At 44.0% G+C, this 121,896-nt stretch overlaps 1 protein-coding gene across 1 annotated transcript; it reads right to left on the reverse strand.

The window, feature by feature from the left end:
• Positions 1–37,328: 37,328 nt before the first annotated feature.
• Positions 37,329–121,444, reverse strand: PLA2G4A (phospholipase A2 group IVA). The gene is made up of 18 exons (XM_083445311.1): positions 121,324–121,444; positions 91,822–91,951; positions 79,560–79,641; positions 75,451–75,599; positions 70,942–71,055; positions 67,251–67,288; positions 65,767–65,896; positions 64,194–64,330; positions 62,678–62,900; positions 60,885–60,999; positions 58,935–59,072; positions 57,862–57,954; positions 54,805–54,873; positions 49,378–49,620; positions 46,572–46,756; positions 44,949–45,144; positions 44,491–44,648; positions 37,329–42,013 (listed from the first exon to the last, which is right to left on the reverse strand). Exons 2-18 carry the CDS (start codon positions 91,852–91,854, stop codon positions 41,885–41,887), a joined length of 2,232 nt encoding a protein of 743 aa, XP_083301437.1. The 5' UTR covers positions 91,855–91,951; positions 121,324–121,444; the 3' UTR covers positions 37,329–41,884.
• Between the last annotated feature and the right edge of the window lie 452 nt (positions 121,445–121,896).

Raw genomic sequence — 121,896 nt, forward strand, 5'->3', positions numbered from 1 at the left:
CGAAGCCGGGCTCAGAGCGGCTAACATCAAATGTATAATACATGAAAAGGGGGCCTCTGCAGAAGTGTCGCAGCACATAAAGTCAGGAAGGTCTGTAGGTTGCAGGGAAGGGGTGGGGGGAAAGAGAGAAGAACTCTAGATAGGAGTTGAGGACAGACCAGGGCCACTGTCAAACCTGCCATCTTTAATTCCACAGAGTGACTCTGGGCTCAGAGGCATCAGGAGAAATGAAAATGGCAGCTAAGACTGCCTGGAGTCCCAATTCAGCGGCAGCAGCACATCTGCTATAAAAAAAATGTTGTTTTTTCAGCCATTGGATGAATTACCACTTGGATAACCAGAGGACCATGGGGGGGGGGTGACTAGCCAGGGAATGACCAGGCAGACAAGAGTAGTGGGGTTGAAAAGGTCCTTTTCCCTAAACTTTCTTCAACACTTTTTTTTACAGAGGTTGCAGGAGTGCTAAACAAAGCTTTTGCTGCTGAAGTTCCTATATTGTTCAGATGCAAAATTAGGCTAAAAACCCCTTGTCGGTGTAGAAATCTCAATACATTCATACATTTAAAAAACCCGCAAGTGATATTTGTCCCAAGAGACTTCATCCCAGTTTGAGGGAAAGTACCCCAAAGCGTTGTGTTTTCAGGTATATGAATAATCCTGCCCTTTAACTGAGGGCAACATTCATTTCCTTCAAATTAATACAAAAGAAAGAAGGAAAGGTCAGAGATGCACATCCATAAACAGAGATGTTCCCACCCACTGTGTTATTGAGAAATCAAGCGCGACCCAGTTGGTTGACCCATGTCTGATTGTATATTAATTGTGTGCATTAATGTGTTCTGAAAATAGCATGTCACTTGTGGCTCACCTACACCCGCTGAATAATTTGCATGAAAATTCAGGGGTGTCAGAAACAATGCTTTAGTAGGGCAGACCATAAATTTCTGCTGTTTTGCATTCTTAAAAACTTTACAATGCAGGTGGTTGTACAGATGAATCCCGAAGGGGCTAATTAAAATCATCCCCTGGACCTCCTGCTGAACATATCCTGGGACTGGAGAGCCATCAAACCCACTGGCAGCCAAACCTTTGCTAAGAGTGCTGAAACTCAAGTCCACAGTACGAGATAATGCAACTCTGATGCACACTCTTATACAGCTAAGAACGGAGGAGGTATCTGATTCAGTTTGCATTTAAAAGCAAACTTACCCAATACACACTTTCCGAAACAATATGCAAGCTAAAACTCAGCCATCCTTTGAAATCCACACTTCTCAAAATTCTGCTGTTGCTTCTTTCGCAATCCCTCGTAGCCGAGTAAGATTGTCTTCCACGAACACGGTCTTAACAGTGAGTCCGTAAGTGACTGTGGAGGCCAGTTCTGGATCCACACGTCCTTCCACAGTGAGGACATACTGTAGGTTTCTGGGCAGGAGTTGTTCATGGTGAGGGTTGAGCAATAAGGAAAAATGCAAGGGTGCCTGCCTCTTAGCACATTTCTCCCTTTTGTCCTGAGTTCGAGTATCTTCCAAGCCTATGACACCTTTGGTGAAGGCTGTTCTCCAATTGGAGCGCTCGCAGGCCAGTGTTTCCCCAGTTGTCAGTGTTTATACTACATTTTTTAAGATTTGCCTTGAGAAAGTCTTTGAACTTCTTTTGTTGACCACCAGCATCACACTTTCCATTTTTAAGTTGCTTTGGAAGACGATAATCAGGCATCCGCACAACATGACCAATCCAATGAATCTGATGTTGAAGAATCATCGCTTTGACACTGGTGATCTTTGCTTTTTCCATTACACTGGCATTAGTTTGCCTGACTTCCCAAGTGATCTGTAAAAAATTTCAGAGACACCATTGATGGAATCTTTTGAGGAGTTGGAGATGGCATTTATAAGTGGTCCACATTTCCAAAAATTGCAATGCAGTCCTGACTCACTGAGTTGGAAGGGACCCTGAGAATCATCTAGTCCAACCCCCTGCAATGCCAGAGTATGCAGTTGTCCCTTACGGGGGATTGAACCTGCAATCCTGGCGTTACCGGTACCACGCTCCAACCAACTAAGCTATCCATCAGTGCTGACGGATGATGGCATACAACTCACTGGAAGATGAACAGATGAATGGGTCTATCATGTTGTGGATGTAATATTAGTGCCATAAGAATCGCAGCTTTAGGCCTACCACAAAATCTCTTTGAAAGGCCTACCACAAAATCTCTTTGAAAGGGATACATCATTGTCCAACGTGGACCACTGAAGACCACTGATTAAAAGTTTGAGTGGTTTTAGCTGTAGATGACAAGTGGGTGGTTTGTCATCTTCTTTTCAAGGTCCAGACTGCAGCAGATCATTCTTGGGTACACATCTAGTCTTGTCAATCTGCTTTTTCCTTTCACAGGGAAAGGACCAAGAAATGGAATCTCCTGTATTTTCTATTTTCTCTTGGTTTCCCTCCGTGGCTTCAGGAACAGCTTCTTCACAGAGTCACTTCCCTGTGTAGTATATCTCCAAGGGTAGCCAAAAGATAATACCCATTCCAGATTTGCTGCTGTGCAAAACCACTCTGCTGAGAAGCACTCAGGATAAAAATGGGATAAATCTCATCTAATCTACTAGATTATGCTCAACATGTTAAAATGAAATCTTACCCCTTCCTTCCAGCATTGCTTTATTTTCAGTTTCCTGGGTAACCGTAAAGTGAAAGGATTTTAGAGTTGCATGCTTGGTGATACAGGAAGTAATTCTATTCTGTGGCAAACAAGTCACTATGCGACTACATTTATTTTGCCAGCTGCACCTGCCAATTGAGCAATAAGGAGAAATGCAAAGTAATGGCTGCCTTTTTCATAACAACCAAGTGCAGCAGTCATAAGAGCCCCATCCTCAGTAGTATTAAAAGTTTACAGTAGGTTTACAGCTTCCGAAGGGAACTAAAAACACATCTTCTTTGCTCAGACTTTACACTCTGATTTACTTTAAATATGAAATAAATAGAAAGTTGCCAAGTAGGTTATTGGCCCATAATTGATATTGTGTCTATCCCTGATGTTGCTCATCGTTTGTTGTTGATTTTAACTGGGGGGGTTTTGTGTTTTTTAATACTTATTATTTGGATTTTATGTTTTCAACATTTTAGTGTTGTTTTTTTAGTCTGTAAACTGCTTCGGCATCCTTGAATGGGAAACAGTCTATAATCGATTAATAACAAAAACAGTAATAATGGCATTTGAAGGCAGGGAGATACATTTCCTGACAACATTGCAATTATTAGTTATGAAGGTATGTGTCTCTTTTGAGAAGTTTCAAATTGTTTTTAAATGTTTTAAATATGTTTTATTTTATTTTAAGTTGCATCATGCTTTGTTGTTTGCTGCCTTGGGCTCCTTTGGGAAGAAAGGCAGGATAGATTTTTAATTAATAAAGTTGCATATTAACAAAACTTCAAAGGATGTCATTTCAAAATGCAGAAGGAAGTGCGGAAGGACCTGCAATTTAATAAATGCTATCATTAGCGATTGAAAGGCAAGGCCCCCTGCCTTATTTCTTTTAATTTCTCTTAGGCTGTTTCAGTTCGAGAATAATGCTGTAAAGAGTGAATGAAAAAAGTTATGCCCTTAAGTAGCAACCCCATTAATGCCCCTGCCCAATCAATCAACCCAACATTGGGTTGATTAATCTACTGATTAGGCTGGCATGTTGAAAATGAAGTCAGGGTTCCTGAACCACCAATAGTTGTGAAGAAGATAGGGTTTCACAATCCTATCCCATTTTTCACCTAGTCAGAATATGTCGCATATAATTGTTTAATGTCCATTGAAATAGAAAATAAATATAGAATGTGCTTGTTTTGAATACTGTGAAGCATGACTAGAAATTTCCACTGAAGCTGAAGTACAGCCTAACAGGTTGATCATTAGTAGGGCTGTGTCATGGGACTGTATATCTGCTGCCTCAGTCAGAGGAAAGAGATTGTGTTACAGCCTACAGTATGCATATGCCAATCTTGGTTGCATAAGCTTTTTGTTCTAAGCTACTGAAGAGAATGGACTTGTTCATCTCTTTTCTCCAATAAACAGCCTCAGGCTAATGGAGGCTGTATGGGGAAGAGACAGAGCTTTGATTCAAGAGGTTTGTAATCTAAGATAATTATGTTTTATGTGCTGGAAGAAGTATAACAAATTATGCAACTAAGTGAATGTAACTATGTGTTTTAAGTTGTTTTGGAGTTAAGTTCTGTAAGTAAAGCTTTGGAACCATATTTTTGGACTGGAGAATTTTTATTTCAAAGAAGAGCCAGTTTTTATTCACCCAACGGCTGCCATATGCACAGTATTAATTACTTCAATACTCTGTGCCAGCTTCTGCCTCTGCTGTGATAAGTGGCACCACCACATTCTACTCTGTGCATGCAGTAGTGTACAGGATTGTACCCAGGGCTTTTCCAGCTGGAACTCACCGGAACTCAGTTCTGGAATCTCTCAGGTGAGTTCTAAAAGAATGAGGGAGGTGATCATGGTGAGTTCCAGAACCTATTTTTCTAGAAAAAAAACACAGCATTGATGTCACCGTAAAACTATTCTTAAACTGGGAATTGTCCTACATTTCAACTACTTAGATAATATTAATGAATGCAAGAAACTGGACCAATTCAATAAGTTTTAAAACATCAGGCATTTGCTTCTTAATGAATTGATTAAATTTAAATTAACTTACAGGCCAACCAACCGTCAATGTGCCTTTCTGAGATGAAGGAAGTATGGAATGCTGTGTAATTTAATTAACACAAGCTACTTATACTTCAATAAAAATTATTTTAAACATTTTTAAAATAAGCACAAGCTACTGTTAAAGGAAGAAAAGGCCACCTTTAATATTTTAACATTCGTTTCTTACTATACTTACAAACCAGACCCAAATGCACTTCCAAAAAAAGAGAGGGGAGAAAATAAAAAAGTGCTCTTAACTCACATCCCCACTGTATATTTCAGGGATGGTTAGACCATTTTAAAGTCAATGGTGTCTCTGAAAATTTTTACGAATAACTTGGGAAGTCAGGTGAAGTCAGTGTACTGGAAGTAGCAAAGATCACCAGTGTCAAAGCAATGATTCTTCCACATCAACTTCATTGGATTGGTCATGTTGTGCTGATGCCTGATGATCGTCTTCCAAAGCAACTACTCTATTCCAAACTTAAAAATGGAAAGTGTAATGCTGGTGGTCAACAAAAGAGGTTTAAAGCCTCTCTCAAGGCTGATCTAAACAATGTAGTATAAACACAGACAACTGGGAAACACTGAACTGCAAGTGCTCCAATTGGAGAACAGCCTTCACCAAAGGTGTCATGGGTTTTGAAGATGCTCAAACTCAGGACGAAAGGGAGAAACATGCTAAGAGGAAGGCACGCTTGGCAAATCCACACCATGATCAACTCCCGCCCGGAAACTTATGTCCCCACTGTGGAAGGATGTGTGGATCCAGAATTGGCCTCCACAGCCACTTACGGACTCACTGTTAAGACCATGTTTATGGAAGGCAATCTTACTCGGCTACGAGGGATTGCCAAAGAAGAAGACACCATTTTAAAATGGTATGCTCCTGAGGCGGCAATTTACATACTTCTTCAGGTGTCATCCTACTGCTTAAGTGACTTGTGGATTGCAGGTTTACAAAGCAAGCTCTGTTTGTGTGTTTGTGTGTGTGTATTTGCCTTCACTATTATAAAAGAGACAGTATGCTCTTTTTGCTAACTCACCGTTACTGAACCTAAATGTGTTCTATAAAAGTAATTACTCTGTCAGTTCTTCCATCCCCACACCTAAATGTGTTTTGCACTGAGCTGTCTCTTGCTTTCTCCCTTCCCCCTCCCCTCTCAAGAGCTGCATCTTCAAAGTTTAATTAACCAAGTCGGGAAAATTCATTTCACCCTGAACGCACAGTACCAAAACCACATTAAAGTCAGGAGTCATAGAGAAATTGTCATTTTAAAAGATTAAATATTCTGCAACTACCTCTGTTACATTGGTGCTTTCCCCCCCTCCTTGATTCAGATAAAATGTAAATATCTTTATGTGATCAAAGGGAGCGATTTTATCTTTTTTTATGTCTTCCTTTGACTGGAACAAAAAACACTGAGATCTGAGAATGCTTTATACTTGGTAGTGCTGTTTTCAGAACATTGATTGCTGTGTGTGTGTCAGATTTCACTTTTCTGAAGTGAGATACAAAGGTTTTCCCCTCCTCAGTGGATGGCTACTTACTTCGATATTAACATACATAGATAATCTCATTAATGCTTTTAAAAAAAGAATTGGCTCCATAATCATCACTGTACAAACGAAAGATGTCTATTTTTAGTGGAACATTGTCAGTTGACAATTGCATGGTTTTCATTTAATTGAAGCCAATCTGTAGAAACAGATTTAGGAAGCCATTTTAAAGCTGGGGAGGAGGAGGACCAAACTCAATTTTGTCCCCTGTGTTCAGTGCCCAGCCAGACTCTTGCCCGCAGGGTGACAGTGAAGGCAGAGAAGTGGTCTTGTATTCCTTTATTTGTGGTTTGGTTTAAACTATCCACTCCATTAGGAAAAATATACAGGAACAAACTACAGCAGCTCTGGAGTTAGCATCGTTAGGGGTTATACAGGGGGACTAAGGAGAAGGCAGACATTGAGTCCTTGGTAAGGCAAGGACACCAGACATTTCAGAAGTAGTGAGGAAGGGGGAATCTGTCAATACATCTTCTCTGAGATTGGAACAATCTCTTCACCCTCAGAGAGAGAGATCCAGAGCTTCCTGTGGCCCCGTGGGCCATGACATTTTTGGTTTAACTATCTTTTCACATGGTTCCCCACAAGTTGAAGGCCACAATTCGGAGGAACAACTTACACACGGCCAATAATTCTTGTGCCTCCTCCAGGAGGTGAAGGAAAAGACTAGGTTGCCTTGTGCCAATCTTATCTTTGGAGTATGGCTGCTTTGTCTGATTAATCAATTAAAACTTTTCTCGAGCTATCATCCAATATGTATAAGAGATAAACAAGAAAGCATTAAAGATAGCCTTCCATTCTAATCATAGGTGGTTGATGTCATACCCTCCAACACTCCTCAGATGAAAATAAGAACATTTCTCACCTCTCCTCCTACTGACCTTCCTAGACACCCCCCCCCCCCATTTTTCACACACACACACAAACATTTCCACCACCATGACACTAATGGAGCACAGCATGCAAACCCTCCACCATTCTGAGAAAACCCCTTAATCTCAATTTTATTTCATCCTCCTCCATCAGCTTTGTAGCAGCAATGGCAGGGTAAATAGGAACATTCCAGAATGGCATTCATAATTCTGGTATTGCCCCCGGAACACAGGGCTACTTGGAGGGCATGCTTTTGTTCGTTAAAATTGTAAGCTATCCGAGCTTCAATATCCAGAAACTCTTTGACATTTTCTTCAGTATTTCAAAAGCTTTAGGTGATCTATAAAGTTATTTAAACTCAATTGACCAGCCACTTGAAATGCAGGTGATTATTCACTAAATGCTCTTTTTTCATTTGACTGCTCTACTTTGGATCATAGGCAAAGGGAAGACAATTTATTACACTCTTGGAATGACAGAAAGCAACTGAAAGTTAAATAAGGGGAACTAACTAACTAACATTATTTATAACCCTCTCCTCCTAAAGAAATTTATGTTCCTAAGGCAGCTAACAAACGAGTAAGATACAATAAATAAAAGTACAATAAAAATGGGAAAGAATAAATGGCAAACAGCAACAGTCCGTTGAGTGGCAGGCTCCTTATACAGCTGCTTATACAGAACAATGATCAAGGTGTCTCCCGTCAGGTAAGTTTTCTCAGCAAGAAACATCCAGTTGCATCTCACATCCATTTCCCCCCAAAATAATACCTGCCCTTGCAAAAAGGCCCCAGTACACCACCAACTTAGCACACACTACTTCTGGATTGCACCATTGTGTAATAACTCCAACCCAAATTCACCCACATCATTCCCCCCATAGAAGTTTCATTTCCAAGCAGCCAAATTTTCCGATTTCAACAGCCGCTTCCAATGCAACCCATTCAAGTGGCAAACTGATCCCCATTCACATACCCCACCCCCCAAGTTTTTGCACTATGGAGTCCCTGACATATAACCAGTACTTTTTTTCCATTTAAAAAATGTTTAAGGGTACTCTCATTTTGACTCAAGAAAATCACCATTTTATAGTTCAAATTGGGGGAAATAAATACAGTAAATGGACAAAAGTATGAAGAACATGCATTACCTCATATCAGACAGTTGACAGCTCACAGTAACTTTGAGAGAATGAAGATACAAGGGGAAGCAACTGAGTTGAGGGTCCGCCCTCTTTGCTGCAGTGATAACTGTTTTCCTTTTCATCTGGAAAAACATTTCCTTCAGTTCGGGTTTTGAAAGCTGCACCTGTGCCAATTTTATGAGACGGTGTCTTAAAGCTTAACAGGGGATCCAAAACGAGATGGTCAGGGATGATGGACACATTTCCCTGAAAAAGACTGTCATGAACTAGCAGCAGCAGCAGCAGCAGCAGCAGCAGCAGCAGCAGCAGCAGCAGCAGCAGAAGAAGAAGAAGAAGAAGAAGAAGAAGAAGAGGAGGAGGAGGAGGAGGAGGAGTTTGGATTTGCTATCCCGCTTTATCACTACCCTACGGAGTCTCAAAGCGGTTAACAATCTCCTTTCCCTTCCTCCCCCACAACAAACACTCTGTGAGGTGAGTGGGGCTGAGAGACTTCAGAGAAGTGTGACTGGCCCAAGGTCACCCAGCAGCTGCATGTGGAAGAGTGGAGATGCGAACCCGGTTCACCAGATTACGTGTCTACCGCTCTTAACCACTACACCACACTGGCTCTCAGGACTTTGGGGAGGAGGAAGAGGATCCCGGTGAGGGGTGCAGCTGGGAGTTGGACACACAGGGGCGCAAGCTGGGGACAGGGAAGGAGGGCTGGTTTAGGTAATACTCACAGAGAAGGATGAGGCGCCAGGAGCCAGTGCACAGGAAGCCGAACAGCGGGACCCCTTTCCAGAGCCAGAGGAGCCCCTATCCTTACAAACACGGTGGGTCCTGAGGCATAGGGAACAGCGGGTGCGTCACTCCAGGAAACAGAGGCAGGCCAGGGCTTGCAGCCTAGTTCACTAGCTGGCCAGGTGGGGAAGGAGGCATGTGATTCCTCAGCTGGGGCAAGCTGAGAGCAGGTGAGGCTCATCTGCCTCATCAAGCCTAAATGATGCAGTCAGCAGGAACAGTATCATCAGCAGGCAGCAGAACTGAGGTGCTATGTGGACTTCATCTTGCATTCTCCTGGACCTCCATGAATCTCTACGTTGTGCTTGACTCTGGACTGCATCCTGACCTCAGACTTGAGTTGACCCTGAACCTGGTTCCTTGAACCTTTGGTTCTCGGACCATGGACTTTGCTGATGGACCCTCAGATTTTGGACTTTGTCTTGGCACACCGTCTGGCTGCCAGGCAGGCCAGGGGATCAGGGCAGACACTTTGTTACCTATGACAAATCTTTGCCCGCAATGGACAGCGGCAAAACAGAGTTAGAGGCATGCGGGGGGAGAAGGTAAAGGACCCCAGAAGACAGTTAAGTCCAGTCAAAGGCGACTATGGGGTTGTGGTGCTCATCTCGCTTTCAGACCGAGGGAGCTGGCGTTTGTCCACAGGTTGTGTGGCCAGCATGACTAAACCGCTTCTGGTGCAACAGAACACCATGATGGAAACCAGAGCGCACGGAAACGCCGTTTACCTTCCCGCCACAGCAGTACCTATTTATCTGCTTGCACTGACATGCTTTCGAACTGCTACTTTGGCAGGAGCTGGGACAGAGCAACGGGAGCTCACCCCGTCATGGGGATTCGAACCGCCAACCTTCTGATCGTCAAGCCCAAGAGGCTCAGTGGTTTCGACCACAGTGCCACCCACATCCCTCTGATGTAAATGAAGCATCAGCAAAGCTTGGCTGGCCTACTGTGTTAACTGAGTCACTTTGCAGAGAGGTAGAATCCTCCACAGTATGCCAGTGTTAGGTATGTAGAAAGCAAACAAGGCTTTCTCCACAGACAAATCAATGTGGAAAGCATTCCCTCAGGGCAGGCGATTTGGAGGGGGAAAATAATGCTATAAAACTTAATAACCTATTGCAAAATGTAAACACATCCCTGTATATTTCCTCCTGATACCAATCCTTCCCACACTTTAGGCCATTGTCCACATGCATTTGTCATTTTTCATTCTGCTATAAGCTTGGTTTGTTCAGGTGAATCTGTGGCCCAAGCCACTAGAACAGAAATTCCATTTCGGTTTCAAAGAAACAAATCCATCTCATGCAGTAATCATTTAGAATAAATTTTATAAATCTTTTTAAGAATAGCCAAATATAAGTATGGCTTCCCGAACCAGTTATTTGTATGCATGCTGCTGTCCATTGGATTTCTCTCCTGAGCCATCCCAAACTATTGGACGGCGTTTCAACTCCTCTAAGTCACCAACAAAACCCCTGGGGGAAACGGCCACACACTGGCATTATTCCCTCCTGGCTGCGGCCTCGACTGAAAGCTTAAATCACAAATCTCTTCGGGACGCCTCATGGGAAGCGATTTATAAATGAAATGAAATAATGTTGCGCAGCAGCACCTCGTCATATGTATACAACATTGGCTTGAGCCAAAATACCGTAAACTAAGTCCGTAACAAATTACATCAGTGTGTGTTATGAGTTGGAAATCGGCCACAACCCAAAGTGAGGCAATTTTCTCAAGTGTGCAGTGGTTTTTTTCTAAAGAAATAATGTTTAGGGGTACTCTAATTTTCCTACTCATATTGAAATACTGCCTCTCAATGAGGCCAAACTTAGATTCACAAAATGTTTAGGGGTACGCGTACCCCTGCGTACTCCCAGAAAAAAAGCGTTCTCTCTCTCTCTCTCTCTCTCTCTCTGTGTGTGTGTGTGTGTGTGTGTGTGTAATTTTTATTAATTTTTTTTTTGTTTTACAATTTAAAGTATTCATTTTTACATCCTTAAGATATCAATGACTTCACTTCTTCTCTTTCCGTGGTTTATTTTGCATATCATAAATCCCTGCATATTTTACAAAAACTAGACCATTCAGTATTCCATTATTCCATCCATCAAAACTTATTTACCCTGTTGAATTTATCTTAATGCTGCCAGCATTTTCAGCTGTACACAGTTATTTGCCATATATTCAATAAACGTTTTCCAGTCTTCTCTAAACGTATGTTCTTCTTGTTCTGTTATTCTATATGTTAGGTCTGCAAGCTGCACATATTCTGTCAACTTAAGCTGCCACTCTTCTTTGGTTGGGACCTCGCTCGTTTTCCATTTGGGGGCTAACAAAACATGGTCCGCAGTAGTGGCATACATAAATAACCTTTTTTGACACCTGGGAACACTCCATTCCCTTGTCTTGCTGATGGGAAGGGGCTTTTCCTCAAAGTGAGGCATTCTGGGCAAGGTGATTTGGGACAGGGGCAGACTCTGGTATTTCAAATTTCAGTGGCGCCCTGTGTGAGGCCAAAATTCACAAGGTCATAATTGTGACGCCCTAGACTCAGTGCCCAGTGTGGGGAAAACAGTCGTGCTGCCCTATAAGTTGTTCCTTATATCAGTTAAAGAGTCACGGTTCTGTAAACTCTAGGTAAGGTGCCAACAATGGGAAAGCAAATCAATTACTATTTTTGAAGTTGCCGTAGGTGGAGGAACGTGAAGCTGAGGCAAACCATCGCACACAGTTTAAAAGCAGAACATAACACTGTAGTTACTTAGAAATAGAAGTCTGCATGGCTAGAATGACACCTTGTGGCTTTCATCGAAATTGCAATTTACATCTATCTGGGCAATAATGTCTGTTGCCTCATTCAAAACAGGACCGTAAATTTAATTGGACTTAATAAGCATCCTCCATGCCATATCAGCACATTATAATGCTATAGAATCATAGAATTATAGAGTTGGAAGAGACCCAAGAGTGATCTGGTCCAATCTCTCTATCAAGGGGGGAAGTCTATCTTGCCCCCTCATCAATGTCCTTATGCTAGCAGATAAAAAACACCTTATGAGGTATTATTATTTCACTCTTCTTCTCTTGTTGTAATCTTAATATGCTTTTAACTGGCTAGTGTTGCCTGACATTTTACCAGTTGTATCCCAATGATTCTAGTGTTTATATTATTATTATATGGGCTGGCTACTTTTATTGTGTATTTATTGTTGCTCCCCCCCCCTTTGATATTTTATTTGGAAATGCAGGCTATAAATTTAACAAACCAAAACTGGATAGCTAATTCTCCTGAATCCCATTAGTCCACCTGCAAAGTTTCCATAAATGAAAACAACATGCGAACATGTGAAACTTCCTTGCACTCAGTCAGACCATGGACCCAGAATTGTCTATATTGCAATGTAGACTAATTCCCCAAAGTCTTTTCCAGCCCCCATTCCTACGACAGAACCTAAAGCCTTCTGCATTTAAAACATGGGCATATACCACTGAGTTATGATGCTCCCCGCTCAGGAAGTTTTATTAATATTTGTAAAATGCCAAGGGCTGTGCATCTGCTTATTTTGCTTGCCAGCCTCACTTATCCCATCCCCTCACCAGCCCCTCTCTTTAAACCTCACCTATCCCTTCATCTTAGGTAAAGGTAAAGGTACCCCTGACCATTAGGTCCAGTCATGACCGACTCTGGGGTTGCGGCGCTCATCTCGCTCTATGGGCTGAGGGAGCCGGCGTTTGTCCACAGACAGCTTCCGGGTCATGTGGCCAGCATGACTAAGCTGCTTCTGGTGAACCAGAGCAGCGCACGGAAATGTCGTTTACCTTCCCGCCGGAGCGGTTCCTATTTATCTACTTGCACTTTGAGGTGCTTTCGAACTGCTAGATTGGCAGGAGCATCTTGGCAACCTTCATCTTAGACCTCACCAAACACCCCCCTTGGACCTCTTCCCACCTTCTTCTGCTCATATTGCCTGCCTCCTACTGATGCTGCCATTTCAGCCTCACTGGCAGAGGGCAAGGAGGAGCAAAACAGTAGGCAGGGGGAAAGCAGGATCCTTGCTGGGGAGTTGTCCCAGTCTGTCCTGACAATTCTTCCATGGTTCGCCTCAGATCTACCCACCTCCATCTCCCTCCTCTGCTTCCATTCTCCTCGCCCTCCAACACTGTGATAGCTCTCAGAAGTCTGTCATCATACTGTAGTTCACAGCATCACCTTTGACAGTCAAGGTGCAGCATGACGACAGCCTTATATTTTTATTATATGCTAAGAGAAATCTGTAGGCCAAAACATCCTGAATATGTAGGCCTATTAATCTGTTGAAGCAAAACCAAAAGTGTCTTGTGGCACTTGAAATGGTAGCAGATTTATTGCAGAAGAAGCTTTTGAAGACTAGAGCCCACCTCATCAGATGCATTATATTATCCTCAATTGGCAAACTGTGTCTGTGTTCATGTTTGAATGCATCTAATGATGTGGGCCCCAGTCTACAAAATTTAAGTGACTATAAATCGGTTAGTATTAATTGTTGTTTGCAATTAAAAAAAAGAAATTGTTAAATAAGTATATTGGAATTGTAATTCAAATCTCAAGGCAATAAATACAGTGGTACCTCAGGTTAAGAACTTAATTCGTTCTGGAGGTCTGTTCTTAATCTGAAACTGTTCTTAACCTGAGGTACCACTTTAGCTAATGGGGCCTCCTGCTGCTGCGCCGCCCCCATTGTGATTTCTGTTCTCATCCTGAAGCAAAGTTCTTAACCTGAGGTACTATTTCTGGGTTAGTGGAGTCTGTCACCTGAAGCATCTGTAACCTGAAGCGTCTGTAACCCAAGGTACCACTGTAACTATCTGATTTTTAGAAGACATCGGAAGGCAACCCTGTTAAGGGAATTTTTTAATGTTTGGTGTTTTTTTGTCTTTTTCATATTCTTTTGGGAGCTGCCCAGAGTGGGTGGTGTATAAATTATTATTATTATTATTATTATTATTATTATTATTATTAAAACCAGCCCCACCCACTCACATCTGGTGACATACAAGAGGAGGAGGAGATACCCCTAAGATGAGGGGCATTGGCATGGGGGTGCACAAATGAGCCCATTGCTGAAGGGCCCCTCAAACTTGGAGTCAATCCATGGTTCCCTTAAACACACAGTAAGAAGTGTCCTTAGTCCCAGCACTTCAAAATACTATCCTCTAGCCTTTATATAGGTAAAGGTAAAGGGACCCCTGACCATTAGGTCCAGTCGTGACCGACTCTGGGGTTGCAGCGCTCATCTCGCTTTATTGGCCAAAGGAGCCAGCGTACAGCTACCGGGTCATGTGGCCAGCATGACTAAACCGCTTCTGGCGAACCAGAGCAGTGCACGGAAACACCGTTTACCTTCCTATCAGAGCGGTACCTATTTATCTACTTGCACTTTGATGTGCTTTCGAACTGCTAGGTTGGCAGGAGCTGGGACTGAGCAACGGGAGTTCACCCCATCGTGGGGATTCGAACCACCGACCTTCTGATCGGCAAGTCCTAGGCTCTGTGGTTTAACCCACAGTGCCACCCGAGTCCCTTAGCCTTTATATATCCTGTTACAATTATTTTTTGTTGGAGATTTTATTCTCTCTCCCTATTTGCTTCACTTCTTCAACCAAGATACATATTTTTTTTAAAGAAAGCACCCCATGTCAATATTCAGGCAATTCATTTTGCTATTGATCTGCACACCAAGAGTCTATTTCTGCTCATTCAAGCATTTGAATCCCAAGAAGGGAAAATGATATTATGCATTAATCTCCCACATGCACACAATTTCAAACACTCATTTCCAGTGTTCTTCTGACATTTGTCACAGAAGCCCATGAATGTGACTAAACACTTACACGCATACTTCCTACAGATAAGAAAACCCTCATTAACATTTCCACAAAGATTTTTCCCTTGGGGAACAAACCAGAAATGACTTTCTCAAATAAAAATCAACTCTGCTAGCAAGTTAGGCTCAGGAGACAGGCCGGCTGTCATTTTGATATAATATACTCGCTTGCCCACAGATAACTGGGAATAAACTAAACAAATGTGCTTGGACTCTGAAATGCTTTGAGGACTGAGGAAGCTAAGCAAACAGAAACAGGTCAAAAACAATACTAAAGTCAAAGGAAACCAAGACTGGAATACGGTTCTGCTGATTCCAAGGACTGTATCACTCAGTTGTTTCAGTCTGGCAGAGTATAACATGGTCCAGTTCGGACATAACAGCGCTTATTGGCACAGGAACAAGCAACCAGTTCAAGCATGCTCTCATCATCATCATCTCCTTTGCATTAACCATGGTTAAAGGTAGTAAAAGGTAAAGGACCCCTGGACGGCTAAGTCCAGTGACTATGGGGTTGTGGTGCTCATCTTGCTTTCAAGCCAAGGGAGCCGGTGTTTGTCTGCAGACAGTTTTCTGCATCATGTGACCAGCATGACTAAACCACTTCTGGCACAACAGAACACCGTGATGGAAACCAGAGTACATGAAAATGCCGTTTACCTTCCCGCTGCAGCGGCACCTATTTACAGTGGTACCTCTGGTTACGTACTTAATTCGTTCCGGAGGTCCGTTCTTAACCTGAAACTGTTCTTAACCTGAGACACTTTAGCTAAAGGGGCCTCCCACTGCTGCTGTGCCGTCGCTGCTTGATTTCTGTTTTCATCCTGAAGCAAAGTTCTTAACCCGTGGTACTATTTCTGGGTTAGTGGAGTCTGTAACCTGAAGTGTATGTAACCCGAGGTACCACTGTACTGCTTGCACTGGCGTTCTTTCGAACTGCTAGGTTGGCAGGAGCTGAGACAGAGCAACGGGAGCTCACCCTGTCGCGGGGATTCAAACCTCCGACCTTCTGATGATCGGCAAGCCCAAGAGGCTCAGCGGTTTAGACCACAGCGCCGAGGAAGGAGTGGAAGGGAATGTGCAAGCTTGTAGCTCACTTCCATACCCTCCAAGTGTCTCAATTTTCCAAGGAGGGCTAGTCCCAGAATTATGAAAACCACCCCAGCTTCTGATTTGACCCCATCATGCCCCTGTTTCTCCCACCGGTGCCCCTGCTGAGGAGGGAGGATGAGCCGCTGCTTGTCCTAAGTGGCAGAAGGGACGACTGCGGCAGCTGTGAGGGAGCATCCCATTGCCTCCCCATCGTCTTTCCTTGGCCTCTTCATAGCTGCCGCTGCTGGCCTCCGCCCTTGGGCAGCTCGTAGCAGCTGCCCAAGGCAAAGAGGAGGAGAGGTTTCCACAGCCAAGGCCCAGCTCTGGCTCTGATGGGCAGGCAGAGGGCAAGGCATCCCTGGGCAGGAGAAAAGGGGGAGCAAGGAGTCTTGATTTTAAAAAAGGCATTGTTCATCCACATCTAATCTTGCCCCTTTCTAAAATTTATTTATTGGTACTTTATGTGTTTTTCTTTTTGTAAATCTGCCAAAGAACAAGATAAAATAATATTGGGATTAAGAGCTTTTCTCCGGACGGAGTGTGTGTGCCCTATGTGCTGTTGGTTAAGTGGTGGTGGCTCACCCTTCTTCCGATAGGAAATGCTCTGTGGGGCGTGGGCATGGTTGGATTTAGGTTTGATGAGCCCCTAAGCTACTGAAGGTAATGGGGCCTTTGTCAACAACAAATTGTCACTGTTTTTTGTGTTGAATACAGTGGAACCTTGGGTTGCAGACGTAATCCGTAATGGAGGCACGTCCGCAACACGCAGCGCTCGTAACCTGCAGCGCCTGTCAGGAGTGTGTGCAGGAGCCAGGCCCTGTGACCAGTAGGGCTTCACAGGACTGGGGCCTTCCTAAGTTTGTTCTGGAGAGGCGAGGCGCAGCCGCACAGGTGAGGCTGCTTGGTAACTCACTGCACCTGGTGGCAAGAGCCGGGAAGGGATATAAGATCAGTATTTCACTTTGGCTCTTTGCTACAGCAACACGTTTCCTGACTTGCTACGTTTGGCTTCTTGCTTCCTGATCCTTGGACCTTGGCTTCTTAACTCCTTGCTTCTTGATCCTCAGACCCTTGACTTTGTGACTCCTTGCTTCTCAACCCTCGGACCCTTGACTTCATGACTCCTAGCTTCTCAACGCTTGGACCCTTGACTTCGTGACTCCTTGCTTCTTGACCCTCGGACCCTTGACTTTGTGACTCCCTGCTTCCTGACCCTTGGACCCCTGGCTTCATGACTCTCGTTTCTGCTCCCACCCCGCCATCTTGCCCCCTGTCCCAACATCCTGAGCCGAGACTTTGATCGCCCGTAGACCGGACCGTGACAGTGCTGTGCCTCCTCACGAGCGATTTGGCTCTTCTGCGCATGCACGAGCGGCGAAACCCGGAAGTAACCCTTTCCAGTGCTTCCGGGTTTCCCGCAGTCCACAACCTGAAAACACGTAACCTGATGCATTTGTAACCTGAGGTACCACTGTATATGTTATATGGTAATTTATGGACCTAATAACATAACAAAATATGTTTTGCACATATGTTAAAATGTTTTTGCACATAACAAAATATGTATTTTATCAAAGTAATTGTTGAACTGAAATACAATTAAGAAGTATATTAATAGTGAAATTATTATTAAACTCTAGCTTAAAATGATTTTGTATTCATAACAAACTTAATAATGCAAACACATTGGCATTTGGCAATAACAAAAGTTCCTTTAGAAACACAATTTACAAAGACTCATAATCTAGTCTCTAGAAACTAACTATAACATGAAATAATAATAGGTGTAAATATATGATGCAAACTATGGATAATTATAAATAGCAAAATGTAGGCACCCTATATACAGAAATGAGCAAACTGGTGATATTTTAGGGAGCAGGCTAGCAGGCGGGGCCCATTACTGACATAACAGGAGCCTACACAACACAAAACACTGTTGCTGTTTTATTTTATTTGGTTTTTTATCTTATATTTTGGAAATGTACATCCAGTTTTTTACTTCCTTTAAATTTTTTTGGGGGGCCCAAGAGAGTGCAGCCCTAAGCTATAGCTTATACGTAAATCCAGCACTGGCCATGGGGGCAAAAAAATGGGGAGGGGGTCAAGGAGGGTGAGTTGGGGAAAAGTAAGAAATGCCCTTATTTTCATCTGAGAAATGCTGGAGGTTGTGCACTTCCAATCTTTTAACAATGGCTAAGAGATGCAAACTATTATTTGGGCCACAAAGACAGAGGGACTCAGAATGTAAAGACTATCTTGGGAGTCTCACAAAAGTCATGATCTTACGGGGGCTCGTCTTATGCTGAAGTATTGCAAAGAGACACTCATGGTTTGTAACATCTCTACCCCAGAATTCAAACCACCTCTATTGCTCCTCTAAAAGTCTGCCACTGTTTTGTAACGATCTCTGCAAACTTTATGTCTCTTTTTGACGCTTGCTCCTAATTCAGCTCTAAATCTCAACTTTCTGACCTGCTCCACACTTGGTTAGAGATAGCTGGTCAGAGGCCTTCTGTGTAAAGCTGTTCAAACAAATGATCACAAAGTCCCAACTTACAACATTGTCTGGAATCTTAACAGGATAATTTGGCAGACACAACTCATGACTGTTTGGAAATAGTAGCCTATTTTTTATATAGCACTAGTTTCTTGCCTAGGGTGTTTTAAAATCAAAACATTGAATTAAATTGTGTTTGGGGGGTTTTTTTAGGGGGGGGTGAAGGGTTTGTGTATTACAAAGATGATTAATTACTCTTCTACTTTTCCCTTTTCTGTAACAGAAAATTCAGCTCAAACTGATGACCAAAGCAATTTATTATTATTAAATCCAAAAGACATTTTCGTTCTCTTTCTCATCAAATGCTGGAATGAGTGTGGGCCCATTAGTTATAATGAAGAATACTGAATCCAAGAATACTATTTACATTAAACAATCAATCTTTTATCATTATGAAATTAAAATGCACCACTCCAGGTTGACTCTTCCCCATTTCATTTATCATTAATCCCCTGTAAACATCTCTTACCATAACTTAAATTTGAAATAAATTGCATTTGTGAACAGGACAAATTGTATGGGGGTGGCGCATCTTTAAGAAGCAAAATTCATTCCAGTTTCCAAGCTCTCCCCCACCCCACCTCAATATTTAATGTAAACTGGAAATACAACTTATGAAACATAAGAGGTTTTTGCTAAGTGTCTGAAGCTAGTTCCCCATAGATCAATATCCTTTGAGACCCTGGTATCTTCCTTTCTATGTGCTTGACCAAGCCAGTTTAGACGTCACTGAGACAGAAGTGTGAAAATGCTGGGGATATAGGTTTGGAAGAGCAAATCTTTGTTTGAGACTCTGCCCAAAATCTTCCTGAAGCAGCAAACATGGAAGGCATTGAGGTCTCGATCGTGGAGGGTGTAAGTTACCCACCATTTATCTCCTCTGCCAACTATTCATTTATTGGGTTATTCAGAATAGGTTGAAATTCTCCTGTGCCATCCTTTCAAAAACCACTGACTAGTTCTCATGTGTCTTCTTAGTTTACTGCTTGAAGAGAATACAAATTAAATTCCGTAATACCTACAAGAAATGGAGATTTCCCTCTCCTTTTCTGCTTGACCAGTCACAGTTTAGGCTTAAATCCTTAAGATTTTCATTTTAATGGCAAGCCTCTATTAAAAGCAGGAATATAAACTAGCTGAAAAGTTTGCATCATTACATCAACTATCCATCATACGGTATAACCTGCAATCCACTTACTAAAGACTAAGCCTCGTTGAAATCAGAGACTCACTATTGAGCAGATATGGAGAGGATTGTGCTTTTAATCTTCCTACTCATACACAGTATTTTATTTCAAGAAAGAAGAGATGATGGAGATCAAGTTTGTCTGAAACCAGCATGATTTCACCGAAAAGTTCTTCCCTCAAATCCCTGGTGTATGTGAATTTTCTACCGTGTGACTCAGTAGGGCAGGGAATACTCTGCATCTGCCCCAAGGTACTTTCATTTACTCTTACTTCATACATGCCAGGATTAATTCTTAGTAATGAAAACATACAGTGGAACTGATCACTGGCAAGCTTTGGCACAAACAGAGACCCACTGTTGTATTTTAAAGGCACGGTTTCATAAAACCTATATATCCAGCTGCATTCTGGTGAACCCTAGCAGGGCTGGATCAGGGTTTAAAACCCCTCCTCTCAAAAGGTAAAAAGTAAAAGATGGAATGCAGGTGACACTGTGGTCTAAACCACTGAGCCTCTTGGGCTTGCCGATCAGAAGGTTGGTGGTTCGAATCCCCACAATGGGGTGAGCTCCCGTTGGTCTGTCCCAGCTCCTGCCAACCTAGCAGTTTGAAAGCACGCTAGTGCAAATAGATGAATAGGTACCACTGTGGTGGGAAAGTAAACAGTATTTCCATGTTCTCTGGTTTCTGTTGTGGCCACAGGACCTGGAAAGCTGTCTGTGGACAAACGCCGGCTCCCTCAGCGCCGCAATCCCATAGTCGCCTTTGACCGGACTTGACTGTCCAGGGGTCCTTTATACTACCATATCTATGTAGCCCCATGCCACTGTTGGAATATGCAAGTCTTTTGTTTGTATCTGATTGGCTGAATGTTGAAGTTGTTCCAAGGCTACGGCACTGCTCATGAATATGACAAACGCCGGCTCCCTCGACCTGAAAGCAAGATGAGCACCGCACCCCATAGTTGCCTTTGACTGGACTTAACCGTCCGGAGGTCCTTTGCCTTTTTACCTTACTTCTCAAAAGGTGTTACTTTCTGTCCCTTTCCAATGTCTTCACCAGCCATTGTGGCACGAGCAGCAACAGTAGTGTTGGGATCTGCAGCAGAAGGCTGCAAGCCCAGCTGCCATTTTAAATTTCCTGCAGTTCCTAAGGAAGTGTTGCTCTGGAGCACTGTAGGGGAATGCAAAGTGGTGGCCATCTTGCCGACCTTGGGCCTGAAGCCTAGTGCCACTTGAAAGTTTACTGGGCAATCTTCCATAAGCAGGTCAATAAGGGCAGATATTGTAGCCTGCAACATTTCTCCAACGAAAATAGGGAGATATCCTATGGAAAAGCGGAGCATTCTAGGATCAAATCAGAAACCAGGGCAGCTTCCGTAAATCCAGGACTGTCCCTGGGAAGGCGTGTTCTCCTTCATGGAGAGCACATGTTGCGGTGGGGTCTAACAAGTCATTCCTCTGTTGCTGGGCGGGTAAGTTTAGATGGCCACGAATGTGATTGGGCTCCTCTATGTTGTTGGGGAGATTTTAATTTTGCTAATTTTGATTCACAGCCTAGAAGCTTTACATTCCCTGCGTGCAGCGTTGAGCTTCCTCTTTTCGCTGCACACATCACCTGCCCACCCTCCCTATATTTAGGGTTATTCTATGCTATGCCTGTCATGGGGTCGTCTGCTTTGAGGCAGGGGACTGGTAGGAATTTTGTCCATTTGGCTGATTGGCTGCTGCCATTTGGTTTTGGCCTACTGCAAATCGTCACAACTTGTAAGGTTTACAGTTAGGCATTGGTTTTATTGAATTGGTTGGTGGAGGGGTATGGATTGGCTGTGCCTGCCCCTCCAAAATGCTGCTGCTGCAAGGGTATTCTGTTAAAGGAATCCAGGGGCTTGCCATGCTCTTGTCCGAACCGCTGTCAAGGGGCTAGGGCCACACAAGAGCCCCTGGGAGCATTTGGGGAGAGGTAAGGGCATGGTACCCAGCTCCATCTCTCTGCCCAAAATGTTTTCCCTTTCTGACTTTCGGAGGCTGGCAAATGTCGGTTCTGTTCCTGGGCAGGGACAGATAGTCGCAACCAATGCCTAAGCAACCACTCACATTTTGTATTTTAATAAAGTTGTGGCCAAAATTATGCCAAAAACCTTAAACAAAAAATTCTGTGCAAATTGTGTTTATTTAAGGGTGACTTGGGGACCTCAACACACAAATATCATATTTTTTGCTCTATAAGACCCATTTTTTCCCTCTTAAAAAGTAAGGGGAAATGTCTGTGCGTCTTATGGAGCGAATGCAGGCTGCGCAGCTATCCCAGAAGCCAGAACAGCAAGAGGGATTGCTGATTTCACTGCGCAGCGATCCCTCTTGCTGTTCTGGCTTCTGAGATTCAGAATATTTTTTTCCTTGTTTTCCTCCTCCAAAAACTAGGTGCGTCTTGTGGTCTGGGGTGTCTTATAGAGTGAAAAATACGGTAGGGACATTTGGGAGTCTGAGATATGCTTTCCCAAGAGAGAATCTGCCCACTTCTAACAAATTTGGTGCAGTGCTGTGGTAGAACTGGGTATTCTACTCAGCACAGACTCTGTATGCACTAGGTAACAGTGAAGCCCACCTTACCCACTTCACATGTGAACCAACACACAAACAGAATTCTCTACAGTTCCCTAAAAATGGGGAAAGAGTTCCTTGTATCAGGATGGGCAGACAGGCATGCACCCCTGACTGGCATTGCTCAGATGAGAAGCTGGACCAGAACAGGCAATTTTATTCATGCCACCTTGTTCCTGCAATATTGGTAGTTGTAATCAGGGATCAGGAAACAACCCTCTTCCATTTTCAAGACTGCTCCCTGTTGTTGTTTAGTCATTTAGTCATGTCCGACTCTTCGTGGCCCCGTGAACCAGAGCACGCCAGGCACTCCTGTCTTCCACTGCCTCCCGCAGTTTGGTCAAACTCATGCTGGTAGCTTCGAGAACACTATCCAACCATCTCGTCCTCTGTCATCCCCTTCTCCTTGTGCCCTCCATCTTTCCCAGCATCAGGGTCTTTTCCAGGGAGTCTTCTCTTCTCATGAGGAGGCCAAAGTATTGGAGCCTCAGCTTCAGGATCTGTCCTTCCAGTGAGCACTCAGGGCTGATTTCCTTCAGAATGGATAGGTTTGATCTTCTTGCAGTCCGTGGGACTCTCAAGAGTCTCCTCCAGCACCATAATTCAACTCACTACACACACACAAACACACACACGCGCACACACACGAGGGAAGGATTTTCAGCTACTTTCAGAAGGGTAGGCAAAGTCATGATGTAGTGTCCTTTCTTCGGACCTTCTAGAAAATGCTACAGAGAGTCACAGGGCCGCCACAGACAACCACAACACTTTTTAAGTGCAAAAGAAGGGGGGAATAACCCTCAGCAACCTCATAAAGTTAGCAAAACTCTGCAGATAATGCAGAAAAGATTCCCGACCCATAGGGAAATTACTGCAAGACACCAACGTCATAGCTGTGTTTAGAAGGAGGAAGGGATGGTGAAGAACATTGATTTAGTTCTGACTATGTTATAATTAGATTTGTCAACAGGAAAACCTTGCCCAAAATGTTTACTTCCTAAAGAAAACAAGCCTTCCAGTTTGCAAATATCCACTTTTTTTTAAAGGGTTCAATAGACTTTACAAGTTTATATCTTCTCCCAATCTAGACATCTCCTAGATTACTTTGTCTCACTTCATTATGATCTTGTCCTCCATGCATCTTCACCAAATGTTAGTGTCTGCCAACAATAAATGTGAATGGCCATGTTTTTCTTTTGTCTCCTGCAGCAATTTCCTTCAGGCGTTTTGCTTTTGGACTGGCTCAGCTAGCTATTTCGTTCAGCTAGGCTCCCTTGAGAGCATCACTTGTGATGTGTGCAAAATTAGAGAGGACATTGTATCGAGATTTGGACCAGCTGAGGGATATGAAGTTTCCTGCAAATATTCAGCTCTGCTCTTGTTTATTTCAAAGCCTCGTGAGAGCTAGAAGAGGAATTTTCAGAGTGTGGGACCAGAGATTGGCAGCCAGTCACTGAAAGGCTGCCTTATAAGTCTCCTATGAGCCTTGATTTGCACCAAAATGATTAAACAGTGTGCTATTTCTATTAGTGCACAAGGAGGCTTTCAACCCCAACAGTATCCATGAAGAGCCCTTGTCTCCTGCAGATGTTGGAGGGATGGATTCTAAGATTTCCCCTTCACACATGCCACACTGCAAGTTTGCTTCCTGAAGTAGCCTGCCACAGAGTCCCATAACTGGTCTTCTGTTACACGCAGCACAAGATTTTCTAAATAATAATAACAACAATAATAATGATTTATTATTTATACCCCACTCATCTGGCTGGGTTTCCCCCAGCCACTCAGGACGGCTCTCAACAGATTAATAACAGAATAAAACATCAAATATTAAAAACTTCCCTAAACAGGGCTGCCTTCAGATGTCTTCTAAAAGTCAGGTAGTTGTTTATTTCCTTGACATCTGCTGGGAGGGTGTTCCACAGTGCAGCCGCCAACACCAAGAAGGCCCTCTGCCTGGTTCCCTGTAACATCACTTCTCACAGGGAGGGAACTGCCAGAAGGCCCTCAGAACGATGGGGGTGAAGAAAAGTACAGTGGTGCCTCGCAAGACGAAAAGAATCCGTTCCGCGAGTCTCTTCGTCTTGCGGTTTTTTTCGTCTTGCGAAGCAAGCCCATTAGCGGATTAGCGCTATTAGCGGCTATTAGCGGCTATTAAAGGCTTAAGGGATTAGCGGATTAGCTGCTAAAAGGCTATTAGCGGCTATTAAAGGCTTAAGGGATTAGCGGATTAGCTGCTAAAAGGCTATTAGCGGCTTAGATCAGCTGATAAGCGGCTTAGATCAGCTGTTAAGCGGCTTAGCGATCAGCTGTTAAGCGGCTTAGCGAACAGCTGTTAAGCGGCTTAGGGGCTTAGGGAAAAGGGGGGGAGGGGGAAAAAACCCCAGGAATCGCAAGACATTTTCGTCTTGCGAAGCAAGCCCATAGCAAATTCGTTTTGCGAAGCACCTCCAAAACGGAAAACCCTTTCGTCTAGTGGGTTTTCCGTCTTGCGAGGCATTCGTCTTGCGGTGCACCACTGTATAAACATAAGAGCCCAGAAGCTGGTAAACATACACAAACAAACACAGAGGTGCTTGTTATAGATAAGTCTATAGAACAAGGGGTCTTTCTCCTCCTAGTCATTGCCATGATGCAGGATCTCCACACTTGCGAGTGTGGGAATTAGGTTTCTCCCACATTGGGGTCTCTTGATACATCTATGCCTTATAACAGCCATCCCTTGGGTCAGCCAGTGAAGGTTAGGGAAACCAAAATGCTTGTTTACAAAGCTCTTGTACTACCAACCTTATTGTATGCTTGTGAAACATGGGCCTCTTATAAACGCCATCTCCAACTCCTCGAAAGATTCCATCAACAGTGTCTCCGAAAAAAATTTACACATCACTTGGGAAGGCAGGCAAACTAATGCCAGTGTACTGGAAGAAGCAAAAAACCCCAGTGTTGAAACAAAGATTCTTCAATATCAACTATGTTGGACTGGTTATGTTGTGTGGATGCCTGATTATCGTCTTCCAAAGCAACTACCCTATTCCGAACTTAAAAATGGAAAGCGTAATGCTGGTGGTCACCAAAAGAGGTTCAAAGACTCAAGGCAAATCTTAAAAAAATGTAGTATAAACACAGACAACTGGGAAATACTGGCCTGCGAGCGCTCCAGTTGGAGAACAGCCTTTACCAAAGGTGTTGTGGGCTTTGAAGACGCTCGAACTCAGGATGAAAGGGAGAAACGAGCTAAGAGGAAGGTACGCTTGGCAAATCCACACCATGATCAACTCCCACCCGGAAACTAATGTCCCTGCTGTGGAAGGACGTGTGGATCCAGAATTGGCCTCTACAGTCACTTACGGACTCACTGTTAAGACCGTGTTCATGGAAGATTGTCTTACTCGGCTATGAATGATCATCAAAGAAGGGAGGACTATGATCCTTGGGGTCCCTTCCAACTCTACAGTTCTACGACTCTAAGTGCTTCAGTCCACTAGACAAAGCTGGATGTGGATCCCCCTTCCCTTCCCTCAAAAGAAATACCACTTTATTTACTTTAGCCTGTTAGAATTCCTGGCTCCATGATTGCAGTCATGGGATTGTTGTCTATCACATGACGTGGTATGTTTTGACTCCACAAAGTGGGAAGTGACGGAGGCAGGATGTTTGTGTTACTGTGTTCCATGAAGTGGGACTATTGTCCTTTGTTCTTTCTCTTTGCTGTCTGATGCTAAAGAGAGAGGGAGCCATGTTGCAGTGCTCCGTGTGTGTTTATATGTAAATAAAGTAGATTAGCCACAATGCTGAGTTGCTGAGGGCTGTTATGCAAGCTGTGAAGACTTTGTGGATCCCTAAGTGTGCTGATGTCTGTTGGCATCGGTCGCTGTGATGTTCGGGCTGAAGAAAGCTTATGAAGCTCCCGAACGATCGACCAGGAAGGAGAGAACATGCCAGTCGGGCATGTATCTCTACCAGGGTCCTATTTGAGTGTAGGATGAGCTCCTGACATAGCCTACCTGGAGGCAAGTCGTTGCAGGCCCTTTCACACACCACACCTGACCATTACACTGATCCCTGTCAGTGTCTTTCCATCATGAGGTTGAGCTGCACACACCCCTCTGTCTTTTCCTCCATTGGACACTTACTCCTGGCCTGGGAACTGCCTTGGATGTGATTCCTACACAAGAGCCTCCTATGAGAAACTCCCATTCAAGGTCTCAGTTGCACTATTAGCATACTACCATATTTCCATCTCCCTTTGTCACAAGTAATCATTCATCCAGATGCCCACCTCTTGATCCCCCAGGATCCTGAAAACATTTGCCCTTTCCCCCAACAACAACATCTGTTCTTGGCCTGCTTCTTGAGGAACACCAGAAGAAGCTAGTAAACCACACATTTTCTAATCTGGTCCATCGGCCTAGTGAGAAGGGTGATCTTTTCACAAACTAGTCATAAACTGCTCTGCTAAATTTAACGCGATAGCAATTCTAAAACTTTGAAGGTTAGATTGATCTATTTAGCAGCGATAATTCGGATCTAGCACAAAATGCAGCAAAGAGGAAAATAAATTCAGCTTCCCCCAGTGTGACATTTTACAGCCAAGCTGAATTATGCAGCTTTGAAAGAAAGCTCTTGGTGCATCAGAGTTAGAAGCCACTTATGATGTCTCTCTTCCTGGCCTTTTAGAACAAACCTTGATGTTTGAAGTCACCTCTTGCTATCATTATGAATTGCTTGATCTTCTCACAACCGCGTCACACTTTGCATTTTGCATTATTATAGTAGCTAATGGAGAATCAAGACTGATGCATGCATTTACAGTCATCATTTCTGAAGAAGACTTTTTTATTTTATATTCTTTACATAATTACAAGTGCACAGAGTAAGATAAAACAAAAAAGAAGAAAAGAAAATAGTACCCATGTAGAAAACAAAACAGAACCAAAAAAATATATTGTATACGTTAAAAAAAAAATGTTATTGTAGTTAATCAGACCGTAACCTAATATGGTATTTATAAAAACAAAGTCCAAATATCATTGAATTTGTCCATGGCAAGTTTACGTTTCTATGCAACTTGTATCGGGGTCAGCAAACTTTTTCAGCAGGGGGCTGGTCCACTGTCCCTTAGATTTTGTGGGGGCCAGACTATATTTTTTTGGGAGGGGGGATGAACGAATTCCTATGGCCCATAAATAACCCAGAGATGCATGTTAAATAAAAGCACACATCCTACTCATGTAAAAACACGCTGATTCCTGGACCGTCCGCAGGCCAGATTTAGAAGGCAATTGGGCCAGATCCGGCCCCTGGACCTTAGTTTGCCTACCCATGAAATTGTTCGTGTGTAGCAAGTTTGTACATATTTTCAATGCAATCATGGAAGGGCGCTGCATTTTAATTTTTCCAGTTCATCAATACCTGTCTTTTTGCCATAGTAAAGGCATGGAGAGTCCATTCATATTGTCCCTTCCTTAGATTCTATGTATTGGGTAAATAATTCAAAAGGCTATAAGTAAAGGACCCCTGACCATTAGGTCCAGTCATGACCGACTCTGGGGTTGCAGCGCTCATCTCGCTTTATTGGCCGAGGGAGCCGGTGTACAGCTTCCGGGTCATGTGGCCAGCATGACTAAGCCGCTTCTGGCGAACCAGAGCAGCACATGGAAACGCCGTTAACCTTCCCTCCGGAGCGGTACCTATTTATCTACTTGCACTTTGACGTGCTTTTGAACTGCTAGGTTGGCAGGAGCTGGGACCGAGAAACGGGAGCTCACCCCGTCATGGGGATTCAAACCACTGACCTTCTGATCAGCAAGTCCTAGGCTCTGTGGTTTAACCCACAGCGCCACGGCTATATTCCTCTGCAAATTAAGAATATTCTGTACAGTTGTGTTTATCTTCTCTGTTACCTTTTGCATTTCTGAACAACACTTACATGTATCAGTGTTTGTGTGTGTAGAAAATTTTAGAGAATCCGAAGAGTTTTACCAACTTTAGCTAATTAGTCCTCAGCAGCGAATGGCTACACCTTCTTTTTATAGCATATTCCATGTTGGGTTGTATCACAACTGAAACAGCTTCTCCTCAACCCCTCTCCCTTACCTGAAGGGTTTGTTGAGCTGTCTTTGCTTGCCTGCTGATAGCCAGCGAGGAATGATTTGCTTATCTGTTTTGTCAAAACTGTCTGTTCTGTGAAAGTGCCACACGGACCTTTGCTCTGGGGAAGAGAAAGACTTCTGTAATTGGGGAAACAGCAAAAAAAAGTTTCACCTAATTGGCTGCAAAGCTCACAGTCCTGATTTGGAGAAGCAAGTCGGGTCTTGTGAAGGGTCTAGCAGAGAGCCGGCGAACAGCACAATCCTGCACAAATATATTTGCAAATAAATCCCACTGAATTCAGTAGGGCCTCCTCCCAGGATGAAGGCAACAGGACGCCTGCCTTTAAGAGACAGGAAAGTTGACATTTTTCTGTCAGAAACAGCAATTATTGTTGAGAATGATGCTGAGCTAAGATTGCTGGGGGACAGAAGGGGAGAGGGGATTTTTTTAAGCCACTATAAAATTAAGCGCAATCAGCTGTTATCTTTTAAGGTCTCTCAAGGAACCAGCGCTGTTCAAGGTAATGATAACGGTTCTTCAACCAACTGAAGAAATGCTACCTTATTTCAGAGACCAAGGGCAGTGCATATTAGTCCTCAGGTGGTGCAATGGGTTGGTGCAACTGGCTGTTAACCAGAAGGTTGATGGCAAAAGACCAACCAGGGATGGCTGTGGGCAGGATTCCTTCACTGCAGTGGGCTTGACTTCCAACTCTACAATTGTGATTTTGATTAGCTTCCACTGTCAGAAATGTCAGAAACATTCAAGTTTAAAATTAGTAACTCCATTCACATGGCAACTTATTCCATTTCCATGACTCTTCCCTAACTGTTAAGTTCTGCATTACAGTGGTACCTCGGGTTACATACGCTTCAGCTTACATACGCTTCAGGTTACAGACTCCGCGAACCCAGAAATAGTACCTCAGGTTAAGAACTTTGCTTCAGGATGAGAACAGAAATCGTGCGGCAGCAGCAGGAGACCCCATTAGCTAAAGTGGTGCTTCAGGTTAAGAACAGTTTCAGGTTAAGAACGGACCTCCGGAACAAATTAAGTACGTAACCAGAGGTACCACTGTATAGTTGAGATTTCAGATGACATAACAGTCACTTCTGGATCTGTGGTCTAAACCACTGAGCCTCTTGAGCTTGCCGACCAGAAGGTTGGCAGTTCAAATTCCCGCGATGGGGTGAGCTCTGGTTGCTCTGTCCCAGCTCCTGCCAACCTAGCAGTCATCACTACTCATCACTTTTAATTTGTATACTGTCTTTCTATCTTACAATACTCAAGGCGGTTTACAGGCTGAAGAAACAAAGAATGTACACCTTATAACAATCCAATGCAATACAAAAATGTGATAATAAAACATAACTTTAAAATAAGCAACCTACATCAAAAGGTAACATTCAACAATCATTAGAATAGTACAGAACAGGGGTCAGAAACCTGCAGCCCACGGGGGCAGTTTAACCGGCCCATGAGCAGCCCCCTGAGATTTGCAAATGTACACACTTGTGGTCCTCATGGTACCTTCCAACCAGTGGCGTAGCGTGGGGGGTGCAGGAGGGGCCAGCCGCACCGGGCGCAACATCTGGGGGGGGGGCGCGCTCGCACTCGCAGCTCTCTGCCCCTACCTGGCTCACTCACTCTAGGGGGCGCAAATTACTTGCCTTGCCCCGGGTGCTGACAACCCACGCTACACCACTGCTTCCAACTATATGTTACCAGAGTAGGATTGCTAAATCTCTTGAAGCACAGATGGTGAGAGTTCATGGAGGATCACTGTAAAATATGGCAAAGAACAACACCTGGTGGAGCAGAGGACACAGCCTGACAACTTAGGAGTGGAGCCAGACAGACATGCGGGCAAAAAAGTGCTTGAAACCAAGCAGATAATATTCTGCCCCTTGGTTTTGGCATCAGCTGCTGACCTTGGAGAGGGAAGGCTAACAGTGTAAATCTTGTACATGTCTACTCAGCAATAAGCCCGACAGACTTCAGTGGTGATTTCACCTTAGATAGGTAAAGGTAAAGGGACCCCTGACCATTAGGTCCAGTAGTGGCCGACTCTGGGGTTGCGGCGCTCATCTCGCTTTATTGGCCAAGGGAGCCGGCGTACAGCTTCCGGGTCATGTGGCCAGCATGACTAAGCCGCTTCTGGCGAACCAGAGCAGCACACGGAAACACCGTTTACCTTCCCACTGGAGCAGTACCTATTTATCTACATGCACTTGGACGTGCTTTCGAACTGTTAGATTGGCAGGAGCAGAGACCGAGCAATGGGAGCTCACCCTGTCGCAGGGATTCGAACCGCCGACCTTCTGATCTGCAAGCCCTAGGCTCTGTGGTTTAACCCACAGCGCCACCCGCATCCCTTCACCTTAGATATGTGGGTACAAAATTACTGTCTTTATCTCCTGAAACTTGAATTACAGTCTCTGAGACCTGGAAAACCTTTGTCAGAGCAGAATCACTACAACAGCACAGTAAATGTTTCTGCCTTAGAATTTGGGGTTACTGGTTGCTCCCCCCCCCGAGGTTCGCCATTTCTTCCCCCCCTCTCTCCCCCCCCCCTTATTTTCAACCCCCACTTCCCACAGCCAGGCTGTTCCACAACTAATGGAATAGAAACCGAGAACACTGGGATACATTGGGCAGAGTCTTCCAAGCCTGCGGACTGACTGTTGATGCTGAACAGACGTCACATAAGCCCCTGCTACCACGCAACTTAAATGTAAATATTCCAATTACTTTACTAAGGCCATGGGGGGGGGGGGGCTGGCTTATTCCTGTCCTGTGGTTTCTCACATCAGGTTCCTGTTCTGTTTTAAAGCTCTTGTCAACAGCTCTCATGCACGCAACTTAATACAAAGCAGTTAAATCCAGACTTGCTCACCATGGTGACAAACACTGAGGTCACATGACCTGAGGCTAGACTAATCTAGTTCTTTGATTTTGTCCCGCAAATTCTAAGCATGTCATTGTAAGGACGGGATTATGACGCACAAGGGTCAGCTGATGAACATGATATTTATTAAGGCTTCCCCCCCCCCCCGGGGAAATTGCGACATGTCCTACCCACTCTTTCTCTCCCACAGCTTTGTTTATAAGGACCGCAACATCTTAGGAAGTGTTCTTCACTTTCTATGGGGCGTCAAAGCCTTGGTGTTGAGTCATTACCAGTTCTGTGGGTACATGAACTCACAAATTGTAATAGCTAAGACTGGTAGCTCAGAAATCCATTGGTTCAACACTCACCAACAGCCACTTTCTTCTGTGGGCATCTGAGAGACAACAGGTTGACTTCTGGGGGAAACAGGTGTTGGGTGGGCTACAGGGACCTCGGGTCTAATCCAGCAGTGCTCCTTGTAAGTTCTTTTTGCCCAGCCTCACACATGCTATTATAGCCCAGAATGAGTCCCACCAACTCATTTCAGGTAGATGACTCCTCTGATCTTATTGTCCCTTCTTGGGCCATCTGAAAACCATGATCATAGCTAGCAGCATCTACAGACTTATTTATGTTGTTTCTGGGTCAAATCTGATAGCTTTCTGTGGGCTGGATCAGAGATTTGGAATTCTTTTCACCTGGAGAAGCCCTACAGGTGCACCACTGCAAAGCAAATGATACTGAGCATAGTTGTCAACTTACAGATTTGAAAATAAGGGACCAGCAGCCTTGAAAATAAGGGATCGGCAGCCAAAATAAGGGATTTTCCAAACACAGGTATGTTCGACTTCTGAACCCCTCCAAGCCAAAGACAGAAAGCCCAGCCAGCAGCCAAACGAAGCCTCAAGCGGTGGTTCCCACAGCGCAGCAACCCGGCAAAGGGGATGCAGCAAGGGAAACCACGTCAGCTCTCCACTGGGAAGCGCTGAGCAAAGGCGAGTGCCCAGGCAACGCGGCCAATTTGATCAGCACAAGGCATGCAAGCTCCCCCCCCCCCGTCGTTCTTAGACTCCTTATTGGGTGAGCAACACAGCCAAGCAACACAGTTGGAGCCTCCCTCCTCCCTGGCTGGCAGTCAGGGAGGGAGAGGAGCTGCTTCCTTTGAAACCTGGGAAATTTAAGGGACATCATCAATAAGGGACAGCAGCAGGACACAGCGCTGGGATAAGGGACTTTCCCGCCAAATAAGGGACGGTTGACAGCTATGATACTGAGTGAAGCAGGTGAAATCAGGGCAAATTTCCACTATACTTCCTGCATCCTTTCCAGTTTTATACATCCAAACTGATTCTGGGTCTGCAAACATAGCCAACAGCTGCTCTTTTTTCCCTCTTTAATTCATGGGTGGGCCACACATACAGTAAATGGGAAACTACTGTTAGTTCTTGAGAGGATTTACAGTACTTTTGAAAGGGTTTCTAGCTCCCTGTTTGTTTTACAATAGCAACCATAGAGCAGCTTCCCCCACTTCAGTTAGGCTGCTGAAATGAAGCCAGCCAGCCAGGAGTAGACTTTGATGAGAAAGGAGGATGAGCTCTATTCAGTTCTGGTTCCGGAAACAAATTCGTGGACTTAGAATGTGCTCTACAAGGGCATTCTGATCTTTCATTTTCACTCCTGGCTCTGGTTGGGGTTCAAGTCAAAACTAAAAAAAAAGTAGATGCAAGAAGAAGCCTGCTCACCGGTGTGTTCATCTTCAAATATTTTTCAAAGGAGCAAACGGAACAAATATATTGGGGATTATATTTTTTTTAAAAAAATATATTAATTTTCCAAATTTATAAACAAACAAACACACATAAATCCTAACTGTAATTGTTCCACTATTATTAACATTGTTAGATGACTTCCTCAAATCCCCCTGGCTGAATTTCAATGTATATCATTGTAACAGTTTTCCAAGACTAATTTCTCATAAAATTTACTCAGTCAATTAACTTCTTTCTTACTTTTCATATAAACTTTAAACATATTATTATATAAAATCACATATTTAAATCCTAAACCAATCTGGTATTTGCAAGTTTTTCTATTTAAATTATCTTAACATATTTAACTAAATATTCTTTAAATTTCATCCATTCTTCCTCCTCCTCCTCCTGGTCGCGGACTCTTCCGGTCAGGTCGGCTAGCTCCCAAAAGTCCATCATCTTCATCTGCCATTCCTCCACTGTTGGCACTTCTTGTGTTTTCCAATTCTTGGCTAACAAAATCCTTGCAGCAGTTGTGGCATACAAAAACAATCTAACATCTTTCTTGGGCAATTCCGGACCTATTATTCCAAGAAGAAAGGCCTCTGGTTTCTTAATAAATGTATATTTCAATTCATTATAAATCTTCTCCCAGAAGTCTTTCACCTTGGGGCAGGTCCACCACATATGATAAAAGGTACCTTCTTTTTCTTTACATTTCCAACATAGATTATCACTATTGTGATAAATCTTTGCTAATTTTACAGGAGTTAAGTACCATCTAGACATCATTTTCATAATATTTTCCTTTAACACCGAACATGCAGTGAACGTAACCTATTTGGGGATTATTTAGAGAGAGATATGGTGCCTCACATTGAGGCAAAGTGACAAGGCTTCATGACAACTCATTATGTGCTTTACATATCAGAAAACCAACCTCGGTGCAACATTTGGAGGCGGGTGGGATACATAAATAAAAGCCGGAGGGAAGCCTAAACAATCTTTGACCTTGTGGAGCAGCTCGTTCTCTCCCTGCTTGCAGTCCTGACAACTGGAAATAAATAAAGTCAAGCCAAAGGTACAGATGAATTAGTGTCTCAATATCTGACCCCAGAGCACTTAGCTGGAGAGAGTCCGGGAATGGGCAGGGACGAAGAACCAGACCTAAGAAAGTCCCAGTTGGAGACAAAGTGCAAGAAACCCTCTCAGAATGTCACCACAACACCCCTGTAAAAACCACTCTGGCAAGTAGCCATATCTTCAGTAACAACCCTAGCTGGAACTTTTTCCAAGTCAGCTCCTAGGGCCTTCTGGCAGTTCCATCTCTGTCATTAGTGAAGCTACAGGAAACCAGGCAGAGGGCCTTCTTCGTAGTGGTGCCCTCCCATCAGATGTCAAGGAAATAAACAACTATCTGACTTTTAGAAGACATCTGACAGCAGCCCTGTATAGGGAAGATTTTAATGTCTGATGTTTTATTGTGTTTTTAATATTTTGTTGGGAGCTGCCCAGAGTGGCTGCGGAAACCCAGTCAGATGGGTGGCATATACTGTATTTTTCGCTCTATAAGATGCACTTTTTCCCTCCTAAAAGGGGGAAATGTGTGTGCGTCCTATGGAGCGAATGCAGGCTGTGCAGCTATCGCTGAAGCCAGAAAAGCAAGAGGGATCGGTGTGCAGCAATCCCTCTTGCTCTTCTGGCTTCAGGGATAGCAACACAAAGCCTCTTGAGCACAGCAGGAGCACTCCTCCCTCTTTGCTCAAGAGGCTTTGCATTGCTTTCTTGTTTCTTGTTTTCCTCCTCTAAAAACTAGGTGTGTCTTATAGAGTGAAAAATACAGCAAATAATAAAATTCTTCTTATAATTCTTGCAGGGGCAGGATTGATCCTCCTAAAAATTACAGCTAGGGAAGGAAGATTGCTTGCCTCTCCAGTTGCACTCTTCAGGCACATCTGGCCCATGCCCCAACTGACCACTCCTCCGTAAGGCTTAGAAGAAAATGGAAAACTTCAAGCCTAGTTGCTGGGGCAGAGAGTTAGCAGACGTAAGGGTGCCATTTATGCAAATGTGTATGGTTGTAGTGCATGGTTTCTTCAGTTTGCAACTAAGCCCACGGGTCCCAAAAGTTTGGTGCCCCATGTCACAGAGGCAAGTGGGAACTCCAGTGGTATTTCCCAGATGCCAAACTAACCCAGGAGCAGTCAGATGTGGTGAGACCTTACATGCCGCAGCAAAATTGGAAGTGAACCAAGGCCAGAACTGTGCTCTCTGAGTTGCCTCACTTTAGCCTCATCTGGAATGCACGCCACAACATTCAACGTCATTCCCAAACTCCAACAGTGAATCAGTCGCATAGTTACACTTCGTTTTCTAATGTTCGATGCAACTTCTATGATTTATGGTCTTTCCTACTCGCTAGCGTGAGAAAGGCCTAAATTCTACCTGCTGAATCAACAGATAAAGAGATCTGGCTGTTATGCAACGTAACAAATAAAACTATAAAGTACAAGGGAATGACTTTTAAGAGCTTTAGGAAATGTCTACTTGCGTGTGCCATGAGTAAGCAAGAGGAGAAACTTGTTTACGTAACCCAGGTCAGATCTAAAACTCTCTTTTCCTGGATGAACCAACAGCCACCATCCACTGCCTGTGGAATTTGACATTTATGCTGCCGTATCCATCTGTTAACTGTGATGTACAATTGCTATATATATATATATATAAATACTGTGTAGATTACCGGTAATAGCATTTTTAATGACTAAATAATTAGATCAACTGGTAAAAATTTATTAACTACGTATTCACCCAATGAACACTATCAAGAACTGTACTCAAGGGAAAACACAGCACTTGACAGCCTCCAGACTGTCTTGAAGAGCTGACTGTCCCTTCCTCCCTTGATGAGTCGAAGAACGGCATCAACTCGCAGGCATGAGAAAACCCCAGGACAGGATGGAATCCCAACAGAAGTGCTGAAAGTCAGCCTCAACTCCTCCCTCATAACATTGTCAGTTTACATTTATTAGTGCAGAAAGTGTTGATCTGATGTGTAGAGATCTTTCCTATTCTAATTAATTCAAGAGGGTTCTGGAAGCTTCTCTGCGTGAAAGAAACAAGCAGAAGGTTCATGATGTTTGGGTTATTCATTCAGAGAAGCTGAGTACAGCTGGCTTAAACTGCTTCTGTTACCTCTTCTGTCAAGGTCATACTGACTATAATAACAAGGCCAGAAGGAGCCTGGGTTTCCCTTTCCCTTTTTCTTCTGGTGTGGTGTTCTGTATATAGTATGCTCAGTCGAAAGCTTTAGACATATTATAAGTTATTGTAAGTTTAAGTTAAGTCTGCTGCAACTGGATTTCTTAGGGACAGGGCCAATCCTGGATGTATTGGATTTGTGACCATGATGCTCATTTGCCTTCAGTAGCAGTAAAGCTCTGCTGGATGGAATATAATTGCCTCTGGTCTATTTTTTGGGAATCCTGCAATGTGTTTAAGTTGTTACTTTGCTAACTCTACGTTGGAATCTACTATGGATCAATACTGAGTATAATTCAATGACAGATTTACCTCCACAGGTACCTCTTGCAGCAGTGGTGTAGCATGGGGGTGCAGGGGGGGCCGGCTGCACCGGGCGCAACCTCTGGGGGGGGGGGGGGGCGTGCTCACACTCGCAGCTCTCTGCCCCTACCTGGCTCACTCACTCTCTCTCACTGCAGTGCTGGCAGTGCCGATCCGAGCCGCCGGGTCACCGCCCACTGTGGAGGGGAGGGTGCCAGGCGTGCGGTGCGGTGCGGAGAGAGAGCGAGGGACTATCTGGGGGAGGGACAGTGCAGCGGGGGGGGGGCGCAAATTACTTGCCTTGCCCCAGGTGCTGACAACCCACGCTATGCCACTGTCTTGCAGTTTTGGGAACAAGACATGTGCAACTCCACTATTGTGAACCTCTGCAAGAAAGGGTCTGATTCAGAGGTAAAGAGCAGGTTTTTTCTGGGGGAAAGCAGTGGGGCAAATGGAAATGTCGTTGAGCCCATAGTCACAAGGGAACCTAGTTTAGTTTGCATCAGCTTACGTGTAATATAAAGTCACCAGAAGGAAAGGCAGTGGGGCAATGCCTCTGGGGAGATGAGAAGGAACCAAGACAGACATAGCCAAAGCCATCTCTTGATTTGCAGACCACGGGCGAAACAAACCACAAACTTGAGAGAAATGGAATATATTGAAGTACATATTTTATTGTTTTAAGTACCCAGTAACAAGACAATAACAAATATTTTCATATTACAACACAGATCCAGAGGAGATTCTCCAAGTATCAGAAAAGATGCATACAAAATTGCTTTCTGTATAAAACTGAATAAGCCAGTGCTATTGTATTTATGAACAAAATATTTAAAAAGATATATCTAAAAATATAGTACCGGCTGCTTTCTGTTTCACTGTAAATACTTATAAAATACAACTGTAAAATACATTGTGCTTATTTTACACACACAGTTTTAAACAAGTACTAATTAAAACTAACATAAAACTTGATTAATCAAGGATAGGGGTTTTAGTAATCCCTTAGTATTATACAAACATTTGAAGGTGGCTGGTGAAGTAGCTATTAAGAAAGAAAGCAGCTCTACCAGGTTCTCACTTGTAGGTTTCACATATTGTAGACAATTGGAAAATGGAATTGTTTATTATAGATGCAGCCACCATTGGATAAGTAATCTCTCTGATAAACGAAAAGCTGTTGAAAAAAATTACTGCAAACAGAATCATATACAAATTTATTTTAGCTCCTACTGATCCACTGTGAAAACTGCTTTAACTCATTATAGCAATGATTGTTATTTATGGTTTTGACAGAAACAAGGAAAGCAATTAGAAAGTTCGGACCAGAGTTGAGAATTCAAGAGACTAGATGCTTCAAAATTTCTGACCCAGCAGATGCAAGAAGAAATCCCAATATGGCACCTAAGCACAGAAAGTTTGGCTATCAAAACGATTCTCAAAAGGATCGTAGAGTTGGAAGGGACCAGGAGGGTCATTTAGCCCAACGCCCTGCAATGCAGGAAACTTTCATCCAATGTGGGGCTCAAACCCACGTCCCTGAGATTAAGAGTCTCATGCTCTACCAACTGAGCTATCCAGTACATCTGCCAGATCAGAACGCATCCATCCCCAACTAAAGAGCCAGTGTGGTGTAGTGGTTAAGAGCAGTAGACTCGTAATCTGGGGAACCGGGTTCGTGTCCCCGCTCCTCCACATGCAGCTGCTGGGTGACCTTGGGCTAGTCACACTTCTTTGAAGTCTCTCAGCCCCACTAAGCTCAGTGTGTGTTTGTTGTGGGGGAGGAAGGGAAAGGAGATTGTTAGCCGCTTTGAGACTCCTTCGGGTAGTGATAAAACGATTATCAAATCCAAACTCTTCTTCTTCTAAATCGTAGAAAGGGGTTATATAAGACTTCTCACCATGGAAGGCTTAAGTCATTTGTTTTTCAGGATCAATGCTTGAAATTAGCAGGTAGTTGTTACCAAAGGGCTCTCACAAGCTAACAGTAGCCATTATCATGGTTGAAAGTTAAATTCCAGGTAGCGAAAAGCACTCAAAGAGAATGCAGAGCAGGGTTTCTGGTGAGAGGGGGGTCTCAATGGAAGACCACATCAATGTGGCTGACATCAGGAATGGGTCGCACCCAGACATTTGGATCTTGCATTCATGTGGACTGGATTCTGGATTCATTTGATTCTGACTTCCACAAAGCAGCTTACAGTCTTAAATAAATAAATAAAAACAAGGAACACGACAGAGAAATTCAAATATGTTCCGCTCGATGGCAAGCCTTTTGCTCCTTGATCGGTTGGCCTTTTGGCTTCGATAAAGTGCCGCCTCTCCAAACTCCGGGTATCTATGCAAAAAGTGGGATCTGGCCATGAAAGCTTATGAACCATTAACATTGTTCGGCTGAGATTTAACAGCCCAGTGGCACCTTGGGAGACGAACCAGAATCATTATCCATTAGCTGAAATTCTGACAATAAAAGCAAATTAACACAAAAGACCTCGGTTGAATTCAGACAAACAATTAAGAAGCTATGGATATGGTGATAAAAGTCATCATGGGTAAAATTTACCTTTACTGACAGAATTTCTTGAATGTGTTGATTTATCGCCAACAATCGGGCTTGCGTGAAATAACTACAGTGGTACCTCGGGTTACATACGCTTCAGGTTAGAGACTCCGCTAACCCAGAAATATTACCTCGGGTTAAGAACTTTGCTTCAGGATGAGAACAGAAATCGTGCTCCGGCGGTGCGGCAGCAACAGGAGGCCCCATTAGCTAAAGTGGTGCTTCAGGTTAAGAACAGTTTCAGGTTAAGAACAGACCTCCGGAATGAATTAAGTACTTAACCTGAGGTACCACTGTACAATCATCAAGTGGGGGAAAAGGTGTATATGAATTCACCCTCGTTTTGCAGAACTGGGGTGCAGTGCTAGTGATTGATGCTTATGGATACTGCATTATGCATTTTTGCGGGAAAACAAAGGAGGCAGCTAGACATAAAATATTCAACGAAAGCATAATGAAAAACCTTATTTGCAGTAGTTATGGGAATGTCTGGGAAAGTCAGCCCACTGCGAAGAGCAAATCAGCTAGATCGTTTTGCTCATAGATCACTGTGAGCTCTCTGGTGAAGAGGATTCGTGGTCAACTGCAGAGAACTAGTCCACCATATTTCAACCTATCCTGAAAACAAAGTTCTAAAATATGACACTTTAATTAGCCCTTAGTCTTTTTCTCAAAGGCACCGTTTCTTTGTTTTCCGAGGTTTGAAACAAGGCTTTGTAAGTAACCAGGAAGGAACATTTATTTTGCTTGCAGTATAAGAAATAGTGCTTAATGTTAAGAACTTTGCTTCAGGATGAGAACAGAAATCGTGCTCCAGCGGTGCGGCAGCAACAGGAGGTCCCATTAGCTAAAGTGGTGCTTCAGGTTAAGAACAGTTTCAAGTTAAGAACGGACCTCCGGAACGAATTAAGTACTTAACCCGAGGTACCACTGTAGTTAACTCTTCAAAGCTTCAAGTAGTGAAAAAAGAGAGAAGCTTTCAGCAGCAAGTGTCTCATTCCAGGTATGCATGAGCAGTGCCTTAGGCACACAGCCTTAGAACAACCTAAACATTCAACCAATCAGATACAAATAAAAGACTTGCATATTCCAACAGTGGCATGGGGCTTCATAGAAATGGTAGTATAAAGGACCCCTGGACGGTTAAGTCCAGTCAAAGGCGACTATGGGGTTGCGGCGCTCATCTCGCTTTCAGCCCGAGGGAGCTGCCGTTTGTCCACAGACAGCTTTCTGGGTCATGTGGCCAGCAGAACTAAACCACTTCTGGTACAATGGAAACCAGAGTGCATGGAAACACCGTTTACCTTCCTGCCGCAGCGGTACCTATTTATCTGCTTGCGCCAGTATGCTTTCGAACTGCTAGGTTGGCAGGAGCTGGGACAGAGCAATGGGAGCTCACCCCGTCATGGGGATTCGAACCGCCGACCTTCTGATCGGCAAGCCCAAGAGGCTCAGTGGTTTAGACCACAGCGCCACCCGCGTCCAGTATGATAGAAGGGGGGAAGACTATAGCACCATTCAGATGTTATGCCCCACAGTGTGAGGGAAGGAATGGGGGTCATGGTTACTGACCCCATCTGCATTCCCCCACCCTGTCCACACATTGAGGAGAAGGTCTGAAGTGGCCAGCCTACTCCACATGTGTACGATCCCTCTAAGATTTAGACTCCTGTGTGACCAAAGTTCAAAATTATGTTAGGAGCCAGCATGAATGCAACAAGCTCCCCACTGCAGACTATCCCCTAAAACTTGTGGACAGTTACAAGGGTGACAGGGGTCCAATGCGATGGAGTGGGGCCAGTCATCTGGGCCCTGGTTTCCCCCTCATGTGGTTCTAATCCAGCCATGGGCAAACTCGGCCCTCCATGTTTTGGGACTACAATTCCCATCATCCCTGACCACTGGTCCTGTTAGCTAGGGATGATGGGAGCTGTAATCCCAAAACATCTGGAGAGCAGAGTTTGACCATGCCTGTTCTAATCCCATGAAGGAAGGATGCACGAGATGGTTTCATGTAGCAAATTGAGGCAGTTAGCAAGTAGCAAGACATCACTTTACGGAGATTTTCTTGTCGTTGCTCTTTCGCACACTACACTATTACCGCAGAAGACAAGTGAAAGGGTTGTAGATAAAGTGCTTTCTGCGCCCCCACCTGAGTGACATTTCAGACCCCATCCCAGAATTTGCAACCTTCCTTGAAAATAGAAAAGAAAAAGTCTAGCCCGTTTACCAACCAAGTTAAAGAGTAACAAGAAACAATATTCAGCCGTATCTATATATATGTATATATAATAAAAAATAAACAGTAACATTTTAAAGAAGCCAATTATATTCCCACTGGTGCTAATGTATGAGTGAACTGGCGTTTTGTACACAGAGCACATTAGCGTGAACTCATCGTCAGACAACGGTATCAAAATTTTCTAGCGCTTATTGCTGCACATTTGTGTAGTAACATGAGCTACCTTGACAGGTGGCTTAGGTTATTGTCATGACCGTAAGAGAACTCAGTGCCATTTTAAAGTCTATAAAACGCCCACATTGTGTTTCTGCACTGTTTATACCAGAAGCAATTTTTGTCATCATGATGTCTGTCCGACCAATCCAGGAAGACTCTGCTCTGGGTGATAAGCCTGCAATGTGTTATCCCTATGTATGGTTGTTGGTTTGTGTCTTGTTGAAGTATCTCCTTGCCTCGACACTGCTGAGGGACACAGAGCAGCGTGACGGGTTCTGTCTTCTGTACTCAATACTGTCCGCTATTGCTTGCTTTACTATCTGCAAAACAGAAGCAAAACAACATTGAACTCATTAGTAGCCACTTCTTCCGCAAGTCACCGCATGCGAAGTGGATGTGAAGTGCTTGTTTACGCGGATGATTTTTCAAAGCATGTAAACATGCTCCAGAAGGAACCAACTAACAACCAAAGGTCATCAGATGCAGATGCTATTTGCCCGTTTTGTCTTTGTATAACCAGGAAAACCAGGTAATAAACATGCATTCCCTCCCCGTTCTTCAAATGGCAGGTGCATTTGCATGCCTTGGGTACATTTTTATGCATGAAATCTGTTTAAATGTTTTAAAGCAAGTCTTCTCCAAACTGGTGACTGGGAACGGTGCCAGGACCATATAACACTGGTCCTCAAAGACCTGCATTGGCTCCCAGTACGTTTCCAAGCACAATTCAAGGTGTTGGTGCTGACCTTTAAAGCCCTAAACAGCCTGATCCTCTATACCTGAAGGAGCGTCTCCACCCCCATCATTCAGCTTGGACACTGAGGTCCAGCTCTGAGGACCTTCTGGTGGTTCCCTCAATGTGAGAAGTGAAGTTACAGGGAACCAGGCAGAGGGCCTTCTCAGTAGTGACACCCGCCCATCAGATGTCAAGGAAATAAACAACTATCTGACTTTTAGAAGACATCTGAAGGCAACCCTTCAGTTTTTAATGTTTGATATTTTATTATGTTTCTGTATATGCTGGAAGCCACCCAGAGTGGCTGTGGAAACCCAGTCAGATGGGTGGCATATAAATAATAAAATTATTATTATTAGCCTGAAATTATCGTCCTGCAGCAGAGCTAGTGAACTCATGGGAGAGATTTATTCTCCAGACAGCAGCTGCACAAGTCTCATTAGTAATTAGGTTCTGAAAGTAAGCCGACCCTATGTAACTGTAAGGGTTTCACCACTGGAAATATGTATTCTCAGGATATCAATTTACACACACACACACACACACACACACACACACACTAGCATGCATACCTACATACAGGTAGATTGTATACCTGATTGTATACAATAGGGAAAAAATATTTACATCAGCATAGACAAACTATGTTGATGTGTCTGATGAAAATTTTATCCATTTAAACTTGGAATGGGTCTCTTGCTCTTAATGCAACCAACCTATTTTGATCCTTATTTGTATTTTCACAGAAGAAATACAGAATGAAATTTAGCCAGTAGGTGGCATATTTTGATCACATTCTAACTGTCCATTTGGGCATCTACAGCAGAAAAAACACTACTACTTTCATTTAATTAAGTTGTTAGCAAAAAAACAAAAAGAAAAAAACCCGAACCCATACATCTAATATTAAACTCTAGTCTTCTGCATAGTAATAACCATTCAGTCTTTAACATAATACCGGAAGTACAGCAATCATTTAAGTTGTGATATTATACTTAAATATTATTGAGCCGTGCTTAAATATTCTTCCTACCCCATAAACACGGCTGATGGGAAGCTCTATTTATTTTTATTTATCTACTTTCCATTATTAATTTTGTATGCTGCGCTTCATCTTAGGATCACAGAATCTATAGTGTGATTGCTACACTGTGCAGGATTAATTAGGACTGCAGCAGACGTATTTCCCATCAGCGTAATAAACCGCCCAACACACAATGCCTCCACTTTCTGCCAAGAGAGCTTCATGGTATCACAAAAGTAGGAAGTATGTACAGTCCTCAGATTCTAATTTAGTTTTGTCTCTCGACACTTTTTCGCAGGGCAGAGCTTCTTCCATATGATCAGAAACAGTGGCGTAGCGTGGGTTGTCAGCACCCGGGGCAAGGCAAGTAATTTGCGCCCCCTAACCCGTGGATTTGCGCCCCCTAACCTGTGAATTTGCACCCCCTAACCCTAACCCCCAGATGTTGCGCCCGGTGCGGCTGGCCCCCCCTGCACCCCCCACGCTACGCCACTGATCAGAAAAAACCCTTTTCTTTCACAACAGTTCCATTCTGCGGCCATACTCCATCAGATCACACATTTTACTGTGAGAAGAAATGACTGTCAGCCTTTCAAACCAAATTTGGCCAAAAAAAACCCCCAAAAAACACATGAGATACTTTACGCAGCGATGCCAAATAGAAACCCGTCATTTGAGTCTTTTAGACCCAAATCTGCCTGCAGAACATACCCCGGTGTACAGAGCAAATTCCAGGAACCCTTTGAACACAGCTAAGGCATAATCCCGCTCTTAAAAGTATTCTGGCTCTTCTTTTACAGCAATGCCTTTGTATCACATTAATTGGCCGTGCTTTCTTTGTGAAATACAAATAATAAAAAAACAGCTCTCGAAAGTGATAAGCAGCCCTCTTAAGAATAAACAGAAATCAGAGGGTTGTGGCACCACACCCATAAAAATCTGCACGCAGAGCGGAAAAGTCATTAAGAACCACCACTTCACTTCCACAAAGCAACCGAAGCATCTTTGAATTGAAGCAAGTTGTGCATTAAACATACATTTAAGTTGTTCAGGGTATTAAACTCCATTAGATCGTGCAGTCTGCAGAAGGCCTCATTTGAGTACTGGAAGTTGAAGGTGGAGAACGGTGTATCAGGATCATCAAAAATATCAAACTCAGCAAAATCTTTCTCTTCTTGTGTTTCCCTTGGAACACCTGTTAAGTAGACCACAACGAAAGTAGGCATTTTAAAGGGCAAACTGTTCAGTTGATCTACCACAGTTTAATATCTATTTAGTAAAAGTAAGTTAGTAAGCCACCTTGAGTCCCAGTCTGGGGAAAATGAGAAATAATGATGTTGATGATGATGATGATGATGATGATGATGAAGAGGTGAGGAAAAACCATGCACATAATTAAGAGAAAAGACACAGAGAGAGAAAGATTAAACTGTACTGTAACCGTATCTTTAGATAACAAAGGATTAATTTTGTGTTGTCATTTTAGTCTACTGACCTGGCGCTTTGTATTCTCTAAAATTTATATTGGCTAAAACAAAGTGGATAATTGTTGGGCAGTCTATGTCAGAAGAAGGATTCTTTGGTTTGAAGACGTAGCACTCCTTTAAGCCTTCGCGATCAAAAACATTTGGGTCTATTTTGGGGAAAGGAAGGTTGTTCATTTTCGCCCATTTTTCAGCAAGTAAAATTTCCTAGAAGAAAGAAAAAAAAAAAGCAATGATAAAAGGAAGGCTGGGACAGGCAGAAATGGCATTATATGTGGACACCTTAGTTATAAATAATGGAAAGAGAATACAGGCAAACCTCCATTTAGGCGGAGGGTTATGTTCCAGGTCACTGCGCATCGGTGGAGCGTGCATAATAATAATAATTTATTATTTGTACCCCGCCTGTCTGGCTGGGTTTCCCCAGCCACTCTGGGCGGCTTCCAACAAAGATAAAAAATACATCAAAATGTCACACATTAAAAACTTCCCTGATGTTTTCTAAATGTCAGGTAGTTATTTATCTCTTTGACATCTGATGGGAGGGTGTTCCACAGGGTGGGTGCCACTACCAAGAAGGCCCTCTGCCTGGTTCCCTGTAGCTTTGCTTCTCACAGTGAAGGAACCGCCAGAAGGCCCTCGGAAATGGACCTCAGTATCCGGCCAGAATGATGGGGGTGGAGACGCTCCTTCAGCCTGTTCTGCTCCCTTCCGGTGCCAAGCATGACACATGCGTGCATGGTTCTGCATGCATCAAATGCACACAAATTTAGAGTTGCCATTTATATTTATACAAGAATAGCATGGAAGCATGCTGGCAGCAAGATAATGGACCAGTTCCCATGTTTGCCTGGCAGATTCATGGCGTTGTTGAACTGACACCAAAAATGGCATCTCCAAGTTCACATATTGGGTTGAGTCCAAGGATATTGGTAGAGCATAAGACTCTCAATCTCAGGGTTTGAGCCCCTGGTTAGGCAAAAGGTTTCTGCTTTGCAGGGTTTTGGACTAGATGACCCTTGTGGTCCCTTCTATAATTCTATATGCCTTTGCACAAGAGGGGAGATGACTTCTGATTGTGCAACAGGACTGCTCCTCCCTAATCTGTAGAGCAGGGGTCAGCAAACTTTTTCAGCAGGGGGCTGGTCCACTGTCCCTCAGACCTTGTAGGGAGGCCAGATTATTTGGGGGGTGAACAAATTCCTATACCCCACAAATAACTCAGAGATGCATTTTAAATAAAAGCACACATTCTACTCGTGTAAAAACACTAGGCAGGCCCCACAAATAACCCAGAGATGCATTTGAAATAAAAGGGCACATTCTACTCATGTAAAAACACACAGATTCCTGGACCATCCATGGACAAGATTTAGAAGGCGATTGGGCCAGATCCAGCCCCCGAGCTTTAGTTTGCCTACTCATGCTGTAGAGCATATTTGGATGTGTGCAGTTGGTGGGGGGCGGAAGGCGAGAGGGGGAGTAGAGGGAGAGAAAATTCCATTGGGTGAGCATAAATTGTTCCACTTGCACAAGGGCTTCATGTAAAACAACCTATCATCATTTGTGTGAGGGGAAAAAAATTCTTATTTAGCACTTCCTCCGCATGAATTGCAATATCCTGGATTTCTCACCTTGAAAGGAGGGCTAGAATCACTGGGACGTGCCGAAAAATCAAATGAGATGATAAGGTCAACCCCTCGTTGTGGTCTTAAGATAATTGGGTATGGCAGATTAAATGTAAGCCCGCTATCCACAATGTGAATCTTTTTGCTTTTCACATCCAATGGCTCCATTATCCTGTCAAACTCATCAGGATCTGGGCAGAATGAGACAAACGATGCCATTTGTTGACAAACACAATTCAAAACAGAATTCTTCCCCCCCCCCACAATAATGTTTATTAATTTTCATACAAAAGCATAACATAACAAAAAAAGAATAAACAATAATAAAAGAAAAAGAAAAAGTAAAGAACATAAAATACTTCCCACATCCCATATACTACCACATGCACTAAAACTTAGTTAATTAAGATCCATCTTCATAAACATATTACTTGACTTCCATCTAATCTCTTCCATCTGAATTTCCTTGTAATTAAATGTGGTAAGTTTCCAATATCATTATTTCATATAACAATATTCCGGTCATGATCAAATTTCCTGACTTTTCTTATCATACATTTTCTTTATTATTTATTTAATCCTAATTTAATCCTAGGCCTAATTAGTTCTTTCAAGTGATTACACATCTCAAAGTATTGGAAATGCTAATTTAAAATAATTTAACTATATTAAATGCATGGTATGAGCTATTTTCTAATGCTAAGCAAATATTGTAAAACCCTCTATGGGGGTTATCCAACCAAATATGGTTTATGAAGCTTTGGATAATTGTCTGAAAAAGACCATCACGTTTTCATTTCTAATAGGTTTATAGAGCCTTGAAAGATCTTCTGAACCAGGCCACAGTCAACAGGCCACCCAAAAGCACATACTGACCTCATGTGTGTAGTTAGAAAATTGTGTAAAGAAATACTCAAAGCCTAAAGCTGCCATCCAGTATATTTTCCCTACTATTTTTCAGCATTCTACTGTTTAAGATGGATGTCCACTTTTACTCTTTCTTCAAATATTAGGATTAGATAGTTATAAACATCTATAATAAGTTTAAAAAAATATTTAGCAGAGCACAGATGGAAATGATGAGACAGCCACTTAAGAGAAGCATATGCTTTTCTGCATGTTCCTGAGTTATTTGAATGTTTAGGCTCACTTGGGCGAATGTCCCACTGAACAGAGATATAAAAGGTTGCACTATTGCAAAATCTGAGCACAATTGCACGATGGAGGGAAATTCCATCTTACCTAATGACTTTTAAAACAAGGCATAATTGTTGTTATTTTGAGATACTCTGCAGTGATGTAGCTCTTAGCATGAGTGATGTAATATGGAGATCCGTGACTACAAACTTCCTAAGTTATGCACCTAAATGGCTTAGTTCCCCATTCAGTCTTCAATTATCTTAATGTGGTAAGTCTTAGCGGTGAAAAATGGTAAACACTGTGCCACAGAATGTCTAGTTCTATTTCCAGTGACCTCAGGGCAGTTAGTATATTCACTGAAAATGGACTCCGAACCATTTAAAAGAGAGCAATATTTTTTGACTCATTGGTAAAAAAAAATCCATTATTGCCAACAGGGACCAGCCACATGCATTTGCGGAGCCCAGAAGCAGTGGCCACTATCTCATGTCTCAATTAGGCATATTCCCTGTGAAGAAGAAGAGGAGTTTGGATTTGATATCCCGCTTTGTCACTACCCGAAGGAGTCTCAAAGCGGCTAACATTCTCCTTTCCCTTCCTCCCCCACAACAAACACTCTGGGAGGTGAGTGGGGCTGAGAGACTTCAGAAAAGTATTACTAGCCCAAGGTCACCCAGCAGCTGCATGTGGAGGAGCAGGGAAGCAAACCCGGTTCACCAGATTACGAGTCTACTGCTCTTAACCACTACACCACACTGCCTCCATGTTTTTACAATGGATAATAGCTATTGATAGAAAAGCCAGGCACTCTTTCTCCAATTGCAGGGGGTTGCTTGGGAGTTGCACCAGCTGAAGTGAGAATTACATCCCTAGACCAGGGTAGGGAATATCCCCACCCAAAGGGCTGCATTGTCACAGGAAAACTGTTCAGGGTTGCATTCTGTTGGTGAGTGGAGACATGGCCCAAAATGGGCAGGTCCAAGGCCTAGACAAAACACCAATCTCTCTCTTGCACACAAACCCAAACACACAGGAAATTCACCTTGTTGCATCCACAGTATGAGATGAGACAGTGGCTCCCTATTTCTGCATGCAGCACAGAATAGTCAGCCAGCCAGGATGGCAAAGCAGAATGCTGCTGCTGCTCCACCAAACACATTGCCTTGCCTACTGGCCCATGCAGAAGGCCTTTCCAATGCCTTTCCAGGGGTGTGGGTGGTGCTGTGGTCTAAACCACTGAGCCTCTTGGGCTTGCCAATCAGAAGGTTGGTGGTTTGAATCCCCACGACAGGGTGAGCTCCCCTTGCTCTGTCCCAGCTCCTGCCAACCTAACACCAGTGCAAGTAGATAAATAGGTACCGCTGTGGCGGGAAGGTAAACGGCATTTCTGTGCACTTTGGTTTCTGTCACGGTGTTTCGTTGCACCAGAAGTGGTTTAGTCCTGTGGGCACATGACCCAGAAAGCTGTCTGTGAACAAACGCCAGCTCCCTTGGCCTGAAAGCGATATGAGCGCCGCAACCCCATAGTCACCTTTGACTGGGCTTAACCGTCGAGGGGTCCTTTACCTTTACCTATTGGGAAGCAAGTCCCACACCAGGTTTCACATTTGCCATTCACATACACGGACGCTTTCACGAGAGAGGAAGGATAAATCAAAGTGTATGCACTTACCTGCAACAGCAGTATCCATTTCATCCTCGTCCACAGATTCTTGAGCACCGTAGCTGGCCAAAGGAGAATACGGGTAGCAAGTATTGAGATTCAGGCCCAGCATGAAGTTGTGTACTTTGCCTGCGCGTCCTTCCCGGGTGGTGAAAAGGGCGCTGTCGCCCACCAGAGCCATAAACATCCGCTGAACCCAGCTCTCCTGGTTGCTCTGTTCCCGTTCTTTCTCAGCATCAGGGTTTTCTGAGCCTATAGGAGCAGGAAGAAGTTCAGCATATGGGGGAAACTCTGGAAAAGTGATTTGAAGGCAACAGTCCAGTATACCTGAAGGAGCGTCTCCACCCCCATCATTCTGCCCGGACACTGAGGTCCAGTACCGATTGCCTTCTGGCAGTTCCCTCACTGTGAGAAGCCAAGTTACAAGGAACCAGGCAAAGGGCCTTCTCAGTAGTGGCACCCGCCCTGTGGAATGTCCTTCCACCAGATGCCAAAGAAAAACAACTACCAGACTTTCAGAAGACATCTGAAGGCAGCCCTGTTTAGGAAAGCTTTTAATGTTTAATAGACTATTGTATTTTAATATGTTGTTGGAAGCCGCCCAGAGTGGCTGGGGAAACCCAGCCAGATGGGCGGGGTATAAATATATTATTATTATTATTATTATTATTATTATTATTATTATTATTATTTTCACAGCATGTTATTCTTTGAAGGAGAACTACTTGAAAATGATTTACAGATGGTATTTAACTCCAAGTAGGCTAGCATAAGACTGAATCAGGTAAGTGCTGGAGATGCAAAGAGGTTGAGGGAACGTTCTTTCACATGTGGTGGACTTGTAAAAGGGTATTGGGAAATGATTCATAATGAATTGGGGGAGAAATGTTTAAAAGTACTTCCCCCCCACCAAAAAAAACCCCCAAAGGCCTTTCTGTTGGGGATAATTCAGACTGAAATTCCCAGGTGTCAAAATGTTGTTTATGTATGCCACTACTGCAGCCAGTGTTTTGTTGGACCCAAAATGGAAAACAAGCAAGGTCCAAACCAAAGAAGGAGGACAACTTAAGCTGACAGAATATGTGAAGTTTGCAGAGTTAACATATGGAATAAGAGAACAAGAAGAACAAACATTTAGAGAAAATGTTTATTGAATATATGGGAAATAACTGTGTACAGCTGAAAACGCTGGCAACATTAAGATAAATTCAACAGTGTAAATAAGTTATGATGGATGTAATAATTGAATACTGAATGGTATAGTTTCTGTAAAATATGCAGGGATTTAAGATATGTAAAATGAACCATGGATAGATAGATAGATAGATAGATAGATAGACAGACAGACAGACAGACACAGTGCTTCTTTCTTTAAAAAAATGTTTAGGGGTACTCTGTAAAATGGTGATTTTCTTGAGTCAAAACGAGAGTACCCCTAAACATTTTTTTAGTATGCGTACCCCTGTGCCCCCTCATAAAAAGCACTCGTGTGTGTGTGTGTATGTGTCTACACACACACACACACTCTCTCTCTCTAACTTCAGCATGTAATGTAACATGCCAAGACAACTGTGCTTGAATTAATGTTTTAATAAAACTACCTCTCCCACAGAAAGTTAAATAAAGAAGCATTTGGGCTCTGGCAATGCCTGAAGGGCACACCGCACATGACACACAAACTCAGGTAGTGATGCTTCAGCAGACTTTCACTTGTTAAAGAAAGAAGTGCCACAAGGCTGCAATTTTAAGCGAAGAAATCGCAGGTGAGGCATGAAACCGTTTTAACTCTGGACATTTTCCAGCTCAAAGTGTCCCCTCTCTCCGGTGTTCCTTCCCTGCCACAGAATTGCAGCAGAGATGTATCTGGCATCATGAGAGTTGAAAGAGGCTGAGTGGGCAATCTGAAACAGAAAGAGTCTGTATGACCAGTCTTTGGCCTATCTCAAGGGCAGCCAAAAATTATGGACCCCTTAGCTCAATCCTATATGTGTTTACTTAGAAGTCACACCAAGTTAAACAGAAGTCACTCCCAGGTAAGTATGCCTAGGACTCCAGCTGTAATTTCTGAAAAACACCCACAATAATTTTAAGGATGCAAAGTATTTGGGCTGAAATCTGATGCTACTGTTTCTATTTTTAAAAAAAATATTTGCTAAATGTTAAATTATGTGCTGCGATAAGCAAGATGTTTACTTAAACTGGCCACTTTTATTCTGACAAGAAAGCAGCTGTGAGGTCCCAATTTGGAAGATATGCCATGACAGCAGGGCTGTGACAATTTCCTAATGAAAACCTTTCTCTTCCTGGCTGTTATTTGCCAATAAAGGTACTGATCAAATGTTTTGATTAATCATTTATTATTTTCTATTGTGAGTCACTCTGAAAAGCCCCTCGGTGCGGCAAAATACAAATACATACCTTAACAAACAAGACAGCAAGCAAACAATAAAACAAACAAACCCAAAGGGCTTCTAGCAATAAGTACTGAATTTTTTTTTTAAAAAAAGTTTTTATTAAAGATTTTCTTGTGTAACAAACAAATAAAAAAAAGGACATACTGATCTGCTTCCAGGGACGCGGGTGGCGCTGTGGGTTAAACCACAGAGCCTAGGACTTGCCGATCAGAAAGTCGGCGGTTCAAATCCCCGTGACAGGGTGACAATGCTTCTCACCAGTTCTTCTAGAATGGGCGTTAAGTTAACCGGTCTATAGTTTCCAGGATCCCCCCCCCCATCCCTTTTTAATAATTGGCTGCCTTTCCCTGACAAATGACTCAGTAGTTTCTCTAGGCTTTTGAGCAATTTGATAGAAGTAGGGCCCTCTCATAAACCACATTCTTCTTGGGAGTTGTGTCAGAATTGGCCAGAACGGTCTCGCCATAATAATAATAATAATAATAATAATAATAATAATTATTATTATTATTTATTATTTGTACCCCGCCCATCTGGCTGGGTTTCCCCAGCCACTCTGGGCGGCTTCCATAGAAACAAAAAATACAGTAAAATATCACAGATTAAAAACTTCCCTGAACAGGGCTGCCTTAAGATGTCTTCTAAATGTCAGGTAGTTATTTATCGCTTTGACATCTGCTGGGAGGGCGTTCCACAGGGCGGGCGCCACTACTGAGAAGGCCCTCTGCCTGGTTCCCTGTAGCTTTGCTTCTCGCAATGAGGGAACCTTACAGCTGTGCTTTTGGCCCTCTGCTCCTCTCTCCTGTTGGTCTTCAATATAAGGATAATAATAATGGCCTACCTTGGAAATTAGTTATAAGGAGTGTATGTGAAGTGTTCTGAATGGTCTATAAAGTGCTATTCGTGCATGCTAAGTAATTATTATACTTAATATATTCAAGTATATAACTACCATAAGTGTTTCTGAGGAGAGCCCAAAGAGAAGGGAGCACATAACCACCAGTGCCTGAAGGAGCCCATTGGTGGCCTGAGAAGACAGTTGGAGAAACCCCACCCGCCATTTTCCCTGGGGCCATTCAAGACCTGGGTGCCTTGAGGGAAAGCAGAAGCCAGGGAGCTGGTGTCATAAGCCGCTGAAGGCTGGCTTGAGAAAAATTTGTACCTTTTTTTGATTGTGTTAATGCTTCACATTGTAAACTACCCTTGATTGCCTTTGGTGCAGAAAGGCAATATATAAATGCCATTAATAACCAATTAATACCGGTAAGTAATTGGGAGGGACGCGGGTGGCACTGTGGGTTAAACCACAGAGCCTAGGGCTTGCCGATCAGAAGGTCGGCGGTTCGAATCCAAGCAACGGAGTGTGCTCCCGTCGCTCGGTCCCTGCTCCTGCCAACCTAGCAGTTCGAAAGCACGTCAAAGTGCAAGTAGATAAATAGGTACTGCTCCGGCGGGAAGGTAAACGGCGTTTCCGTGCGCTGCTCTGGTTCGCCAGAAGCGGCTTAGTCATGTACGCCGGCCCCCTCGGCCAATAAAGCGAGATGAGCGCCACAACCCCAGAGTCAGCCACGACTGGACCTAATGGTCAGGGGTCCCTTTACCTTTACCTTAATCTGCTTCCATCTTAAAAGGAAGGAAGGAAGGAAGGAAGGAAGGAAGGAAGGAAGGAAGGAAGGAAGACTCCTTTTCCTCACTTTGCTGATACGCCATAAGGGAAAATCTTCCATGACAAGAGTAGATGTGAGAAAATGGAACTGAATTGCATGCGGAAAAGTAGAAGGGGAAACAGTCTGGCCAAAAGAGAGATCTTATCTGCCCAGCTGAGCATTTTTGTTACTGATGTAATTGAGAGAGGCACACGCAAGTCTTAATGTTCCCCTGGAAGGCATAACACGCTCAGAGCCATACTGTCCCCGCCCAACATTGTTCAGAAGGGTGGGCTCTCCTTTGACCGTAAAGAGAACTCTCATTCCAGGTTTCATAAATACCCCAGACGTTTCTAATGAACCACAGCCTGGTTCGTCAACAAGAACATGTGATTCACAAAGTGACTTCGACTATTTCAAAAATTAGTTGGAGTCACTGCTGCATCCAAAGTCCTGCAAGACGGAAAGTGAGGAGACCTATTTTGGCTCCACAAGCTCCAGGCATCACATGGCAATGGACTGGCTTAGGAACATGGAGAGCCTTGGCTGGTCAATAGTTACTGCACCCCTGAAACCCCAGGAAATTGGGCAGAGGTCAGGTCTCCTCCACAGAAGAACAGCTCCATCAACAGTACAGTGGTACCTTGGTTCTCAAACGCCTTGGTACTCAACCAACTTGGAACCCAAACACTGCAAACCCGGAAGTAAGTGTTCCAGTTTGCGAGCTTTTTTTGGGAAGCCAAACGTGCTCCATTTTGAGTGCCATGCTTCCGATTGAGTGCCACACTTCCGTTTTGAGTGTCACGATGAGGTCTGTCTGTTTTTGCTATTTATTTTGTGTTTTTGCGGCTCTTTCTTGTTTTGTTTTTGTGACTGTGTGGAACCCAGTTCAGCTACTGATTGACTGACTGTGCGACTGCAGTACATTGTTTATTGCTTTCATTATATGGATCAGAACAATGGTCTCGTTAGATAGTAAAATTCATGTTAAATTGCTGTTTTTACAAGTCCGGAATGGATTAATCCGTTTTGCATTACTTTCTGTGGGAAAGTGAACCTTGGTTCTGGAACGCTTTGGTTCTGGAACGGACTTCTGGAACGGATTAAGTTTGAGAACCAAGGTGCCACTGTGCTCTGCTCTGCCACCAAAAAAGGTCTCACATTTCATCTTCACACACACACACACACACCACCCAACCACCTCCACCTTCCCTAACTTTATAAAGCACCAGGAAACAGTTCATCAAAAAGCCGACTATTCCTTTCTCGGGTCCTAAATACTACCTGAATTTTCTCCTTTTCATGATGTCTTGCTTTATTGGGACACGCCAGTAAAAATAGTTGTATGAAGTATCATGTCTGGTGACCTTTCTTACCTTTTGGTTCCTGTGACTCATCATCGCTGTCTGAATCGTTGCTCACTAGGTGCCGCATCCTGATATTTTCTGTGGAAATAAACAAAGGAAGATTTTGGTACCTTAAATGGCTGGGTTGGTAAAATGGCAATCAAAGGAGCTGCACAAGTTCTTGGAAGGAGAGTGTAACGCTGGAATAAAACGATAAACGATCTGAAGCTAACTTTATGACCAAAGGATTTTCCACATCCATAAAACCAGCAGATCACTAAGCTAAAGGACACTTGGAGATCTCTAGGGCTAAAACTACAATACAGAGCACGGTCTTTTGAAGAAAGTTAAACAAGAGATTAATATGTTTCAAAACTACTTTTTTTCCTGACCAACTGACGAGGCCTCCGTTTTTCTTCCTGCACTACCAAATTCAAAACATATAAGCAGAGAAGAACACTAATTTAAGCTTGAGCAGAGAACAGCGGTTAACTTGCATTATATGACAGTCGCCAGCCTAATGCACAACATTTTGGCTTTCCAGACTACAGTGGTACCTCAGGTTAAGTACTTAATTCGTTCCAGAGGTCCGTTCTTAACCTGAAACTGTTCTTAACCTGAAGCACCACTTTAGCTAATGGGGCCTCACGCTGCTGCTGTACCGCCGCCACGTTGATTTCTGTTCTCATCCTGAAGCAAAGTTCTTAACCCGAGGTACTATTTCTGGGTTAGCGGAGACTGTAACCTGAAGCGTCTGTAACCTGAAGCGTATGTAACCCGAGGTACCACTGTAATACAAATACAACATGGTGGTTTAAGATTGCCTTGCTTTGCATGCTTCCAGGGTGAGGGGGGCATTTTGTTACCCTCCCCTTTACTCAAAAGGCTGCATAGTTGACAACAAGGAATTGGAATATCAAAGAGACAAGCGCTTTCTGAAGCATATGCTGCCAAAATATCATACTACGAACCATAAAAAGAACTCTTACAAAAGTGCTAGAAGGCAAAGACTCCCCTCTCAGCCTCTTCTTGACTTCACCCTGTTGCTGAACTCTTCAAACCTGCCTCTCAGAACCACATCAAGGCCAAGTTTCTACATTACCTTGGTGTTGTGGTTCCTGCCACAAAACCACTGCCCCATGTCTGGCTCCCACATTACCCTCTGTAACAAATAAAAGCATCTTCACATGTGAGTAGGCCGCGTCCTATCAGTCCTTCTCCCTTCCGTAGGGGCTGCTGATAGGAGTAGCAACCGACACAATGTGGACCACGAAACAAGAAATTTCTGTATCTCACCTCGGTAACAGAGAAGCCAGCCATGGAAAGCAACCACCTTGCTGAGGTAACAAATGGACCAAGCTCAAAAAGCATCAGCAGAGGGAAGTGCTTCCTAAACTCTGCCTCTGGTTTGGGTCTTTCCCACAGCAGCATCCCCTTTGATAAAGATGAAATAGTGTATTTGTACTGGCATCTGATAACTAGGATATTAAGCCAGGTTAAAAGACATTAAGCCAGGGTTTCTCATTTTGTATACAATTGGAAACTGTGGTTTAAAACAAACCAGTCTGAAGGAATTAAAGAGGGGAGGAGAGCAGTAAGGCATGTGTGGCCCTGACTCTCATTCCCAGCTCCAAAAACATTCATTCTGAAACCAAGAACGAATGTCTGAAACAGACCGTTGCTTTTTACTGACCCTAGAAAAATCTCAGCTTGTCTCAGAAACTCTTCCTACATTATCTCAAAAGATCCTTATGAAACAGTCTCAGACTCGGTAGGCTTAATATTAAATGGTTATTTTAACTCACAAAGGAATGTTTAACTCAACTAGATCTGCACCCAAAAAACAGATAGGTTTCTTTACAAGTACATTTGATTACAATGACTTTTATGAGAGTCACGCCCTCACGCAATTTACATCTGTGTAGATCAGCATCAATGACAGGTTTACATATTGTCATGTAATCTTCCCAGCTTCCCAGTTACGCACACTACTCAAGACATTCTAAAAGCTAATACCTAAAGAAAAACAGCAGACATTTAAAGGAGATGACAGAGTTACAAAATTGAAAGATCAAGGGAATGTTATGGATTTAGTGAATATTGATTTCAGTATGGCTTCTGACAAAGTCCCCCATGATATTACTGCAGAGAAGTTAGTAAAATGTGGGCTGAATGAGGTAACGTGAGGTGGATTTGTAGCTGGTTGATTGAGCAAACCAATAGAGTGCTTATGAATGGTCCCAGGTCATCCTGGAAAAAAGTGACAAATAGGGTCCTCCGTTAAAGAGGGCACGTATTGCGGTGAGACCTGGAAACCGACACCCTGTGTTGTGGGTGGGTACAATTGTTCAGCCACAACACCCGATTAGTAGGTCCCTCGAAGCTGGGTACAATCTGGCCAATGGGACGCAGTCTAAACGGTTTGAGGGACCTATTTATGCCCATGCACGTGACCCAGAGCTTCCTCTTTCGGTGCATGCATTCGGAACACCCGCCCACCTCTCCCTACTTTTAGGGCTTTGCGCTTTACCTTGCTATGTCGTCGTGTGTCACCTGTCCTTGGGACAGGGGCACGGCAGGAATTTCCCCCACTTGGCTGATTGGCTGTTGCCATTTGGGTTTCGCCTGCCGCGTAGAAATTGTCACAACTAGTAAGGTTGCGAATAGGCCCTGGTTCAGGTGATAGGGATGGGAGAGCGCTCTCGCCATCCCTATGTGAAGGGTATTCCGTGAGAGGGGGTTGTGCCTGTGCCTGAATTCAGGGGGACATTTGGGTGGTGGAGTTAGTCTGTTCCTGGCTTTCTGCTTATCCAGGTGTTCACCCTTGGCTGACCTATGCTGGAATCCTGGGTCAGTGCTACCTGCATGGCAGGGAGCTAGTTGAACCAGAGCCCATGCAACCAGTTACTTTCTGTAATCAATAAAGTTGTGGCCTAAATTCTGCCAAAAAACCAAAACCAAAATTTGAGTCAAGTGTGCATTTATTTAGGGGGGAGGTTTCTGGGCCTGAACATGCAAATGGGGTGCTGTAGGGTTGTCCTGCGCCTATTGTTTAATGTCTTTGTAAATTTATTTTTGTAACATTACCTAGTTCTTCTTCCATTGTAGGCCCTTTATTTTGAGAATTAGAAACTCCAAGGACTCTGTTGAATAATATAGCAAATGCACTTCCCCAGACACCTGAAAAAATGAAATATAACAATGTTGTAGTAGTAGTAGTAGTAGTAGTAATAATAATAATAATAATAAAAATTATGTATACCCCGCCCATCAGGCTAGGTTTCCCCAGCCACTCTGGGCGGCTTCCAACAAAATATTAAAATACAATAGTCTATTAAACATTAAAAGCTTCCCTAAACAGGGCTGCCTTCAGGTGTCTTCTAAAAGTCTGGTAGTTTTTCTTCTCTTTTACATCTGGTGGGAGGGCTTTCCACAGGGTGGGTGCCACTACCGAGAAGGCCCTCTGCCTGGTTCCCTGCAACTTGGCTTCTGGCACTGAGGGAACCACCAGAAGGTCCTCAGCGCTGGACCTCCGTGTCTGGGCTGAACAATGGGGGTGGAGACGCTCCTTCAGAAATACTGAGCTCAGGCCATTTAGGGCTTCAAAGGTCAGCACCAACACTTTGAATTGTGCTCAGAAACGTACTGGGATTCAGTGAAGATCCTTTAGGACTGGTGTTATATAGTCCTGGTGGCCACTTCCAGTCACTAGTCTACCTGCCACATTCTGGATTAGTTGTAGTTTCTGAGTCGCCTTCAAAGGTACCCCCACGTAGAGCGCATTGTAGCAGTCCAAGCGGGAGATAACTAGAGCATGCACCACTCTGGCAAGACAGTCAGCAGGCAGGTAGGGTCTCAGCCTGTGTACCAGACGGTACACCAGCCTGGTACCAGCCTGTGTACCAGACAGCTGCCCTGGACACAGAACTGACGTGCACCTCCATGGACCTGGGAGTCCCACACACCCGCCCGCCCCCTGTCCCCCCAAAACAGTACTTCTGTCTTGTCAGGATTTAACCTCAATCTGTTAGCCGCCATCATAATAACCACCACCTGCCCGCCTCCTGTACCCTCTCCTGTTGTTGTTAAGATATTGGTAGATGCTTAGGTATTGTTCACTTTCTGGCAATGCTCACATATCCACTCAATTACTTACTTACCCATTAAGAAATGCAAAGGGTTTTCTTTATATTTATCCACTACCGTTCCCATAAAAAATTTGCTGCCGAACAAATTTGGAGTCATAAAGGTACCATATTTAGCCATTCCGATTTCATAGGGACTGAATTCCACCCAATCTGTAAAGAAAAATATAAAAAGGACACTGGTTAACAGAGAACAACAACAGAAGAAGAAGAAGAAGAAGAAGAAGAAGAAGAAGAAGAAGAGGAGGAGGAGGAGGAGGAGGAGGAGGAGGAGGAGGAAATGCTTTAATACAGCACAGGAACAGAAGTGGTGTGCAAAAGATTCTCAAGGCTCAACCGAATCTTGACTTCCATCTGCTGTCTTTCCTTGCCAAACTGCATATATGCCAACAATTACTAACCCATGTGGTAAAGTTCAAAAAAAGGTAAAGGTAAAGGACCCCTGGATAGTTAAGTCCAGTCAAAGGTGACTATAGGGTTGTGGCGCTCATCTCGCTTCAGGCCGAGGGAGCCGGCATTTGTCCACAGACATCTTCCCGGGTCATGTGGCCAGCAGGACTAAACCGCTTCTGGTGCAATGGGGCACCATGATGGAAACCAAAGCACATGGAAACACCATTTACCTTCCTGCTGCATTGGTACCTATTTATCTATTTGCACTGGCGTGCTTTTTAACTGCATGCCACCCTCTATATTCAGCCAAATCCTTGCTTGCACTACAGCAAGCAGACACTATTTTCCTCAGCTCATTTTGCACCTCCTTGCATCTCCCTTTTCATCTTTTTCTGCGTTCTGCCAGAAACTTTACTGTGTTATTATGGTATGCCCTTCAGCAAATTATACATGACACCCACACAGAGTGAGAGTGAAATTGGGGCGGGAGGGGAGATATTTACAGATTAATAGGTGAAAATAGGTTTGTGAACAAGTCCCCACAAAACCCATTGCTGCAACAGGTGCCACGGTAGACTCTATTTTGTTCCAGCCTATACAGTTCATGTGTTTCCATTTAAAACTCTGAAATTTCACAACAGCTTTCCAGAAATAGGTCTAAATTATGTCTGAGTCATCGTAATTACGAGCAGTCATAGGTGTGATCAGCGCCCACTCGGAATAAAAATATTATGGATAATGGGAACTCAACCAAAGTTGTGAAAACTCTTCTCAGCTGGCAAATACCTTTATCCGTTGCTTTTCTAAGCAATGTTCTTTTAAACAGAATAGTAAAAGTACCAAGAAGGAATGCAAGATTAATCCTAAGAATTCACAGATCAGCTCATGAAAGGAGAACTAATTATTTCTCTTCAAAACACACCTTTTAGTCTAAGTGGGACAGAGAGGATTATTTAAGTTCAGGGGAAGGGAACCTTCTTTGTGGGCAACTTTTGGGAGATGCATGCCAGGATTTAGCAGGGACAGTGGCAAAAAAATGAGAGGGGCCAGAAGGCAAAAGTAGCCAATGTCACAGATGTGCTTAAATCAGATATGCCAAATGACACATGCAGAAACAAATAATCAAGTTGAAGTGGCTTGAATAAGGCAGTTTTAATCCTTCTATCTGGCCTATACAGTGGTGCCTCGCAAGACGAAAAGAATCCGTTCCGCGAGTCTCTTCGTCTAGCAGTTTTGTCGTCTTGCGAAGCAACCCTATTAGCGGATTAGCGCTATTAGCGGTTTAGCGGCTATTAGCGGCTATTAAAGGCTTAAGGGATTAGCGGATTAGCTGCTAAAAGGCTATTAGCAGCTTAGCGCCTTAGAAAAAGGGGGTGGGGAGTGGGAAAAAACCTCAAGAATCGCAAGACATTTTCATCTTGCGAAGGAAGCCCATAGAGAAATTCGTCCTGCGAAGCACCTCCAAAACGGAAAACCCTTTCGTCTAGCGGGTTTTCCGTCTTGCGAGGCACTTGTCTTGCGGGGCACCACTGTATTTAGATACACATAAATAAAATGATGTGATTTGACTACCTGCAAACATCAGTTCTGATACATCAGGTTTAACGTGGAGGCATGTAAAGAGTGGCAAAGCAGACTGCGCTTTGTTGATTTTCTCTTTCATATCAGACAAAGTGTTGTTCATTCTCTACAGGGAAAAAAGAGAGCAGAAATAATTTAAAGAATAGAGTTAGCAATCCAGCCAATATCTAGTCGCTCTTGTGAAATCGCGCCCGGCATACATCCGCAGCAGGGGGAACGCTGCAGGAGGTCCCAGCAGCGCTCCCCACGCTGCGGATAGCAGCCTGCCTCCCGGCGCGAGGGGCGCCCTGAAGCAGAGCGCCCCTCACGCCGGTCAGACATCCGCAGCATGGGGAACGCTGCAGGAGGTCCCAGCAGCACTCCCCACGCTGCGGATAGCAGCCTGCCTCCCGGCGCGAGGGGCGCCCTGAAGCAGAGCGCCCCTCACGCCGGTCAGACATCCGCAGCATGGGGAACGCTGCAGGAGGTCCCAGCAGCGCTCCCCACGCTGCGGATAGCAGCCTGCCTCCCGGCGCGAGGGGCGCCCTGAAGCAGAGCGCCCCTCACGCCGGTCAGACATCCGCAGCATGGGGAACGCTGCAGGAGGTCCCAGCAGCGCTCCCCACGCTGCGGATAGCAGCCTGCCTCCCGGCGCGAGGGGCGCCCTGAAGCAGAGCGCCCCTCGCGCCCGGCATACATCCGCAGCATGGGGAACGCTGCAGGAGGTCCCAGCAGCGCTCCCCACGCTGCGGATAGCAGCCTGCCTCCCGGCGCGAGGGGCGCCCTGAAGCAGAGCGCCCCTCGCGCCCGGCATACATCTGCAGCATGAGGAACGCTGCAGGAGGTCCCAGCAGCGCTCCCCACGCTGCGGATAGCAGCCTGCCTCCCGGCGCGAGGGGCGCCCTGAAGCAGAGCGCCCCTCGCGCCCGGCATACATCTGCGGCATGGGGAACGCTGCAGGAGGTCCCAGCAGCGCTCCCCACGCTGCGGATAGCAGCCTGCCTCCCGGCGCGAGGGGCGCCCTGAAGCAGAGCGCCCCTCGCGCCCGGCATACATCTGCAGCATGGGGAACGCTGCAGGAGGTCCCAGCAGCGCTCCCCACGCTGCGGATAGCAGCCTGCCTCCCGGCGCGAGGGGCGCCCTGAAGCAGAGCGCCCCTCGCGCCCGGCATACATCTGCAGCATGGGGAACGCTGCAGGAGGTCCCAGCAGCGCTCCCCACGCTGCGGATAGCAGCCTGCCTCCCGGCGCGAGGGGCGCCCTGAAGCAGAGCGCCCCTCGCGCCCGGCATACATCCGCAGCATGGGGAACGCTGCAGGAGGTCCCAGCAGCGCTCCCCACGCTGCGGATAGCAGCCTGCCGCCCGGCGCGAGGGGCGCCCTGAAGCAGAGCGCCCCTCACGCCGGGCAGACATCGGCCAGCCCCACAAGCTCGGGGGACAGCAGGAAGGCGCATCGCCGCCACCCCGCTGTTCCTCGACCTGGTTAGGTTTCCCCGCCCTGCTTTTTGGGGGGAAAATAAAGGAAAAATTTTTTTCCTTTATTTCCCCCCCAAAAAACTAGGTGCGTCCTATGGGACGGAGCGTCCTATGGGACGAAAAATACGGTAAATATGTGGACTTTGTGAATTCTTTTTAAGGTTTGAGAGAGAAATAAGCTCATAATACAAAACTTGACATCACACATACAAAACCACAGATAGATGTACTGATTTGCAAAGCAAAAAGTAAACTGATCGGCCCAAAAGATTTTTGACCGTGCTACAGTAAAACCTGCCCCTGCCTCCAAGTTTTATTTGCAAACTTACATTTTGGATGAGAGTTTCTCCAATCAACATTCCAAAGATATCTGTAAATGTAACAGGCTGCCCACACCTCTTCTTTTTCCATAATGCTTCAATATATCGCTTTACTTTCTGAGGAGTGAGCAGTTTTAATGGGTTGTGACTGACACAGTTCTTCAGCTCCGCATTTATTTCCTTTGGTCCTTTTACTGGAAAATCTGGGTGAGAGTACAAGGTTGACATATACCTGCAAATGGCCACAACCAAGTTTAGAGTTACTGAGCAGAACATCTGAAATCATTTCCACCAGCACCTGAAGATGTTTCAGAACCAAGGTAAAAATATTGAATATTGATTAACTCCACCCTCCGGATGATTTAAGATGGCAAGAGAAACGATATACTGTAAAATATATGAATCAGGAGCAAACTTATTGGGGGGGTTCTGTTTCATCTGAAGATGCAATTACAAAATTTCCTACACTGCAATATTTCATTCATGTAGGGACGCCGCTGGTGCTGTGGTCTAAACCACTGAGCCTCTTGGGCTTGCCGATCAGAAGGTCGGCAGTTTGAATCCATGCAAAGGGGGGAGCTCTCGTTGCTCTGTCCGAGCTCCTGCCAACCTAGCAGTTTCAAAGCACGCCAGGGCAAGTAGATAAATAGGTACCACTGCAGTGGGAAAGTAAATGGCGTTTCCGTGTGCTCTGGCACCCATTGCGGACTGCGCCAGTAATGGTTTAGTCATGCTGGCCACATGACCTGGGAAGCTGTCTGCAGACAAACGCCAGCTCCATCAGCCTGAAAAGCGAGATGACTCCCACAAACCCATTAAAAAAAATCCCTTTTTAAAATTTCATTCATTCAGAAAGTATTTTAAAATCACAGAATCAAAGCACCAGAAGAGTCTAGAGCAGTGATGGCCAAACGTGGCCCTCCAGCTGTTTTTGGACTACAACTCCCACCATCCCTAGCTAACAGGACTAGTGGTCAGGGATGATGGGAACTGTAGTCCCAAAACAGCTGGAGGGCCACGATTGGCCATCACTGGCCTAGAGGCACAAGCCAGACGCTCCGTCAACTATTAACTGAAAAGGGATTTGCTTCTGCATTGGTTTCCATTCCTGCAACCTGGTTAACAGGATCTGCAGATAAGGAACTCAGGATGTTCCTATTCAAAACCATTTCAACTTTTCATACATTGACCTACAGTGGTACCTCTCAAGACGAATGCCTCGCAAGACGAAAAACTCGCAAGATGAAAGAGTTTTTTGTTTTTTGAGTTGCTTCGCAAGACGAATTTCCCTATGGGCTTGCTTCGCAAGACGAAAACGTCTTGCGCCTTTTTCTTAAAACCGTCAATGCATTTCCTATGGGAAACCGTGCTTCGCAAGACGAAAAAAATCACAAGACGAAAAAACTCGCAGAACAAATTAATTTCGTCTTGCAAGGCACCACTGTACATAGAAAGAATGAGATTTGAAGGAAGTTATTATTATATAAGAAAGTTGAGATGAGGACAGTTCAGTGGGGAAACATACCATGTGGATCCAGATAAGCCAGCGATATACGTTGCACAGTCCAGAATTCCAGATTCATACAGTGCTTTCATCACCCCAGCAAACCCCACTGTGGCACGGAATCCACCACCAGATCCCAATATTGCAATCACCGGCACCTGGATAAGCATACAATAAAGATGGGTTTTTAAACATTCAATGTATGTGGCTTAGTTTATCTGTCTACTGAATTTTTTTTAATGAATTTTTATTGGAAATTTTATTTACAACATAACACTGAAATATTATGTCTACTGAAATTCTTTTGTTCCTACAGGCCTAGATAGTTTCTGGATCACCTAGAGGCAATAAAATCACCTCTGAGAAAGACTGTGGGGCAGTGAGAACTATATTCCTCAGCTTCAAATAAAAACATTCTCTTCCATTCTTCTTTTCTAACCATGCCTCACCCTTCCATTTTCTGTTGCCCTCCCTGCTGTCCAAATTTACAATGTAAGCTCCTTAGAGTGGAAATACATAGCAAACCCCTCTTTATGTTACTTTGTAAATCAAATTACACATTTATGGTGCTGTAAAATTAAAACATAGGGACGCGGGTGGCGCTGTGGGTTAAACCACAGAGCCTAGGACTCGCTGATCAGAAGGTCGGTGGTTTGAATCCACGCGACGGGGTGAGCTCCCGTTGCTCGGTCCCTGCTCCTGCCAACCTAGCAGTTCGAAAGCACATCAAAGTGCAAGTAGATAAATAGGTACCGCTCTGGCGGGAAGGTAAACGGCGTTTCTGTGCACTGCTCTGGTTTGCCAGAAGCGGCTTAGTCATGCTGGCCACATGACCCGGAAGCTGTACGTCGGCTCCCTCGGCCAATAAAGTGAGATGAGCACCACAACCCCAGAGTCGGTCACGACTGGACCTAATGGTCAGGGATCCCTTTACCTTAGAATTAAAACAAGTTACCAACATTATTCGACTGGTTCACCTCTGACAGCAGTTTTGCTTCTGACTCAACTGAACAATCTGATCCTATTTAGATACTGCTTTCTCCTCAACTCCCACAGTCGTTCTGCCCTTTTTGGTGGTCCACAGTCACTTTTTCAGGTTTATACAAAAGAATCTGATGCTACATTAGATATTGTACCATCTAAAGTAAGATTCCCACTCTCCTAAGCCTAAAGGAAAAATAAAAATGAGGGTGGGAGGGAGAGAGAGACTGGTCTAATTGTTTAAAATTAAGATTAAAATAAAGTCCCAAACATGCGACAACTTCCAGAAAACAAATCCTAGCATCCAGATTTTGCCAGCAGAGGCTAGAAAATGAGTGTGTTGAACTTTAAAACAAGAAACTGCAGGACTATAGATAGCAGGAACAGAGAATAAATCTCAAAGTCAAGCATTAACAAAGCCAACTGAGTAAATATGCTCAGCACCAGATATGCTGCTGTGGTATTTTAACAGTCTGGACTACAGACACACCTGTTCAGTAACTTCGTTGAGGAACTTTGTTGTTTTATGAGTATTTGCATTTAAAAAACTCACTACTGAGATTTGTGACAGCAACAGCCATCTTAGCTACTGACGTGAGCCTTCCAAACTTACATCACGGGTAGAGGTGAGGTCTGTCCCCATGAAATTGTTCAGATGGTGCATTACTTTAGTTTTCCGCTGCTCTCGGAAAGCCTTTTCCTCATCACACAGTGCCATGCTGAAACGGAGGTCTGTTGATGAGCTGCCCGGCAAAAAACAGAGAAGTTTTACAGCATGAAATTATATGAAAATGATGTACCGATGATATTTAACACCAGGCATCGGCAAACTCCAGCCCTCCAGATGTTTGGGACTACAATTCCCATCATCCTTGACCAGTGGTCGTGTTAGCTAGGGATGATGGGAATTGTAGTCCCATACATCTGGAGGGCTGGAGTTTGCCTATGCCTGTATAACACCAAGTAAAATAGCAAAAATGTATAAAACAAGTTCAAATTTGTTTTTATCATATGCGGTGGACATGTATACAGGTAAAGGCTTTCTGGGAAATGATATATAATGAATTAAAGAAAATGTTTAAGAATACGTTTGTTAAGAAACCAGAAGCCCTTTTGTGAGGTATTAACAGCTGAAGAGTTACCAAAAGAGGATAAAATACTTTTTATGTATGCAACAACAGCAGTGAGAATGCTACTAGCCCAGAGAAGGAAAGAAGGAGAAGTAACAATAAAAGAAGAATGGCAGACGAAACTGATGGAATACGCAGAGATGGCGAAACTGGCAGGGAAGATCAGAAACCAGGAAGATCAAGGATTTTTTAAAGATCGGAGTAAAATTCTTAATTTTTTAAAAAACCCACTGTAAACAGTTAAAATCATTGGCAGGGTTGTAATGACACTTGCAATGTGGAACTGACTATGATAACTAATGGCAATTATATGTCAGTGCTGTTGTAAATTTTTATATGTGAGTGGCTGATAGTTGCTGATATTCTACTCTGCGACCACCAAGAGACTTCATTTAGACTTTATTTTCCCAACACAAAGACAGTTAACCATCTTTAATCCTATTAAAATCAATGGGCCAAGCGCATTTAACTGTGTCTAATTGTTCCCTCTGTGTTTTAAAAGAAGAAAAAACAGCAACCGCCATGAAAACTGGACATTTGCCCTTTAAACTTGAACTGTACGTTAGATGTCATATTCTGTGTTCTGCAGAAAGGTTATAGTGCAGGAGATTTCCAGGCTTTCTAGTTTTATGTACCCAAAATCTGCATCATTTTTAGAATATTGCAAGTATTGCTTAGAATCTAGTATGGTACATTTGAATCCCATCAGTTTAAATAAGTGGGATAATTAAGCACATGTCAAATACCTCCTCTGAAGATTAATGGGGCTTGCTGGATAATACCAACTTCCTACCTGATATTTTCAATGCTAAGTTATTCTAACAGTTAGCGCTACACAGTTAATTTTACAGCTTCACACTTAAATTTACAAAACATAGCAAAGCAACAACAACCAAAACCTACTCTCAAAACCATACTGCTTCTGAAATCTCTAAACTTCTGTCTTTATTGCATCAAGTTGACTTACCAAACTTCAAGAGATACCTCCAAAGTAACGGTAATGACCTAAACAAGACAAGTGGAGAAAGATCATGGTCCTTCTTTGCAGTTAAATGATAACCAACAACAACAAAAATGTAGTTTACTCAACGATGCAATTAATTAAGCTATGGAATGACAGAAACTTTTAGAAAGTACAGAACTTAAGAGGGCTACTAAGTAAGATTAAAAATAAAACCCTCATAGGATCAGACCCAAAGGTCCATCCTGTTTCTCACAGTGGCTAGACAGAGAATTTCAGCAAGCTTAAAGAGACAGACCAAAGCTTGTAGGTTACTTCACCCCCATCGTTCAGCCCAGACACTGAGGTCCAGCTCTGAGGGCCTTCTGGCGATTCCCTCACTGCGAGAAGTGAGGTTACAGGGAACCAGGCAGAAGGCCTTTTCGGTGGTGGCGCCTGCCCTGTGGAACGCCCTTCCATCAGATGCCAAGGAAATAAACAACTATCCGACTTTTAGAAGGCATCTGAAGGCAGCCCTGTTTAGGGAAGTTTTCAAGGTTTGATGTTCTGTCATGTTTTTAGGATTCTTTTGGAAGCCGCCCAGAGTGGCTGGGGAAACCCAGGCAGATGAGAGGGGTATTATTATTATTATTATTATTACAATGCAGGAGTGGGCAGAGAACTGAACTCCCTACTGCTCTTCACCTTTCCCGCCCTGGTGGTTTTGTGCTGTCGACCTTTCCTGTCACCTGTTCCTGAAACCATCACCTGGTGTAGCAGCCTTCCAACTTTCAGGACAGTGCTTTAATCCTAAGCTGCTGCAAAATACCCCCTTTAACTTCTACAATTCACCTTACTTTTACTATACAGTGGTACCTTGGTTCTCAACCTTAATCCGTTCCGGAAGTCCGTTCCAAAACCAAAGTGTTCCAAAACCAATAGAAAGTAATGCAAAACGGATTAATCCGTCCCAGACTTTAAAAAAACAACAACCCCTAAAACAGCAATTTAACATGAATTTTACTATCTAAAAGATAGTAAAGATATCTAAAAGAAGAGAGCCAGTGTGGTGTAGTGGTTAAGAGCGGTGGACTCATAATCTGGTGAACTGGGTCCGATTCCCTGCTCCTCCACATGCAGCTGCTGGGTGACCTTGGGCTACTCACACTTCTCTGAAGTCTCTCAGCCCCACTCAACTCACAGAGTGTTTGTTGGGGGGGAGGAAGGGAAAGGAGATTGTTAGCCGCTTTGAGACTCCTTCAGGTAGTGATAAAGCAGGATATCAAATCCAAACTCCTCCTACTCCTCCTCCTCCTCCTCCTCCTAACGAGACCATTGATCCATAAAATGAAAGCAATAAACAGTGTACTGCAGTTGCACAATCAATCCACAGGGTTCCACACAGTCACAAAAACAAAACAAAAAGAGCCGCGAAAACAAAAAACGCAAAATAAATTGCAAAAACAGACAAACCTCAGCGTAACACTCAAAACGGAAGTGTGGCACTCAAATCGGAAGCATGACACTCAAAACAGAGCATGTTCAGCTCCCGAAAAAGTTCGCAAACCAGAACACTTCAGGTTTGCGGTATTTGGGTTCCAAGCTGTTTTGAGTACCAAACTGTTTGAGAACCAAGGCACCACTGTATCCATTTACTACTGTAAATACAGCACCACCTTAACTTGCACCACCTTCTCTGCTCTTATTGGGTCATTTGCTTGTTTGGTGCCTTTAAACAAGACACCCCCAAGGCAGTTTACAGAAGAAAAGGTTGACTTCTTCCACCTCGGGCAGCCAAGTGTCTTGGACCGACTCCATCCACAGCCCTCTTCCCTTTGTGGATACTCTTCCCCAGCTCCATCTGCTCCCAACTCCTTAAAAATATTTAGCACTAAGGAGACATAATTAGAGGCAAACCACAAACAGAAAGCCAGCCGACAGCTCCTCCCTTCCTGTGTGCTTAACTTAGATTCCCCCTCCAGCTCTCTTTGCCAAGTGGTGAGCCAAACAAGCAGCCTGGCTCCAGGTCAATTGTTTCTCCCTGGGTGGCAAAGATAAAGTCTTTTTTCTTCTTTTGGTCTGCCCAGCTCCTGAAAGCACCATATATATATTGATGGTGCTGATCATAAAAATAAATATCGCCCTTCTCTCTTCCACTGACATTTTAGAAGTGTGCCTTCCCCCATATCAAACTTCTCAGTGGTGGTTGTTCGGATGGCGGCTAACAGATTGAGGTTGAATCCTGACAAGACAAAAGTACTGTTTTGGGGGGATAGGGGGCAGGCGGATATGGGGGTCTCCCTGGTCCTGAATGGGGCAACTGTGCCCCTGAAGGACCAGGTGCGCAGCCTGGGAGCCATTTTGGACTCACAGCTGTCCATGGAGGTGCAGGTCAATTCTGTATCCAGGGCAGCTATCTACCAGCTCCGTCTGGTACGCAGGCTAAGACCCTACCTGCCCGCAGACTGTCTCACCAGAGTGGTGCATGCTCTAGTTATCTCCCGCTTGGACTACTGCAATGCGCTCTATGCGGGGCTACCTTTGAATGTGACTCGTAAACTGCAATTAATCCAGAATGTGGCAGCTATATAACTGCCACCGGGACTATATAACACCGGGAAGTGGCCACCGGGACTGTATAACACCAGTCCTAAAGGATCTTCACTGAATCCCAGTATGTTTCTGAGCACAATTCAAAGAGTTGGTGCTGACCTTTGAAGCCCTAAATGGCCTCAGCCCAGTATACCTGAAGGAGCGTCTCCACCCACATTGTTCAGCCCAGACACTGAGGTTCAGCTCCGAGGGCCTTCTGGCGGTTCCCTCCCTGCAAGAACTAAGGTTACAGGGAACCAGGCAGAGGGCCTTCTTGGTAGTGGCACCCGGCCTGTGGAACACTTCCCCCCATCAGTTGTCAAAGAAATTAACAACTATCTGACGTTTAGAAGACATCTGAAGGCAGCCCTGTTTAGGGAAGTTTTTAATGACTGATGTTTTAATGTTTTTTTAATATATATATATGTTGTTGGAAGCCGCCCAGAATGACTGGGGAAACCCAGCCAGATGGGCGGGAAATAAAGTCTTCACCAAGGAAAATGGTAATATTACTAATAGTATAAAAAGTGTTGCAATGGCCTTGCCATTTCCCCAAGCTCTTTCTCTCCTGAGAAAGCATTACCAAGCTAATCCAACGGCAATAAGGATCTAGTTTTAATCATTTTTTTAAAATGCACATCATGCTCTTTTCCTATGACCAGCACAGTTAATAACGTTGTCTCATTATACAAGTAAATCACAACAGCCTTGTAAGCCAAGTTACTATTGTTTGAAAGGGCTTTATAGCATCCTTCACATCACACTAAATTCCACCATGATTAAAAAAGGATATCACTGTTTGACATGGCTACATGGGATACATTATATAAAAGAACTGCTTCTATTCACTCATTGAATCAATGTATTTATATGTTTTGGGTTCTATTGCTGTCTTTTAACTTGCATTTTGCATTTAATTCATTTTACAGTAGGCTGCTGTTAGTCCTACTGAAAAGTTTGATTTTGAAGCTTATGGACTTCCACAATGGGACCTTCAGGTACGGCGCAGATTTGTAATAGTTTAATGACTAGAGAGACTCTTAGCCCTCCATAATACTGCACAATGCCAGCTTTGCCACGGACATCAATGGAACGGATATTCTACCAGCGGAATTTTGAAACCTACTTTATTGATGATGAGTGAGACCTCTTTCTTCTCTCCCACCTTCAAAGACGATATGGGGAACGTTGCTGTACCAATTGTCTCATCCATCACATAATTTGCATCCATAAGAGTGACCTGCAAAAGATAAACATTATTTTAAAAAAAACACCTATTTGCCTTTATGATGACATTCATTAAAGGCAACATATTTGCCAAGCAATTATTAGTACACCTGCACAGAGGGACCAAACTTGATATATCTAAGCATTTTCTTTTTCTTTTGTCATCCAATCGCCTTTCTCTACTGCCATTTCTGATTTACATTTTTTGGTCCCGTTCTCTATCTAGACCACTAGTGTGTGTGTATGTATGTATGTGTGTGTGTATATATATATATATATAGATATATAGATATATAGATATATAGATATATAGATATATAGATATAGTATAGATATAGTATAGATAGTATAGATATATATATATATCAGACGCGGGTGGCGCTGTGGGTAAAACCTCAGTGCCTAGGACTTGCCGATCGTATGGTCGGCGGTTCGAATCCCCACGGCGGGGTGAGCTCCCGTTGTTCGGTCCCAGCTCCTGCCCACCTAGCATTTCGAAAGCACCCCTAAGTGCAAGTAGATAAATAGGTACCGCTTTATAGCGGGAAGGTAAAACGGCGTTTCCGTGCGCTGCGCTGGTGCTGGTTCGCCAGAGCAGCTTGGTCATGCTGGCCACGTGACCCGGAAGTGTTCAGCTACCAAGGTACCACTGTACTTGGTGCTGCAGCTATTAAAATAATTAACTCGCAGGTGTGTGCCAATGGTTGCACAGAGTATGACATTCCAACATCATAAAGATGTTGATCTATAGCCATTTCTTTACTTTTCCCTCCTATGCTCATTCTCACAGTGTAGAATGGAGATCTAGCATCAGTAAGTGGCCCCAAAGACAGGGGAATGTAAAAGGAAACGCTAAACATATACATTACCCTGATGACCATATAATTTTGCAGAGTTTTGTGTTATTATTTTGTAGTTAACACCAGCTGAAGCGGACACTTAATCTCCACTTCAGTCTGGCCCCATACACCAGAGGCAGGAGAAAGTAAATGGCAATTAAATTCAAGAGGTAAAGGAAACTTTGAATTTCATGAACTCTGGCAAGCATGCTCAGAAATATCATTTCCAACTACAAGATTTTGCCTGCCACTTTTAAGCTCTTCTTCTCAAAGAGATTTCTCCCTCTTCTTCTCAAAGGCCAGGTTTATTTGCTTGGGAATAGGGCTGGGGAGAGAATGGAGTGTTTCCATATTTTTGAATCCTTATTTCAAATTTCCCCAGCTTTGCAATTCCCCCATCACTAGCTAATTCATGGGTGTCATTGTTTCATTTCTCAAACTAACAACATTGGTTAACAAATTTACATGAAAAATAGAATTTTAGCAGAGAAGGGTAGGCCTCCACAATGATACATTTCTAAGCACCTAATTACAAACTAAATTCAATACTGTGTACATTATAGAAATGTGATAGTAAAGGGAAAACACTTTTGCAAATGGCACTGCATTACTGTCAGCTAAACTCTCTTATCCAGCCTACACAACATTATTGATTCTTTAGTGTTAGCTTTCAGATTTTTCGTCATGTGTTTCCACAAGCAGCTGAGCATGTCAATTTAAATTATTAAATCTATTACAATAAAAGCAGGTTTCTAGATGTTCCTTTTTAAAGCTGCCCAGTGGGAAATTATTTCAATTCACCATAGTTATAGCAACAGAAATGAGCGAACTAGCTAGCCCCTTAAGAAAATTCCTTTCGATATTTTTTTTCTGCCTCCAAGAATAAGGGAAGTTCACATAATGCGTACTAAGAACAGCATAAAGAGAAGTAAAACAGAATGTTGCTGGAATGAAAGCCCCTATTGGGAACAGAAATACTCATTTAAGATCAGCACACATATACCATGCATGAGAGTATTGGATTTCCTTCTATCACAAGCACAAGTAGACCTTCTGCAGGCCCCTTGCTAATACTCATAATGTCCTAGATAATGTGGTGAATGGATGTGGTTACACAGCGTTGAGTGAAGAGAACAACACTCAATTATGCTCTCAGAGTTACTCATTTCTTTACTCTTGTTTTGTTTGTTCCAGTTGCAGCATTAAAAAATAATAATAATAATTGTAGGAGTGCAAATATCCAGAGTGTGGGGTCAGGTGGGATTACTATGAGGAATTATACAATTTGCATCAAGCCATTGTGTCCACGATGAATGCATTGTGTTGACTGGGTTTGATACACTTACAATAATTTCTGATCAAATCCCACAACCCTCTGCATCTCTGGGCATTTCCTCTACTGTCCATCTCTCTTGGTTGACAAGTCACATACACTGCCAGTTGCTTTGCCAGGCAGGCATCCTGGGTCATCAAAGACAGTGGGCAGCTTCTTTGAAGTAGCTTTTCTGATATGTTAATCTTAGGGCCAGGAAGCAGGTTTCACATAAAGGTGATAATGATCGCTGTCCTCCTGGCCATCATTCTTATCATGTATATTGCTTTTTTATGACCTTAGGGGTTACCAAATATACTCCTTTGTAGTTCTGTTCTTTGTTTACCCCATGTTAATTAGTAGTAGCTTTGTCCCCACGTGGAGTTTGTTGAAATGCTCAGAAGAAATCTGATTGGTTCTGACGAACACTCTGTAATAAGTTCTTTTGTGAATAAAACGACCTGGGACAGGGGCTGGAGGGACAGACAGAGATTATTATACGCACCCTTCCCAGAGTCTTGCTGGTTCAAGCCTCTGTGTGTATTCTCATTAATCAGAGTTCAATGCTTCCTTTACTTTGTGAACGCCTCAAATAATTTCAAAGGCTCAGTTCTGTTGAGATATGAAAGCTTTGCCTCACAAAGTTTCCTTATCTTATTTACCCCGCCATTAAAGCCATTCTACAAATGGGGAACGAGGTCGTGAGAGAGTTAGTTGCCCAGGGAAGGTCCTCAGATGACCTTCTCTTCTCCAAACCTCTCAAGAAGCCCACAACCTCTCAAGAAGCCACAGGTTGCTCCCTCTTCTCATACTGAGTGAGCCGGATCTCACCGAGGTGGGGGACTCCTGGCTGGGCTATATCACTTCAGACTGCCGGTCGGGATTCACATGTTCCTCCGTACAAATTAACTTCCAGACCATAGAAAACTCAATGTAAAGGGGAAGAGTTCAAGTCAAGCTTGATGTATTCATTTCCCACATGAAAAAGTTGGAAACTGGCCCCCTCGGGAAAGGCTGGCTCCTCTTCCCAGGCACTCGGGGCCTGTTGCCAGTGATCTACCCTGGCTGGCTTCCGGACAGACCAGGGAGGTCTTGGATAAGCAACACCTCCCTCCTGAGAGGCGAACACTCCCTTCCCCCTTGCATAGCAGCAGGAGAAAGTAAACAGTCTGAAAAGTAGTCTACTTCATTCTACTTTTATTCCTGGACTGTACACTGTACAAAGCATGACTTCTCTCTCAGAAACCTCCGAGCAACTGACTAACTCCTCCTGTACACGAACAACAGGAAGGTTTCATGTTACACTGAGAACACAACTCTGAGAATAGCTTGGAACTTCCTGTCCCACATTTAGACCCACCAGACACATCATGTGATGTAAACATTGAACTTGTTCGCAGCTGCTGAGTACTCATATTCCAACAATCTTTTGGGGGAAGAGTTCCATTATGTGAGCTCTCACCTGTAACCTGATGTAAAAAGGTAAAGGACTCCTGGATGGTTAAGTTCTGTCAAAAGCGACTATGGGGTTGCGGCGCTCATTTCGCTTTCAAGGAGAGGGAGCCGGTGTTTGTTCACAGACAGCTTTCTGGGTCATGTGGCCAGCATGCCTGAACCGCTTCTGGTGCAACGGGACACCGTGATGGAAACCAGAGCACATGGAAACAGCATTTATCTTCCTGCCACAGTGGTGCCTATTTATCTACTTGCACTGGCGTGCTTTCGAACTGCTAAGTTGGCAGGAGCTGGGACAGAGCAACAGGAGCTCACCCAGCCACGGGGATTTGAACCACCGACCTTCTGATCGGCAAGCCCAAGAGGCTCTGTCGTTTAGACCACAGCGTCACCCACTACACTGCAAACATAGGTGTACCGTCTCTGTAGGAAATGCCTTAGTCTAGTAATATTTTTGCTCACTTTTTACTGAACTCCCCAGCCTGTAGCAATATCCTCCTTCAGGCCCTTGTAAACTCAGGAAATTCATACCTAGAACACTGTGGACTGGAAGCTTGAGGGTTCTGCAAACATGTTGCCAATGCTACATTCTTCCTCCCTTTATCAAATCATGCTTCTGGACACCATTTTGCAAATTCAGCAAAAAAGATGGATAGACTTAAAAGAATGCAAACTTGTATAAATTATTCTGAATACTACAGTTTTCCTGAGGTAGGTTTAAATATCTTTGGAACAAACCAGCGAAAGATATAAGCAGCCTTGCACATATGACCCCCGGGACCAATATAATGTGTGCTGGTACCTCCAAAACATTTTCCTGCTTGGGGTCTAAAATTATTTCAAAGGTTTCGTTCCACTCGGGGTTCACGTTGTTGTTGATGTGTGTCGTTCTCTTTCTGCTGTCTGGGGCTGTTGGGATGAACAGTTCCACATAGGGGTCGGGAGTGTCCACTGAAATAAAACAAAAACATGCAGGAATCAGTAACAGACTCTTCAAAAACATGGAGGTAAATCGAACGGCCAATTGCACTCAACAGAATCTTCACCAACTGCACTTCTGTTTGTGTGTTTGTTCTGCACAGACATATGAAACCCTGGGCTGAATAAATGCTATTTTGAACATAAGACAACAAATTGAGTTAAGAACACAGCCCTGTGCCCAAGATGTGCTGGCTAGAAATTAATGAATGTTAGAAGAATGCTGGAATGAAGTTATATGGTTTTAGCAGAAATGTTATAAAGAATTAAGCAAAAACTGATTGTTAATGGGCCAAAGTAGAAAATTTAAGGTTAGATTGTGTTAAGATAAATTATAGAACAAAAAATTGAGAAAGATGGAAAGGATTTGCTGAAATAGCTAATTGAACTAGAATACAAAAAAGGGAGGTGTGAGGAGGTCGATGAAACAAGTAAATGAAAGGTTAAGATATGGAAATATTGGATGTGTTTTTAAATGTTTTTGTTTTTCTTGTTGTTTTGCTGTATTGTTTTTTGTTTTTATTTTTGATGTATTGTAAGGTATTGTTTTGTTCTGTTAAATTTTTTTATTGTTTCTTTCTTTTTTTCTTTGTAACTCTTAAACATCTAATAAATATTATTTAAAAAAAAAACCAAGATGTGCTGGCTAGGGAGAGCTAAAATTTGGCAGAAGTCCTTACATTGGTGCATCTTCAATAAACCTCCCACAATGGCCCTACTCTAACAGGATTTGAAGCACAGAATGCAGTGCTGACTGATCACCATTGCCAGTGAAAGGGCCAGAACAGGCTGGCACGGAAAGTGTAGACTTAATGTCAAATATTTCGCTTGCTCAGAGCCCTCACCTTGCTCCTACAGTAGCACATAACATCAATAAAATATGTGAAACAAGTACAATAAAGGTAAAGGTAAAGGACCCCTGGATGGTTAAGTCCAGTCAAAAGCGACTACAGTGGTACCTCAGGTTAAGTACTTAATTCGTTCCGGAGGTCCGTTCTTAACCTGAAACTGTTCTTAACCTGAAGCACCACTTTAGCTAATGGGGCCTCCTGCTGCTGCCGTGCCGCCAGAGCCCAATTTCTGTTCTTATCCTGAAGCAAAGTTCTTAACCTGAAGCACTATTTCTGGGTTAGCGGAGTGTGTAACCGGAAGCGTATGTAACCTGAAGCGTATGTAACCCGAGGTACCACTGTATGGGGTGTGGCACTCATCTTGCTTTCAGGCTGAGGGAGCCAGCTGAGGGAGCTTTCCAGGTCATGTGGCCAGCATGACTAAACCACTTCTAGCACAATGGGACACACTGATGAGTGCCAGAGCGCACGGAAACGCCATTCACCTGCTGCAGTGGTACCTATTTATCTACTTGCTCTGGTGTGCTTTCCAACTGCTAGGTTGGCAGGAGCTGGGACCGAGCAATGGGAGCTCACTCTGTCACAGGGATTTGAACCGCTGACCTTCTGATCGGCAAGCGCAAGAGGCTCAGTGGTTTAGACCACAGCGCCACCAGCTGTGCAGGCACCTCTCATACAAGGGTTCCACTCCAGGGGCAGCATGTATATGCAAAATGGTGCACAGATAAAAGCTGCCATCGGAAAGCTCGGAAAACCCCCCATGGAGGACCTCCCTGCATCTCCACTGCCAGAGGAAGAAGAAACCTGGCTCCCTTGGCCCCAGATCTGCTCCAGCCTTTTCTTTCCCAGCCAGAACCTTCCTGAGGGCACAGCCGCACTGGCCTTTTAATAACAGGTGTTATTTACTTAATATACCACTTAATTGCCAAGGTGATTTAGAAGTATAAAACCAATTACCTAAATATATATATATAAACACACATAATTAAAATACACATTAAAACAAGTCCATCAAAACATTAACCTAAACATCCAATAAAACAAGCCTATTAAAAGAGCTCAAAAATCATAATTGCTAATACGGCAATTAAAACAGGAGGTTCAGCTCAGGAAATCAAAGGAATGCTCATCTGAGAAGCTGGTAGAATGTCAATGCATATTTTAGCAGGCAGACCATTTCACAACAGTAGTTGTTGTTGGTATTCATCTGTCTCGATAGACAATGGAATGTTGCCTCCAGGAGTGAAATAGAGCAACGTGTTTGGCACCAGCTTGGCTGCAGGAGTTCATAGAATCATAGAAACATAGAGTTGGAAGAGACCACAAGGGCCATTGAGTCCAACCCCCTGCCAAGCAGGAAACACCATCAGAGCACTCCTGACATATGGTTGTCAAGCCTCTGCTTAAAGACCTCCAAAGAAGAAGACGCCACCACACTCCTTGGCAGCAAATTCCACTGTCGAACAGCTCTTACTGTCAGGAAGTTCTTCCTAATGTTTAGGTGGAATCTTCTTTCTTGTAGTTTGGATCCATTGCTCCGTGTCCGCTTCTCTGGAGCAGCAGAAAACAACCTTTCTCCCTCCTCTATGTGACATCCTTTTATATATTTGAACATGGCTATCATATCACCCCTTAACCTCCTCTTCTCCAGACTAAACATGCCCAGCTCCCTTAGCCGTTCCTCATAAGGCATCGTTTCCAGGCCTTTGGCCATTTTGGTTGCCCTCCTCTGGACACATTTCAGTTTGTCAGTGTCCTTCTTGAACTGTGGTGCCCAGAACTGGACACAGTACTCCAGGTGAGGTCTGACCAGAGCAGAATACAGTGGCACTATTACTTCCCTTGATCTAGATGCTATACTCCTATTGATGCAGCCCAGAATTGCATTGGCTTTTTTAGCTGCCGCGTCACACTGTTGGCTCATGTCAAGTTTGTGGTCAAGACCCAGAAGCCACCCCCTCGTTGAGAAATAACACACACAAAGACACGGATATTAGGTTAATGCTATTGACAAATTTGGCCATTAAATGCATTAAATGAGCATTAAATGAGCACACATTAATTTATAAAGGGGGGATATAGCAGATGTCGTGGGCCACAACTGTCAGCAGTCCAAGTCAGTGTGGCCAATAGTCAGGGATGATGGGAATTGTAGCCTGAAACATCCTAGAGGATGAGCAGTGGCCACCCCTATTCTAAGAGCTCATACTAGATCGCCTTTCAAACAAAAAGCACACTTTTCACTTTACTTTCTGTTTTGCCATAAGGACTCAGCAGAACGTTTGCACACACCACTTTGTTGACCACAGCTAACCTCTAAGTTTCAGTAAGTGAATTGCTGAATTCTAAGTCAGTCTAAGAAGAGTAAAGGCAGCAAACACACTCATTGACTTTGCTGCTACAGTGGCAGGTTTGTGTTCCAGCACCTCATTTTTCTTTCTTCGTTGAGAGGGGGCTTTGCAAAGTTCAGTTTAACTAAGGTGGAAAGAGCCTTCCAGCATTTCTTTCCAGTGCCTCAAATTTATGGAGTTCCACGTGTAAAAATAAGCAGGCATAACGGCAAGGAAGGAAGCCCGAGTGTACAGTGGTACCTCAAGTTACATACGCTTCAGGTTGCATACACTTCAGGTTACAGACTTTGCTAACCCAGAAATATTACCTCGGGTTAAGAACTTTGCTTCAGGATGAGAACAGAAATCGTGCTACGGTGGCGCAGTGGCAGCAGGAGGCCCCATTAGCTAAAGTGGTGCTTCAGGTTAAGAACAGTTTCAGGTTAAGTACAGACCTCCAGAATGAATTAAGTTCTTAACCCGAGATACAACTGTACTGGGAAGTGTAAAATAACAAGTAAGCCTATCATTAAAAAAAAAAATACAGTCAACAAAAATGCTGTTTAAGGAACCCGCATTATCTTAGTCATTGATTCTAACTGGCTGATTAGAATTTAAAAGCCAGATAAAAATAGCAAGTTTAAGATTAGACCCCTCTCATACGGGAAGAACCCAGCATGTGTAACTTAGAGCGCATGCACACACCAAAATATCCCACAGAGCAATAGGAACAAAGCTGAAGTGATACTTACGCATGTCGCCAAAAGACCCTTTGGTGACATTCTTGGCTTGCTTAATCGTCACAGTAAAGATGTGCGAATACTGGTGTTCCACCTGCATGCCAAAAGAACAGCTGATGTTAGGAAGGAAATGAACAGAGCACATAAATCAAGCAACCCTCTCCAGCCCATTTTCAACTTGTCTAAGACACTCCCCAAGTTTGTTTTCCCAAAAGCAAATGAAGCACCCACTGGAAGACACAGCATCCTGAATCAGAAGTCTTTGGCTTTACTGAACATTGAGACTACATTGAGCACAACAGACTATAACTACTCCTACACAACTGCTCGTTCCCCTCGCCACCACACCTTTGTGTTTTTAATTTTTTAGCGTCAATGAATTCAACACTCCTCCCCTCCAAGCACTGGTATTGCACAGACATTTCGTTAGTCATCAAAAAACACAGCAGGGGCTGGGGAAGCCAAAAGTTGTTTTATAGATGCCTTTAACTTTACCCTGTGCTTGTAATTCCCTCCTACGGGAAAGGTACAATTATACCTAAATACTATATTGCAGAAGTATGCCTATGTGCATGTGGAAATGGGTTTACATTCAGGATACTTACATATACTAGAGCAGTTGTTTTCCAACTTTCTAACTTCACAGGATCCTTTCCACACTGGCCTGGCTCAGACCCCATGCTAAGCCACACAACGGCTTGCCAGGACCATGCAAATGTCCTTTCCTACCAAGACAGGCAGCTTTATTGACGCCACCAGTAACACTGTGTTCTGTGATGTAGTACCCCAATGTTTTGCCCTAACCTGTTAGGCCAGACTCTCTGCTTTACCCCAAACCACCTTCCAGTTTGGCTGCGCAATCAAGGCAGCTTTTGACATCAGCTGGAAGGGAAATTGGCTGGAAGGGAAATTGACTTCTGCTGCCTCTTCCAGGTCTCCTCTCTCAGTGGCTTTCGACACAGTGAGCTGCATTCTTGTATCAGCCCAACTATGAGTTTTAGCTGAGGGTGAAGTTCAGTATTGTGCCATCGGCGTTCTTTAACAATCAGGTTCCTTTCTAATAGCCCCAGGTTCCTCCTTGAACCCTGGCAAGATATATTCTGCAATTTTGTAGGACCAGGGCCAGATTTAAGTTTGATTAAGCTACTGAAGGTAATGGGGCCCTTTATATGTCCAGCTGTCCTTTGTCAACAACAAATTGCCACTGTTTTTTGTGTTGAATATATGCTATATGGTAATTTATGGACCTAATAGCTATCTAAAGCCATTTGCACATAACAAAATATGTATTTTATCCAAGTAATGGTTGAACTGAAATACAATTAGGAAGAAGTACTGTATATTAATAGTGAAATACAATTAAGAAGTTTATTAATAGTGAAATAATTACCAGTGATGTTTTAGGGAGCAGGCTATCAGGCAGGGCCCATTACTTACATTATAGGAGCCTACACAATACAAAACACTGTTGCTGCATGTAGGTTTTATTTTATTTGTTTTTTATCTTATATTTTGGAAAGGTACATCCAGTTTTTTCCCCTTTAATTTTTTTTCGGGCCCAAAGAGAGTGGGGCCCTAAGCTATATCTTGTTGGCCCCCAGAGTAGCTGGGGGGACTCAGCCAGATGGGCGGGGTATAAATAATAATTGTTATTATTATTATTATTATTATTATTATTAATAATAATAATAATACGTAAATCAAGCACTGTGTAGGACCATACTGAATCTGCAATTAGAAGACCCTACACATTTATGGAGTAGCTGTCCCCAACGTACTGAGGACACTCAAATTTATTGTCCTTTCAACAGCTAGTCTAGGAACAGATTTATTGGGGTGGGGAGCTGGTTGATAAGAGGAAAACATAATGAGGGTAAAAAACAAATAAATTAAAAGAAATGCCGCTTAGGAATTCCTGTTTTCCGACAGTATCTGCCCAGCTGACGCACCTCAAACACCATAAACAAGGCTGGGTTTTAACAATACAATGGCAGGGTTAACTTGACATTATTGGCAGAATATTAGTTTATTAACTAGCTTAGTTGCCTCGGGCAAATAAGGATCCTCTCCAAGAAGTAGGCAGAGTACATTTTATAACAGGGGTGGGAGACCTCAGGGCAAAAACAGGCCCCCAGGCCTTTGCATCTGGCCCTCAAGAGTCCGCCCAGAACAAGGTGGGAACATGAGGGAACACAACTTCAAGACTGAAAAAGGTCCCCACTCCCATTTCATGGAGTGAAAGTTTGTTCTTCTTCTTCCTTCATGCCATCAACAGAAGCGAAAAATATCTGGCAGGGTTAGGGTCCTTTGCTTCTAACCGGCAGGTACTGCATGGCTAACAAGGTGCCAGCAAGCTTCCTTAGGGAAGGCATGCTGATCTTGGTTCTCTTTTTATAATCAGCCATTTTGTTAAAATGTATCCTTGGGGAGGAAGGACAGGAGAAAAACTCCAAAAAACAAACAAACAGCATGTGAGTATAAAGCCAGTGAAAACCATTCATTCAGGAAGACGCCTTTAAACAGATCAATAAATACTGCTTGGTTACAAAGAGAAGATTCATACCTCAAAGGCCTGTCTAAACAATATGCTTTGCAAAACAAAACAAAAAGTTTCAAAGAAGGGAGGGATGATTCCTCCCAAACCTCTATTGATAGAGCGTTCCCTAGTAAAAGCCAACCAAAGCTTTCTAGGCCTACTGGAAAAGCCCAGAGTTCGCCCTGACCGTTCCTAAAGTGTCTGTGACAGGAATTCAAAGTCATGGTGCTGAAACTGAACGCATCATGTCCGCACCCGTATTTTCCTTCTACTTCCTTGGGAGCAGCTTAAGGAGCTTAAGGAGATGTTTAAGAAAGGGGGAAACCTTTGTTTCAACAGCTCCCTTCACAAAAGCACATTTCCTTTGCAAAGGGACAGAGAGAACTAAGGATAAAATAATTACTTATTAAAGGTAAAGGGACACCTGACCATTAGGTCCAGTTGCGGACGACTCTGGGGTTGTGGCGCTCATCTCGCTTTATTGGCCAAGGAAGTCGGCGTACAGCTTCTGGGTCATGTGGCCAGCATGACTAAGCCACTTCTGGTGAACCAGAGCAATGCATGGAAACGCCGTTTACCTTCCCGCCGGAGTGGTACCTATTTATCTACTTGCACTTTGACGTGCTTTCGAACTGCTCGGTTGGCAGGAGCAGGGACCGAGCAACGGGAGCTCACCCCGCCGCGGGGATTCGAACCACCGACCTTCTGATCGGCAAGCCCTAGACCCACAGCGCTACCCGCGTCCCTCCCAAGTACTTATTAATTGGTTATTAATGGAATTTATATATTGCCTTTCTGCACCAAAGGCAACCAAGGCCAGTTTACAATTAACACAAGCAAAAAAAGGTACAAATTTTTCTCAAGCCAGCCTTCAGCGGCTTCTGACACCAGCTCCCTGGCTTCTGCTTTCCCTCAAGGCACCCAGGTCTTGAATGGCCCCAGGGAAAATGGCGGGTGGGGTTTCTCCAACTGTCTTCTCAGGCCACCAATGGGCTCCTTCAGGCACTGGTGGTTATGTGCTCCCTTCTCTTTGGGCTCTCCTCAGAAACACTTATGGTAGTTATATACTTGCACATATTAAGTATAATGATTACTTAGCATGCACAGATAGCACTTTATAGACCATTCAGAACACTTCACATACATTCCTTATAACTAATTTCCAAGGTGGCCATTATTATTATCCTTATATTGAAGACCAACAGGAGGGAGGAGCAGAGGGCCAAAAGCACAGCTGTGAGGGGAGACCGTTCTGGCCAATTCTGACACAACTCCCAAGAAGAATGTGGTTTATGAGAGGGCCCTGCTTCTATCAAATTGCTCAAAAGCCTAGAGAAACTACTGAGTCATTTGTCAGGGAAAGGCAGCCAATGTAATACCAATTATTAAAAAGGGATCCGGGGTAGGGGGTATCCTGGAAACTATAGACCGGTTAACTTAATGCCCATTCTGGAAGAACTGGTGAGAAGCACTGTAGAAGGTGGAACTACCAAGCACATATAAGCACAAGTCTTGCTGAGGGAGAACCAAAATGGCCTCTGTGAGGGGAAGTCCTGTCTCACTAACTGCTGAGAGTTCTCCGACAGTGTTAAACAGCATATACAGTAGATAACAGAGGCGATCCTGTGTTGACCCTGTGTAGATGGGCCTTTGGTCTGATGTTTGCTTGTTTTTCAATGATTAAGATAGAAACAATTTTGCTGACACATCAGAAGAAAAGGAACCATTCACCACTACACCTTACCAATAAATTTTGGAAAAGGCTAGCAGCTGGGAGCCCAGCACTATTGGGTTTTTGTGGATTACGTACTATTCAAGTACTGATACTCTCCTTGCCTGACATTACCTGCCATAGCATTGTTGCACAACTGAAGAATATATTTGATTACTTCGGCTTTTCAGAAGAGCTTGGACCAACCATGCAACCCAGCTTATGGCAGTAGAATTTCAGCCATTCTTACTAGCCCTCACTAAGCACAAACTGTAAGGCAGAGACAATTGCCCACATATTGCTATTTTAAGTGACAACTCAATACAATCAACAGCTGCTGACTATAGCTCAACAGAACTGCTAATAGGGTGAGAAATCACAACGCTCATTCAAATCCTAAAGAAGGAACTCGTTGCAAAATGGACTGTCTGGAAAGTGTTGCTAGTCAGATTACCAAGCTAACAGAAGCTATAAACATTTCTATAATGGGCAGAATTCAGTGTGAACTACCAGAGGAGACAGTTTATATATTAAATTTGAAGACATTGCATACTTCAGGTACCGTACAAAGGTAATACAAATCATCCAGAATGTATTCTGTTGAGGCCGAACATGGGAATGTGTAAGAGATGCTGATGACTACATCTCCCTGCTTCTGAAAATATTCACTTATCAAATGCAGAAGTCAAGTTCATCTATGAAGTCTTTTGTACTCAAGACTTCGCTTGACTGACAACAATGGAAGATCATCACTCAATCTAGACTTCAGAAAGACTTCAAGATTCAAAGTTCTTGCCCAGCTTCCTGACTGGTGTGTACTCATGAGAGGAAGGGCTATAGCTCAGTAGAAGAACACAACATGGATCAATCATCTCACTCCGAATAAGCTTTCTATGTTTATATGTCATCCAAACCTTCCATGAACATTCTACTTCTCGTTTTAATCATATCACTTTTCCTCCTGCACAGGCTTCCTTTTTCTCAGCCTGTTTATCTTAAGCTTATTCTCTTGGTCTACTATAAATATTTACTTCTGTTGCTCCCGTTTATTGTCTTAGGAACTCAAAAACTTTTTTTTAAAAAAGACAGAGTTAGAGCACAATCCTATCACACACAACACACACACATTTATGCCAGGGTTAGGCAGAGGAAAATGCAACCCTTTACCCCTACAGTGAGTATAAAAGGTGTCATGTGTCCTGCAGGCTTATGCTTCTGTTGCAAATAAGATTTAGATAAATACAGGTTTTGCTGAATGGTAACTGTCAATTTTCTTCCAGCTATACTGCATAATTAAACTCAGAGAGGATAAACTCAGAGACCTCAACATTACTCTGGAACTGAAAATAGCTTCTCCCCAGTCTTTCCAGATAGCAGTTGTTGCACAAAAGGAAAGGGGAGTGTTTGAGTGTGCATAAACAACATAGTTTTCTTCCAGCTTGCATTCATTTATCCATACACCATCCTGGTTCTCTACTCACACTAACCTACCGTATTTTTCGCTCTATAGGACACACTTTTTCCCCTCCAAAAATTAAAGGGAAATGTGTGTGCGTCCTATGGAGAGAATGCAGGCTCCTTGGCTTCAGCGATAGCAACACGAAGCCTCCGAAGCGCAGAGGGAGCGCTCCTTTCACTGCTTTCGCGTTGCTTTAGCTGAAGCCTGGAGAGCGAGAGGGGTCGGTGCGTACCGACCCCTCTCGCTCTCCAGGCTTCAGGGATAGCCGCCTGAAGCCTCCGGAGCGCAGCAGGAGCTCCCACTGTGCTCCGGAGGGTTCTGGTTCCTTTTGCTGAAGCCGGGAGAGCAAGAGTCTCCCAGCTTCAGCAGAGAGGGAGAGCTGCGCAGCGTCCCTTCAGCGAAGAGGGAGGAGAAATGGAAGGGGCTCTGTTTCTCCTGCCGCTTCGCTGCAGGGGCGTTGAGCAGAGAGGGGGATTTTTTTTTCTTGTTCTCCCCCTCTAAAACAAGGTGCGTCCTATGGTTGGGTGCATCCTATAGAGCGAAAAATACGGTATATGGATTTGGAGACTATGCCTCACCCATCTGCATGCACAGAAAGAATGAGGAAAACCTACCGTTGTAAAAAAAATATTTGCATAAGAGTGGTTACATTTATTTATGTATTTAAAAAATGTTAAAAGCTTTGCTCTAGAACCAAAAAGGTTCCCAGTGTTCCCTAGACAGTAACAGTTAAGACATCCCTGACTGCAGGCTCACATCCTAAAAGACAAAACACAAAAGGGAAAAGGTCTGGAGAAGGAAGAGGATGACAAGCAAACCAATTCTTACATTTGTTTTTAATAATGAGTAGCCTTGAATGGAAACAGGCAGGGAGAAGGGGAGCCAATCAGAGCTGGTCTGTCAAGGCAGCCAATTGAGTGGCCCGAAAGTTCTCTCTCCCCTTCACTCCAGCCAATTGGAACAGTTGCTAATAGGTGACAGCTGAGGGTTGCAGGAGCCAAAAGGAGCTGATTTAACAGCTAAACAGATGGATTGCTGGTATTGGTAAAATCTTTTTTTTGTTGTTTTGTTATAATTTTGTTAAATTTCTGTTTTACATTTTAGAATATTCACTTAAACATCCTCAAAGTATCAGTGACTTCCCTTCCTCTCTTTCCATGGTTCATTTTGCACAACATAAATCCCTGCATATTATTTTATATAAACTAAATCATTCAGTATTCCATTGTAACATCCATCAAATCTTATTTACACTGTTGGATTCATCTTAACGCTGCCCACGTTTTCAGATATACAGAATTTTCCTCCATATATTCCATAAACCTTTTCCAATCTTCTCTAAACGTATGTTCTTCTTGTTCTCTTATTCTATATGTGAGGTCCACAAGCTGTGTATATTCCATCAGTTTAAGTTGCCATTCTTCTTTAGTTGGGACTTCGCTCGTTTTCCATTTTGGGGCTAACAAAACACGAACTGTAGTAGTAAAATCAGTCCTTTGCATGCAGATAATAAGATGGCTGGTTTTTTTTAAAAAAGGATTCCTATTCTTCTTATGCCCCAGCTCTAAATCGGATGTGTGACAATTTCTAAAACAATTGCAGAGGTTTGCTTTATTTGGAGCAAAATGCAGGCCTAAGTAGCTGCGAGGGACCATAACGAAAACAGAACTCACTGAAATTTCTGCCTTTTAATGCTATTTGACAGTGGTGACCAGGACTGTACTTCATAGTAGTTGGTTGTTATTACCATGTAAAGCTTTAGCTATTTTGTATTATGTGTTTGGTATTCTGACGCGGGTGACGCTGTGGTCTAAACCACAAAGCCTAGGGCTTGCCAATAGAAGGTTGGCTGTTGTTTACCAGCTCCATCTGGTACGTAGGCTGAGACCCTATCTGCCTGCAGACTGTCTTGCCAGAGTGGTGCATGCTCTGGTTATCTCCCGCTTGGACTACAGCAATGCACTCTACGTGGGGCTACCTTTGAAGGTGACCCGGAAACTACAACTAATCCAGAATGCGGCAGCTAGCCTGGTGACTGGGAGCGGCCGCTGAGACCATATAACACCCGTCTTGAAAGACCTACATTGGCTCCCAGTATGTTTCCGAGCACAATTCAAAGTGTTGGAGCTGACCTTTAAAGCCCTAAACGGCCTCGGTCCAGTATATCTGAAGGAGCGTCTCCACCTCCATCGTTCTTCCCGGACACTGAGGTCCAGCTCCGAGGGCTTCTGGCGGTTCCCTCACTGCGAGAGGCCAAGTTACAGGGAACCAGGCAGAAGGCCTTCTCGGTAGTGGCGCCCGCCCTGTGGAACGCCCTCCCATCAGATGTCAAAGCGATAAACAACTACCTGACATTCAGAAGACATCTGAAGGCAGCCCTGTTCAGGGAAGTTTTTAATATGTGACATTTTAGTGTATTTTTCATCTTTGTTGGAAGCCGCCCAGAGTGGCTGGGGAAACCCAGCCAGATGGGCGGGGTACAAATTATTATTATTATTATTATTATTATTAGCGGTTCACATCCCCACGATGGGGTGAGCGCCTGCTCCTGCCAACCTAGCAGTTTGAAAGCACATCAAAGTGGTGCAAGTAGATAAATAGGTACCACTCCGGCGGGAAGGTAAGCAGCGTTTCCGTGCGCTGCTCTGGTTCGCCAGAAGCAGCTTAGTCATGCTGGCCGCATGACCCGGAAGCTGTACGCCGGCTCCCTCGGTCAGTAAAGCGAGATGAGCGCCGCAACCCCAGAGTCACCTGCGACTGGACCTAATGGTCAGGGGTCCCTTTAACTTTACCTTTTATCCTGACTCTGGCTACCTGGAATCAGTCGTTTGCTTATTTGTTTCATCTCACAACATTTATTTACCACTCGATTGAAAGAAAACTTAAAAAGAAAATAAAACAATAAGCTGCTTCTGCAGCACAGTAGACAGTGTTGGATCTGGAAGTCGTTGGAAGTGTTTGAGCACACTGTAAAACTTTCAGATATTCAAATATTCCAAGTGACACTTTTCATCCAGGAGGTGGCAGGAGTAGCTAACCTCATCCTCTTACAGAAAAGATGCAAGCCATTGCGCAGGATTACTACTACGTGACAACCTGCAACTGGATAAACCCCTAATATGATCATGTTCGTCCTTCATTCCTCACAAACAAACATGCGCACATTAGACTGCCATTGGTAAAGCCATAGAGTGGTGAAATACGCGCTTTTACAGCCTCTTTGCAGCAGACTCACTGAAAAGGATGTGACTGTATGTGGAGGGAAACCCAAAGCCACAGAGATGATAAAGGATCACTTCAAGGAAGCCCAGAAAAGTATTTTTAGCACCCCAGTAGTTTAGCATTATGATGAATAATCTGGCAGCTACCTCTGAACAGACGCTGCTTTCTTTTCCTGCTACCAGCTATTTCCAGAGAATCTGGATATACTACAGCTAATATTTTCATACAGTTTTCGGGAGAATAAGAACCCACGTGTTAATTTCAATAAAAGTACACCTGCATTTAAGGGTGTAATTACTAATTTTCACAGTAAAAAAATTAAAATGTATTTGAACCGAAGCAAACAGAACTCAAACTGAACCATTTTGCCTTAACTAAAAATTAATAATCCATAAGTGATTGTTGATTTGCACTACTCTTGTTCAGCCCATTGAGTAAAGGACAGAGGGAGCGTCTTAGATACTCAAGGATTGTCCGCTAAGTTTCTAATTATGCCGACTGGTTTTTGACCAATTTACTCAGCTGTCATCCCTCACAATCTTAAGCGGTGTTTCCTGATCAAGTCTGTAAAATGACGTCTGAACGATATAGAGTTGTAAAGGCCCCAGAAAAATTAGGGGGTGGGGAAGAGACATTTTCCAGGAAAAAAGCTCTTTCTGTGAAGTGTTTCCTTGCTGCATAAAGAACATTTTAAAGCCCCTGTCTAGCTTACAGGGCTCTGGGAATATAATGTGACGCCTCTGCAGAACCTCCTGCAAGATTTCACAAGATTTCTGCAATCTTGTAAGATCTTGTGAGAGGTTCTCCAGAGGCCTCGCATGACCTTCCCAGAGCCGCTAAGCAAGGCAAAGGGGGCTTAAAAAGCTACCCACCTTGCATGAGGGGAGCAAGTCCCACTCAGAACTGGATGTGGTCATTGTGGGGGTGTTCTGGCTTTGTGCGATTTTGCCTGTACAGTGGTACCTCGGGTTACATATGCTTCAGGTTACAGACTCCGCTAACCCAGAAATAGTGCTTCAGGTTAAGAACTTTGCTTCAGGATAAGAACAGAAATCGTGCTCTGACGGCACAGCGGCAACAGGAGGCCCCATTAGCCAAAGTGGTCTTCAGGTTAAGAACAGTTTCAGCTTAAGAACGGACCTCCAGAACGAATTAAGTACTTAACCTGAGGTACCACTGTATACCAAGTAATACAATTTTATATTCCAAACAAGTAATAAAATAACCCACTTAAGTAGTTAAAACAGTAAAATGGGTTCAGGGCATAGCTGTCAAGTGTCCCTTATTTGGCGGGAAACTCCCTTATCCCAGCGCCGTGTCCCGCTGCTGTCCCTTACTGATGACGTCCCTTAAATTTCCCGGGTTTCATGCTCGCCTGGCTCGGGAGGGAAGCAGCGGCTTGGTGTCCTGCGCCATGAGAGAGAGAGAGCGCATGAGCTGCCACATCTCCGTCTCTCCCTTTTCCCCCTCAGGGGCGCGTCGTGAGGAGACAGGTGGCGGCAGGCGGGCAGGCAGCCCCTCTCTTGCGAGACATCCGCCGCGCTGCCAGGGGAAGCCAGAGGTGGCAGCGGTGGCGGCTGAGGAGGTGGCCTGAGGGAGGAGGAAAAGGAGGGGATGGGGAGGGACGCAGAAGGGTGGCGCCGCACCCGCCTCATGTTGGGCTCGCGGGCAGCGTGGGTGAGAGTCTCTCTCCCTCCCTCCCTCTCTCTCGGGCGGGGAAGGGCCAATGGAACTCCTCACGCTAGGACGACGGCAGCCCCTACGGGCTGCTTAGCATACCCTCCAACCAGTGCAGCATCTTAATGTAGTGATTTCCCCCTCTGCATCCCTTTTATAACTCTATTTTTATAAATCATTTGTCCATCCATAGTTCAAATTTTTACTACAAGCTTTCTGTCAATCCTACCAATGTATGTTACTCTTTACAATAGCTTTTCAACTAAATTATAAACTTTCCCCATTCTTTATTAAAGAGGTCCTCTTCCTGGTTTCTAATTCTTCTTGTAAGCTTTGCCATCTCGACGTCATTCATCAGTTTTGTCTGCCCCTCTTCTTTGGTCAGAGTTGTAGACCCTTAGGATCATCTAGTCCAACCCCCTGCAAAACACAGTCAGTCGCAGCAAAAGCAGCAAACATCCATCAGTGCCGGATTTCTGTATAAACTAAGCAAAATCCCTTCTTTTGGCTGCTAATCCCTTATTTTCGAGGCTGCTGGTCCCTTATTTTCAAATCTGTAAGTTGACAGCTATAGTGCAGGGTTCATAAGTACCGTATTTTTCGCTCTATAAGACGCACCAAATCACAAGACGCACCTAGTTTTGGGAGGAGGAAAACAAGAAAAAAAAAATTCTGAATCTCAGAAGCCAGAACAGCAAGAGGGATCGCTGTGCAGTGAAAGCAGCAATCCCTCTTGCTGTTCTGGCTTCTGGGATAGCTGTGTAGCCTGCATTCGCTCCATAAGACGCACACACATTTTCCCTTACCTTTTAGGAGGGAAAAAGTGAGTCTTATAGAGCAAAAAATACGGCAAGTTTAGCGGATATTTTGGTTTTTCCCAAAAATGTCATCCTCCCCCCCCCACCCCCATGTTGAGGCCATGGGCATAGCCAAAGGGGGGCAAGGCAGGGGCAATTGCCCCCACCCTAAATTAATAAAAAAACCATAGCTAGCAAATGGCCTGCCCCCTCCCTAACAAATCTCCTGGCTACGCCCATGGTTGAGGCACAGGTATTTTTCCACGGCTTCAACAATTCAACAAATTTTACACCTCTAAAACTTGAAATCAACTATTTCTTGCGGTTGAGCTCCTTCAACTTCCTCTGCCTTTAGTTCTTCTTGCTTGAAGGAAGGTCATTCACAAGTTTTCCATACAAGCCTTCCACATCTAGTTTCCGTAATTTGTCAGAGGGGGAACTGTCTTCTTGAAAAGCGAACAGCAAACCAGAATCCTGAAGTCTTTGCTTATTTTCAGCCCCTCAACTAATCAGTTTAATCTGTAATTAAAGTTTTAGTTACCTAGTTACACCCTAGTACAGAATTTATCTTATTAAACATATCAGCTTTCGTGTTTACGGTTGTTTTTTTACAGAGTTTATATCCCCTTATCTTCAGAAATACATGAATTGAGACCAGCTGGAATATTTTTTTTCCTTAGTGCACTTAAAATATTTTCACGTCAAGTTTTTTTCACACTTTTCCTGGCTCGCCCAAACTTACAGTGCATAATGCTTATACACACAATCCCTAAAATTGCAAGCCTCGTTAAAATAATTTGTGGTAGTTAATGCCATTGTTATTAGCCGCAGTTTATCCTGAGCACTGGGAATAGAAAGTCTAATCAACTCACCATAATTTGCTGATAAGGATCTGTAGAAGACATTTTGGTTTCGGTAACTGCCTGAAACAGGCGGTGGACGATGTTATCCGCTGCTGATGTAATGTTCTTTTCACACTGGACTCACACAGTCTTCTAAGGGCTGTATAATTTAAAAAGCCAGAAAAAAGTTTTAACTCTTTTTATTTCTGCAGCCAATCTCCAGACATAATACCGTGCCCCTAATGCACCACCCACCAAAAAAACCCTCTCTTGTGCCAAACCAACTTCCTGCTGGCTTTAAGGGCTGAAACCTTAACCTGCCATCTTTCAGGCTGCTAGTTTAAAAGTCACGGTGGCAGGTTTGTGTTCCAGCACCTCATTTTTCTCTCTTCGTTGAGAGGGGGCTTTGCAAAGTTCAGTTCAACTAAGGTGGAAAGAGCCTTCCAGCATTTCTTTCCAGTGCCTCAAATTTATGGAGTTCCACGTGTAAAAATAAGCAGGCATAACGGGAAGGAAGGAAGCCCTAGTGTACAGTGGTACCTCAAGTTACATATGCTTCAGGTTACATACGCTTCAGGTTACAGACTCCGCTAACCCAGAAATAGTACCTCGGGTTAATAACTTTGCTTCAGGATGATAACAGAAATTGTGCTCCGGCGGTGCGGCAGCAGCAGGAGGCCCCATTAGCTAAAGTGGTGCTTCAGGTTAAGAACAGTTTCAGGTTAAGAACGGACCTCCGGAACGAATTAAGTACTTAACCTGAGGTACCACTGTATTTGATTGGGGCTTATTCTGAATAAAATGCAGAAAATACAGCTGTCCGTTTTTCAAAGGTAGTCACTATACCTGCAAGTATTTCGCTTATATATTTAAAAATATTTCTAACTTGACTTTCAGAATTAACTGAGCTAACTATTGCAAGGTTTTCATTGTCCAGTGGGGCATGTAGCCAACTACTGTATCTTCAACAGCAGTGACAGATCTATGTGTAAAAGGTAGAGGTAAAGGACCCCTGGATGGTTAAGTCCAGTCAAAGGCAACTATGGGGTTGTGGTGCTCATCTCGCTTTCAGGCCGAGGGAGCCTGAAATCATATGGTGATGTCAGCAACTATGGTGATGTGCCGGCCATATTTATGAGCAGTTCAAAAAGAACACTTGGACAGTTCCATAATTCAAGCCATGCAAATATTGTATGAAGTGATGCAAAAAAGCTGTTGGGAACAATGTGGAAGAAGACCCTGAACAAGCAAATCCATATTTCCTTCTCCCTGCCAGAGCCACTCCCCACAGACTCCACTGCTATTCTCCACAGAGCATTCACCAATATTTATAAGATGAAGCAAATAATTGTACTGTAGAACACGGACAGCCTTTTCCTGAGATGTCATGATAAGGACGGCATTGTCAGAAATCTCCAACATGGCATTTTTAAGAGGAATCTTTCAAGCTACATGAAACATTTATGTCTGAAAGTATCACCACAGCATAAAATTATTGAATTTGAGCTTCAAAAAGAAAAATGGAGCTCTAGACTTATCACTGCAACAAAAGTCCACCATGTATTGATCTCAAAGAGGCATTAAGGGATTATGAGTTCTCGACTCTCTCAAGATCCCTCTTCATATTGAATCTGGAAGCACTTCTTACCCACCGAAAGTCAGGCTTGTTCTAGAGCCCACAGAGACACACAGACCCATTTTTGAGGATTTCCTCCCACTCTTTGTAGGCTTCTAAATGATCATGGAATGCAACTCTAAGCAAGATAGCATGTACAGTGGTACCTTGGTTCTCAAACTTAATCTGTTCCAGGAGTCCGTTCGACTCCCGAAACAGTTCGAAAACCAAGGCACGGCTTCCGATTGGATGTGGGAGCTTCCTGCACTCAAACGAAAGCTGCATCGGACGTTCAGCTTCTGAAAAACATTCTCAAACCAGAACACTTACTTCTGGGTCTGCGGCATTCGGGAGCCGATTTGTTCGACAACTAAGCCGTTCAGGAACCAAGGTACCACCGTATATGCACACAAGGAAAATCCGTAGGTGTTGTATCATCACACACTTTCCACATGAATTATAACCACTGGGCAGTTCTAAATTTTCCTTTCCAAAAACCCTAGTCTAACCCACAGAGGGCATCTTCTTCTGTTCTTAGGACAACCCCATGCCAATTGCTGACGTAGCTTTGGTATTTCCATACTTCTGAAACTTTTATTGTTATAGCAAAACCAAATTGCAGTGGTACACCATGTATGCAGCTTTACTTCCTGGTGTCTGAACAGCAAATGCTTTGTTCAGAGGTGTTGCGAAGAGTCATCTCTCAAAACAATAATGGAAAGATTAAGGGGAAACAAGCAGACATCTTCCGTGTAAGCAGTAAGGTGAGATGCAAAATTGTGCAAACATATATTTCAGGAAATATCAAGAGCTATACAAAACAGATCATTATATTTATATTATGCCATTTCTACACACATTTCCAGGTGCTGGAGATAATCACCTGTGCGCCCACATATCATATCACATCCCAGTCATTTTACCTAGATTCTGATAGCACTACCAATATTTAATTACAGCTGATACACAAGTGCCACTGAACACTGAAGGACTTAGCTCCAAGTAAACATGCACAGGATTGTCCTGTTACAACATGCTAAAAAAGTTTCCCATAGTTTCACTCATAAAGCTGAGAAAAAGCATTAGGCAAGCTGTATAAAATATAGGTAAAGGTAAAGGGACCCCTGACCATTAGGTCCAGTTGTGGCCGACTCTGGGGTTGCGGCGCTCATCTCGCTTTATTGGCCGAGGGAGCCGGCATACAGCTTCCGGGTCATGTGGCCAGCATGACTAAGCCGCTTCTGGCGAACCAGAGCAGCGCACGGAAACGCCGTTTACCTTCCCGCCGGAGTGGTACCTATTTATCTACTTGCACTTTGATGTGCTTTCGAACTGCTAGGTTGGCAGGAGCAGGGACCGAGCAACGGGAGCTCACACCGTCATGGGGATTCAAACCGCCGACCTTCTGTTCGGCAAGTCCTAGGCTCTGTGGTTTAACCCACAGCACCACCCGCGGCCCTAAAATATAGGTAGTCATGTACTTAATATTAACATTTATTTCCTATTTACTTATTTCATTTATATCCTGTCTTGGCTGTGGGAGAAGCAAGACCCTCTTGGGGTGTTAATGCTGTGAGGCAAAAGGTAAAAGGTAAAGGACCCCTGGACGGTTAAGTCCAGTCAAAGGCAACTATGGGGTTGTGGCGCTCATCTCACTTTCAGGCTGAGGGGGGTGATCTGAAAGAGGGTGGAAGGAGACTTCTGACAACTCCCATCATGTTTACATACGAGACTTAAAGAGTTGCTTAAGGCTACCTACTTACCAACGCCATAGCAGTAGAGGGAGTTGAACCAGGGATTGACTTGATTTCTAGTTCCATCTCTTATCGCTATATTAAACCAACTCGCTATCATAACACATGGTTGGGTGGAAGGCAGATCTGAATCTTCTGCTAGATTCCTGCTTGATCAGCAAGGATTTCTGAGGTTCAGTTGTTTAGCAAAGCTATCTACCAAAGGAAACCCTGCTCTGTCTTTAATTATACAGCTGGAATGAAGAAAGCTTGGGGTAACCAAGAACAGATTTGTGTGTGGGAAGCCTATGAGCTCCATTCAGTTCTGGGCCTCAGAACAAATTCCTGGGCTCAGGATTCTTTACTTAGTATATGTCTCTTGCACTTGGCTCAAGAGCACTTGGCTCTCACGGTCCCAGTACAATACAAAGTAGATCCTACAAGTCTTAGGTTTCCCCAGCCCTGCTGTAGCACATTACTCCAATGTATGAATCCAAAGATGGGACCATGAAGATGGTGTTTGTTCTCTTTTGCTTGCGTTACCTCACTGGGCAATCAGGGCAACTATTGGGGAGGGATAAAACCTGCTTCTCCCCTCCGCCGCAAGAAATATGGGTCAACAGAAGTTTGCCCAAGTATACATTCATGCATAAACCCAAAGGCTGTGTGCACAATAAAGCCTGTGCAGAATATGCAAGTGTACTATATTATTGTCAGGTGTGTGTGCAGGAGCCAGGGCCTGTGACCAATAGGACTCTGCAGGACTGGGGCCTTCCTAAGTTTGTTCTGAAGAGGCAAGGTGCGGCCACACAGGTGAGGCTGATTGACCATGACAACTGTTCTCAAGAGTCTTGCAATACAGTACAGTGGTACCTCGGGTTACAGACGCTTCAGGTTACAGACTCTGCTAACCCAGAAATAGTACCTCGAGTTAAGAACTTTACCTCAGGATGAGAACAGAAATCGTGTGGCGGCGGCGGCGTGGCAGCGGCAGCGGGAGGCCCCATTAGCTAAAGTGGTGTCTCAGGTTAAGAACAGTTTCAGGTTAAGAACGGACCTCCGGAACAAATTAAGTTATTAACCCGAGGTACCACTGTATATAGACCTCCATAGAATCATAGAATTGTTTAGTTGGAATGGCCTATAAGGGTTATCTAGTCCAACCCCCTGCAATGCAGGACTCTTTTGCCCAACATGGGGCTTGCACCCACAACCTTGAGATTCAAAGTCTCATGCTCTACCAACTGAGCTATTCATCCCCTGTATGCCATCCCCGATATGGGTGTTTCGAAAGAACTACACAATCACAATGAATTCTTAAAGAACTGGCTAATCATATGTTTCACACTTCTACATTGTCACCTTGGGAGACCAAACTAAATGACAATTAACAGACACCGGATGACTTTATTCAATTGTGCAGAACCAATGGGCTGTACAGTATAGTATGTGGTGCAGGCCCCAGTTCAAATTTCCACCTAGGATTGACCTCTCTCAGTGACTTATCTCACAGGGTTGCCATGAGAATGAAAACAAAAGTTGTAAAACTCTGCAGTTCAAAGGTGTTAAGTCAGCGATAATTAGCCACAAGGAGGTTAAATACTTTTCTCATAACAGTAAAACTCAACAATGGAAGAAAGGGCTCTGTACGTCAAGCACCATTCAGAACTTCCGTTCATTGTGACTCAACAATGGCATTACTTTGAAGTTGTATATTTGCTTTTATTGAAGTATGATGTGATACCTTTGGTCAGAGTGCACAATTTTTTAAAAAAATAAGCTTGTGACATTTCCATTAGGTGGCTCTAAATGTCTGTTCCTTAAATAAATGGAAAAGGAAAGTAACAAAGGCTATGCCCTTTATAGTAGTCATTTATTATGAAGTATTATTGCAACTTGCTGGCATCTTCTCAAGAATAAGCTGAAATCCTGGAACTGGATATGGGTGAACCATAACAAGGGAGTGTGACTCCACCCAGACTAGACATATCCCCAGCCAACTGGTCTAATGAGTGCTTTGCTATCAGTTCTGATTTATCTGGATTGAACTTTACTCAGTAGACCCGTTGGCTGGCGATATGACTGGTATGGGTGGGGGTTACACTTGCCTGTAAGATTCAGGTTGATGGCTTCACCTGCTGGGTTCCACACTGCTCCTATTGTAACCTGGGCTACCTGTGCCAGCTACAGCTGCTTCAGGTAAACAGAAACTCAGCCAACATTGTTCATGCTGTCCCAAACAGTATGGGAAACAGCCTTACTAGAAAAATTAACCAATACAGTGGTACCTCGGGTTACATATGCTTCAGGTTACATACGCTTCAGGTTACAGACTCCGTTAACCCAGAAATAGTGCTTCAGGTGAAGAACTTTGCTTCAGGATGAGAACAGAAATCGTGCTCCGGCAGCGCAGCAGCAGCAGGAGGCCCCATTAGCTAAAGTGGTGCTTCAGGTTAAGAACAATTTCAGGTTAAGAATGGATCTCTGGAATGAATTAAGTACTTAACCCGAGGTACCACTGTAAACTGAAACTGACACTGGGACAAATAGAAGAAGATGCCTTCACCCCTGTATGGCTCCCCTTTATCACATACACAGCCCAACAAGACGATGACAAAAATCCACCAACAGCATACAAATCAATATGGCTAACCTGATCCAAAACACCCACCCACCCCACTCACACATGAAAACAAAGACCACCACAGCCAACCAGAAATGAACAGCCACACCCTAGACCAACCCCAACCTCTCTCACCACCAAAGGAACACAAGTGAACAGCAGAGAACCTGCACAAGCAACACTGACACAAAACCCCACATATAGAAACATCACCACACCACCCCATCCATCTTTCCCCCCTCCACCTCTTTCCCCCTGTTGTTCCTAATGTCTCAACAAACGAAACTGATTTGTACAAACAAACAAAAAGTTACATTGGGGGGGGGGGCGGAACGTGAGAGAGACACTGCACATACCTTTGTAAATCAAGAAAATCTTTAATAAAAATACATTTTTTGAAAAAATTGTTCATGCTGTGGTGAGATCCATTGGGGTATAGTGGTTAGGAGCAGTGGACTAGGACTTGGGAAACCCAGGTTCACATCCCCACTCAGCAGTGAATATCTCTGGGTGATGGTGAGCCAGTCACTGCCCCTCAGCGTAGCAAATTGGAGTACAGGTGAGCTTTACATGTAACAATATAAACAAACAAACAAATAAAATTTCCAGGTTGCAGCACAGCTCTGTGCTCAACATAAGAATGCCTTTGAAAATTGTTGGAAAAGTCCTGCTAGCACAAAATCCTCGCCTATTGGCAGGTTAGAGTCAGCATATTGTACCCGTATCTTCTGTATTCTGAAAAATATGCACTGGTTACCAGCGTTTCCAGGCCAAGTACTGCTTTCTGTCTTAAAGCTCTCATCTCCCTGGGTTCTGACTATCTTAGGGAATATCTCCTTCCACACTTACCTCCTCAGCAGTTAAATGTGTTGGATAAACAGCTTCATATAATCAACATGCTGAACTCTAACCAATGCATGGAGGGGTTAATACCATAGAGTAAACTGTACTGTCAGGCTTAGAAATGTCCACTTCCCCTCACCTTGGGAGGGACTAAGTAATCAAGCCTTTGTTCACCCTCGGTCTTCCTGAGAAGCTGAACATATAAAGAGATTTGAGCTGGTTGCTCCAGCTCAGACCATATGGCAACCACAAGCCACTCCTGAGTTCCTATACCAGAAATTTAGGAACTTTCACCACTTTGTAACTAACCTAAGTTTTACTGCTGCGCAACTTTTCTGTTGCACATGAAACTGACCTTTGGAGACCTTTGTAAGTAAACCATTTTTAGCTGACCAAACACGGTCTTTTTGTATGCTGGGGGCCTGGGAAATTTTGGAAGGACCACTGAATGGTATAGTTTAAACGTCTAACAGCTTATATTTCCACACTTTACTTTTCTGCATCTCTTGTGATTTTAAATCTCTGCTGAAATTCTCTCACCAAAGAGTGCTTGCATCAACCCTGGATCTTGGCATCCAGGAATTCTCATGATATACCTATTCCTTTACCTTGGACCAACTAAACAGGAGTACCAAACACCTAACACACCACAAAATACAACTGGTGGGCTGCACTTGGCTTGGTGGGCCAGAAGTTGTCCAGTCCTGTTGAAAGTCTTCTGTAAAAATGAACTCCAATGATCCTTAAGGCTACTTGTCTTCATCATCCTTTGGGAATGCAATCAAACCAGTCCGACTGGCTCATGCAGCCACAGCTAATGACTAACTGATAACTCTTGAAGAGGTTCGATAATAAACCTAGCTTTCTCACATTCTCCTGCATAGGGTATTGCACAATTAAGTACTTGAAGGTTTTAAAGTGCTTTCCCCTAATTTATCCAACCTTGGTCACTCTATGAAATAGATCCCCCGACTAGATATGCCAGCCACATCCTTCCTTGCTTTCTCAAACTATCTATGCCTTCCCGGGAGACACTAATGACAAAGCAAAGTGACACAAGGGGGGGGGTGTTTATTGATGGGTGAGGGTTGTTGCTGCTGGTAGTTTGTTGTATCTTTATTTTATATTTTGTTGTGATATATGTGGAAATTGTTCAGTTTGGTTTTGTATTTTGTTTAATGTTTCATTTATTTGAAATAAAAACCTTAAGCTCTTATATATATATATAATAAATGTACCAAGCAAACACGTACATAAATATATAAACCACATGTCTGAAGCAGCACAGGAAAACAGCCCTGAAACTATTTTTACTCCCAAACTGACCAAATGTTTTCTCTGCAAGGTTGAAGGAAAATGGAAAAGCCCCCCCATTGTCTTTTCATTCACAAATCCTGTCTTAAGGGTATGTCTGTGTATGAATAGGGTGAGCCTGTGACCTGGCTCAGGAACTAAGTATTTATCATTACGAAAGACTGGCCAGGCTCCCCAGGGTATCCAATCAAGTAAGCATTAACAGGTTACCTGCCTGACAGGAGGTAAACCACGTACTCAGATTTCTGTTGTAGACTGCCCTTTCTGTGATGTAGGTATGATGTGTCTGGGGGGTGGTCTTGAGCTACACCTCTTTCTGTGATGTATGTATGATGTTTCTGGGGGTGGTCTTAGACTCCAGGGCGGGGAATTTAAAATGTCTATATAAGGGCGGGCACACCTTGGTTCGGGGTCCTCCTCCTTTTCTGCGTGTGAAGGGGGCACCCTGTTGCAACAGTTCGATAAAGATCAGGCTTACTAGCTGCTTTGCTTCTCAATATTCTCTGGTTGGCCTCTGTTACTTTCTCCAACCAATGGAGAACCTGCAAAAGACTCTATAAGGGGTCTTGTGTCCCCCCATAAAGGAATAAGGGCAGATTTTCGTTTATTACATATTGTTTATGACTACCTTGGTTCCCGAATGGCTTAGCTGACGAACAAATTGGCTCCCAGATGCCGCAAACACAGAAGTAAGTGTCCCGGGTCGCAAACGTTTTTCGGAAGCCAAACGTCCGTTTCGGCTGTCGGCATTGTTTCTGGGGCCAATCAGCCAATCAGAAGCCGTACCTTGGTTTTTGAACGATTTGGAAGTCGAACGGACTTCCAGAGCGGATTGAGTTTGAGAACCAAGGTACCACTGTACTTTGGTTATGCCGTAGTTATGCATTCATTTCATCTTGCAAGCAGCCTTGAGCATGGTTTGAACTGTGGAAAGAAGGCATGTAAGTAAATAAGTAACAGACAGAGAACTTCTGGCAGCTGCAGTTTTTCTAACCTCCACATGAACACAAGCGGAACGTGCCGAAATTCTTTCTTTCTACAGAGCTCTTGAAGGCATGTAATCTCTGCCTCCCTTTGCATATGGGCACCCTATGGCAGTGATGGGAACCTCAGGGGTGGCCCTCCAGACCCCTCAACCTGGCCCCTGAAACTGTCCCCAAGCCACACCCTCTCCCTTGCTACATCCTCTCACCAGCCCTGCTCCGCACCCCAAGTGTTTTTTGCTTGGCTGGAAACGTGTCCTTGGAACGCCTTCGCTTCCAGGTTGGATAATATTTATTTTATTTACTTATTGAATTTATATAATGCCCTATACCCAAGGGGGTCTCAGGGTGGTTCACAGAATAAAATCAAGATATAAAACCACAAAATAAGAAAAGAAAAGAAAAGAAAAGAAAAGAAAAGAAAAGAAAAGAAAAAAGACAAAGGAAGTCTTCCCAAAGATAGAGAGGGGTACCTATGCAAAATCTGGACAACAAAATGATGCATATAACCTAATCAACTGCTATTATTGCTTCCTCTGGGTGGATTAGGGCTTTAAATCCTATGATTATAAGACAGCAGCTCCCCACAGCCACAGGGCAAACTGCTTTGAAACTATTTCAGGGCTTTCCAAAATCAGGGCTTTTGTTTCAGGGCTTTTCCAAACACGGAAGTTGGCGGTTCAAAGGGGTTGGGAGGGAGCAAAACATTTCACTAATTTCCTTGGACACAACTTGCAAGGTGATTTGCATCCTGGACTTTTTCTCTTCCAGGTTCACATATCATCACATCTGCATGCTTATCCTCGGAACAGGTGTTGAAAACAAAATCAATCTGCCCTTATGGGGTATCCAAGAGTCCTTATGTGGGTTTCCTATTGGAAGGAGAAAATAACAGAGGCCAACCAGAGAATATTGAGAAGCAAAGCAGCTAGTAAGCCTGATCTTTATTGATCTGTTGCAACAGGGAGCTCCCCTCACACGTAGGAAAGGAGGAGGACCTCAAACAACGGTGCACAAGGCCTTATATAGACATTTTAAATTCCCTGCCGTGGAGCTCCAGACCACCCCTCCATACATCATACATACATCATAGAAGGGGTGTAACCCAAGACCTCCACCCCCCAGATACATCACACCTACATCACAGAAAAGGCGGTCTACAGCAGAAATCTGAGTTTGTTGTTTATCTCGTTTGACAGGTTACCTATTAACGCTCACTTGATTGGATACTCTGGGGAGCCTGGCCAGTTTTTTGTAATGATAAATACTTAGTTCCTGAGCCAGGTCACAGGCTCACCCTATTCAAACACAGACAGACATACCCTTAAGACAGGATTTGTGAAGGAAAAGACAATGGGGAGGCTTTTCCATTTTCCTTTGACCTCTCAGAGAAAACATTTAGTCAGTTTGGGAATCAAAAATGGCTTCAGGTCAGTCTTCCTGTGCTGAACTATGTATGTGCTTGGTTGGTACGTTTATGAACATTTATTATATAACTAAGACTTTAAAATTCTTATCACACAGGACAGATAAAAAACGCAAAAATTCAGGCTTTGGCCCAACGTTTTGTTAATGCTAATTTCACTTTTGCCTCTCTGCTCTGCAAACGACAGCATTCTGTTTCCTCAAAGTCCGCAACAGTTAACTTCACAAAACACGTAAAAACTTGATCCAGATTCCTCTCGCTTTCCTCCCCCGCAAAAAGAGAACCGGAAGAAATCAGTAACATGTGGAAGTTTAACTGCTGCCTTGTTTTTAAAACCTGTAAAAGGCTGACTTAATGACTCCTCTCCCAAAATCACATCGTGTTAGGAATCACATCTGCAGGGAAATCTACTACAAATGTTGACGGGGGGCTTCCCCCACCCTACCCGACAGACACAAGCTTTAACCTCAAGGCTGAATCATGGTTACGTTTTGTAGGGAAATGGTCCATAAATTGTGTAATCCAAGAATGACACATACCTCTGGGATGAGAAGAGCCCCAGCTATTGCGGCTTACAAGGGGCTGGGTTGTTATAACAGACAGCTAGAGTAAGGCCGCCACCTTTAAATCTGGCAAATGATGAGCAATCCAGCATTCACTTTTTCATTCTTCAGTTAGAAGAGGAAGCTAGGTAAAGGTAAAGGGACCCCTGACCATTAGGTCCAGTCGTGGCCGACTCTGGGGTTGCGGCGCTCATCTCACTCTATTAGCTGAGGGAGCCGGCGTACAGCTTCCGGGTCATGTGGCCAGCATGACTAAGCCGCTTCTGGCGAACCAGAGCAGCGCACGGAAACGCCGTTTACCTTCCCGCTGGAGCGGTACCTATTTATCTACTTGCACTTTGAGGTGCTTTCGAACTGTTAGGTTGGCAGGATCAGAGACTGAGCAACGGGAGCTCACCCCGTCATGGGGATTCGAACCGCCGAACTTCTGATCAGCAAGTCCTAGGCTCTGTGGTTTAACCCACAGAGGAAGCCAACAAGGGTTTATTGCTGCTGCAAAAATCTCCCAAGAAAAACGGCAGTGCTGGCTTCAACTTGCTCTTAGCTGCTTCTACCATCAGCACTATGTAGTGTTTATTACTGACTGGAGCAACAGGAACTTAGGAGCCACAGGGCAATAAATTCCAGCCCTTGGCATGGGCCCAGACCTGTTATTAAATTCCCTGGGGCAACTGGTAGTATTTTGGCACCCTAGGCAAAATCTTACAGTGCAACTCAATGTGCACCTTTTACACAGAGACACTTAGATCCCTGGCACGTTTAAACACAAAATACCTGCCAATTTTTGAAAAACTTGGAAATAAGATTGCTGGCATTTATACACCTCGTTTATCCACCTAAAAATATGTGCTGGAAACAAGAACGTCTGAGAAGGTTTCTTCAGATGCTTTAAGATGCAGAGCAGCTTGAAATTTTGTTCTGCTCAAGGTATTTGGGTTCAGCTAAGACCTGCCTAGCTTGTTGGCTAAGAAACCAATTAGGCAACCACCATGTTGAAATGTGAATAATTAAGCAAGTACATAAATGTCTTAAAATGCAATAAGAGATAAGTAAAGAACTGCACTAAACCTAACTGCTAGAATATTATATGCACAGAAATAAAGGTGAGTAGGTTCCAACAAAAGGAAGAGTGGCTTTTGAAAGTAATGGCAAACTTGAAATTAAGAGATCAAAATGATGAACTAATTAAAAAATATTACAGCCAGATGAAATCACAGGCAGGATTTGAGATAAAAGCAGCAGAAGGAGAATGACAACATAATTGCAATAGATAATTTTTTTTAATAGATAAAGATTTAATGCAGTAGAAAAGGTTTGGATAAAAACACTGTGGAATTGAGGGTGGGAAGTCAACTTATGAAACAAGGTATTTGATTTCTGAGGTTGATATTTGATAAATATTTGAGGTTATTGTGCAAATGTTTGAAAAAATGAAAGCGAGAGAACTGCAATAAACCTAAGTAGGTAAAAAGCTTACATCTGATTGCAAGATGTTATGCTTGATCTATGTAGCAGTTCAACAACCAAGGTACCACTGTAAAATCATTCTATACCAGTTCTGTGGTGCTGATTACGATAAAACTGTATGCTAGCGACTGGCCCAGCTGTCCTCATGTCACAGAGAGGAAGCCAAACCAGAACCTGTGAAGAGAGTGCTATTCACAGGTACACACAACCCCCACAGACATCACAGGAACAAAGGGGTCACACTCATTCAGTAACTGTGTCAAGGAGTTACACACACATACAAATGGATATGCATAGGGCCTCTGAGCATGGCCCCTGAATATGCTGGCCAGTGGGGCTTTTCTGGTGCGCATGTGGTAATGAAAGACAGGGCTACACAACCCCCTCATGTGCTCTTCAATGCAAGATATATCGCAGTGTTGGCTGTACCAGTTTCATTTCTTTTTAGTGACCTTCCACAAAAGCAGTGGTAGCAGAGTAGGTGCTAACTAGACTTCTGCAACTTCCTCGCCACCTCATGCCCACTGGGAATAACACAACATTACCAATGGTCTTGAAGCATTGTGAAAGAAGTAGTAGAGATTACCAGTGGAGGCCGCCATGTTTCCTTCTGCACATTGCCCCAGGAACGATACTACAGTGGTACTTTGGGTTACATACGCTTCAGGTTACAAACTCTGCTAACCCAGAAATAGTACCTCGGGTTAAGAACTTTGCTTCAGGATGAGAACAGAAACTGCGCAGTAGCGGCGCAGTGGCAGTGGGAGGCCCCATTAGCTAAAGTGGTGCTTCAGGTTAAGAACAGTTTCAGGTTAAGAACGGACCTCCGGAACGAATTAAGTTCTTAACTTTGAGGTACCACTGTACTTTGTTCTTGTACATGCCACAAAAGCAGGCCATACAAGCACAAAAGAGTGTCACACCAAGAATGTACATTTTCCCCAAAATGTAATTTTTTCCCCCAGTTTAGGAAATGATATACAGTGGCACCTCGGGTTACAGACGCTTCAGGTTACAGACTACGCTAACCCAGAAATAGTACCTCGGGTTAAGAATTTTGCTTCAGGATGAGAACAGAAATTGTGAGGTAGTGGCGAAGTGGCATCGGGAGGCCCCATTAGATAAAGTGTTACCTCAGGTTAAGAACAGTTTCAGGTTAAGAACGGACCTCCGGAACGAATTAAGTTCTTAACCTTGAGGTACCACTGTACAATGAGTTGGGGGGGGGAATGTTTAAAAAACCTGAAGCCTTCCTTTTAGGAACCTTAGGTGCCGAAATCCCATGGGAGCAGAAAAGACTATTTATGTACGTGACCATGGCTACACGGATGTTATTGGCCCAGAGATGGAAAGAAGATAAAGTCCCCAACAGAGAAGAATGGCAGGTGAAGTTGATGGACTATGCCGAAATGGCTAAAGTGACCGGAAGAATCCGAAATCAGGAAGACCACAATTTTAATCAGGAATGGGGAAAATTTATAACTTATCTTAAAGACCATTGTAAACAGTTAGACTCGTTGGTAGGATTGGAATATCACTTGTAGTTTAATAGTGAAATTTGGATATAATGGAGAGGTAAAAGATTTGGATCATCATAAAAGATGCAGGAGGAAATGAGTAATAAATAGGACCAACAAAGGGGAGGATGGAAGTCCAGGTGATTCCTTGGAATTTTGTTTTTATGATCTATGTTTGATATATGACTGTAAAATTTTAATCTGAAAAACCAAATAAATATTTTTTTAAAAAAAAAATCCAAAACAATTGTACATTTTTCATGCCAGCCTATAAATGTGTCCATATTTATAGTCTGAATACAGGCAGTGACCAACCACACCGTTATTCTGTTCTGCTCCACCCCATGATCTGCCTTCTTCCAAGTCCAAAAGGACCCGCGCATTGGCGATCACACATCAATTGGACACGCCTAAAATGGTCACCACCTGTAATTTATTTTGTCGATTCCATAAGGAATCAACAACTTGGACGAAACCTCCAGAGTTCTGGCTCTGGGAAATGGAGCTACAGTGATACATTTGAGCTACTCCTTTTGTAAGGTAAAGGTAAAGGGACCCCTGACCATTAGGTCCAGTCGTGGCCGACTCTGGGGTTGCAGCGCTCATCTCGCTTTATTGGCCGAGGGAGCCGGCGTACAGCTTTCGGGTCATGTGGCCAGCATACCTAAGCTGCTTCTGGCGAATCAGAGCAGCGCACGGAAATGCCGCTTACCTTCCCGCTGGAGCAGTACCTATTTATCTACTTGCACTTTGACATGCTTTCGAACTGCTAGGTTGGCAGGAGCAGGGACCGAGCAACGGGAGCTCACCCCGTCGCGGAGATTCGAACCGCCGACCTTCTGATCAGCAAGCCCTAGGCTCTGTGGTTTAACCCACAGCACCACCCGTGTCCCAGGTATTTCTTTTGTATATGGATGCAAATATTTGCAAACAAAGAACAAAGGGCTAAACTTAACATTTCCAACAAAAAGAAAAAACAGCACAATGTAACCTTAGTCTCCTTGCAGCAGCTACAGCTCTCATCTGAGCAGATGTTTTTATGTTATGGGCAGAATCCACCCAAGTCATACGCAAAATAAACCAATGGATTAAAGTTAGTCATGACCAACTGAAACCACCGGTTTCAATGGATCTGGTCTAAGTCAGAGAACAACATACTTATTTAAAACACTTAAACCCAGCCTTGCTTTCAGAGAGCTCGAGGCAGCTAGCAATGAAGATGAAACCCTGTAAAATATCCCCCACAATCTAATGTTAAAACGGCAGCGAGAAATAACTCAACAGCAGCAATAAAAAGTCGTTAGAAATCCAAGCACTTGAAGTAGCAAACCCAAGTTTATCTCCATAAAATCTGTGCATCAGCCCATAATTAAAATCTGAACACAAATCCAAGCCAAATATACCATTCACTAGCACACTGAGGGATATGTCGAATTGTATTTCCTCTTTTCTTGCAAGATCCATCTCTCTGAAAACACCTAAATATATTTTGTACACGCAATCAACTTCCCAAAGAAGGACCAAAGAGTATTGGCACCTTAAAATGTATCAAAGGCTTGTCTGGGAAAATTAATGAGCAAACGTCTAGATTTTATTTCATCAGAACTGAGAAATATGGCGTCTGCCACTCAAGGAGGACTTTTGGATCAGCGTGTGAGGATTTATTGCAAACAAAAGACTTACCAGCTTTTAAAAAAAAAGGGAGAGCCTTACAAAGTTCACACAGAAGCATAATATTGCTTACTTTAACTCGCCTGTGGAAACAACTCAGAGGCTATTAAGAAGAAAAAGGATAACAAGAAGATTGAAAGATGGGACTGGTGAACACTAAAAGCAGTAGAAATTTGAGATGATTGGACCCTACTGAACTCGAGGCATGGGAACCCCCAACAAAAATTTATAATTTGGCCAAATATTTGGACTTTATGATATGTACTGGTATAATTTGGAATAATCAATGTGATATGATTGGATTGTTAAATGGAAAACTTAATAAAAATTATTATTAAAAAATTAAAAAATGTATCAAAGGGTACAACTTTTTCAAAACAAGTACGATAAGCTTTTTCTGCTTGAAACAGGGGTGACTAACCTGTGACCTGTGGCCCTCTACATACTGCCGGACTTCAACTCCCATGAGCCCCAGCCATTATGCCCAATGGTCAAGGATGATAGGAGTTGTAGTCTAGCAATATCTGAGGAGCAAAAGGTTAGCTACCCCTGCTGTGAAGAGGCAAATGAATCTCCTCCATAGAAAAAAATATGTTGTTTTGGGAAACAAAGCAATCAGTGTAAAATGTGACGCAGATCTGGTTCACGTGTGCATTTCCTCATCCCTGCCTCAAAACACAGCAATTGAAACAAAACCTTGAGCATGCATGAGGCTCATGTTCACAGTCCGGTATCCGGATGACTTTAAACTGCAGCTAATCAATGCTTCAGAAAAAGAGAAGTCTCGTACATAAAGCTAGTCATCGTAACCAAAGTAGTTAGGAAAGTGGAACTAGAGTGGTACCTCGGGTTAAGTACTTAATTCGTTCCGGAGGTCTGTTCTTAACCTGAAACTGTTCTTAACCTGAAGCACCACTTTAGCTAATGGGGCCTCCTGCTGCCGCTGCGCCGCCGCTGCATGATTTCTGTTCTCATCCTGAAGCAAAGTTCTTAACCCGAGGTACTATTTCTGGGTGTCAGGGAACTGCCATCGGAGTGGGAGGTGGAGAGGAGGCTCCAGAACTCTGGTGGTGAGGGTCCCAGTAGGGAGAGAGGTAGCCCATCCGCTGGGGAAGGAAATCAGTGTGACACCAGTGGAGAAGGGGGGCAGATGGGGGAATCGGAGAGGTGGCTCCAGGACTCTTCGCAGGAGACCAGCGGAGAGGGCACGAGTACTCCGCTGCCCACACCCACTTTGCGCAGAAAACTTCCGCGCAGGCAAAGGGGGAGGAGACTGGGCGTCAAACAGCTTCTATGCTGGAAGAGGTTTAAGAAACGCCCACTGACGGATTCTGCCAGCGACTGAGGCAGCCACGGAACTTGGGGCTGTCCAGACAGAAAGGGTTCAACCAGGCAACCTAGCCAGGAGTAACGGCAACTTACACACGAGCAACCCCTAGAACCATTACACTGGGTTAGAGGAGTCTGTAACCTGAAGTGTATGTAACCTGAAGCGTATGTAACCCGAGGTACCACTGTATATCAAAACGTTTCAGCCCATCTAGAACTTGAGTTTCTTCAGGCTCTCCATTACGTAACATGGAAGCCACCACATGATGGTGATATGAAAATATCTTAACTGCGTCAACATGGCCCGATGAGAAGAGATGCAGCACAGGAGCAAAGCACACGATTTGAACGCCAAAGACTCCAGGTTCAACCCCTGAGATCACCAAATAGGGCTGGGAAAAGCTTCATCTGAAATCTTGGGAGAGTCACTGTTAAAATAGTGCACATGTTACAGAGCTAGTAACCAAATGACCCAACTTGGTATGAGGCAACTTCCTGTGAAGTTGGTCGGCGGCCGCCGAGACCATATAACACCGGTCTTGAAAGACCTACATTGGCTCCCAGTATGTTTCCGAGCACAATTCAAAGTGTTGTTGCTGACCTTTAAAGCCCTAAACGGCCTCGGTCCGGTATATCTGAAGGAGCGTCTCCACCCCCATCGTTCTGCCCGGACACTGAGGTCCAGCTCCGAGGGCCTTCTGGCGGTTCCCTCACTGCGAGAGGCCAAGTTACAGGGAACCAGGCAGAGGGCCTTCTCGGTAGTGGCGCCCGCCCTGTGGAACGCCCTCCCATCAGATGTCAAAGCGATAAACAACTACCTGACATTCAGAAGACATCTGAAGGCAGCCCTGTTCAGGGAAGTTTTTAATTTTTAGTGTATTTTTCATCTTTGTTGGAAGCCGCCCAGAGTGGCTGGGGAAACCCAGCCAGATGGGTGGGGTACAAATAATAATAATAATTATTATTATTATTATTATTATTATTATTATTATTATTATGTGAGAAATGAGGACTCTGTACAGTACTTGCACCTCACATTTCTCTCCCAAGATTTGGCTGCATCAGGCATTCACTCTCCGGCAAAATTATTATGCAAGGGGTGCAGCGAGGATGCAGTTAGCTCTACCGCCCCACCAAGGCCCAGTGCAGTTGTCTTTCCATTCACAAAAGGCAACTGTGTGACTTGGGGCGCCTTTTCTAAACATGCCTAATCCGTGCACATTTTAGAACCTTTTAAAAATGTAAGTATCAAGTTTCCAAAATGTGTGGGTAGCCTCCACGGATAAAAAACAGTTCCCCGCATCCCATGTTGTTGTTGTTGTTTAGTCGTTTAGTCGTGTCTGACTCTTCGTGACCCCATAGACCAGAGCACGTCAGGCACTCCTGTCTTCCACTGCCTCCCGCAGTTTGGTCAAACTCATGCTGGTAGCTTCGAGAACACTGTCCAACCATCTTGTGCTCTGTCGTCCCCTTCACCTTGTGCCCTCCATCTTTCCCAACATCAGGGTCTTTTCCAGTCTTCTCTTCTCATGAGGTGGCCAAAGGATTGGAGCCTCAGCTTCACGATCTGTCCTTCCAGTGATCACTCAGGGCTGATTTCCTTCAGAATGAAGAGGTTTGATCTTCTTGCAGTCCATGGGACTCTCAAGAGTCTCCTCCAGCACCATAATTCAAAAGCATAAATTCTTTGGCAATCAGCCTTTTCTTTATGGTCCAGCTCTCACTTCCATACATCACTACTGGGAAAACCATAGCTTTAACTATACGGACTTTTGTTGGCAAGGTGATGTCTCTGCTTTTTAAGATGCTGTCTAGGTTTGTCATTGCTTTTCTCCCAAGAAGCAGGCGTCTTTTAATTTCGTGGCTGCTGTCACCATCTGCAGTGATCATGGAACCCAAGAAAGTAAAATCTCTCACTGCCTCCATTTCTTCCCCTTCTATTTGCCAGGAGGTGATGGGACCAGTGGCCATGATCTTCGTTTTTTTGATGTTGAGCTTCAAACCATATTTTGCACTCTCCTCTTTCACCCTCATTAAAAGGTTCTTTAATTCTTCCTCACTTTCTGCCATCAATGTTGTGTCATCTGCATATCTGAGGTTGTTGATATTTCTTCCAGCAATTTTAATTCCAGCTAGGGATTCATCCAGCCCAGCCTTTCACATGATGAATTCTGCATATAAGCCTCCTTCAAAGAGTTGGAATGGGTCTGAAGTGGTGATGCAACAGCATGGAGCTAGGACTCTCACCTACATGGTAACTTTGTGAGTTTGTAAATGGCTGTAGAGTCACGTTTCTCAAACTTGGGTCTCCAACTGCTATTGTCAAACTACAATTCTCATCATCCCTGACCACTGGTCTTGCTAGCTAGGGATGAGGGGCATTGGAGTCCAACAATAGCTAGAGAGGGACAGAGAGGGGAACCAATTATATCTTAGTCTGGAGATGGGGAATTATCTTGTACCTGGTATTTATAGAACATTTTTACCTCTACGATTGTCTAAAAATAAATAAAGCTTTCAATAGGATCTTTCACGAGTGAACTGGCACACCAGACCCCTGCCTCTTATGCAGATGCTTTTCATTCCTTATTGGCACAGTGCAGCTGGATAAAAATAGAATCAATTGATCAGTAAAATAATAAAAGAAGAGTAATAATAAGATATGTGAAGGAAGATGAGGCAGCTCTGTTGAAACACGTTGTTGTAACCTAGGGCTACTACAAAGCGATCATTCCGCAGTTTATTACTAAAGATCAAATCAGCTGCTACTCCTTAATACAGACTGGTAGTTATCCTTTTCCTTACATAGTAAGAGCTGAGGTTGGCATCACATGAACACAACAGTTTATTTATTTTTGCTTACCAGGGGTACCTTGTGGCACAGTGCCAATTGACAAGGGCATTTCCAGAAACTCTTAGGCTGGAATTTTATACACACTTACCTGGAAATAAGCACGACTGTACGCTGCAAGACTTATTTCTGAGTAAACGTGTAAAGGATTGCACCACATACCTGGCTGACAGGTATGTTCTGCTTTTGATAGAGACTGAGATAAATAAAGGACTCAGTTTTTTCAAGTGTTATTTTTTAGATAATAAGCACTCAGTATCTGTGCCAGGCATAGACCGATACTAGTCATTTTAAATAAATTTTAGCACAGCATAGGCAAAGCTAAAACAAAAGTTCTGTACTCCAAAAGGATCTAGTCTGGCCGTTTAAATGTGGAGGAATTTGCAGAATGAAGTGGAATGCATTTCAAAGGCTAGAACACTGGTGAGGAATCCTCAGTCCACATGCTAACCTTGGCCTGCCCAAGTTTCCAGCTTGGTCCCTGCAGCCATTTTTTTTAACCACCTATCAACCAGATGACATCACCTGAGGGTCAGAGGGTTCAATCCTGCTTGGTTCTGCTGTGCACACTTGCTCCCCACACAAAACTCTGTTTCTGGAGAAAGCAGGACTGGTCTCTCACCCATCGGCTGTTGGGCAGGGTTTTACTCCTACCGACACTGGCCATCTTTGACAGGCAGGTGGTCCTGTCCACCTGTCAATCACCTGGCAGCAGTATGACAGGAGATGAATGATAGGTGGGCTGTTTTTCCTTTTACAGTGGTACCTCAGGTTACATACGCTTCAGGTTACATAGGCTTCAGGTTACAGACTCCGCTAACCCAGAAATAGTACCTCAGGTTAAGAACTTTGCTTCAGGATGAGAACAGAAATAGTGCTCCGGCGGCGCAGCAGCAGCGGGAGGCCCCATTAGCTAAAGTGGTGCTTCAGGTTAAGAACAGTTTCAGGTTAAGTACGGACCTCCAGAACGAATTAAGTACTTAACCCGAGGTACCACTGTATTATAGATCCCAACATACACCAAAAACTGCAATTCCTAGAAGAGGAATGACTGCTGAACCAGTTTGATTCTGTAATACAGTGGTACCTCGGGTTAAAAACTTAATTCGTTCCAGAGGTCCGTTCTTAACCTGAAACTGTTCTTAACCTGAGGTATCACTTTAGCTAATGGGGCCTCCCCCTGCCACCACGCCACTGCTGTGCAATTTCTGTTCTCATCCCAAAGCAAAGTTCTTAACCCGAGGTACTATTTCTGGGTTACTGGAGTCTGTAACCTGAAGCGTATGTGTCAGAGCTGGCTCCAGGTCCCAGCTCACAGAGGACCAACGCTAGCCGGCAGTAATGTACAAAAGTCTTTATTGAAGTACAGTTTCCATTTTCAAGCCGCAGCGCCCCAGCTCTACGTCTAGGGGTTAGATCGGCGAAGCTCCATCTGAATCTCCGCCCCCTGTACACCAGTTTAAGACTCTAGCCTTACTCCACCTCTTCCGTCTCTCCTTTCTCCTCTGGGTCCTGTTACCCCCCGGGGTCCCTTCCTTCCTGGATTCTTCTGAGGCTAACGTTGACCCCCCTGACTCCTCCCGCTCTTTCCGGCGGGCTTTGGGACCTGGCTCCCTATCCGGGCTGCCAACTGTGCCGCCCTCCTGTACATTTGAACTTGGCGCGCGCGCGCAGCCTTCAACCTTCCTCTTGACCGTTTCCTCGCTCCCCGATGGAGGCGTGGCCAATCCTGACTCATGTCCTCCCGCTGGCAGTGCGCCGCCTGATCCCGATGCCTGGGACTCCTCCCCCCTACTGCACTCTGGTGTGGACGCTGGTCCTGATTTCCAACTGCTGCTCTCTGAGTCCCCTCTGGCCCCTTCCTCCTGGGGTGTTCCCCTCAGCACCCCCCTTGCCCTGACCATGGGGGCCCCTTTCTGTGAATCTTCCGATCCGCTGGAAAGACTCAGAGACCTCGGACCGCTGTCCTCGCTGACATTTCCTTCGGACTCCTCCCCCTCGCTCTCTATTTCCTCCCTTTCCTGTGCCTCTGCTCCTGAACCCCTGACAGTATGTAACCTGAGGTACCACTGTAAAGTACAGTCAAACCCCAACCAGCAGCGTTGCTAGCCGCTTGGGTGCCGGACGCGGCTTCCGCTTGAGTGCAGGAAGCTCCTGCAGCCAATCGGAAGCTGTGCCTCGGTTGTCAAACATTTCGGAAGCCAAATGGGCTTCCGGAACGGATGAAGTTTGACAACTGAGGTTTGACTGTAGTGCTCTCCCAATTTCAACAGAGTCTTAGGAGGCAATTCCAGAAGGCAGTGCAACCTGGTGGAGGCAGTTCAATTTTTTTTAGAAGCACTGCTTTAGTTTGCAACTTTTGTGATTTTAACTTGTGCATATTCAGCTTTATATGCAAAGGATGAGGAGGAGGAGGAGGAGGAGGAGGAGGAGGAGGAGGAGGAGGAGAAGGAAAAGAAGAAATAATAATAAATAGAAAGGGGCAGGCTTCCAAGAAAAGAAACTTTGGTAATCCCAGACACCATTGCATCCAATGTGTTTTTACTATACACCATTTGGGCTTTAGGGGCATAGCTGTCAACTTTTCCCTTTTCTTGCGAGGAATCCTATTCGGAAAAAGGGAATTTCCCTTAAAAAAAAGGAAAACGTTGACAGCTATGTTTAGAGGTGATCTGAAAACATAATTCCCACCTAACTTGTGAGCTTACTTTAAACTACAAGATACCTTTGAGAAGCCATCAGCAGCTGCTGTCGAGATCTTTCTTTCCCTCACAAATAATTTACGCAGCAGGAAATTTTGTAAGACTCTTTCTTCATAGAATGATCCTGCTGCTTCTCTTCATATTTCACAATAAACTGTTTCACGTCAGTGGTGAAAGAGCTGAATCAGGCCACTGAAAGGAAGCTTTTTAAAAAAATGTAGTTATCAATATTCCTTTTTTACAGATCAACACAACGTAGATGACTTTAAAAAAAAAAGTACTCCCGACCCATTGAATCTGTCAATTTTAATGTAGACCATCTTATTGAATGAAGCAAAATGCATGTTAAATATTATAATGTTTTGTTTTGTCTAGTCCACTCCGCTGCTGAATTGCTGTGATGTCCTCAAAAGAGATGAGATGGGGTTGGGGCAGGAGGGGGGATAAGATTATTACTGATTTATCTCGTCAAATAAATATAAATAATAGTCCTAAGGCTGCATTTTGTACCAGGCAATAAACCTATGCCAGCACAATGATGTACAGTACTTAAACAAGATTCCTTGAGGGAGCAAAGAAGAGGTTTAAGCAATTTGTGGCTCTCACCCACTGATGTCTACGAAGACATGAGATGCTGCTTTTGTACCCAGGACCTCCCCTTCACAGAACTACAATTCCCACAATCCCATGGGAAGAGGGAACAGCTGTTAAACCACTTAGTGTTCTGGATATGCTTGCACACCCCCATGCACAGTCCCAATAATTCTTCCAGCAAAAAGCCTCTAATCCAACTAAGAATGAGATCTAATCTCCTCAAGCGGAGCCTCACCTATTCAATGTAGGATTCTGCCTCAAAAGCAATTTCACTTGATCCGCCACTTCGTCTATCAGGTATGCAGTTTTGGTTGCACTTGTTTAAAAGAATTCTGTGCCCTAAACAGGGTGGATTTGATTTAAATCGAATCGATTTAAAACACGATTTAAAACGCTAGTCAGTAAGACTTGATTTAAATTGTTATTTTTTTACAGAAAGACTCATTCTTGCTGGTATAATCTTAATATTTACAACCAGATGAAGGTGTCATTTCTGGAATAATAAATTTTCAGGGTAGTTTTTTACAGTTATATCAAAAATTACTGATTTGATTATACTCTTAGAAATACATAGAGAGATGTTTATGAAATTATTGTGGGGTTTAATAAGTTAACTGTTTATATTTGGACAACTTTTCTGCTGCACCTTATTGGAAGGAGGAAAATGATCATTTCCTGAAGAACAATTTAAACAATTCATTTAACTAAAACAGTAACATTATAGCATACGTATCCATGTTTGTTAACTAATGTGGTTAAACAAAAACAAAAAAAATGTAGACTGAGTTTTAGCACACATGAAAAACTTATTTCCTGATGAATAGCCTCTGGACTATAATGTAATTTAAAAAGAAAACGATATTTAGGCAGATTTTTCCTCCAAAAGCATTTTATTTTAAAAATCCAATTTAAATTTTAAAAAATCTGATTTAATTTTTTTAAAATCTGATTTTTTAAAATTTTATTTTTAATCATTTTAAAAATCATTTATTCACCCTCACCCTAAACCAACTCTCAGGGCAGAAGTGGACAACAGTTAGGTTTCAGAAGCTCAAGATAAGCCCAGACAACATGCTATACAGGATCTCTGCTGAATCAGAACCAGTCAATCTAGTCCAGCACTGTTTTACCTCGAGGATGGCCACAAGCAAAGCATCAACGTAACAACCTTCAACTGTTACTTGCTCCCAAAATCTGCTTTGAACACAGATTCTCTTTAGCCTCCTTGACCAATACCTCTTGACACACCTAATCTTCCATGAACTTGCCCAGTATTTTGTTTTTAACAATCTAAGCTAGCGGCTGTCAGCACTACTTTAAATAAAGCAGTTTTTGTCTGTACTTGGAGAACAAAATGGGTGTAAAGGGTGGGGTAATCCCTCTATTGGGGGAATTTGACCACCTTTGGTCCCCACCATGCACTCAGATCTCACCTGTGGCTCCTGGAAGCCGCCAGCATGTGACAGCGGCCACATCCCTGAAATGGCTTTGATTGGTCGACTAAACCAGGTGATGGTAGCCAATGGGTCTCAAGCTCTTGGTGAGTTAGGAACTTCCACTGTGTGCAAAGACAGTGGACTGAGTGGACGAGACCAAGAGTTGGTCCAATGGTCAAGAAGGTGGTTTCAGCACATGTCGCAGCGGGAAATGAGGGGCAGCTGGGGCTTATCCACCTTGGAAGGTAGCCCATCTGGGAGAAGGAAAACTCTAATCCTAAATCTCCGCTGCTTTGTGGGATATCTTTGGGAGAAGAAAATGCTAGCAGATCTGGAGTGGAGTCCCTAAGACAGTTGGATAGCGCCTTGTATGCCTACTTCTGGCAACTCCTGCAACCAACGTAAAGTAAAGGTAAAGGGACCCCTGACCATTAGGTCCAGTTGTGACCGACTCTGGGGTTGCGGTGATCATCTCGCTTTACTGGCCAAGGGAGCCGGCGTACAGCTTCCGGGTCATGTGGCCAGCATGACTAAGCTGCTTCTGGCGAAACAGAGCAGCTCACAGAAACTCATTTACCTTCCCGCCGGAGCGGTACCTATTTATCTACTTGCACTTTGACGTGCTTTCAAACTGCTAGGTTGGCAGGAGCAGGGACCGAGCAACGGGAACTCACCCTGTCGCAGGGATTCGAACCGCTGACCTTCTGATCGGCAAGCCCTAGGCTCTGTGGTTACAATAAATGCGTACATCCATGTCACAATATTCTTCATTATCCTTCTACATTGTTTGACTTCCCCGCACCTCCATGGGTTCCTTTTTACTCTTAGTTGTGCTACATAATAAATTATTATTATTATTATTATTATTAATACCCCACCCATCTGGCTGGGTTTTCCCAACCACTCTGGTGGCTTCCAACAACTAAAATACAATAACCTATAAAACATTAAAAGCTTTCCTAAACAGGGCTGCCTTCAGATGTCCTCTAAAAGTTTGGTAGTTATTTTTCTCTTTGACATCTGGTGGGAGGGCGTTCCACAGGGCGGGTGCCACTATCGAGAAGGCCCTCTTCTTGGTTCCCTGTAACTTGGTTTTTCGCAGTGAGGGAACCGCCAGAAGGCCCTCAGCGCTGGACCTCAGTGTCCAGGCAGAACGATGGGGGTGGAGACGCTCCTTCAGGCATACTGGACCGAGGCCGTTTAGGGCTTTAAAGGTAAGCATCAACACGTTGAATTGTGCTCAGAAACGTACTGGGAGCCATTGTAGGTCTTTCAAGGTCTTTCATATCCTTCCACACCTTCTAATTCAGGCTTCCTCAACCTCGGCCCTCCAGATGTTTTCAGACTACAATTCCCAGCATCCCCGACCACTGGTCCTGCTAGCTAAGGATCATGGGAGTTGTAGGCCCAAAACATCTGGAGGGTCAAGGTTGAGGAAGCCTGATCTAATTGATTTAGCTGCTGTTCATATGTCTTGCTTTGCTTTATTTTGGACCACATCAGTGAGGGCGCAGCCCAGGACCTCCATGCACATTGCCCAGGCTTGCGCCCTGGAGAGGTCACTTTGGTTTGACTTCACTCCCAGAGGTGCACTGCATTGTCTCTTGAGACAGACGATGATATCAAAGGAGAACAAAATGCCCCAGGGCATCTGCAGAATGTCATTAATACTATGCCAACAACAACTGTTAGAAGTAAAGAAGCAAGACTCCCGAAGACCATAGCCTTCTCCTTTTTATTTATAAGTTAGTCTCAAGCACACCAAAGAGAGGTTTTATAAACTGTGTAAAACACAAAAAGTAAGCTGGAGTTTTTTAAAAAAAAGATAAGGGTAAAGGACCCCTAGACGGTTAAGTTCAGTCAAAGGTGACTATGGGGTTGCGGCGCTCATCTCACTTTCAGGCCAAGGGAGCTAGCATTTGTCCACAGACAGCTTTCCGGGTCATGTGGCCAGCAGGACTAAACAGCTTCTGGTACAACGGAACACTGTGACGGAAACCAGAGGGCACAGAAACGCCGTTTACCTTCCCACCACAGCGCTACCTATTTATCTACTTGCACTGGTGTGCTTTCAAACTGCTAGGTTGGCAGGAGCTGGGACCGAGCAACGGGAGCTCACCCCATCGCGGGGATTCGAACCGCCGTCCTTCCGATCGACAACCCCAAGAGGCTCAGCGCCACCCGCATCCCTGGAGTAGCGAACCTGTGGCCCTCCAGATGTTCTTGGTTGGCCCCAGCCAACACAGCCAATGGTCCTGAATGATGAAAGCTGTGGTCCAAAGATGTCTGATTTCCCATCCCTGAGTTAAGGATGCAGTTGTTGATTCTGTTCATTATCCCATCATCACTCTATGAATTGGCAGCAGCTGTGCCTTTAAATGTGCAACTAACATAAGCTTAGAGGTGGTACCTCTGCCAATGTGGTGCTGTGGTTAGAGCAGGGTGGGCAGGTTTTTGGGTTATGCGACCTAGTTTGCATTTCTGCTTAAACTACCAATATCTACCAATCAGAGCCAGCTGCAAAACCAAAAACGGGGAGGAGCCACTCCTCTACTGCATCCCAGAAGGCAGGCATAGGCAAACTCGGCCCTCCAGATGTTTTAGGACTACAACTCCCATCATCCCTAACTAACAGGACCAGTGGTCAGGGGGGATGGGAATTGTAGTCTCAAAACATCTGGAGGGCCAATTTTGCCCATACCTGAAGGCATACAGCAAAATAACCTGTGTGTGTTAGTACAAATCAACTACAGAGTTACAACAGATCAGGGATTTGAGAACCAAACTCCCCAACAGGCCAGTAGAAGGGCAAAAAGAACTGGTCAAAGGCAAACCAACTTACATTCATAAAATTGCAGTAAGGAGAAAGGTTGACAAGCAATTAGCACAAGGCTAAGCCACAGGTTTTTGTTTTCACTTGCCATTTCGCTTGGTATTACAGTGGTACCTCAGGTTAAGAACTTAATTCGTTCTGAAGGTCCGTTCTTAACCTGAAACTTTTCTTAACCTGAGGTACTTTAGCTAATGGGGCCTTCTGCTGCCGCCACATGATTTCTGTTCTCATCCTGAAGCAAAGTTCTTAACCCAAGGTACTATTTCTGGGTTAGCGGATTCTGTAACCTGAAGCGTCTGTAACTTGAAGCGTCTGTAACCTGAGGTACCACTGTCTTAAATTAATGGGAGTCGGAAACCCTTGCTGATCTACTGCCAAATGCCTGGAGATCAGCAGATCTACCTGCTCCCAATCCCTGGGTTAGACTGTCTGACTAGAATCAGGGAGGCCTGGTTTCAAATCCTCACTCAGCTGTCAAACAGCCCACTCGGAGTGACTCTTTCTCTCAGCCTAACCTACCTCACAGGATTGTTGTGAGGAAAAAAGGTGGGTGGAGGAAGGAACAATGCAGGTCAGGGAGGACAGGTGGAGTAAAGTCAAAATTAAAATAAATAAATTTTAAAATGCACAATTATTTCAGATGGGCCTGCCACAGAGACTAGGGCTCCTTAGGTTATAAGACTGCACATCTTGGCTTGGGTTTAGCCCTGCACCAAAAACACTTTTGAAAATCTACGTTCCACACAGAGATCTCAGGCATTAAAACACTTTTGCACACTATTCCTTAGTCTTTCCTGCAGCACCTAGAAATGCAAATATTAATATTAGATTGCATGCTGTTTTTTATCAAAGGAGAATGAAATCACGCTTGGAATGTGAAACATCAGGGTCACCAGATAAACTGAGGGAAAGAACACGCAAGCAATCTACAAATTATGTGGATGCTAGAGTAAGCAGAGGCAGATATCAAACAATATTTGTACGTGTGTGCACGCACACACAAAAATAATCCTTCATACTTCAGCCGCTTGTGAGTTCATTCAGAACTGCTTGCTGTATTCCACGGAGTTAACTTCCTCTTGGTGTGTGCAGAGTTGCAGTCTCAGTGACAAAAATCCTGACTCTCTCCCCCCCCCCCTCCTCCTTTTGCATTAGGAAGCTGCGCAGAGCGAATGAAGAAACTGCCAGCTCGTTTGCTAAAACATCTCCGTGGCCGTTGCGAAACCTTTTGCCTTCTGGCCTGAAGTCTCCCTGCTCAACAGTTGCTTCAGCCAAGGCATGCGTGCGCTTGCCTTTCATCAGTTATGGGCGGCTTTTAATCGAATCGCTTCTTCCCATTTTGCAGGCGGAGAAGCTGAGGCCACCCTACAGAGGCTTGCCCTCGCGTAGAAAGGAAGGCTGTGGATACTTTGCGCGCTTGATCGCCATCCCCACAAAAGCACGGGAGAACAGCATCACGTGGGATAGCTCAGTGGTTAGCGCATGAGACTTAGGGTCGTGGGTTCGACCCCCACGTTGGGCAAAAGATTCCTGCAGTAAAGGGAGGTTGCAATAGATGACCTCGTGGTCCCTCCCAACTCTACAAATCGATGATTATTAGCTCCATAATGACAGGCTCCTTCCTTTTCTCTGGTCCCTAGAGAGGTAAATAACATGCAACCTCACCCCCCCCCCCCATCTTTGACCCACGCAAAGAAACACAACAAATCAAAGCTCCGTAATACCCAAGGCATGAGAGCCTATCCCGTTTGCAACTGCCCAGGTGACCCAAACATCTCCTCTAGCCCGTGCCAATCGCAATCTGACCAGCTGTTTGCAAAAATAACTGACAGAACGGCAGAATTCGTGTTTCATTTTTGCATTCCTTCCTCTCAAGTTATTTTTAAGGGACCGTGCGATGCGCTTCCTTATTTCCTTCCCGTCCCAGCTTCTTGCGAACGAACCACCCCTAACCCAACCCAACCCAAACCTCAGTAAGGAAGCCCCGTGCGCCCCCGCGCGCCTCCTTCCTCTCCAAAGTCGCCCTACTTACAGTTCCAGCGCCGTCTTGGAGCGCTCAGGGATCCTCCGGTGGCGCGCAGATCTCCGCTTTGCGAGCCGCGCGCACACGCATGCACTGCGTCTCTGTGCCTCTCTTTTTCTTTTGAGGTCTCTCTCCTCCCCTTCTCAGGCGGGCTGCCCGGGAAGAATTGCCATTCGCGAGCCGAGCGGGGGCGGGCGGAGTCCCCGGCCAAGTCAGCTGGCCGCTGCCTCCAACTTTAAGGCGGCGCGAGAAGGCGCTCAGGCTGCGGAGAGGAGAAGCCCCGGCAGCCTGGCTTTGGGCTTCTGAAAAAGACAAAGGAAATGCTTCTTAAAACGGGGGGTGGGGGGCAGCTCCCTTCTCTTTACATTCACACTCTAATCTAATCTTAAAATATCCTTGACTTCCTCCTTTCCATGGTTCATTTTGCATAACATAAATCCCTGCATATTTTATATAAACCAAACCATTCAGTATTCCATTATGACATCCATCAAAACTTATTTACACTGTTGAATTTATCTTAATGCTGCCAATGTTTACGCTTCATTCATTATCATCCTTGCTCCAGGCTCACTTTCATAG

Source organism: Podarcis tiliguerta (assembly GCF_965153285.1).
Source record: "Podarcis tiliguerta genome assembly, chromosome: 6".
Lineage (NCBI taxonomy): Eukaryota > Metazoa > Chordata > Lepidosauria > Squamata > Lacertidae > Podarcis > Podarcis tiliguerta.

What these genes read in the sequence shown, in the direction of transcription:
- PLA2G4A (XM_083445311.1), bottom strand. Translation starts at nt 91,854, where the DNA reads ATGTCTTCTACAGATCCTTATCAGCAAATTATG. An exon ending in AGCAGGAAAATGTTTTGGAG is followed by an intron (nt 71,056 to 75,450) that starts GTACCAGCACAC and finishes TATCTTTTGCAG; the next exon opens with GTCACTCTTATGGATGCAAA. An exon ending in ATTCTAGCCCTCCTTTCAAG is followed by an intron (nt 45,145 to 46,571) that starts GTGAGAAATCCA and finishes TCTTTCTTCTAG; the next exon opens with GAAATTTTACTTGCTGAAAA.